At 43.9% G+C, this 144,179-nt stretch overlaps 1 protein-coding gene across 5 annotated transcripts; it reads left to right on the top strand.

Annotated features, from left to right (window-relative positions):
* The first annotated feature begins 22,886 nt into the window (after window positions 1-22,886).
* Window positions 22,887-95,587, top strand: LOC309889550 (uncharacterized protein). 5 transcript variants are annotated; one of them, XR_014319254.1, is made up of 12 exons: window positions 22,887-23,048; window positions 27,197-27,330; window positions 35,495-35,610; window positions 37,905-38,069; window positions 43,590-43,768; window positions 44,379-44,509; window positions 45,999-46,131; window positions 48,618-48,737; window positions 50,758-51,189; window positions 66,342-66,408; window positions 93,383-93,478; window positions 94,003-94,133. XR_014319254.1 is itself a non-coding variant. In XM_082782398.1 (12 exons), exons 1-12 carry the CDS (start codon window positions 22,888-22,890, stop codon window positions 95,392-95,394), a joined length of 1,950 nt encoding a protein of 649 aa, XP_082638524.1. In that variant the 5' UTR covers window position 22,887; the 3' UTR covers window positions 95,395-95,587. The 5 variants fall into 5 exon arrangements, 4 of the variants coding, with proteins under 4 accessions (XP_082638524.1, XP_082638525.1, XP_082638527.1 ...); XM_082782398.1 differs by lacking the exon at window positions 66,342-66,408 and adding an exon at window positions 95,248-95,587 and having other exon boundaries at window positions 94,003-94,138; XM_082782399.1 differs by lacking the exon at window positions 66,342-66,408 and adding an exon at window positions 95,248-95,587 and having other exon boundaries at window positions 46,017-46,131; window positions 94,003-94,138.
* Window positions 95,588-144,179: the final 48,592 nt, after the last annotated feature.

Consider the following 144,179-nt stretch of genomic DNA (forward strand, 5'->3'; position numbering starts at 1 on the left):
CAGGTGCATACAATAATTGCCCAGTGATCATTCTATCCCTATGACCTAGCTGCCCTAGTGTATTGGGTTCACATGGCAAGGTTCTGGTAGTGGGGGGGCTGCAGTGGTAGCCCCTGTGAGAAGAATCCAGCAGCTGCCTTGTGGCAGATAAGAGCCAGTTTCAGCCAGCTCCAAAGGGTCCCACTGCTGCCTAGAGCCAAGCCATGAGCAATGCAATTTGTGCCTCTGTGAGAATACATCCAAGAAAAGGAAATGAAAACTGCTGCACAACAGCAGCTGGGAGAGTGAGGAGTGAGAAACCTCCCTGAAGACACCAAGGTCAGTGCAGAGGAGGAGGAGTGCAGTGCAGAGGTGCTCCAAGTGCTGGAGCTGAAGCCCACCCGCGGCCCACAGAGAGGCCCCTGGTGGCGAAGGCAGTCCTCCCTGCAGCCCAAGGGGGCCCAAGCCAGACCAACCCGCTCCTGATGAATAGGCCCCATGGCACAGACCCACACCTGGAGCAGCTCCCAAAGAGCCCATTTTTAGCTGCCAATGGAGAAACCCACACAGGACCAGCCCAAGAAGGTCGGCACCCCATGAGAGGGACTCCACACCAGAGCCACCAGATCAGGGGGGAGAGCGACCATGGAGAGCAGTGGAAACAAAGCACCATGGACTGATGGCAGCCTCCACTCCTGCCCCCCCCCCCTCCCCACGCCACTCAGGGCAGGGAAGAGGTAGAAGAGAGTGGACGGGGGAAGGTGCCCCCAGCTTGTTTCTCTGTTTCTCACCGCTCCAGCCCATCAGCAATAGGTAATAAATTTTATTAATCTTCCTATGCTAAGTCTGTTTTGCCCACAATGGTAATTGTAGAGTGATCCCCACTGAGGTACACTTGAGGAACCCTTGAGGTACACTTTTTCATTTATCAGGGAACTAGCTTTCTGAGAAGCCCTGACTCCCCTATTCTGAATTTATAACAGCAATCTCTCCTCCTATTTCCACTCCGGATATTCCTATTTGAAGTGGCCAGCCTGGCCACACTTAAAACATCTTCTCAAAGCCTGTCCCTGCTAGGATTTAGGCTGCAACACAGGTAGCTTTCCTTGCCTGCCATTCCTTCATCTCCCTTCCTCTCTTTACCATCCTGGGCCCGACTCCTCACCAAAGTCACTCTATCTCCAACCCTCTGCCTCACTACCCAGTACACTGTGAATACCATTTGTTTCGCTCTCTACTTTTGCTTCTCATCTCTCCTCCTGGCATACACCTTCATACTACCTACACTGTTCACTACATCCTCCCACCTTCTGGAGATTTTTCTGCATATCTGGCCAGGCTTTAATCACAAAATGAACTTTAAAGAGCCCTTGTGCTACTGGGTCCTCAGGATTCATCCCCAAGTACTTTCTCATTTTGACCCCGAGTCTCTCATAGGATTTCTATGTTGTGGGTTGTTATTATCACAGTTAGATAAGCAGATATTTCTGCTCTATCGGAATTACACTCGGTCTGGGGCGGGGGTGTTACTTCTTTCCCATTCTTGCATAGCTGCCTGCCGAATCATTCCCCTCCTAAACATTCTTCTCCAGTGAATAACATACTCAAGATTGATATTTCCCCCCCAGGGATACAAATTAGGTCTTAGAAACGGATAGACTGTTCTGCTAGGCCCTCAGTTAAAGACTTCATTTCCTTCTTAAAACTCCTAACCTCTCTGCTGGTAAGGGGGGAGTGGCGCTCGCCCTGCGTCGGCCCTGCACGGTCCTGCCGGGACCGCCCCCCCTGCCTCCACTCCCGCCGCTCTGCGCACCCCGGCGCGACTTCTCCAGGGACAGCGTCAATTGCAGTCCCTGTCTCCCCTCCTGGAGCAGCTGCAGCTGCCTTCGGTGCAATATTAGGATTATAGGGAGCATAACATGATTCCTCCTCCAAAAATGGAGTCTTATTGTTTACATATAAATTTCAAGCCTGAATTTTCATCAGACCCATATTTTGGCCAAAATACTGAAGTTCCTTTTATTGTCTTTTTAGGCCGGACAATTACACAATATCAAACCATTTTTAAAAAATCTTTTTCCCTACTTTTTGGGTTGTTTTTCCAAATCCTTATCATTCTCTCCAAAGGACTATCTTTAGGCACAATCCCGGGGTCTCCACCCCTACCCTGCTGACTCTTGGAACCCTTAATCCCCATCTCTTCCTGACATGCTGCTGTGGACTTCACCACCCACAGGGTACCACATGCCTTCACCTAGGATTAGGACAGAGGTGGGGTATACTGCCGAACACCTCACTTCACCATGCTTGGGGTACCGTACACCTAAGGGCCCAGACCCCCAAGACTCTCTTTTGCTCATCTATCTTTTGCTTCGTCCCTCTCTAGCTGAGGGGACTTTGTTCATTCCCTCGTGGGTCTACAGAACTTCACGGATCTGGACTCCACACTTGCTTCGCACTAAAAGTGTGTCTAATTCACACTCCACACAAGAGTCGCCCCAAACCCAACCTGAGGCAGTATACAGTAAAGTTTCCCTTACCTCGGTCCATGCATGGCTTCCCAGTCTGGGTTATCAGCAGTAATCCCTGTGCCTGTACCCGGTCTGGGCTGTGTCTGGGCTATGTCTGTGTTTCCCTTCAGTGCTGGCCTCCCTTCTCCCCAGAGCTTTGCGGAGCCTGTCTTCAGATTAACCGTCTTGGTCCTTTGTCAGCCATACTGAGACAACCCACCACCCCTGACGGGACCACTGAAATCAGTGGGGTGCACCTTCCTGTCTGTGGTGGCAAGAACTCTTCGGTAGGCGACAAGATCCCAGACAACCCCCTTTTGGGTCCTTGAAATATCCTCTTCTGAGGAATTAAAATTAAAACATCAATTGTGTTTATTAAACACAATTATGTTTAATGCAATTATTAAACAATTAAACACAATTAAACACAATTGTGTTTATTAAACACAATTAAAACATCAGTGTGTTATCAACACTCTTTTCATCCTTATCCAAAACATAGCACCCTACCAGCTAGTAGGAGGAAAATTAACTCTGTCCTAGCTGAAACCAGGACAAACAGGCACACTCCAGTCGTGGGAATCATCCCACCAGGTTTCTGTGGTGGCAACTATGACTTGCAGAAAACAAACTCCACAATCAGTAAGATTGTAAAGTAGGTATGTATATTCAGCGCTGGACAGTACAGGGGGTAGTCCCGCCAAAGTTGTGCGCACCAGACGTGGCAACTTGCCTTGGTTATATGTGGTAAAGAGTTACATATGCATGAAGTTTCCCAATACGCTTATACATATTCATAACCTGTCCCCACTTCGTATTAAAATTAGTTCCAAGGAGTCATTTCCAAAAACTCCTACCATTTGCGCTTGCGCTGTGTCTTCTGGTGGTGGTCGTCGGGGGTCTTGGGGATGAAGATTGATGACTCTTCCTTGTCTCCGCTAGTTGACCTCTTGTCTTTGCGCAGACTCAGTTGCTGCTTGGCTCTTGTCCATCTGCAGGACCAGTTTCTACCGGTTTCTTAAGATAGGCTCACACTCTTATTAGGAGACTGACCTTGGTAAGGGACCCAAGGCTTCTTGCTTTAGTTAATTTGCACAATGCACAACAGTTAGCAAAGACACTAAGTAGCATCCTAATTTAATGCCGTCAGCTCTATCTCTACTTGATAAGATTCTCCTAACTCCCTCTCTCAGTTCCCCCTTTTCGAAAAAGTTGGTAAATTCTTTTACTGTTTCTAGGTTCAATATAGTGTTTCTCTATCACTCTTTCAAAATATCTGTTAGACTCCAGTTTCCATCTGAGTTGGTTCTTTTTCCACTCCCTGTAAGAGTTTCCTGTACTCTTAAAACACCATAAGGTACATCGGATCACTACACAAAGAACCATGGACAAAACCATGACCATGAGTATTGTGATAAACAACTGTTTCAGCCAGGTTAGGTTTGGCAACCAGGCAGTTAATTTTTCTACCAAGTCTGTAAATCCCCAGGATGTATCATCCTGAGCTACTGCATGCAAAATTTTATTATTTTCCCAAGTCTTCTCCAGGTCAGTCTCAATCTGGTTTTGTTTGTTAACATATACACAGCAAGTTTGGTTTATGAGTGTACACAATCCTCCTTGGCTAAAAGCATATCTAATCCCATCCTATTCTGAAGCACAACTTTGTGTAGGGAGGAAATTTCTTCCTGTAATGCTGAAAGAGCATCAGCTGTGGCATTTTCAATAACTTCTAATGTGGCTGAGATATTTACGACAGCTTTTTCTAATTCACTTATTCCCAGGGATGGAATCAACCACCTTATAAAACTATGGAATCCCATGGGTCTCATCACGAGGGGGTTATTCGAAATGTGTTTGTCTCCATAAAGGTCCGGACTATTCCCGGAGGTGGTTCAGTGAATATACCCCCTCAAGGGCTAAGATAGCCTCCAATACAATAACCCTTCCAATTTAAGGGTAAGCTTTTTTTAGCACGCCCATCTCCACATAGCCAATAGAATCCTTTTTGTAGCTTGCAAATTTGCGTGAGAGAATTGAGGCCGTGAGATCCTGAGTTTGTATCCTTTTTATCAGCACATATTGTGACACCTACACCATAATCTCTAATTTTAGTAAAAGTTCCTATATATTCTGCCATGCTACAGTTGTCAAGTTCCAGGGCTAAATAACTAAGTGGACCTGTACCTACGCATGGGGTTTTATCGTTTAAGCATCTGGTATATATGTTAACATTTTCACGTGGGAGTAGTTCAGATCTCTCCCCTAGATGTTCACGATCATCCTTGCCAAATTAACATGTTCCATTTCTTGGGTGCACAAAGGTCAATGTCCAATTCATACTGGGTATGCCCCATATGGGGAATTCTAGGTTACTTCTAGGCAGCACTGTGCACACCCAACAGTCAGAAAGGTTGAAACTATCACTCACTTCCTGGGTGAGTTTCACATAGGTATTGTGCACCCACTGTTCAGTTTCCTTGACCAATGATACCATTAAGACCGTGAGAAATGTAACCTTCCAGGTTGCATCTGAGTAACCTGGGCAAAGGAGTCCAGGAAGACTGGACACTCTTCAAGAAAGAAATCTTAAAGACATATCAGCAGGCTGTCTCCACATGCCGAAAGATGAACCAGCCTGGTTGAAAAGAGAGCTGTGAAAAGAGAGCTCAGGAAGAAAAAGAGGGTTTATGACCTTTGGAAGAAGGGGCAGGCCACTCAGGAGGACTACAAAGATGTTTTGAGGCTGTGCAGGGACAAAATTAGATGGGCCAAAGCCCAACTGGAGCTCAATTAGAAAAAAATGGAGCAATTAGAATCATAGAAAAATATTTTTTTATAAATACATAAGCAAGAAAAAGAAGACTAAGGAGAATCTCTATCCTTCATTGGATGTGGGGGAAATATAGTGACAAGAGATGAGGAAAAGGCTGAGGTACTTAATGCCTTCTTTACCTCAATCTTTAGCAGCAAGACCAGTTGTTCTCCAGGTACTCTCCCCCTGAGTTGGTAGATAGGTATAGTGAGTTTACATGGCAAGATTTTGGTAGTGGGGGACTGCAGGGGTGGCCTCTGTGAGCAGAATCCAGAAGCTGCCCCATGTTAGATAAGGGCCTTGCCACTGGCCAGAATTGAGCCAATAAGCGATGTTGTTTGTGCCTTTGTTGAGAGCAGATTTAAGAAAGGGGAAAAAACTGATGCACAAAAGCAGCTGGGAGAGCGAGGAGTGAGAAACACTTCAGATACCAAGGTCAGTGAAGAAGGAGGGGGAAGGAGGTGCTTCAGGTGCTGGAGCTGAAGGTCCCCTACGGCCTGTGGAGAGGACCGTTGTAGAGCAGGCTGTCCCCCTGCAGCCCATACTGTACCATGGCAGAGCAGATTTCCACTCTGCAGCCTGTGGAGGAGCCCACAGTGGAGCAGATGGATCTGACTCAAAGGAGGCTGCGGCTTGCGTGGGGAACCCCTGCTGGAGCAGACTCTGTGCCAGACCTGTAGCCCATGGAGAGGAGTCCACACAGGAGCAGGTGATCTGGCAGGAGCTGCTGCCTGGGGGGGGACCCATGTTGGAGCGGTTTGCTCCTGACGGATGGACCCTATGGTACAGACCCATAATTGGAGCAGTTCTTGAAGAGCTGCTGCCTGGGGGAAGCCCATGTAGGATCAGTTTGGGAAGGACTGTATGCCATGGGAGGGACTCCACTTTGGAGCAGAGGAAGAGAGTGACCGTGAAGGAGCAGTGGAGACAGTTTTATATATTGACCACAACCCCCATTCCCTGTTCCCCTGCACTGCTCGGGGAGAGGAAGTGGAAGAGGGTGGTTGGGGGAAGGTGTACTTAGTTTGCTTTCTTTGTTTCTCACTTCTCTAGCTTGTTAGTAATAGGTAATAAATTTCTCTAATCTCCCTACACTGAGTCTGTGTTGCCTGTGACAATAATTGTTAAATGATCTCCCTGTCCTTATCTCAGTCCTTAAGCCCTTTTCATCTTATTTTCTTCCCCTTTCTCTTCAAGAAGGAGAAATGAGAGAGCAGTTGTGATGGAGCTTGGCTTCCCATCTGGGTAAAACCACCACAATAGGGACAAGGAGCAGAATGAAGACCTCATAATTCACAAGGAAATGGTTAGTGACCTGCTACTCCACTTAGATGTACAGAAGTCGATGGGGCCAGATGGGATCCACCCGAGGGTATTGAGGGAGCTGGCAGGAGTACTCACCAAGCCACTTTCCATCATTTATCAGCAGTCCTGGCTATCAGGGGAGGTCCCAATCGACTGGCGGCTAGCAAATGTGACGCCCATCTACAAGAAGGGCCAGAAGGAGGATCTGGGAAACTACAGGCCTGTCAGTCTGACCTCGGTGCCAAGGAATCTCATGGAACAGATTATCTTGAGTGCCATCACATGGCACTTACAGGACAACCAGATGATCAGGCCCAGTCAGAATGGGTTTATCAAAGGCAGGTACTGTTTCACAAATCTGATCTCCTTCTACGACAAGGTGACACACTCAGTGGATGGTGGAAAGGCTGTGGATATGGTCTACCTAGACTTTAGTAAGGCTTTTGACACCTTTTCCCATAGCATTCTCCTGAAGAATCTGGGTGCTCATGGCCTGGAGGGGTGTACACTTCGTTGGGGTTAAAAACTGGCTGGGTGGCCGGGCCCAAAGAGTCGTAGTGAATGCAGAAGTTAAATCCAGCTGCTGTTAAATCCACAACAACCCCATGCAGCACTACAGGCTGCAGGAAGAGTGGCTGGAAAGCTGCCCGGCAGGAAGGGATCTGGGGGTATTGGTCAATAGTCAGTTGAATATGAGCCAGCAGCATGCTCAGGTGGCCAAGAAGGCCAACAGCATTCTGGTTTGTATCAGAAATAGCTTGGCCATCAGGACTAGGGAAGTGATTGTCCCTCTGTACTCAGCTCTGGTGAGGCCGTACCTCAAGTACTGTGTTCAGTTTTGGGCCCCTCACTACAAGAAGGACATCGAGGTGCTGGAGCATGTCCAGAGAAGGGCAACAAAGATGGTGAAGGATCTAGAGAACAAGTCTTACAAGGAGCAGCTGAGGGAACTGAGGTTGTTTAGCCTAGAGAAAAGGAGGCTTAGGGAGACCTTATCGCGCTGTACAATTACCTTAAAGGAGGTTATAGAGAGGTGGGGATTGGGTTCTTCTCCCAAGCACCAAGTGATAAGATGAGGGAAAATGGCCTCAAATTGCACCAGAGGTGCAATGTTTAGGTTGGATATTAGGATAAATTTCTTTACTGAAAGAGTTGTGCAGCATTGAAATAGACTGCCCAGGGAAGTTGTTGATTCACCATCCCTGGAGGTCTTCAAGAAATGTGTAGATTTAGAACTTTAGAGCATGGTTTAGTGGTGGACTTTAGTACTAGGTTAAAGTTTGGACTTGATCTTGGAGGTCTTTTCCAACCTGAATGATTCTATGATTCTATGTTTCTATTAAACTGTCTTTATCTCAACCCATGAGTTTTACCTTTTTTTTTTTTGATTCTCTCCCCTATCCAACGCTAGTGGTTAGGGGAGAGTGAGCAAACAGCTGTGTGGTGCTTTGCTGCCTGCCGGGTTAAACTACAACATAATCTTAGCTAAGTGATATAAAGGATTGACTGTGTATATAATCCCCTAGGCATAAATCATTAAGTCTGGGATTGGGATAGGATCCAGTCACATCTATACTCCTTGGAGATTGGATGACAAAAGGAGCTCCATTCTGAACCTCGTGACTCAGTGTGAGGGTCTTCCTGACACTTTTAGTCTGACCCTATCCTCTACGCAGTAAATAATCAAGTGACCTTGCCATCATAAATATTGTTAATGTTAATATAGCATTTACCATTAGAACTTTGTTAAATTGCTGTCTCATCCACAATTAAGCCCTGCTAAATCACTATTTCCATCACTAAATATATTTCTGCTTCTCTCTTACGAGTGAAGTGCATAATTCCTGTTGCGACACCCACGATAGGATGTGAGGGAACACCATGAAGCTGAGTCAGAGAAAGGTCAATTTGCATAGTAGGAAAAGTTTCTTCACTGAGAAGGTGGTTGGGCACTGGAACAGGCTCCCCAGGGAAGTGTTCACAGCACTAAGCCTGCTGGAGTTCAAGAAACATTTGAACAACGCTCTCAGACACATGGTTTAATTTTAAGGTAGTCCTGTGTGGAGCTAGGAATTGTAATGATGATCTTTATGTCTCCCTTCCAACTTGGGATATTCTATGATTTTATTCTATGATTCTAAGTGTTCCAGCCTTTTCCATGTACTTTGTCAATAGGACTGCTGGCCCATTCAGCAGTGGGCCCATGTTTTCCTTTGTCTTCCTTCTGCTGCTGCTATGTTTGTAGAAGCCCTTCTGTATTGGCTTTATGTGGCAAGGTAACAGCCATGTTGCCATAAGACTTGCTTTTCAAGGTCTGGGATAGGTGGATGGGGCGGGAAGGTGTTTTTAGCTTGCTTTTAGTTTCTCACTGCTCTAGTTTGTTAGTATAATAAATTATATTAATATCCCTATGATGAGTCTGTTTTACCCATGTCAGTAATTGATGAGCCATTTCCTTTTCCTGATCTCAACCCTTGAGCCCCTTTTCATTGTATTTTCTCCTTTTCCTCCTCTGAGGAGGGGGAGTGAAAGAACAGTTGTGGTGGAGTTTAGCTGTCCATCGGTGTGAAACCACAACATCTTCTGAAATCCATTTTTTTTCCCAGATTTTTTTTCCAAGTTAATTTTATCCCGTGGCTGACAAATACCAAATCTAAACAGTGTTTTAATTCTGTTCTGTTTTTGGGAAGGAGACTAGTAGCTCAGAATTTCATATTTATTATTAAAGACTATACATTAAGGAGGGTATCCCAGTCAGTTCTGATATTACAGATTTTTTCTCATGATGAATTAGAGCTCATTTTTCTGGTAACCTCCACTGAGAGATGTAAGGAGAAAGGATATGAATCTTCAGAGCAGTAATAATTTCTACACCTCTGCTAACAGTCTTTCAACAAGATATACTGGTCAAAACAGTTTTTTTTTTTTTTTATGTAATACTTTATGCAATGATAGAATAATCATACCAGAGTTTATTTTTGCAAAAAATGTAATAAAAGATCTTGAATTCTCCAGATAAAGTTATCTAAGCTTTGGCTAATTAGAAAGTTATCAGGATGTCTGAAGAAAACAACAAACAACAACATTTAATTTGGATCTTGAATCTTGCATTTTTAGAATCCGGATTCCATTTACAAAAAGAATGACTGTACTGATTATGATTTTCAAATAAGTACTACCTGAAACATACACATTTAAAGTAATCTCGAGCAATTGTCCAAGATTTATTTTATTTAAAAGTCTGTAACTTATTCTTTGTAAAGTACTAGTTTACTGTCAACTGAAATATACAGGCATCAATATATGGAGCATTACCCAGGCTTATCCATGGAGATTCCATAACAACTAACTTACTTGCTCATGGAAGTATCACAAATGTACTTTTTTTTTTTTTTTCAGCCCAGACAGCTTCAAGAATACTTAAGAACTTAAGTTCATTTTCAGTTCACGTTTGGGGTATGGAAATATTTAAAAATTAAGATATTGTCTGAAACCATAGTCTTTCAGTGTCAAGATGCAGTTCTTTGCCACCTAAGAAAGACTGCAGTTAAAACAACTGATCACTCATATGCATGACGCTCAGTTTCATTTTCTAGAGTTAATTTATTTTTTTAAAGAGAACTTGAACTGTAACTTCAGGTAAAAATCAATTTAATTGGGATAGACTCCCAGTCAAGTTATAACAAAACCATTAACAGCTTATTCCATTACAATCGTTCCTGTTAGCAGTTAGTGAATTTCATGCCAAATCAATTATAGAGACAAAGCTGACCTATTAAAGGTGAGGTTTTGTACCTAGACTCTTTGGTATTTTGGGTTTAAAATATCTTATTCAAGAAGCCTGCTAAAGTAAAAGAAAACCAGTTAGCATTGTTACCACATACTGTCCTGGTTTCAGTTAGGACAGAGATAATTTTCTTCCTAGTAGCTGGTAGAATGCTATGTTTTAGATTTATGATGAGAAGAGTGCTGATAACATGCTGATGTTTTAATTGTTTCAGAGCAGTGCTTACACCAAGCCAAGGACGTTTCTGCTTCTCACTCTGTCCTGCCAGCAGGCAGGCTGGGGATGCAGCAAGAGCTGGGAGGGGACAGACCCAGGACAGGTGACCCAAACTAGCCAAAGGGGTATTCCATACCATCTGACGTCATGCTAAACAATATATAGGGGTGGCTAGCCGGGGGGAGGGGGGCCGGACTGCTCGGGGTTAGGCTGGACATCGGTCAGCAGGTGGTGAGCAATTGCATTGTGCATCACTTGTTTGTACATATTATTATTACTTTCCGATTATCACCATTGTATTATTATTATTATTATTGTTATTATTACTTTTGTTATTATTATTTTCCTGTCTTATTAAACTGTCTTTATCTCAACTCACAGGCTTCACTTTCCATTTCTCTCCCCTGTCCCAGAGAGGGAGGGTGAGGGTGAGGGTGAGCAAACGGCTGCGTGGTGTTTAGCTGCCGGCCGGGTTAAACCACGACACTGGTCATGACTCTAACCTGGTATTTCTACTCAGCACTGTCGTCGACTCTATACTTTGGAAACCATATCTCGGAAACTATAAACAATTACACCTATTTCCTTTTTTCGTCAGGGAGCCAATCTGTGGAGGGGAAAGGGGGAGATATTTTTTCTTACTTGATCACTCTGCCTTTCTCCTTCACCACTCTTATTCTCCGAGCTTGTTACGATAGTTCTCCAAGATGTTGAATATCCTTGGGATACTCAGACCAGCATGTTCTTGTTGTTATGTCTCCTGAATGCGCTTCAGGTTTTGTTTAAGGTTAAACAACTATTTAAGAATCTCATCCAGAGATCTGTCCTGAGGCAGGATAGTTGTGAGTGGCAGGGAGTATGGGAGGATATGGGCAGGTTTCTAGAGCAGTGGGCACCTCCACTGTTTTGGAAATTCACCCCTGAACAACTGCAACATCCTAAAAAACTGGTAGAATGCTTGAAAAAAGGGTGTCATGACTCTGGCAATTCCAAAGAGACACAAATCACTATAGTGTGCTGGGGTCTGGCCCATGCCTATCGAGCTGCAATTGATACTATTGTAATAAATGACTGAGTCCCAAATAGGGTTACAATCAAAGTTTACAATTTATTAAAGGAGTAGAGGTAAGCAAACAGCGCTGGGTGCGCCGGGAGGCTCTGCTCCACCAAGACGCACACCAGTTACATCAGGCGGCTGGTTTTATATGCTCCTAGGCTAATACATATTCATCACCACTTTTGGAAAAGGCGGGGTTATTATAATTAGTTTCCCAGGAGCTGAACCATCCCACGGATGCATGCATATCAGTCTCTGGTGGTCCCTCTGGGGGTCACTCGTACTGAAGGCTCGTAGTCTTCCTCCCAGGCTTTGTCCTTCAGTTGTTCTTCAGCTTCCCCCCCTCTCCTTATTTAGTAGTCTCTGGGCCAGATGTCAGAAAGTTGTGTCTCATGCAATAATCAGCAGTTATCTCAAAAAACTCCCCCCTATTCTCTTGTCTCCCAGACCTGAGTCTCAAGGTTTACCCTTCAAACCCTCTATTGACACGAATTGCTAGACCATTCTTTTGCAAGATACAAGAACTATATACACTAACCACTCTGTTTCTCTTGGACTTGTGGTTATTTATACAAGGGAATGTAAGACAGAAGGTCACATTTCATTATGAGGCCCTAGCATTGTTCCACATTGACATGAATCAGATGAACATGTTTCACACTGTCAACCTAGTGACAGACCCAACGGCCACTCCAACCCCTATGATGGACCCTGCAGCCGCTCCATTTCCAGCTCCTGCAGCCGTTCCAGCTCCTGCAGCCGCTCCAGCTCCTGCAGCCGCTCCAGCTCCTGCTCCTGCAGCCGCTCCAGCTGCTTTAGCTGGGTCAGAGAAACGAGCTGTAGCAGTGCAAGTTGCCCCTGCAGAGAAGGTGAAAAAATGGCATAGCGATTAAGGTCATTTAGAACGCAGAGAGTCTTCTGCTAAGTCTAGGTATAGAGACGACAATGCTGGGCCATCACGGATTCAGGAGGAGGAAGATGACGATCACAGAATCACAGAATCACAAAATTGTCTAGGTTGGAAGAGACATCAAGATCATCGAGTCCAACCTCTGACCTAACACTAACAAGTCCTCCACTAAACCATATCACTAAGTGTAGGATAACCCGACCGAAAGCCCCGGGACAAACGGAGACAACGACCAGCGTTCTGTGCCGTAAGCCAATTTATTGCTGCGTGACAGTTTCTTATATAGTGTCAAAGCGTCCCACCCAGGAACCCAGGACCCCACCCACTGTGCTCACAGGCACCCCAGACCCCTCCTTTCGTGCACGCAGGCACAACCCAGAATAATCCCACATCTCCCCCCTCTTTATGCAGTAACGTACCCCCTTTAACCCGTTACGCTAAGCGTGATTTAATCATAATTACTTAGGGACGAGTATCTGCCCCAGGAGCAAGCGGTGACAATGGGAACCCTTCATGATTTTTGGTGAGAATGGTCATCATGCTGCGATTCATTATACTGCTTCTAGCTATTTTTGCTTTAATACATGCATATACTAGCCCTATCACAATGAATACTATTACCAGTAGCAATATTGTTTGTAAGAGCGATTTAAGCCATCCTTCTAGCTGAAAGCCTAACCCCTCGAGAGATGCCCCCAGCCAATTCTGTTCTGCGTCACACTGCTCTTCTTTTATTTTGTCTTCTACCTGGGCTATTTGGGATATGTCACGTTCTACATCGGCAGTTACATTCGGAATGTGTATACAACAATGGTCAGTCTTTTCTTTCAGGTATCCACAGACATCGTGTTCTTTTAACAGAAGCATATCCAGGGCCAATCTATTCTGCAGGGTCATTCTTGTTGTGGCTTGTAATTGCATATTCAAGTCCTTAAACCCCTTTTTGGTAATGCCGGCCAATCTATGTCTAAAGCAGTGTCACAATTGAATATTTTTGTACAATTCCACCACGGGACTGCCTTTACCCTCTCCCGACTACTAGTTTCCCTCTGAGCTGTCTCATATAGTAAACTCTGGTCATTATTCATCCTTCCTACCCATTGCAAACACCAAGGAGTATTCCCCCCATATTGGTATTTCTGCAGTATACTTAATGCCCATGCTGACTCCCAACCCTCTAATCCTGCTATCTCGTTACCTTCTTTGCACTTCCATATAACCTTTTCCTTTTGTCGTGTGCGTGGTGCATCATACTCACACATCCCTAGTCGTCCATCATCGTTGTCTAGGTCCGTAAATATGTAATTTCTTTCCTTTTGACATCCAGAACGATAGCGAAGCTAACACTCTCTATAAAACCCTCCCAGCATTACTGTCTCTATGACCTTTTCTGTTTCACATTGGATTGTTTTGTTTTTCTCAATCTGGGGTATCGGTGATGTGATTATGCCCCAGGGTATAGGATCACCTGCGGATTTAGGTATAGGTAAACAAGCGGTCACCCGACTCACATTCTGCATTTTTGCGAAATCTGTAATTAATCCTATCATTAAATTTTTCTCTTGATTGCTCCTTGCTTGCTGTGTGTACTGAGCTGACCTTTTAACTCTCATTTTTAACTACACCGGAATTTTACAGACTCCTCGGGTTGCTCGTGGGCTGCGAGCAGTGCTATGTGGCCACAATAGCAGACCCATAGAGCACAAACCAAGTGTCGTGTTAGCTGGAATCACCTTCCAAGCACGTTCCTGAGAATAGAGCAACCAATAGGGGTTAGGTAAACGCCAATGAGCAGAGTTCAAAACATGCGCGACGCGGACCAATTGATAAAGGGCCATCGCACGGCTATTTACAGTCCAAGCATCCCCAGGGAAAAAGTCCACCAGTGCAGGAGCTTGGCCCAGTGGCCCCACCCACAACCAGGCCACCGACTGATTGCACACCATGGTCTTAACTCTCCATGGCGGAACGGTCACATCCGCTATTGTCCCAAACGTCAATGGAGCCGCACAATTGCGCCACCGGCAGAACGGCTTCTTTTCTGTCCTCCGTCGCATGCGTGGTGCCGTCCAATGACAAGTGTATTTCATGTGTCAGATTGATACCTGCTTGCACAGTGGCATTGATACGGATGATAGTCAGCTTCCTTCCCCGGCAAGTAACAGGTGGGAACAGCCCACGAAGTGTCCCGTTGAGTACTGGCTCAGCAGACCGTAGGTTGTAAGCGTATGGTGTTGGAAACAGCGGAGCGGTCCGGTAGCCCACAGCATACTCCTGCCAGTAGCCCCCGTACACTGCAGGACACAAGGCGAGGACAAGCAGGAGTCGCTTGAGGGAGGACAACCCATTCATACTGGGCTGCTGGCTGCATATTGTTCAATGATGGAATGGTTAGAGCAAAACGCTTGGTGTCATCAGGATGCAAAGGTATGCAATTGTTTTCCGGCCCGAGACTGGATGGCGGACTTGTCCACCCCTGCTCGATGGGGGTTGGGACCCACGCTTGCGGCCGAGACGGAGGGTCCCTTTTCATCCCGGCGTTGGCGTTTCCCGACAGCCCCCCCCTCTTTTCCTCTTTTACCTCCCCTTTTTGTTGTGAACACTCGCGAGCGCGGTGGCCAGACCGCCCACACACCCAACAATGGACATGGCTGTTTTCGATCACAGGTTCCCTTTTCTTGGAACAATCACGAGCTACGTGACCACACTGTCCGCAATGAAAACAACCTCCAGGATGAATCTGGAGAGCAAACGCCTGGAGGGCGGATGTGACCCCAACCATCTGCTCACTGAGAGCAGCAGCAAGAGGTTGTATCTCCTGAGCCTTGACAAATGCACAGCCACGAGCAATCAGCTTGCCCGCGCTTGCAGAAGCTGGAAGCACTGCAAGAGCGGCCTTGAACTCAGGCAGAGCTCCCGTTCTTAAGCATTCTCTCAAAACAACATCTTGCGCTTCCGGTGGTAAATTACTGCTCGCCACAGCTGTCTGCACTCTATCTGCAAAGCGCCCAAAGTGTTCCTCAGGTTTTTGCCGAATATGGAGATAACTGGGAGTCGGGCTGACTACAGCATTCATCCGCTCTAATGCTCTACGGCCCAAATCGGCAGCGGCAATCAGCACGGGTTGCGGCAGCAACAGCTGTTCCTGCAGAGTATTCCACCGCCCCCGTCCCAACAACGCTTCCCCAGGCATACCATGTAAAGGATCCTGGGGATTCGCCCATGCACGCACCATTAACACTTCACCTTCCTCTTCTAGCAAAGACTCAAACATGGGTACCTGCGCTGCCGTCGGGCAAGCCCGGGCAACCTGCCGCCAATCAAACATCAGGGGCCCTTGCAAGGCCACCGCATCCAACAAAACTTGTGTCTGTGGGCTAGAGAATCCACTCTCCTGTACAGCCTTTTTTAACTGTAGCAGCATCTTATAATCTACCGGCTGCCACTGATGTCCCTGAGACCCCGCGAAGACAGGATAGCACCCTATCCGCACAGGACTAGGCATTATTTCACAACCCAAGAGAAGACATTCTCGCGCGCTAATAGTCCATTTTTCTCTTGCCTTTTGCACCTCCTCGTGGATGTGCATCGGCTGCCGCGGGGTAGCCTGTCTAGGATCCCAAGACTCCTCATCTGTTGAACTCTCACTATCCACTCGTTCTCTCTCTCGGGATGCAGCACCCGACGGAACGGGAACGCGACGCACGGACGATGGTAGGGGCTTCTCCGAAAAAAGCTCTACCCACGCTTCCCCCCCCTCCCGCTCTCCAGGGTCAAACGCGGGGGGGGCTGCATACAGCGGCGGCCGGAGGGAGCCCGAAAACGCCGGTGCCTGCCCGGATGCCACCCCTGCCCCTTCAGGACCCCCAACAGGGAATAGAATAAGGGAGCCCTTCTTATTTACCCCCCAAAAGGACCCGTCCGATGAAGTATGTACGGTGCTCCCTTCCGCCGGAGGAGCACTAGGTGTTGCTATTCTTTCACGATCCAACCAAACTCGCAGGGGGGCCACAAAAGTTTTCCCACCCTCTTCTTTCTCCTGCTCCACATTATTTTCATCCCCCGATCGAGCCTCCTCCTTCGCCTGCCCTGACCCCTCCTCTAGATTGTTTTTTATCAGCAGCTCCATAGGAGCCTGCTTATCCTCACTGTCCCCATCGGACAAAAGCATGCAGTGCACAGTAGCCCACAGGCATGCCTCGTTGGCTACCTTTTCCAAAACCGCTCGTACCGACCCATATGTCGGTAATAAAGTCTGCGCCTCTTTGTTCCCGATGCAAGCGCTATCACATAAATCCCGTCCCACTGCTTCTAAAGTAGCCTGTCTCAGGCAATGGACAGGAGACCCCGCCAGATTCTGGAGTGTCGCCCAGAACAAGAGGGACTGTATGTCCTTCTTTCGTGAAGTTATTCCTACTTCCTTGACCAAGGATTTTAAAGTACTCACCACCTCATCGACTCTAGGCCCCCTGGCCACCCGCGTACCTAGCACGTATGCGCCGCGCCTAACTCGCGCCAACCGGTTTCACGTCAGGGTTTGTATCATGTCGGGGTCACCATATGTAGGATAACCCGACCGAAAGCCCCGGGACAAACGGAGACAACGACCAGCGTTCTGTGCCGTAAGCCAATTTATTACTGCGTGACATTATCTTATATAGTGTCAAAGCATCCCACCCAGGAACCCAGGACCCCTCCCACTGTGCTCGCAGGCACCCCAGACCCCTCCTTTCGTGCACGCAGGCACAACCCAGAATAATCCCACACTAAGTTCAACATCTAAACGTCTTTTAAAGACCTCCAGGGGTGGTGACTCCACCACTTCCCTGGGCAGCCCATTCCAATGCTTAACAACCCTCTCAGTAAAGAAGTTCTTTCTAATATCCAAACTAAAACACCTCTGGCGCAACTTTAGCCCATTCCCCCTCGTCCTGTCACCAGGCACGTGGGAGAATAGACCAACCCCCACCTCGCTACAGCCTCCTTTAATGTACTTATAAAGAGCGATAAGGTTGCCCCTGAGCCTCCTTGGGTAGGCTACTCCTTGAGTAGCTTGGCCGGCTACTCCGCCAGTTCTCTCAGTACCCTCGGGTGGATCCCATCTGGCCCCATCGACTTGCATACATCCAAGTGCCGTATCAGGTCGCCAACCATTTCCTCATGGATAGTGAGGGCCACATCCTGCTCCCCATCCCCTTCCACCAGCTCAGGGTACTGGGTATCCAGAGAGCAACTGGTTTTGCTGCTAAAGACTGAGGCAAAGAAGGCATTAAGCACCTCAGCCTTTTCCTCATCTTTTGTCAGTAAGTTTCCCCCCACATCCAGTAAAGGATGATGATTCTCCTTAGTCCTCCGTTTTACGCTGATGTATTTTAAAAACTTTTTTTATTGTCTTTAACGGCAGTAGCCAGAATGAGCTCCAGATGAACTTTGGCCTTTCTAATTTTGTCCCTGCACAGACTCACAACATCCTTATAGTCCTCCTGAGTGGCCCGCCCCTTTTTCCAAAGATTATAAGCCCTCTTTTTTTTCCTAAGCTCTAGCCACTGCTCTCTGTTCAGCCAGGCCAGCTTTCTTCCGCGTCGGATTGTCTTTGGGCACGTGGGGACAGACCGCTCCTGAGCCTTTCAGATTTCCTCCTTGAAGAGTGCCCAGCCTTCCTGGACTCCTCTGCCCTTCAGAACTGCCTCCAAGGGACTCTGCCAAACAGTGTCCTGAACAGCTCATAGTCTGCCCTCCGCAAGTCTAAGACAGCAGTTTTACTGACCCCCCTCCTGACTTCTCCAAGAATGGAGAACTCTACCATTTTGTGGTCACTTTGCCCAAGACAGCTCAAGACCCTAGATGAAAATGGTGACTAATTAGAATGTATGGAAAAGAGTGTAACCTGAGCATGACATCAATGGTACGGAATAAGGGGTGGATAGATGTCCTGGTTTCAGTTAGAACAGAGTTATTTTTCTTCCTAGTAGCTGGTAGAATGCTATGTTTTGGCTTAGGATGAGAAGAGTGCCGATAACACCCCGATGTTTTAGTTGTTGCAGAGCAGTGCTTATACCAAGCCAAGGACATCTCAGCTTCTTGCTCTGTGCTGCCAACGGGTAGGCTGGAGGTGCAGCAAAAGCTGGAAGGGGACAGACCCAGGACAGATGACCCAAACTAGCCAAAGGGGTATTCCATCCCATCTGACGTCATGCTAAACAATATATAGGGGTGGCTAGCCAGGGGAGGGGGGCCGGATTGCTCGGGGTTAGGCTGGGCATCGGTCAGCGGGTGGTGAGCAATTGCATTGTGCATCACTTGTTTTGTACACATTATTATTAGTAGTACTATTATCATCATTGTATCATTATTGTTATTATTATTATTGTTGTTATTGTTATTGTTATTTTCCTGTCTTATTAAACTGTCTTTATCTCAACTCACGGGCTTCACTTTCCATTTCTCTCCCCCGTCCCAGAGAGGGAGGGGGGAGGGTGAGCGAACGGCTGTGTGGTGTTTAGCTGCCAGCCGGGTTAAACCACGACACACGGGTATGTGAGTTGCAAAAGAAAACAATCAGGAAAAAGGGGTTCTCTGAAAAGCTTGCTGCTTCAGCTTCCAGCAGGCAGTTCTTCAGACACAGAAACAAAGAAGATTCTGACCAGGATTAGAGGGGCCCTGCCTCCAGCCAGGGGGAGGAAGGGACAATCGAGTTTATTGGACTGTGTGGATTTGATGGCCTGGCATGTCAGACGACACAGAAGTATAAGGCTTTAGTAGACACCGGTGCACAATGTACTCTAGTGCCATCAAGCTATTAAGGGCCAGAACCCATCTGTATTTAAGGGGTGATGGGGGGATCCCAGCACTTGACTGTATTGGAGGCTGAAGTGAGTCTGACTGGGAATCAGTGGGAAAAGCACCATATTGTGACTGGCCCGGATGCTCTGTGCATCCTTGGCATAGACTATCTTAGAAGAGGATATTTCAAGGACCCAAAAGGGTTCTGGAGGGCTTTTGGTATAGCTGCCTTAGAGACAGAGGGCATTAAACAGTTGTCTACCTTGCCTGGTCTCTCAGAGGACCCCTCTGTTGTGGGGTTGCTGAGGGTCGAAGAACAGTAAGTGCCAATCGCTACCACAACTGTGCACCGGTGGCAATATCGCACCAACCGAGACTCCCTGATTCCCATCCATAAGCTAATTTGTCAATTGGAGAGCCAAGGAGTGATCAGCAAGACTCATTCACCTTTCAATAGTCCCATATGGCCAGTGCGAAAGTTTAATGGTGAGTCGAGGCTAACAATAGACTATCGTGGCCTGAACGAAGTGACGCCACCACTGAGTGCTGCAGTTTCGGACATGCTGGAACTTCAATACAAACTGGAATCGAAGGCAGCCAAGTGGTACACCACAATTGATAATATTGATAATGCATTTTTCTCCATCCGTTTAAAAGCAGAGTGCAGGCCACAGTGTGCTTTCACTTGGAGGGGAGTCCAATATACTTGGAATCGGCTGCCCCAGGGGTGGAAACACAGCCCTACCATTTGCCATGGACTGATCCAGTCTGCGTTGGAGCAGGGGGAAGGTCCTGAACACCTGCAGTACATCGATGACATCATTATGTGGGGTGACACAGCAGAGGAAGTTTTCGAGAAAGGGAAGAAAATAGTCCAGATCCTTCTGAAGGCCGGTTTTGCCATAAAACAAAATAAAGTCAAAGGACCTGCACGAGAGATCCAGATTTTAGGAATAAAATGGCAAGATGGACGTCGTCAAATACCAATGGATGTGATCAACAAAATAACAGCTATGTCTCCACCAACTAACAAAAAAGAAACACAAACTTTCCTAGGTGTCGTGGGGTTTTGGAGAATGCACATTCCAAATTACAGTCTGGTTGTAAACCCGCTCTACTAAGTAAGCCATAAGAAGAATGATTTCAAATGGGGCCCAGAGCCATGATAAGCCTTTGAATAAATTAAACAGGAGATAGTTCCTGCAGTAGCACTTGGGCCAGTCCAAACAGGACCAGATGTGAAGAATGGGCTCTACACCGCAGCCAGGGAGAAGGGCCCCACCTGGAGCCTCTGGCAGAAAGAACCTGGGGAAACTCGAGGTCGACCCCTGGGGTTTTGTAGTCGGGAATACAGAGGATCTGGGGCCCGCTACACTCCAACCGAAAAGGAGATATTGGCAGCATATGAAGGAGTTCGATCTGCTTCGGAGGTGGTCTGTACTGAAGCGCAGCTCCTCCTAGCACCCCAACTGCCGGTACTAGGCTGGATGTTCAAAGGAAGGGTCCCCTCTACACATCATGCAACTGATGCTACATGGAGCAAGTGGGTTGCACTGATTACTCAGCAGGCTCGAATAGGAAACCCCAGTCGCCCAGGATTACTGGAAGTGATTATGGAATGGCCAGAAGGCAAATACTTTGGGATGTCATCAGAGGAGGAGGTGGGTCGTGCTGAAGAAGCCCCACTGTACAACCAGTTACCAGAGAATGAGAAGAAATATGCCCTGTTCACTGATGGGTCCTGTCGTATTGTGGGGAAGCATCAGAGATGGAAGGCTGCTGTATGGAGTCCTACGCGACGAGTTTTAGAAGCTGCTGAAGGAGAAGGTGAATCGAGTCAGTTTGCAGAAGTGAAGGCCATTCAGCTGGCTTTAGACATTGCTGAACGAGAAAAATGGCCTGTTCTTTATCTCTACACTGATTCATGGATGGTAGCAAATGCCCTGTGGGGATTGTTACAGCAATGGAAGCAAAACAACTGGCAGCACAGGGGCAAACCCATCTGGGCTGCTGCATTGTGGCAAGATATTGCTGCTCGGGTGGAGAACCTGGCTGTAAAGGTACGCCACGTAGATGCTCATGTGCCCAAGAATCGGGCTACTGAAGAACATCAAAACAACCAGCAGGTGGATCAGGCTGCTAAGACTGAAGTGGCTAAGGTGGACCTGGATTGGCAGCATAAAGGTGAATTATTTATAGCCCGATGGGCCCATGACACCTCAGGCCATCAAGGTAGAGATGCAACATACAGATGGGCTCGTGATCATGGGGTGGGCCCGACCATGGACACTATAGCACAGGTTATTCATGACTGTGAAAGATGTGCTGCAATCAAGCAAGCCAAACGGTCAAAGCCTCTTTGGTATGGAGGACAATGACTGAAATATAAATATGGAGGGGCCTGGCAGATTGATTACATCACACTCCCTCAAACCTGCAACGGCAAGCGCCATGTACTTACCATGGTGGAAGCAACCACCGGATGGCTGGAAACATATTCTGTGCCTCATGCCACCACCCGGAACACTATCCTGGGACTTGAAAAGCAAGTCCTATGGCGACATGGCACCCCAGAAAGAAGTAGTCACTACCATGACTACTATAGGTGACTAATTAGAATGTATGGAAAAGAGTGTAACCTGAGCATGACATAAATGGTATGGAATAAGGGGTGGATAGATGTCCTGGTTTCAGTTAGGACAGAATTAATTTTCTTCCTAGTAGCTGGTAGAATGCTATGTTTTGGCTTAGGATGAGAAGAGTGCTGATAACACCCCAATGTTTTAATTGTTGCAGAGCAGTGCTTACACCAAGCCAAGGACATCTCAGCTTCTCACTCTGTCCTGCCAGCAGGCAGGCTGGGGGTGCAGCAAGAGCTGTGAGGGGACAGACCCAGGACAGATGACCCAAACTAGCCAAAGGGGTATTCCATCCCATCTGACGTCATGCTAAACAATATATAGGGGTGGCTAGCCGGGGGGAGGAGGGCCGGACTGCTCGGGGTTAGGCTGGGCATCGGTCAGCGGGTGGTGAGCAATTGCATTGTGCATCACTTGTTTTGTACACGTTATTATTAGCAGTACTATCATCATCATTATTGTTATTATTTTTGTTATTTTTATTTCCTCTGTCTTAATAAACTGTCTTTATCTCAACGCACAGGCTTCATTTTCCCGTTTCTCTCCGCCATCCCAGAGAGGGAGGGGGGAGGGTGGGCGAACGGCTGTGTGGTGTTTAGCTGCCGGCTGGGTTAAACCACAACAGCCGGGGGGTGTTTACGGCTGAGCTAGGAGTTTCAGCGCTATTGGCAGGTCTGAGGGCGGCCGTTCCCCGGAGCGGCTCATCTGGCCGGCAATAAGCAGCTGCCCGCCAAGTAACGCCTCCGGCGAGCAATCGAGTTCGCCGCTAGAGCGTGTGAACACTGGGACGCTCTGGCGAGCGCCGCACATTCTTGTCTGTCGTCAGGTCCGTCTCTCTGGCTGCGTGTGACACTGTCGCGAGCGGAGCGGTCGTGCGGACTCCGCCATGATGAACAGCGGAGGAATCGGAATGCCGCTGGGTTTTCCTTTGGGCCCCACATCTATCATCCAGGTCACGAACCTGTCCTCGGCGGTAACCAGTGAGCAGATGCGGACTCTCTTCGGCTTCCTGGGAGATATTGAGGAGCTGCGTCTCTATCCCCCAGAGTAAGTGGGGCCTGCACCGGTCTCCGGAGCGATGGGAGAATGAAACGGTCTAGAGGAGTTGGGAGGGTTGTGAGAAGGCCCTACTTGATTTCCCCACATCTTGATTGTGGGCACCGCAACCTCCCACACAGAGAGCGGGGTCACGTGGTCCTACCCCTTTGTATAACAGGAACGGTAGGGGAAAGGAGCTCCATCCGAGCTTAAGATGGCGGTCCTGTCCTGAAGTACCTGCGGCATCTCCGGAGTGGCCTGTAGGAGCACGGCGGGTTCTGTGGCTTAGTGGTAGCGGCAAGAGCTCGGCCGTTCGCTGGATGATGCCGGCACTGAGTCACAGTTTAAGGCCTAGGGAGACGCGTGCTCAGAGATTGTCCCCAAAGCGCTTCCGCGGCGCACGTCTCTCTTTTTCCTCCTTTTACTGAAATACCTATTCTGTAGTCCACTTCTTTTCGCTCAGGCACTTTCCTGAGTTATGTGTGTGTAGGTTGGGGGGGGGGCGGGGGGATGGGGATCAGACGGGAGGATGGTGGCATGGTAGTGTTCAGTCATTCCAGAATTCCAGTTCTTGTTTAAAGAATAATATAAGGTGTAATATTAAGAGTATTAGACTAACTTTTTAATAGATAAAAGCGTCAAAGAAAATTACATGTTGCACTGTGTACAATTGTAACCTGTTTTTTTTTGTTTGTTTTTTTTTGTTTTTCTAATTTGGTATTGCAGATATTTAGTGTACTCACTATTTTTATGTAATCAAGCATGATTTTTCAGAACGGTGAAGTTGTACTCTCCTGTATGTTTTTTTTTTTTTGTTTGTTTGTTTTAAAGGGGCATTCAAGTTAAGAGGTTTGCTGTAACGTTTGTAATCCCATTCCCTTTGCTGGGCATGCTTATTTCTAATGGATGTGAACTTCCAGTTCTGTTGATGATGCACAAGAGTTAACAGAACGTATATATGTGCATACACTTCATAAAGAATATAAGCTTTCTTTTCTTTTTTCCTAATCAAGTATTAAGGTATTTCCAAATAAAAGTATAAATTATTCCTTATCTCTTCCAAGTCAGTCATGTTTGTCAGCCTTCTACTTCTTCCCCTTAATTTTAGTATTTCATAGAATAGTTTTTATGGATTTAATTTAAAAAGATTTTTCATTAAAAAAGCTAGTTTTTTGGTTGAAAGGAAATAAGTTTTATTCTGGTATTTATGAATTAACTTGGTTAAAGACATATACATTTTGGAACATTGCTCTTGACAACTTTTTTTTTTTTTTTTTTTTTTTTTTTAATATCTTCCTATTTCTGGAAGATGCAGCATTATGTGTTATCAGAGGATTGGAAGGGAAAATTCTGAAGTTATTTTCCTCTGTCAGAGCAATCCAAAGCATTTGTAGCAATGGTGAATTTAATCAGGTGATAATTTCCACCTTATAGGAGATTCCTTTGATAGCACCATTCCCCTATAACTCATTATTAGCCACTTTACTGCTGACTTGAATGAAAAAAGAAGGCTATGACTTAATAGGAAGCAAGGATGATGTATCTGGTATCTATGGTGTTTCAGTGATTTTAGAACAAAATATAGGGCTATGCCATGGTTGTCTGAACTAGTATTATTAGAGAGAAGAATTCCTTTTTACTGATTTTTTTTTTCTACTTTTTTCTAGTCTCCTATCACTAACATCCCTTGGTTTTATAGGATGTAGCAGAAAAATTATTAAAGGAAAAAACAAACAAACAAAAAAAAACACACAAAAAACAACTAAAAGGAAGTCTCCAATGCTGAGTGTAATTAGGCGATTTAAAGTTCTTGTAAGCATGCAAAATGTGGAGGGGGAGAGAGAAACCACCTCAGTTTTCTAATGCATTAAATCAAATGTGAGTTCTTTAAGATGACTCTTTAGTGTTCTCAGTGAACTTCCTGAACCCAGTGACTTCTCCCAGCAATTAGTATCTGAAAGCTGGTTTTAAAGTAGTAGTTTCTGTTACAGTCCTTTATTTTGTATCCCAGAACGGATTGAGCAGACTTCTTAATGTTAAGTTAAATCGTGCAGTTTTGGTAGTTTGTCAATTCGTGTTTTATTTTCATTAATCAAAACCCTTTGGTTTCAGTACTTCTTGTGTGGTAAGCGATGCCAACATTTGAATATACAGTAACATGAGATAGAATGCTGTGTCCCCTGTTTTGTAGGCTATTCCATGAAATTTTTGTCTCTGCTGTGTGGTGTGTTTTTTGTTGTTGTTGTTCATTTTAACAGCCTAAAATTATTTATATTGAATCTTACAAAATGTGGTGATCAATTAAGTATTAATTTGGTATCTTTCTTTTGATTACTTAGAGTTTTGTGAGAACAGGACATATGGCTACTCTTCCATTATTCTAAACAAGACAAAACAGTTTTTATAAATCACTATGTTTGCAGTACAGTTGAAATCTGAAGCTGGTTTGCAGGGTGTGACAGGTCTTTTGCCTTGAATGTGTACTCCAGTATGCTAAATACTCATATAGCTTAGAAATGTTTTTCAACGTACTAGGAGACCAGTTATGTCTGTAATCAGATTATTAGTCCCAGTCATGCTTTGTACAGTTGAAATCTGTTTCAGAGAAGCCTTCAAAATTCAATTTGTAGTGATAAGCCTTCAAATGTGACTGTAAGATGATTTTCAAGTGGTTAAACGTTGAAAATCTTTGAGAAAAAAATTGGATTTTTGCAGACCAAGTTGTTGGAAAGCAGAGAGAGATGAGATGTCTGTATTAGGTGTTGAAAACCCTGCTATAATACTGTTTGCTTCTGGATGATCTGGAGTGGTCTTGGAAGATAGTACAATCTTCAAATGGAACTTGCTGATGTTCCAGCAATATTCTTTTTTTCTTTGAAGTATTCTTTCTTTGAAGACTTTATGTGTATTTTCTTCATATGAAGAAATATAAAAGAAAAAAGCTTGTATAAAGGATATAAACCTCAACTAAGGAATACATTTTTTTAAAAACAAATATTTTTGACTTTGATTAAGATTACAATGTTTACATATTTTGCTTTCTGACATCTTTCCTGGTGTACTTTTTAATGAAAAAGCAAATTACCCAACATATATATTTGTAATTGTCTTCCTAATGCATAATACAATGAGTGAATTCCTATTACTTCTTCCAATGTTATTGCTTATTATACTATGTCAAACTAGGGTAGATGATATAAAGGATTTCTGTTACATTAGTGAACTAAGACCAAACACTTGAAAGAATTCTCAAGAATCACTTTAATATGAATAAGAATTAACAAAACACTTTTGGTGAAGACCTAAGACACTTTTTCAGTTAGTATGGGCTAATATTTGAAGGACTTGCTGAAAATGGCCAGACTTATTGTTTGAATTCCCTGAACAAGGCTTATACAGTGTAGGGGGAAAAAAAAAGATTAACTATAAAATATTTACTTGACAAATGGGATGTAGTTTGTTTTGTGTTACTTAGAATAGTAATTGGAAATGTTGTATAGCGAGATCTGTAAAGAGAATAAGTCTTGTTAACTTGGGTTTTTGGCTTCTATAAGTTTCCAATAAAAAGGAGGAGGTGTTAATATCACTTTTTAGTGATATTAAGTAGACAAGTTAGTAAATTTCTATAGTCTTTTGGGTATTTTTTCCAGGAAGTCTAAAAAATATTATTTTTTAAAAATAAAAAATATATAATAATCATTGAGTTGAAAAGGACCTTGAAGATCATCTCGTTTCAACTCCCCTGCTCTGGGCAGGGTTGCCAAGCACTAGAGTAGGCTGCCCAGAGCTGCACCCAGCCTGGCCTTGAATGCCTCCAGGGATGGGGCATCCACAGCCTCCCTGGGCAACCTAACCTGTTCCAGTGCCTCACCACTCTGAGTGAAAAACTTTCTCCTAATTTCTAACCTAAATCTCCCCTGTCTTAGTTCAAAACCATTCCCCCTTGTCCTATCACTATCAACACATGTAAACAGGCATTCCCCCTCCTGTTTATACACCTTCCTTCAAGTACTGGAAGGCCACAATGAGTACACTTAAACACATATATACAAAAAACAAACAAACAAACAAAAAAACAAAACAAAACAAAAAAAAACACACAAATGTATTCAATGTAACTAATTGTTTTTTTTTTTTCTTCCCCTTTTATCTTGCAGCAACGCACCTCTTGCTTTTTCTTCCAAAGTATGTTATATTAAGTTTCGTGAGGCATCAAGTGTTGGTGTGGCCCAGCATCTAACTAACACAGTTTTTATTGACAGAGCTTTGATAGTTGTGCCATGTGCTGAAGGTTGGTATTTTAGACATTCTTCTGTAATTTTGGTCTTTGTCCTGTCTGCTAGTTGTTTTAAGCTTTCCATGTAAGGAGGTAGTGCTCTGTTATTTTGTTTTATTGCTTTTTGAAAAAAATATTATTGAAATAAAATTGAATGGAGTAACCTAATTGTATAGATTTAATTCAATTCAGCATTAGGGGGGGAAAAAAAAGTCGCTTTTAATTAGGATAATTCTGTTTTCCATAGTTATATATTTTGGGGGAGAAAAAGGTAAAATAAATTGTTTTCCCCTTCAATATGATTAGTATTGGCAAGCTTATTCCCATATAAAGTTCTTACTGAAGTCAGTGGAGCACTGAAAAGATTAGGCAATTTCCTGTCACAGGTAACATTACAGTTTGGATCTTAATGTATCACCTTTGGTATGAGTGATGGTGGTGTTTTTAAGACTGAATTCCAGTATGTCTTATAGACATGTTATATATGCATTTGGCCACTTTAGTTTTATCTAACTTAAAATATTTGTTATTTATGGTGATAATTACTTTTCACATATAAATGTTTACCTGCTAGTTTAATAAAAAGACTTAAGTTTTCCCTTCTTACTGTGGAAAATATTACTTTATTTGCAATAAAAAAGCTTTCTTATGCATTCTGGTACTCCTTTTTGATTTTTAGATATCTCTTGTGCAATCATCTGCACAGAATGCTTTCAGTGTAAAATACTTCTATAACTCTTAATAAAATAAAAATGTTTGATTACTAAATTTACAGGTGTTCCTTTAATTAGCTCTGAGGCCATACTTTTAAAAATACATGGAATATAAGGAAATTCTTATTGTTAATGTAATATCCCAGATCTGAGTACAATTCTATGAAGAATGTCCCTACTATTGCTGAAGTGTATATATAGGCAGATAACTGCAGTTAGGTGAAGCCCCATTGACTTTGTTGGGATCTTAGTGGAATTGAGCATCTGCCCATTTGAATCTAGATATTTTTTTTAACCTATTTGGAGTGGAAACATGCCAGCTGGTGGAATAAAGCTAAATTCACTTCGAACATGGTAGCTGTTTTGCCACGAACAACAATATTTAGAATGATTGAACCATAAACTATAGCAAGTACAGAAATATCTGCTATTAACATGACTTTTCTAACAGCAGGAGCCAGGTTTTGGCTCAAAAAATGCTGTTGACTTCTTGGAGTTCATTAACAGTGGTCCCAGAGTACTATTTTTTTTTTTTTTTTTTTAATTCTTTTGGCATGTTTGCAAAATCATGGCATGGATAGTATGAGATTAGTGCTGCTGTAATAATGGTCTGGGATGTTCATAGCAAACTCTGACGTGTCTCCAAAACTTCATAGATTCTAAAACTAGTTTAACTAAGGGTTATACTGACCTACAATATACTGTCAATTCTCATAGTCTTGTTAATATAGGCACATATTTTTTGTCTTTGTGAAACATAAATTTTTTTAGTTGATTTTATCCTTTGCTTCGGGAGCTTTTTGATTTTAATTTTTGAACTTATTCTTAAACCCTGAAGAAGTTATTGCTATAACTTGAAGCTTTTGTATAAGCAAAATGTATTAGACCAGAGTCCTTAATACTGTAAAATTGCCCCTAAATAATTGACTCTAAATTATTCAGGATCTTAGTTTTATGTTTCATCCAAAAGACCTTAACACTGGTTCAGTACTACCAGAGAGGGAAGATTGCCACCTAATGAACGAACGACACTTCCTGGTGTTTTTCTTGTGATGAGATCACTGCCTGACATGATAGGAGAACAGGCAGGTAAAGCTACATTTTTCCTGTCTCTTAGTGGTAGACAATGAATGGAAGGAAAATAAAGTCAGAGTTCTGAGAACTCTTCTTCCAATGCCATTTGTAGCTGACTTATTAGGTATTTCTGATGAAAATGTATTATGGAGAAAGTATTACTGTTCCAAATCATTCTAGACCCCAGAGATTTGTATGTAATTAGGTAAACAAGTGATTGGGTTGTGAGGTCAATTTTTTTCTTTAATGTCAGAATGCTGTTTGCTGTTTCCATGCAAGTTTTTAACAGAGTCACTGATCTTAAATTGTAAAGATGTGAAATCATATAGGTTTAACTTTCTGAGGAATTTATTGTGTAGAAGTATGGTTCTGGAGACCACAGTGCAACATTTTTTGATTTACTATGTATCATATAATACGTTGTTAATGGAATCAGTGGAGTGTATCACAGACTTTAAAAGTAGCAATGGCTATATTCTACTGGGAGGTTAAATTATATTGGTGGCCAACAGTGCCACTAATGAAATGGTTCATGCACTGAATTGAACACAGAGGAGAGGTAAAACAGAACTCTGAACTTTTTAAAGAATAAAATCTGAAATTTAGAGTGCATTTAAACAGTGGTAAATCAAGGGAGCATAAGGAGGGAATCACTACACAATTAAATCTGTGGGAAAGGAATTAGCAGGTGGCTCCGTGCTGTTTCACACGTTCCTGAATTGGAGATAATGAGGAAACAAGCGGTAGAAACAAAAGCTTGAGCAAGGCTGAGATAAAGTAAATTGGTTACAGTGTTAAAGATGAGCTTTGGCCAGTGGCCAATTACTGGCTGGCTTGAGACGCGTGTCTGAGGGTCTCTAACCAATTGTATGACAGATCCAGGCGCGTGGACAGCGTGTGGGGCTATGGGGAAAGCATATGTAGTAGTGAAAAATGGCAATAAATGTTTCCTGTTCAAGAGCCATCAGGAGTCCATGTCTTGCATCCCTTCATAAATCAATGTTAGTTTTGTGACGTTTATTAAACAATTTAACAAAATGTAATTGTAAATGATGTGGCATCAAACTGTCAAAATATTTCTTTTGTATCAGTAGTTTTTTCTTTAAATGTTATACTTCGAGAGCTCAAAGGTTAAAAGAAAAAGATGCCATCCTAACCATTCTAAATCTTATGACCATGCTATCTGGTAGATGAATTTTGACTATTAATTTGGTTGTGTATGTTTTCTGTGGGATATTTGTGCATTATTAGATGACTAGACTGGCCAAGATAGACCTGTTACACTTGCCTGACTTAGGTGTTGTTTGCCATGCCACTAAACCTGCCATCAAGTGATGGGGGAAATGAGTTTGAAGCCTGGCCTGCTGAAGATGGACGCCTTGTCTCAGTTTTTATTTTATTTTGCTTTATTTCCTTGGTTTTATTTTGTTTTGTCCCTTTTTTGTTTTGTTGTGTTCAGTCTCTTTCCCTTGTGTACTGGTACTTTGGTTCTTTAAAAATGGTATTTTGTAAAGAGTTCATGATGTTTTATTTTGAAGTTGACCTAAAGCTGTTTATCAATGGTGGATGGTACGTACTGAATATGGTTAACTAAGTTTCATGCTGTGAATGACAGACAAATTTGGTTTGGAATACATTTAAGCATCTAAAATCAACAGATGAGCACATCGTGTTAGAAGATTAGAATAGTGAAAAATATACCAATTTGCATGGTCTGTTTAAAAGAAGTCTTTCTATTTATGTCTAATATAAAGAGTTTAATTATTTCTGAAATTGAACTTTCATGGATATTGAATGTAATGAAATAATTGTGAATATAGTCTTGTTCCAGTGAGATCAGTGGCAGTAAGACTTCATCCTTCTCTAGTTGTAATTTTTAGAGAAAAGTGGGAAGATTGAATCAGTTTTGTATGTGTGTATTGCACTTCTACGTGCTCCAGTGGTGGTTATTTCTAAAAGAGGTTTTAACACTTTTTTTTTTTTTTTTTGTCTTGGTCATCTCATAATCTTACAAGCCTTGGCAGTTCATGCTGGAGTGACTGAGAAGGTTATCGTCTCTAGGTGATGGTCTTACTTCTTTCTTGTGAAATGGAACCACTGAAGTAGAAGTGATGGGGTGGGTGGTGTATCTCATCTCAGACACTGTTCTTCCCAGCTAAGTGCATTTAAATCAATGGGTTTCACTTTGGTAATGCACCAAGCTGTGAACTGCAGCTGGAGAGAGCTTCATGATCTCTGTTGGATTTAGTTGTGGCAGTTGAGGTAATTGCCAGTAGTTGTAATCTCTTTAATCACTACTGCTAAATCCAATAAGAATCATAAATGGAATCACACAAATTATTTTATTTATAAGTGTGTGTTTGCCATTGATTTTTTAAAAAAAAAAAAAAAAAAGGCAGAAAAAATCTTTATGTTTAGAGTAGATGTGAACAGAATGTATTTTTAAAACAAACTTAATGTCAAAGCAGTTTTGGGGGGAGGATTAAGCATTTATTTTCAGTAAGAAGAATACGAAATTATTTTTTTCTGAGTACTTGGAGAAGAATAAAATACTGTGATTAGCACTTGCTTAACATAGATACTTTTATTCAGCGTTTAGCAAAATGAATGCTGGTATGGATTAGGTTAACTATAGGGCTCTTAAGCACTTTGGAAAAAGTAACAATCATAACTTATATTTAGGATAACTGTATGCTTCCTAAGAAGCATAAAATATTTCTAGACAATGCAGAGCTAATCTGTTTGCTTACAGATTGCTTTACAAAGCAAGGAGTAAATAAATAAAGATGTGAGGATCAAACTCATAGAATGCTCTGAGTTGGAAGGGACCTTAAAGATCATCTGGTTCCAACTCTGAGTATGTGAAGGCCAGTTCAGGAGTTTCATCTCAGTTGGGTGTGCAAACATCAGTTCTGTTCATTGGAAGATGTTGATCTGAAAGTAGCCAGATATAGCCTAAGACCAGACTCTTATCTCAAATACGTAGTATTAACAGAACAGGCTTCAACTGGCAAGAGACATAGGAGGACACCTGCTTGATGTGCCAGCCCTTTAATGAAAAAGATCTCAGAGTACTATTTCTATTTATAGAATCACAGAATGGTTTGGGTTAGAAGGGACCTTAAAGATCATCTAGTTCCAACCCCCCTGCCATGGGCAGGGACACTTTCCGCTAGACCTGGTTGCTCAAAACCCCATCCAACCTGGCCTTAAACACTTCCAGGGATGGGGCATCCACAGCTTCTCGGTCAACCTGTTCCAGTGCCTCACCATCCTCAGAGTAAAGAATTTATTCCAAATATCTAATCTACACATCCCCGCTTTTAGTTTAAAACCATTGCTCCTTGCCCTGTCACTACACTCCCAAAGAGTCCCTTCCCAGCTTTTTTGTAGGCCCCCTTTAAGGTACAGGAAGGCCTCTATAAGGTCTCCCCAGAGCCTTCTCTTCTCCAGGCTGAACAACCCCAACTCTCTCAGCCTCTCTTCATAGGAGAGTTACTCCAACCCTCTGATCAAGGTAAAGCTCAAAAACTTCTAGGAAATATTTCTAAGTATGTGGTATATATGCGGCATATTTATTTTTGACAATAGCCCCTTATTAGAACATAAATATCTTTACTTCGTTTCCATTTGTCTTAAGATTAAAAGCATTAATTTAAACACCAAAGCAGTTATTTTAAATAATTCTTAATGTCCAAAATAGTTGTATTAACTGATATGTTCTGCTGTATATATTTGTGAGCTTTGTATTCCTTTTCTAAATATTAAGGAGATAAAATTCCAAAACCTAATGGCTGTTAGGTTAGTTAGCTTCACTTATTGATTTATTTTTCAAAAATGTCTAAAGAACAGGAAAGGAAATTTATAAGATATTTTAGCCCCCCCTCTCCCCAATTCATTTTCTATAGAATTGTTAAAGTTTGATTAGTTTGATCTGATTTTAAAAACTGGAGGGTGAACTTGTGAAGACAGTTTATCTGAAAATACAGACAAATTTTCAGGGTTCTGTCTGTAGAGAGGGACCCTTCTCCATTACTGAATAAAATAAATGAGGACATCTTTGTCTGTGGCATGGAACTCACCATTGGGATTTTGTACTTAAAACAAAGCATTACGTTGTTGAGAGACCAAAATATCTTTGAAAAAATGCTGCTAACATATAATTTAGATATGTATGTTTTTCATTCTTTAAACTGCTATAATAGTTGACTATTGAATATGAAAGTGCTTAGCGTATTCCTTAAGCAACATTTGAGCAAATTAATAATCCAGTTATTTGGTAAGATGGGCTGTATTCTTAAAGTTTAGGCTTTTCATTTAAGTACATTTTTGAACTGAACTCATTGTTTAGTTATGTGCTTAACTCAATTCCTATTTATGTAAAAAGGCTAAATACCTTAATCTGTTAAGTGTGTATTAATTGGCTGTGTTTAAGTGCATACTTAAATTAGGCATGTTTATGTACATGACTGACCAAGGATCTAAATTAGAATGCAGTTGCACAGTTTTAGGAACCATTTCTGTCACTGGATTTACTTGAGCTGTCTGTTGGTCCTGTGGAAACCTGCATGAGTATACAGTTAATTGCAAGATGCTGGCTGTTCAGAATAAGGTCCAGTAAGTTAATGGTCTAGTTCATCAATTGTTTGAAAACAATTATTTTGATTTTTTTTCAGAAGAGCTGGTATATAATTGAATGCCTAATTTGCGTGCAGTTACTGCAAGCATGTATTTGGAAGGTTATTTAGTTAGATGCAGAGTACCTCATTCTCATGAACAGTTGGGCAAATCAGGTACACCTCTCGTTGCATGCCTGCCTTCAAAATGCCTGACTTTCTCTTCTATTCCACCCATGCTGCATATTTCTTAAATATTTTTAATTGTTTAATAATTTTAATTTAGATTTTTTTGTGCTTTGGTTGCATCCTATTGTAACTCAATCCTTGCTGCAGACCTGCGGAGTACTGGCTTGCAACAGTACTTTTAAGTACTTTTTTTTTTTTTTTAGGTAGTATGATTCCTGTGGAGTTTATTGGAACTTGTGTAGCTAAAATTGAACAGTTTTGAAAATTCTCCAGTATTTTGTTTTTGATAAGAATATTAATATATTCTTTTTAAATCCCTAAAGTTAGGGGGTTTGTATTAAAAATACACAGTTCTAACCAAAGCAGTAAAAGACACTGGCACATTCTTTGTAGATATCTTGCTTTTATTTAAATGTTCTAAAAGTCATTTACTTCAATAAAGTCTATGGGGTAATACCAGAGGGTTCAGTTAGGTGTCATTTATAGTTACACCAACAATTTTGAAAAGATGATCAATACCTAGTATAATTAGAACTTTTCAAGTGTTTGTACTAGTTCAAATCCTTTTGCATTTCAAATTTAATATGTCCATTTAATAAATTGCTTAACTATTGTATCTTTTACTTTTTGAAGATTTTGGGGGGTTAATTTAGCAGTCTAATTGTAACTGACTTTGAATTAAACCTGCATTTAGTTTAGATAAGATATTACTTAAACTGTTATCATGACAGGGATAATATAATCTGTTTGAAATTGTAGTAAATACATATTTTAGGAAAATATAGCTTGCTTAGCTGATTGGTTATGATTTTCTTCAATCTCAGTAAATTTGCAGCTTACATCGAAGCTTCAGATAACCTGAGGTGACCTAGAATGTAAGACAGTAAAAATCTAAATTTTTCTGCCCTCCTCAACTCCCAACTTCACTTGTAGTATTTATTGTGTAGAATCACAGTAGTTTATTTTTATTTATTTTTATATCAGAGATAGGTAACACCAGATTTGGGGGGGGGGGGGGTTGGCACAAATTTCAGATAGCAAATACTTTTTTTTTCTTCTTCTCCCCCTCTTCTTTTACTGATTGGGTTATTTGCCATTTATGGGGATTAAACTTTAAAAACTGATATTCTTTTCTGTATCTGATGTTCTGTGTGCTATTAGTGATGCAGCTAACATGAACAGTTTTCATGTGTAAAACAACTTTCGATCACCGTGAAAACATCGTCCTGGGAAATCGTCCATGCTTGATATCGTTTGGTTCATGAACATTTAATTTCCAGTACAGGTGATCCACAGTTCAAAGTGTTAAATGATTGTGTGCATTGTTCAGTTTTTAAAATAATCCATTAATGAAATTGCTAGTCTTTGAAGTATTGCTCACTTGTGTTTTTTAAAGTAGAGCAGGTTAAAAGGGAAAACTTATTCCTTGCATTTGTTCTTACTACTTTCTTTGTAAGGATCTCATAGACAGGTAATAAATAAGAATGAACCTTTTTAAATGTAAGGATAATTCTAAAATCATAGAAAATGTGTAGAAAATCTGTGTGGTGTTCCAACGCCGTATAACGCTTTCAATTGCTTCTTCAGGTAAAATCCCAGATGAAGCCAAAGCCCTTTCTCTATTGGCACCTGCTCCTACTATGACAAGCCTGATGCCTGGTGCAGGGTTGCTTCCTATACCTACACCAACCCCTTTGACTACAGTAAGTAAAATTCAGTTGCTATTTGATTTCTGGTTTCTTCTATACTCGATAGCCTTTTCTGTGTTCAGAGAACAACAGCTATCTGATCCATGGATGTTGTCCTCTTATATGCTAAATAAATGAAGATTTAGCTGTGGTGCCTCTTCTGAGGGTAGACTGCAAGATGTGCATGTGCAGAGTCCCAAATCTGTCCTTAAATTATTCTTTTGTCTCCATTACTAGAAACAATATTTCCACTTCTATATTCTTAACATTCTTGATCAGCATCCTAAAATAAATTAATGTTTAGTATCTTCCTTCTTTCCTTCCTTTCGTAAAAAAAAAAGAAGTTGCAGAATAAAACTTGGTTAAAACAACATTTAATAAATCTGCACATACAGGTCAGCATCCTTTTTGAAGATTGTCCTCCAACACCTGTTTTAGAGCATACAAATAATTAAACAGTGGGATCAAAATCACCAATTAGATGTTTTGATGTTAATTCCATGTATGGTTCATAATGGTCATTGTATAAGAGAAATTGCATGGATTTGAAAATCACTTTTAGTTGACAAGAATGATGGCTTTTATTTTCCTCTCTTGAAATAGGCGATATTGCACTCATTGACTTGGGAAGTGATAGTTCAGGCACTTCACAGACAAAAACGTGCTTACTTGTGCTTCCACTTTATAATTGTTTCTAATCAAGTATAATTGTGTTATTTAGAGACGTTTGTTTCTAAATTAACCTTCCAAGGTAAATTTGCTTGTTTTTTATATAAAATATCTAATAAATTATTTGTGAATTTTACACTATAAAAGAGGAAGTCAAGCTATCTGACACTTCCTGTTGAATAATGAAAGGATGATTTCAAGACAAAGCTAAGTAGTATCTTTTTGTTACATTAAAAAAAAAAAAAGTTACTGGTGTCTTGCTGAAGATTTCTAACACCTTAGAATTGGGCCACTGAAGGACATCAAAACAACTAGCAGGTGTATTGGGCTGCTGAGATTGAAGTGGCTCAGGTGGACCTGGACTGGCAACATAAAGGTGAATTATTTATAACTCAATGGGCCCATGACACCTCAGGCCATTGAGGTAGAGATGCAACATACAGGTGGGGTCATGATCAAGGGGTGGACCTGACTATGGACACTATAGCACAGGTTATTCATGATTGTGAAACATGTGCTGCAGTCAAGCAAGCCAAATGGTCAAAACCTCCTTGGTATGGAGGATGATGGCTGAAATATAAATATGGGGAGGCCCAGAAGACTGATTACATCACACTCCCTCAATCCTGCATTGGCAAGCGCCACATACTTCCAATGGTGGAAGCAACCACCGGATGGCTGGAAACATATCCTGTGCCCCATGCCACTGCTCGGGACACTATCCTGGGCCTTGAAAGAAGGACATCGAGGTGCTCGAGCGAATCCAGAGAAGGGCGACGAAGCTGGTGAGGGATCTGGAGAACAAGTCTTACAAGGAGCGGCTCAGGGAGCTGGGTTTGTTCAGCCTGGAGAAGAGGACGCTCAGGGGCAACCTTATCGCTCTTTATAAGTACATTAAAGGAGGCTGTAGCGAGGTGGGGGTTGGTCTGTTCTCCCATGTGCCTGGTGACAGGATGAGGGGGAACGGGCTAAAGTTGTGCTGGGGTGTTTTAGGTTGGATATTAGAAAGAACCTCTTTACTGAGAGGGTTGTGAGGCATCGGAATGGGCTGCCCAGGGAAGCGGTGGAGTCACCACCCCTGGAGGTCTTTAAAAGACGTTTAGATGTAGAGCTTAGTGATATGGTTTAGTGGAGGACTTGTTAGTGTTAGGTCAGAGGTTGGACTTTATGATCTTGAGGTCTCTTCCAACCTAGAGAGTTCTGTGAAAAGCAAGTCCTGTGGTGACATGGTACCCCAGAAAGAATTGAGTCATACAATGGGACTCATTTCCGAAAGAACCTTATAGACACTTGGGCCAAAGAGCATGGTATTGAGTGGGTGTATCACATCCCCTATCATGTACCAGCCTCCGGGAAAATCGAGGGTGGATAGGGTGAGCAAACATCCATGTGGTTCTTAGCTGCTAACTGGGTTAAACCACTACAAAAGCACACAGAAAATCTTAACTATATATGGTTATTTGTGGGTAGATTTTTATTCTTAAAAAAATAATTACTCAATTGGGATCATGCAGTTTAAAATAGTGTCTACATTCATTGAGTTGACTTTTACAGAAAGGCACAAGGAAGATAAGTATTAACAAGTGAAGTATATTCTGCCTGTGTATATTCTTTTTTTTTTTTTTTTTTCTCTCCTCCAGCTCAGTGTTTCACTTGGCAGTTTGGGGGCAATATCAGCAGCATCATTGGACCCTAACATTACAGCACTGGGAGAAATACCACAGCCACCAGTTATGGGGAATGTGGATCCATCCAAAATTGATGAAATCAGGAGAACTGTCTATGTTGGAAACTTGAATTCACAGGTAGATTTTTTTTTTTTTTGTTGGAAATAGTAATGGAGGATGTAGAGTTGTAACTCATAAATTACAATCTTAAGTGTTAAGAACTTTTGTTAATCAATTTCAATAGGAATTTAAACAACCAAAAGAAAAAAAGAAAGGTTCTTATTGTTTACTAGTGATATTTTGAATGTTCCTGTGACAATAAGTTCAGTCTAGGCTGTGGAATTCATTCTAGCAAGATACCAGAGAAATCATACTCTACTTGAATTCAAGAAACATGCATATAATTGTGTGCATTGATGAAATATCCATCTGGGTTGTGTTAGCTGAGCAGTGTCTCAGAAGTTGTAAGATCATGGTAGCTGTCTCATATAACAGCATGCAGTTCCCTAAGTACAGTAAGAAGGAATTTACTTTTTGACATACAAGGGATTAGCTATGGCAAAAGGTTAATGATTTTTCCTAGTGGAAATTTGCAAAATTAGCATAAATATCTTTGAGTTTCATAAATATCTTGTGACCACACACAAATAACTCAAAACTCAAAGGCTATGATTTCATTGTAATCACAGAGACATGGTAAGATGGCTCACACGAGTGTAATGCTGTCGTGGAGGACTACATGCTTTTAGAGAAGATCGACCAGGAGAAGAAGGTAGTGGAGTTGCTCTTTATGTGAGAGAGCAACTGGAATGTGTGGAGCTGTGCCTAGGGGTAGATGAAGAGCGAGTTGAGAGCTTATGGGTAAGGATTAAAGGGCAGGCTTCCATGGCTTTCACTGCCTCCCTGGGGCCTGGGTCAGGGACATTACCAGGAAACTTCCTGACATTTTTTGCCCCTCTGATTATTACCCCTTACTGATAATTCAGGCTGGCAGTGAAGAAATTGCTGAGAGAAGCTGAAAGGCTATCAAAAGTGACTTCAGGGGACTGGGGTGGTTAGTGGGTGGACTGGGAGCACAGGTGGTGTTTCCCCTCTATCCCTTCAGTGGAAGGGAAGGACACTGAGTGGACCTGGAAGGCCCAGATGATTAATACATGGCTGAGAGGCTGATGCTGTCACAGGAGATATATATATATATATGTATATATAACTTTTTTTTTTATCATGAGGAGGTTTACTTGGCACCTGGCCTGATGGCTGGAAATGGGTCCCACCTGTCTCAAAGGGGGGAATGGATTCTAGCCCAGGAGCTGGCAGGGCTTGTTGAGAGGGCTTTAAACTAGGTATGAAGGGAGATGGGGAGGGTATGAGGCTTGATAGAGATGAACCTGGGGGAGAAGTCCCAGGGTTAGGGGCAAGGGCAATGGTGGAACTGAAGTGCATCTATACTAATGCATGCAGCATGGGCAACAAACAGGAGCAGCTGGAAGCCACTGTGGGGCAGGCAAACTATGTCCTACTTGCCATCACTGAAACGCAGTGGGGCCGCTCCCATGACTGGAGTGCTGCAGTGGATGTCTGCAAGCTCTTCAGAAGGGACAGGCAACAAAGGAGGGGAGGTGGTGTGGCTCTCTATATTAGAGAGTGTTTCTATGCTGTTGAGCTCGAGGTTAGCAATGATAAGGTAGAGTCCCTGTGGATAAGGATCAGGGGGAAGGCCAAGAAGGTGGACATCCTGGTGGGGTCTGTTATAGACCACCAAACCAGGATGAAGAGGCGGATGAGGTGTTCTGTAAGCATCTGGTGGAATTTGCTCAATCACCAGTGCTTGTTCTCGTGGGGGACTTCAACTTCTCAGACATATGCTGGAAATAAAATGTAGCCCTGAGGAAGCAGTCTAGAAGGTTCCTGGAGTGCATGGAAGACAGCTTCCTGCCTCAGCTGGTTAATGAGCCTCCGGGGGGGGGGGGGGGGTGACCTACTAGACCTGCTGTTCATGAACACAGAACTGGTGGGAGATGTGGTGGTCGGGAGCTGTCTTGGGCAGTGACCACAAAATGGTAGAGTTCCGTATTCTTGGTGAAGTCAGGAGGGGGGTCAGTAAAACTGCTGCCTTGGACTTCTGGAGGGCAGACTTTGAACTGTTCAGGACACTGGTAGGGAGGGTCCCTTGGGAGTCAGTCCTGAAGAGGAGAGGGGTCTTCCAGGAAGGGTGGATGCTCCTCAAGAAGGAAGTCTTAAAGGTGCAGGAGCAGGCTGTCCCCTTGTGCTGTAAGATGAGTCAGTGGGGAAGAAAAATGAGTGTTGCTGAACAGACAACTTTTTCTGAGTCTCCAGCAGAAAAAGAGAGTTTGTGTGGTGGAAGAAGGGGCAGACAACTCAGAGAGAGTACAAGGAAGTTGCTAGCATATGCAGAGAAAAAATCAGGAAGGCCAAAGCCCAGCATGAGCTTAACCTGGCCACTATGGTTAAGGATGATTTAAAAAAAAAAAAAAAAAAAATTTTTTTACAAATATATTAACGGCAAGAGGAGGGCCAAAGAGAATCTCCTTCCTTTACTGGACGCAGGGGGATACATGACTACTGAGGATAAGGAATCTTTCTTTTCCTTATGCCTTCTTTATGTCTGTCTTCACTTATCCTCAGGGTACTCAGCCTCCCCACCTGGAATTTGTCTGGGACAGGGTGCAGAAGAAACCCCCCACAGTTCAGGTGGAAACAGCTAGAGACCTGGTGCTCCACCTATACTGTCACAAGTCCATGGGGCCAGATGGGATCCAACTGAGGGTGCTGAGGGAGCTGGTGGATGTGACTGCTGAGCTGATTTCCATCACCTATCAGCAGTCATGGTCATCTGGAGAGGTCCTGTATGACTGGAAACTTGCTAACGTGTCACCCATCTATAAGGAAGGTCGTAAGGAGGACCTGGGGAACTACAGGCCTGTCAGCCTGACCTTGGTGCCAGGAAAGGTGATGGAACAGGTCATCCTGAATGCAATCACGCAGCATATGCGGGACAACCAGGGGTCGGACCCAGTCAGCATGGGTTCATGAAAGGCAAGTCCTGCCTGACCAACCTCATCTCCTTTTATGACCGGGTGACCCGCCTGGTGGATGAGGGAAAGGCTGTTGATGTAGTCTACCTAGACTTCAGCAAAGCCTTTGACGCGGTCTCCCATAGTATTCTCCTTGAAAAGCTGGCAGTCCATGGCTTGGACAGGTACACTCTTTGCTGGGTAAAAAACTGGCTGGATGTCTGGGCCCAGAGAGTGGTGTTGAACAGAGTGAAATCCAGCTGGTGACCAGTTACCAGTGGTGTTTCCCCAGGGTCAGTGTTGGGGCTCATCCTCTTGAATATCTTTACTGATGATTTGGATAAGGGAACTGAGTGCACCCTCAGGAAATTTGCAGACGGCCCCAAGTTGGGGGGAAGTATCAGTCTGCTGGAGGGTAGGAAGGCCCTGCAGAGGGACCTGGACAGGTTGGATCGATGGGTAGAGGCCAGTGGGGTGAGGATCAACATGGCTACGTTTGGTCACAACCCCATGCAGCGCTACAGGTGTGGGGCAGAGTGGCTCGAAAGCTGTGCAGAGAAAAATGATCTGGGGGTGCTTATTGATGCTCACCTGAACATGAGTCGGCAGTGTTCCCAGGTGCCCAAGAATGCCAGCGGCATTCTGGCTTGTCAGGAATAGGTTGGCCATCAGGATCAGGGAGGTGATCAACCCCCTGTACTCTGCTCTGTTGAGACCACACCTCCAGTACTGTGTTCAGTTTTGGGCCCCTCACTACAAGAAGGACCTCTAGGCCCTGGAACTTGTTCAGAGAAGGGCTACGAAGCTGATGATGGGCCTGGAACACAAGTCCTATGAGGAACTGCTGAGGGAACTGGGATTATTTAGTCTGGAGGAAGCTCAGGGGAGAGCTTATTGCTCTCTACAACTACCTGAAAGGAAGTTGTGTGGAGCTGGGGATCGGCCTCTTCTCACAGAAAACTAGCGATAGGACTAGAGGGAATGGCCTCAAGTTGGGCCAGGGGAGCTTTAATTTTTGAAATTAGGGGACTGTTCTTCTCAGAAAGAGTAGTCAGGCATTGGAACGGGTTGCCCAGGGAGGTGGTAGAGTCACCTTAAATAGCCACACAGGGATGTTTAAGGGGAGGTTGTACATAGTACTTATGGACATGGTTTAATGGGTGACATTGGTAGTAGGGTGATGGTTGGAGCGGATGATCTTGAAGGTCTTCTCCAACCTTAATGATTCTATGATATGATTCTATATTATGAGCAAGGCCAAGTGCAAGGTACTGCACCTGGGTCACGGCAATCCCAGGCATGGGTACAGACTGGGAGAAGAACTCATTGAGAGCAGCGCTGCGGAGAGAGACTCGGGGGTTCTGGTGGACAAAAAGCTCAACATGAGCCAGCGGTGTGTGCTTGCAGCCCAGAAGGCCAACTGCATCCTGGGCTGCATCAAGAGAGGTGTGACCAGCAGGTCAAAGGAGGTGATTGTGCCCCTCTACTTTGCTGTCATGAGGCCCCACCTGGAATACTGCGTCCAGGTCTTGGGCCCCCAGCACAAGAAGGATGTGGACATGTTAGAGCAAGTCCAGAGAAGGACTACAAAGATGATCAGAGGACTGGAGCACCCCTCCTATGAAGAAAGGCTGAGAGAGCTGGGGCTGTTCAGCCTGGAGAAGAGAAGGCTCCAGGGAGACCTCATTGCAGCCTTTCAATACTTAAAGGGTTCTTGTAAAAAGGATTGAGAAGGACTCTTTTCTCAGGTAGATAATGAATAGGACAAGGGGTAATGGTCTTGAACTAAAAGAGGATAGATTTAGACTCTGGTTACCCAGAGAGGTTGTGGAGTCTCCTTCTTTGGAGATATTCAGAACCCTCCTGGATACCATCCTGCGCAATGTGCTGTAGTTGATCCTGCTTGGCAGGGGGGTTGGACTAAATGATCTTCAGAGGTCCCTTCCAATCTCAGTCATTCTGTGAGTTTCTGACAGGAAAACTAGGACTGTCAGAGATTTTCTTTTTTCCAGCAATTTTTTTATTTAAAAAAATTATTTTTATTTAAAAAATAATTGGTTTTGACTGATGACAATTTAAGTATTTGATTTTGGTGTTTATTTGACTGCTGAAGTATGTACTAGAGTATTATCAATCACAAAAAAATAAAAGTAGTTGAAGTTATTGGAGAAACAGATTAAAAGCTGACTTAGTTGTTCTGGTTTTGTTTTTATTTGTTTGTTGTTGTTTCTATTGATCAAAAATCACAACCAGTACCAAAAATAGCTTGGATGTAGGTGTATAAAGAATTCCCTCATCAATTATTTCAATTTAGTTGCCTGAAAAGTGCAATATCCTGTGCAAGTGTATTTATAACCTAAACATAGCTCTTCAGGGTTTTACTTGAGGGCTTGTGGTTGTACTGTCTTAAATTATAGTATATTCTTTATGTTAATGGAAGAAAAAAAATAGTATCTGTATTTCCTGAAGTGTAACATCACCAAATTCACGCTGCCTATGTAATAACGGTGTGATGTCTTTCCAAAACCTATATAGTCTTTAGATTATCTGTTATAATGAAAACCACTTATCCAACATATGTTTTAAATCAGCTGAGCTCTGCATCTTCTTCATCTCTTTCTAGACTACAACAGCAGATCAACTGCTTGAATTCTTTAAACAAGTTGGAGAAGTCAAATTTGTGCGAATGGCAGGTGATGAGACACAACCAACACGGTTTGCTTTTGTGGAATTTGCAGACCAAAATTCTGTACCACGAGCTCTTGCCTTTAATGGAGTTATGTTTGGAGACAGGCCACTGAAGTAAGAAATTAATTACCAATATGAATATTGAATGAGAGGTTTCTTAGTATCCTTATGTTTATGATTTTGATCTAAAAGAAACTGCTGTGATTAATATTTATTCAATATAAGGACCTGTTAGCAAACTGGAACACTTTCATAAACTCCAATTTCAAGGTTGGGCATAACTTTCTCTAAGAAGAATCTGGATGGCATAGAGTAAAATATAATTACATCTAATCTTAAGGTAGTGAAAGCTATAACAACAAGAGAATCTGCAAAGTCCTTGGTACTAATTAAACTTTATATATGTTGTCTATGCAATCAGTAGGCCTTAGAGATTTTATCTAAAATAGAGAAACAGATTTCTAGACTTTAATCTGTATTTGTATAGAATAATATAAAAGTGTTGTGCCTCACTTATTTAAAAGCTGTAAGATTTGAAAGCAGTAAAAGCCAGATATTTTAGATATTTAGACATGGCATAAAATGAGTGTTAGGAAAAAATCTGTAGTTTTGCTTGAACTTCAGAGTTCTCAGTTATATGTGGGAGTTAAGGTGTTTTCCTTTCTTATTTTTCATTTTTCCTTCTAAAGTGTTTGTGGGTTAAAGGCTTTTTTCCCTAATTTAGAATAAACCACTCCAACAATGCAATAGTGAAGCCTCCTGAAATGACGCCACAAGCTGCTGCCAAAGAACTGGAAGAAGTGATGAAGAGAGTAAGGGAAGCCCAGTCTTTCATATCTGCTGCTATTGAGCCAGGTAGGTATATTAGGTTTGCTACCTAACAGATATGTTTGTACCTTGGTACATGCCAATGAAAATAATACATGGTCATTATTTTTATTATTTTCATTTTTATTATTATTTGCTTCAATAATATAATTATGAAATAATATAATCAAAACTGTTCTCATGGAAGAAAGCAGTAGAATGAAGTTGACTTTTTATTTCCTCATATCTTATTTTCAGATACATGCTCGCTGAATGTTTTCAAAAACATGTAGTCAGTGCTAAACTAAATAATACTTGATGTTGGCATCATTTCAGTTTAAAGCACTTACAGACTTTTAAAAGAAATTGCTTTGTTTTGTTCTCTAGCACACATTAATGCCGTAGTTTCATGATCAGAGGGAAGCTAGCGTGCTGATGAAAGCATCAATATTATGCTTTCTTTACTTTCAGTGGGTTAAGTTTGTCCCTGTGCTATGCTCTTATACTAGCTCAAGACTATGTGCAGCCTCATAGCAAATGGGATCAGAGAATGAATCTGGGATAAAACTTAATGGACTTTTTTTTTTCCATCCAAGATGGTTTCTTGATCCCTGTTAATGCTGAAACACAAGGTCAAAGAAAGGAAGGTGTCGATGGGTTGAGAGATTAGATGGACATTTCAGTGCTAATTTCTGCTGACTTAAACTGCTTGGAAAACCATAGCATAAAAATTCTCAACTCGTTAAGCTTTCAACTGAAATCTTCCTTTTTCTTTTGATCAGTGGGATTTTGTTATTCTTATTAACAAACCCAGGCTTTGACTTATGTAGGTTAGGTAGTAGAGTAGGTGTTGGTGGGCTTGATTTTATTTTTATTTTTTTCCCTATTGTGTTTTTTTTTTTTTTTTTTTTTAGGGTTGGAAGAAAATAGCTCTAACATTTCCTTAATGTTAAGCAGCAGAATAACAATCCTTTAGAGTCTGAACCAAAGTCTTCTGAGGTCACTAGTAAGCTTTCCATTGACTTCCTGGCCTTTGGATCAAACTTTTCACCCCCCTTCTCTCCTTCCTTCCTCCTCCAAATAATGTTTAAGCAATAAAACTTCAATATTTTTACAATGGTTAAAATATCAAAAAAGTATAGAAAGTCCTAATTTTGAAAAATGAGCATAAAATGTAAACAGTAATTATGCCCTCTAAATTTATTCTTCTCAGGTTATTTAAAAAATAAAATACATTAGCTGTATTAAATAATACACTAGGAGGAGAATATGTTGCTGTAATCTTATGCATTGTGGCAGCACCATAAATCCCCTTCCTAATAGAGCTAGCTTTTTATAATTATCTGGTTTATGTGTACTGCTGCAGGATGGCTGCACTCAATGAATATATGCAATGACTTTCTTGGATGTTTCTGAAGGATATTTGCAAAGAAGGAAGATGTGCAAAGAGTAGGCCCCTTGCACTATATTTGGTACATTCCACTTATGCCAGACTGTTAACTAGGATCTTTAAATGTTCTGAGCTTACACTGCAAAGTGTTTTTTTCCCTCTCAGAGTCTGGAAAGAGCAGTGAAAGAAAAGGGGGTCGATCTCGTTCCCATTCTCGTTCAGAATCCAGGTCTAGCTCAAAATCCCAATCTAGAAGGAAAAGATCACATTCAAAACACAGGTAGGTATCTTTTATTTTGGACTAAGATCATACTATTTTTCTTGAGCGATGGTGGTTACTAAGATTTCTTATTGAGTTATGAAACAAGTATCACTGTAGGGAAGATAAGTAACTTTTACTAACCAGATCAGAGTAACTGTGATCTTTATCTCAGAACAGATACTCTTTCCCTCTAAATGCTAAATGTTTTCAGGATTGCTTTCAGTTAAAACACACTAGAAGGTACTTTTGTGTCATGAAAACCATATTTCTGACTTACATATTTTTAAAATAGTTATCTGTATTTTGTGTATGGAACATCTAGTTTACTGTTAACACCCTCAACTCTGATATGCTATCTGGTTTTGCTAGTAGAAAGTTCCTGCTGTCCTGAACTTCTAAACATCTAGTTAACAAATGCAGTGTTTCTGTTTACTGTACTTAAAATGTAAAGTTAAATTTTTAAAAGTCAGAAGGAAAAAAAGGTTTTAGGGGCAGTTTTTCATTCTTCAGTGTTTGCTTTGCTAAAATCGTTAACTTCTGAAACAGTCCTTGGAATATGGGAAGAAATTAAATTACTAGATAACCCTTAATGGTTATCCATTAATGTTTTTTCAAAGAATGAGACAGTCTAGCGTGTGTAATACTTTCTGAAATGGTTCATATTCTTCCAATGTCAAGAATGTCTTCTGAGCATTCAGTCTGTGTAAATCACTTTTCTTTAATTTTTATTTTTTTATTTTTTTCCTGTTAACTTTTCTGTAAGTTCTTTTTTCTCTCATTCTGGGGAGCGGGGAGAAACTCAATGCATTTGATAGCTTAAACTTTAAAAAGGTGTCAGTGTTGCACCAACAGCTCTATTGCATCCTTTCATGCATTGCCTTTTAACAGGGCAACTAGAATTCTTTTACATACAGAAAAGCTGGTCAGAGGGGTATACCACATAAGTTATACAACCAAAGAAATGTGATTTAAGTGCAGGCTTTTTTTTGTTTTTTAATAACATGTACTGCAGTATCTTGCTATCTAATAACATTAAACCATTGGGTACCTTTTTAATGCAAGAAGAATCATTTGCAGGCTTCCTTATTGTATGCTTCTCTATTGTTTCTGTAACTCAGGATACAACTGAACAATAATCTTTGTGTAACATTCCAGTAATCTGTGGTATTTTGTATCCACACAAACCAAATTGAGCTTTAGAAAATAAATTTGCATTTTTTCACTTGCAGAAAACCTGTGTTTTAAACATCTGTTGATAGTTATGTTTTGTTTTAATGATTTACCACTGTTACTGTCAGTTTTGAGTACATGCTGAAAAAGAGCCTCTGGGCTGTTGAAGCAGTTTCATCTGTAAGAATAAACTATGCTGACCACTTCCTTTTTTTAGTGTTTTATAAAACCCCTAAATCCATTTCATCACTATTATATAAATTTTATTAAAGGGCTTACTTGACTAAATTGTAAGTAATTTGCCCTCTAATTAGTTTTTCTAAACTGATATGTGGAGCAAAGCTGTAGGTATAAAGTGGTTAACTCTCCTACCCTCTTGGTATATTTTTACTCTGTCTTGAGCTGCAGAAGAAAGGTGGAGCTGGTATTTTTTGTACCTTTCTGTTCTTCAGGATTAATTGAGTAATATACATGACATTTCTGTCTTTGGTAAGTTTAACTTCAAGGTACCTTAACCTCTCAGGCAAAGTATCCAATGATGTGTTTTGTGAAACTTGAAATAAAAAGCTGAATTTGAAGATTCATTTTCCTAGGGACTACAATCTTATAAAAATGGGGAATATTTTTTTTTGTGGGGGAAAGAGTATAGTAATTTTTAAGTTGTTTTCTTCATCAAATCTGAGACTATACTATATATGTGTATCAGGAGACTTTAAATGTATTTCTATCATAGTATTTGCACATTATTTGCATTCCTTATTTATCATGTAGCAAATGCTTACAAATACTTTCAACTGAGAAAGTAACTTGACTAAATGCTGAACCACAAGTAGTGTTTTTTTTTGTTTTTTTTTTGTTCACTCAAATTGTAAGGCTGGAGAACCAAGCAAAAAGAGGCCAGTTAATGCTATCTATCTTCAGTGACCAAGACTACAATAAGTGACTGGGCCTGGAGAAGAAGAAAAATGCAACTAACTATTTTTATGTGCTGCTTGAAATTGTTTATAGTAGATTTTATGCACTGTAATCTACTAAGGAAAGCTATCCTAGTATGATGATAATTGATATTTTCCAGAATATTTATGGAGGTCATAATAAAATACGAGCATTACTTAAATGGTGTATTGTTTCAAAAGAGAACATGTGCAACTGGTGAAACTTAAAGTATGCATATTTGCAAAAATGTTGGTAGGCAGTATGTTACTGAGATGTAATTATATACTTTTCTGTAGTGAGGTGAGATTTGCATGCTGTTCTCCCCCTATATCTTGGCTGACCTAATTATTCTGAAGTTTCAGTATTAAAGTATTTTTCTTCTGGTGTTGTTCATATAGGAGTAGATCTGGTAACAGGTCAATCTCAAGACAAAAGGACAGATGCAAATCCAGAAGTCCTCTGAAAAAACGGTCTAGATCTAGGGAAAGGCAGAAATCAAGTAGTCGCTCTCGTTCTCGGTGAGTTTCCATTCCTGAGAAGTGATATTGTTCATCTTAGCACACAGTACAAAGTTTTGTTGTTTTCTTTGGGGGGGGGGGGGGGGGGAAATCTAACCAGCATTGTAGGTGATGGGTAAAGGATGGAATCTCTAAATGGTTTATTCTGTTCCTAGGCTTGTCCCATCCCCTACAATAAGAGAAAAGAATAGGTACCTCAGTATAAAAAGTTACTTTCTAAACTTTGATACCAAAGTCTATTCTACGTTAATACCAATGTTTAAGCTCACCAAAAAAAGGTAACTTTAACTGCCAGACTTTAACCAACAGGTGATAATATAATTTTCCGAGGATGAAATAGTGAATATTCACAAAACTGAAGTGCCTATAAAAGTAGCTTCATGATTAGAAGACTTGGTACTTTTTTTTCTGGTTCATCTCTGTAATGCCCCTAACTCATTTAAAGAGACCTTCATACTTAGGTTGTGCAGGTTTTTGTTTGTTTGTTTTTGTTTTTTTTCTTCTGGGAAAGAAAACTGCAGATCTGCTGACATCAGTGGGAACACTTAGTAGGCTACATAGCTGGGCTTTGATGGATGATGGAATCCTTTTGATTCTTATTTACTCATCTGATGGAGCTTCCTGAGAGATCTAATCACTGGAAAGGGAAGTCCAATGAAATCTCTGCGATAAATAACTGGAAGGGTTTTCTTGGGGTGCTGTGAGACCTGTTGCTATTGCAGGGATTGTGTGCTGTTTCATTTTTATGATCTTGCATACCTTCTGTGAGATACCTAAAGAGATATTTGCTAAAACCTGATAGGAACCAAAGTCATAATGTAATAGAACATAAAATGGCCTACTATTCAAGTTGAAAAAAAGATACAGTCAAACACTTGTTCCAATGAATGAAAGTGTGGGTTGTGCTTAGGGCCTTTAGTGTCTGAAGGAGTCTCCTTGAGAATCCTAGAATAGGTACCAATACCAATAGACATAACTCTTTTTCAGGCTAGTTCTGGATTTGAATCTGCCTGTTAATTAAGTCCTCCTATTGTACTTTCTCCTGTTTTCTCTCTGAACAATTGTTCATTTTCATACGTCCTTGAGGCAACTCATGTCTGCTAAGAAAGGAAAGACGGTTTGGAGTCTAATGCTTTCAAATGATCTTATATAAAAATGTACTCTTCCAGCCAAAGCTGTAATCTAATCATTTTTTATTCATCTCAACAACTAGAACATTCCTTTTTTTCTTGCTGTTTTTCTTTTTATGAATAGGTATCATTCTACCTGTCCTAGAGAAGGTGACTTGTTATCCTTCCTTCTTTTACCATCCTACTGGATTTTCTTATACTTCAATTGTTTTTGAATTCCTAATTACATTACAGATGATTGAATTGTCTTGACTGAGTTTAGACCTTACATTTGTCTTTTGAGAGTATTTGTTTGGTGAAACTTTATCCTTGTATTTTTCTTTCTGTATATTCACTGATGTTGGACTATCAAGCAGTTCCAGGATGTGTGTGTGAGAGAACATTAGAATAAGGACTTCTGTCTGGTCAGCTATCATTATTCATGTGGGGGTGGTTAATCTGCAGTCTATTTTACACTTTCACATATTTGACATATTTCACAATTTTAGTAAAGAATGGATTTACAAGTTGTATGCTTTGTTGCACTCCTGAGAAAATGCTGAAAATCTACGTACATATAGTAATGTAACTGTGAGGTGAAGAAACTTATTCTCTTAAAGTATAGTAACATCAATCTGAAGATCACAGTTTGATTTGATTTTTGCCTCCTTCCCCCCCCCCCCCCCCCCAAAAAAAAAAAAAAAAAAAAAGTTGGGTTTCAAAACTTTTCCTAGCTGTTATAGCCACTCTCTCATGGTAAACAGGTAGCAAATGAAAATTAGGAATTATTATAAAATTTTAAACAGACATATTTTCTCTTGAGCAATTAATATATGCTGAAGAGTTGCTTGTATTTTTTTTATTAGAAAGTTCAAAGATGAATTAATGGATTTGTGTTTGGCTTTTCACAGGGAAAATAAGAGAGACAAAGAAAAGGTCAAGGAAAAAGAAAAGACCAAAGAAAAGGAGAAAGAGAGAGATGGAGAGCGAAACAAAGATCGAGAGAGTGTTGGAGACAAGGATAAGGACCAAGATAGGGACAGAGACAAGGAAAAGGAGAAAGATAAGGAGAAGGAAAAAGACAGGGAAGAAGTACACCAGAACAAGGAAAAAGAAGATATTAAGGAAGGGGGGGTAAAAGACAGAGAGAAGGTGAAGGACAAAGAGGGAGATAAGGATAAAGGAGGGGACAAAGAGAAAGACAGAGACAAAGAAAAGGAAAAAGATGGGGATAAGTTGAAGGAGCAACAAAAAGGAACAGATGATAAAAGAAAGAAAGAGAAGCGATCCAGAACACCCCCAAGAAGCTATAGTTCTTCAAGAAGATCTTGCAGCTCCAGCAGGTTTGTTTATTTTTTTCGTGCTTTTTTGGACTTGTCGGTACAGTGAGGCACTGTGAAATACATGCATTCTAATGTTTATGTATCAATATCATCTCACTAATTCAGTTTGTATTCTTGCTGTTTGTAGATTTTAGTATAAAGTAAAATCTATTACAAAGAGCTCTGTATATTACCTGACAGAACATAGTTGGTCTGCTGGTGCTTGCCTTACACTTAACTGTGTAGTATAGTCCTTGAATATAGTAAATAGATAATTCTTGTGCTGTTTCATTGTGTTGGAGCCATCCAGAAGTTTTGACAGAGGGTCATTGCATATTATCTTTGTCCTGATTAATCATTGTTACATTGTTCTTTGCTTGCTTACATACTGTGCGGTGTTACATACTGCAGACCTTTCCAAAACCTTATCATGTAAACCCAATAGAGCTAGTTAGATGGACAGGTAAAAGTAAAAAAAAAAAAAAAAAAAAAAAAAAAAAATGTTCCTTAACCATACTGATAGTAAACAAGAAAGCATTCAAGGTTAATCTAGCTGTTGTTTTTGCCTCTGAAGGAGGATAAACTGGATGAAAATATGAAAATGTTCAGCATAGTAAAAGGAAGCTGTGAGATTGATTATGAATTCTGTAAGTGGGTTAACTCAGGCATATTCTAAAGTGTTGCATCTAACTTAGCATCTAACTTAAGTTCAGAAGCTTAGGTGGAGAAAATCTTTTCCGAATACCTCAACAATTCCATAGTTCAGTAGTGTCATGTGTCAAATTTAGATACAGAATTTCATCTGTTACCTTGAGAGAATGTAATGCTGGATGAATTGTGGAAAAATTCTACATATTATAATCACCAGACAAAAGTAAAGTTCCCATGGCCACCAGAGTTCAGGAGTTTGTGATGCATATAACACAGAAAAGGCTGTAATGGTTTCTGTTTGACTTGGATGAAGTGTCCATGCTGTTTTGGGAGGTTTATGAGCAAAAAAATTGTGGTTTCTTTGAGCAAATGCAGATTCCTATTTTAATTTCTAACATTATTTCATGGGTTGAAGATTTGTTAACTGCATGAAGTTTAACAAGGCCAAGTGCCGGGTCCTGCACCTGGGGCGCAATAACCCCAAGCAGAGCTACAGGCTGGGAGAGGAATGGTTGGAGAGCTGCCAGGCAGAGAAGGACCTGGGAGTGATGGTGGATAGTCGGCTGAATATGAGCCAGCAGTGTGCTCAGGTGGCCAAGAAGGCCAACGGCATCCTGGCTTGTATCAGGAACAGTGTGACCAGCAGGGCTAGGGAGGTGATCATCCCCCTGTACTCAGCTCTGGTGAGGCCGCACCTCGAGTACTGTGTTCAGTTTTGGGCCCCTCGCTACAAGAAGGACATCGAGGTGCTTGAGCGGGTGCAGAGAAGGGCGACGAAGCTGGTGAGGGGCCTGGAGAACAAGTCCTACGAGGAGCGGCTGAGGGAGCTGGGCTTGTTCAGCCTGGAGAAGAGGAGGCTCAGGGGTGACCTTATCGCTCTTTTTAGGTACCTCAAGGCAGGCTGTAGTGAGGTGGGGGTTGGCCTGTTCTCCCACGTGCCTGATGACAGGACGAGGGGGAATGGGCTTAAGTTGAGCCAGGGGAGTTTTAGGTTAGATGTTAGGAAGAACTTCTTCACTGAAAGGGTTGTGAGGCACTGGAACAGGCTGCCCAGGGAAGTGGTGGAGTCACCATCCCTGGAAGTCTTCAAAAGACGCTTAGATGTAGAGCTTAGGGATATGGTTTAGTGGAGGGCTGTTAGCGTTAGGTTGGAGGTTGGACTCGATGACCTTGAGGTCTCTTCCAACCTAGAAAATTCTGTGATTCTGTGATTTGTAAAGAGTTCTGCCAGCTTTGAAAATGTAAGATTTTCTGCCTGTATACCTCAGGAGTATTGAATTAAAATACAGAAAAAAGATTTCAGGATCTTGAAAATGTATAGCTTATATAAGAGCACTGGTGGAAAACCCACCAAGTATATTTTAAAAATTAATATTTTAGTGTTAATTATGTTCCCCTTTAAGAATCTTGCTATTTAAGAAAAGAATATGGAAGGATCAAATGCTATATATTGAGGTAGAGAATTCTAGTGAAATTTAGTGCATATCTTCTAATGTACTCGCTACAAAGCTCTATTTTGATAAGAGTTAAATTTATATGAAAATTTTAACTTTTTAACTTTGTAAAAATTGAATTCTGTAATACACGGCTACGTCCCAAATAAGGTTACAATCAAAGATTTACAATTTATTAAAGGAATAGAGGTAAGCAAACAGCGCTGGGTGCGCCAGGAGTCTCTGCTCCACCAAGACGCACACCAGTTACATCAAGCAGCTGATTTTTATGCTCCTAGGCTAATACATATTCATTACTACCTCTAAAAAAAAAAAAAAAAAAAAAAAAAACACAACAGGGTTATTATAATTAGTTCCCGGAATCCAAACCCTCCCCCTGGAGCATGCGTATCAGTCTCTGGTGGTTCCTCTGGGGGTCTCTCGTGCTTAAGGCTCAGAGTCTTCCTCCCTCTTGTCCTTCTCCTTTGTCCAACTTGGCTGTATGTCAGAGACTTGTGCAGAGTCCCCTGCAAGCTTTGTCTTCTAGTCGTCCTTCAGCTTTCCCCTTCTCCTTAATCTCCTGGCCAGATATCAGAGACTTGCATAGTGTCCCATGCAATAGTCATAATAGTTAGCAGTTATTCTGAAACCCCCCAGATATCAGAGACTCCAAGGAAAAGTCTACAAATACATTTCCCTTCAAGCTCTCTATTGACACGAATTGCTAAAACATTCCTTTGCAAGATACAAGAACTATATACATTAACCACTCTGTTTTTCTTAGACTTGTGGTTATACAAGGGTATGTAAGACAGCAGGTCACATTCATCATACCATGCGGCCCTAGCATTGTTCCATATTGACACGAATCAGAGGAACACATTTCACAATCCCCTATCTCCTTTTTCATGGTATTGATTTGTGTTTTCCTTTCCAATCGAGTCAATAGAATTGATACCAATTTTGGATCTTTGTTTTTATTATCATCAGGGAATGGGTTTTCACTTTCCCTGGTTCTGGGTCAACAGGTACCGCAGATATTTGCATTCCTTGTATATTCGAGTGTATTAGTTTGGTAATACAAGGTATTAAACATGGAATTATTAACAATCCTCCACAGATCCCCAATACAACAGTCCTTATTTTAGCAAACCAATCACCACCCATAAAGCCCCCTCCCGTAATCCTCTTAGATCGATTCCATTCCAAATTTGAACTGGGACACGTGCAATTTTCTTCATTTCTTTTACAAGTTCATTTACAGCTTTTCTTTCTGTTGTGGTTTAACTCAGCGGGCAGCTAAACACCACATGGTGGTTTGCTCGCCTCCCCCCCCTCCCTCTCTGGGATGGGAGAGAAATGGGAAAGTGAAGCCTGTGAGTTGAGATAAAGACAGGAAAATAATAATAATAACAATAAAAATAATGACAATAATGATGATGATAGTACTACTAGTAATAATGTGTACAAAACAAGTGATGCTCAATGAAATTGCTCATCACCTGCTGACCGATGCCCAGCCTAACCGAGCAGTCTGTCTCTCCTCCCAGCTCTTGCTGCACCCCCAGCCTCCCCATTGGCAGGACAGAGTGAGAAGCTGAAACATCCTTGGCTTGGTGTAAGCACTGCTCTGCAACAATTAAAACATCAGCATGTTATCAGTACTCTTCTCATCCTAAGCCAAAACATAGCATTCTACCAGCTACTAGGAAGAAACACCCTCATCATCAGTCTCTAAACAGCAATTACTAAGGTCAAATTTTCCACAGACTCCTCCTTCTTGTGCTAGTAAATAATCCAAGGCTAAGCGATTTTGATACAAAGCAGTTCTCATCTTGGTATTTTGCTTTGCAATTAATCCAAGTGCATCTCCAGTTTTATTTACAACTATTTCTATTACAGCTTGTAACCTAATTATTCTATTAAGCATATATATTGGGGTCCTATAGCCCCGGGATCTGTCTTCTGCCCACATAGCTGGATCATAATAGGCAAATGCCTTCAATCAAGGGGTTGGGCCTGCTTTCAGGGTCGATTCAGGCTTGTGTTACCGTTCAGCCTGTCAGGGTGATCCAGCTCCTGGAAAATGAATCACAATTTTATATGGGTTTAAAAAAAGGTTCTTATGTTATTTTCTCAGGACAACCTGACCTTAGTGTGGGAGAAGCCCGGTCGAGGCCCTCTCACTCGGCAGTCAATACCCATAGGGGTTGCCTCCCTCGGTAGACCATACACACCGCAGTGGAGGGTCCTGCCCCGGTCTTGCCTTCTCCCTTTCCTCCCTTCAGGCTTGTCCCCTTTATTTGGCATCCTTAATTCATGCAGAGCCTCATTGCCAGAATATTAGTTCTTCTTTAACCTTAGTTTCAGTTCCCCAGGAGCAGACTCAACCTTCCAAGTTTTGGTAGTTACTGGTCCTTTTTATTCTGGATGCGTGGGTCCAACCCCTTTCTGTGGTTCTCACAGCTGTTTCAGTTGTAAGTAAAACAAGGTACAGTCCCTCCAAATAAGGATTCAATGATTCTTCCCTCCAGTTTTTTTTTTTTATTAAGACCTTGTCTCGTGGTTGTATCTTATAAATAGCAAATCCTAAAGGTGGTGTTTGAGCCATCATTCCAATTTCTCTTAGCTCTTTTAATCTCCTTCCAATAGTAATTATATATTTTTGGATGCTACAATCCTAAAGGCGTCCCTTGAGAATAAGGCATACCATATAACATTTCATATGGCGATAATCCAGTCTCACTGTGTGTTTCACTTTTTATGTTTAAAAGTGCCAATGGTAAGCATTTTGTCCAAGGCATTTGTGTCTCGATCATTAATTTAGCTAATTGTTGTTTTATTGAATCAAACAATCTTTCTACTTTCCCTGAGCTTTGTGGGTACCACAGAGTATGGTATTCCCACTGAATACCCAATGTTGACATAATAATTTTATTATTTTAGAAGTAAGGTGTGTGTCCTGATCAGAATCAGTATGTACTAGATTATCCCATATCTAGGTATCGGGTGTTCTAATAGAATTTTTACCACCATTTTTGCTGTAGCTCATGCTATGGGATAAGCTTCTACCTATTGTGTTAAATGATCTACTATTACCAATAAATATTTTATCCTCCCTACCTTGGGCAATTCATTGAAATCAACTTGTACTTTCTCAAAAGGCCTATAAGCCTGATGTGGCAACTTGCTTCGGTTATATGCAGTAAAGAGTTGCATATGCATGGAGTTTCCCAATACACCTATACATATGCATAACCTGTCCCCGCTTAGTATTAAAATTAGCTACAAGAAATCATTTCCATAAATTCCTCTTGTCTGCGCTTGCTCAGTGCCTTATGGTGGTAGTCTCTGAGGGTCATGGGGATGAAGTAAGATGTCTTCAGCAGGGTTGAGCTTTTCACCTTATCTCTTTGTGCATGCTCTCTGAGGCCTTGGTCCCAATCTAGGCCATAAGGTTGTTTTGATCTGGTTCTCGGGGTCTAAGGGGCTCCTGTTATCTGGAGGTCTAAGTGCAGCACAGACACAGTACATCGCAAATGTAGCGCACATTCATTCTTAATCAGTTGCTCTCTAATTTCTAATTCCATGTTTCAGTCCCCTCTTTTCTAGAAAACCTAGTAAATTATTTTACTTAATACAAAATTCTTCCCAATCTCTATGATATGTATCTCTCAATACCTTGCCATGTACTTTTATCAAGGAAGCTAATATAGCAATTCATTGTAACAATTTCCAATTCCAAACAAGTATTACAAAGGACAATATTAAACTTATACCAACTAATATCAATAAAACAAACATTGGGTGACATAATGTGTTCAAAATCCCAGTTGCAGTTGGCGACCGCCCAAAGAATGCATCCCACCAGTTGTGATTTGTGTCTTGTTTTACTCTTTGCAAAACTCTGCTTATTTAAAATTTTGATCAGGTCTTGGTGTTAAACTAGTTGCTTCACTAATGTGAGGTTCATCCCAATAAGTGTAAGTAATAACTTGTGATACGTTGTGTTGTTAGACTTGATCAACTGCTGGGATACCACTGATGCCAAATAGAGAAAATCACGGCCGACGATTCTAACAAAGTTACAAATACAAAAGTTAGGATGATTTTTGCTAGGGAGGATTATGTTCTCCTTATCTACTTCTACAAAAGCACAAGCAGTTCTTAAACACACACAGCCTTGCCCAATATATGCAAGCACAGTCTTTTGACTAGTATTTGGATGAATTTCAAAGTGGCAAACACCTTGCTCCGTGTCAAGACATACATCCTGAGCATCAATTGTGTTGCTTTCACAAATAAATCCTTGTTGTTCTCAGGTAACATATGATTGTAGATTTACAGACTGCCATTTCCCATTCTCCATCCGTGCCCATGTTCTATGCTCCAAAGGATAGAGCACTGTCTTCTCATGGTGTAATCCTATGGGTGGATAGCATAAACTGTGGCATTACTTATAGTAGGCACAAAGGCAGTAGCCATGTTAACAATGGGATCATAGGTAAAATTTACCAGAGTCCACCAACATTAGAACTTCTCAAAATCATTTGCATTGTCCTGAACAGTCTTTCGGACTTCAGCCGGAAAAATGCCTTCACTTCCTTCCCTAATGATAAAGGCAGTTGTTGCCTGCATCCATAACTGTGTTTGTATGCAACAAAGAGCTAAAGATACCTTATCTTGAACCATACTAAGTGTATCTATTATTAGTTTGTGGTCTTGGTCTTCAGCCTTTTCCCATCTCGGTAACACCTTTGAAACTTGCCATTGGCTAGTTCCCAATGCCAATAAAGGCTGATTGTAGGGGCTGTTTTAGTTTTGTCCCACTGTTGTAGGAAGTACAGCCAAAAACAGCTAATTACTATAGTCTGTGTTAACATAAAATTATACCAGCAATCTGATTTACCTGGGCAGATACAACGTTCTTGTTGGCCAATTTTGGAAATCGGTTTTACTAAAATCCCCGTTACTTTCTCGTGGGTCGTTCCATTAATCATTTGGCACCCTTTTTTAATTTCGTCCCCTACGGTTCTTTGGTGTGTCCGTTCTTCCCCTAATTTTTGCCAATCTTATAATGTATATAAACGGTCACCATTTGTTCGCCAAATAACCACAACTGCTAACTTTCCATTAATGCTCTTATCCTCTGCTGTTATGGCTTCGGACCAAGGCCACTCACCGTTCTCTATTATCATAGAGGCATCTTCTTGAATCACAATTACAATTTATAAGCCATAGAAATAAAACAATTCTAAATTCCTGCTAACAATATTACTAAATACTCCTGACCGTAATGTCCTCATTTTACTCGACTGAGCTTTAGTTTCAGTTCACCGTCACCTGGCATTACTTTCCAGGGGGTTCTGGAGCTTTCTTCACTTGAGAATGGTGAATCCAGGCACTCTGTTCCTTGATCTTAATTGCGGTGAAGGTTGTAAGGAGCACCTGGTATAGTCCTTCCCACTGTGGTTTCAAAGTTTTCTCTACAAGAGACTTAGTTACCTCTCAGGCTTTGGCAGTCCTAGTGGGGAAAGCCTCTGGCCAACCTGAAAAGGTATCTGTTAACACCAGTAAATGTTGACACCCCCCTTTTCTTGGAAATTCAGAAAGGTCAATTTGCCACTGTTGCCCGGGCCCATGGCCTTTTCCAATTTGACACAGTTTTGGTTTGGGGGCATTTTTGGGGTTAGTCTGGAGACAAAGATCACATTGTTATTTGAGTGATGGTAGCGTATAAGTTCCTGGCAATGCTTTTTTCAATTAGATAATTATACAAAGCGTCTGTTCCCTAATGTGTTTTCTGGTGTTCCTTCTTTACCAGTGACCACAATAAGTTGGAGGGGATGACTAGCTTCCCCTTCCCTTCTTTGGTAATAGCCCAACCCTCTTGGTTGTATTTTCCCTTCTGACTTTCGATTAATTTTCTATCCTTTTTGTTATATACAAGCTTACCTTCAAGGGGAATTTGCCTGTCTGGAATCAGGGCTCCCTCAGTTGCTACCTCACCTTCTGCTGCTTCTTTTGCCCCTCTGTCCGCCAGATCATTTCCTTCCTCCAATTCTGAGCTCACCTTCTGGTGTGCCTCAGTGTGCATGATTGCTATCTTTTCAGGCAGCTGAACTGCTTCCAATAATCTCATTATTTAGTCTCTTTAGATGTAATAGAATCTGGAAAATAAACATCTTTGCAAATGGTAACTGCATACCCAGCATGTCGTTTTCTGCTGACAATGTAACTGCTCCCATATTTCCACATCATCGAAAGGAGTGTCCTTCAGATCTGGATGGCTGGAGTAGGTAGCTTCAATGGTCTGTCTCCAGGCAGTCATGGTGTACTGGCTCCCCTTGGTTTCTGCTGATTTCAGGAACCTTTGTGGGGAAAGCCGGTGACCGCCTTTCACTTCCAGCACTGTGGACACTGTGTGAGACACTAGCATAGTTATTTTCTGTCCCAAGGTGAACTTGCGTGCTTCCTGGATATTTAGCACCACTGCTGCAATGGCTCTGAGGCATCCCAGCCATTCCTTGACGGTAGCATCCAGCTGCTTAGAAAAATAAGCAACTGCCCTTCGATATGGGCCCAGGTCCTGTGCTAGTATTCCCAGGGCAATCCCCTGTTTCTCATGGGAGAAAAAGAATAGTTTGTTTACATCTGGAAGTCCCAGAGCTGGGGCTGACACGAGAGCCTTCTTTAGTTGGTCAAAGGCTCCTGTGGCCTCCTTTGTCCATTGGAGGTCCTTGTTCCCATTTGCAATGAGCACATACAGTGGTTTTATAAGCGATCTGTAATTATAGATCCACAATCTGCACCACCCTGTCATTCCCAAAAAGGTTCGCAGTTCTTTTATTGTCTCAGGTTTTGGGGTTTAATGTACCACTTCTTTCCGATCTTGCCTCAAGGTCTGTTGTCCGGCACTAACCTCATAACCCTGGTAGGTCACCTTCTGCTTAACCACCTGAGCTGCCTTCTTCGACACCTTGTACCCCTGTAGTCCCAGAAAGTTTAGGAGGCTTACCGTCCAGGCCACACATGCTTCTTCCATTTGGGTGGCTATTAGGAGGTCATCTACGTACTTCAACAGCCTTCCTTCTGACGAGGCTTCCCAGGTCTCCAAGTCCTTTGCAAGTTGTTCTCCGAACAAGGTGGGTGAGTTCTTAAAGCCCTGAGGCAACCTTGTCCATGTGAGCTGTGTTTTGCGCCCACTCTTAGGGCTTTTCCAATCAAATGTAAAGATTTTCTGACTGGCTTCACAGAGAGGGAGGCAAAAGAAGGCATCCTTCAGGTCTAAAACGGTAAACTAAGTTAGCTCTGGTGTTAAGCATGTTAATTATCAGGCTAATTCCTTCTCTATCTTCCTTTTTCAAGGGGTACTGTTTAAGTGCATTTTTTGCTTTCCCTGGTACATTAGAAGATCATACTCTGGAAAACACTTGACTTAGGATTTCCTCACTAATTTCCTCTTTGGTCTCAATAGCTGTCAATATCAAACTCAACACTTCCACATATCTTTGATCATTTACCTCCAGAATAATCTCCCCATTTTTAAATGAAACGGTTGCTTGTAATCTTTCCAATAAATCTCTCCCTAGGAGCGACTCCGGGGAGTTGGGCATGTATAGGAACTTGTGAATGCCCCACTGTTTCCCATATTTATATTTCAATGGTTTGCAGAAATATGCTATTTCAGATTGGCCAGTTGCCCCCTTTACTACAATGTAATCATTCCCCACTGATACCAACACTTTATTTAAAACTGAATATGTTGCCCCCGCATCTACCATAAGTTCCACCTCTTTTCCCTCCTTCCCCAGCTTCATTTATATAACCAGTGGATCTGCTGGGGTAGATTCCCATGGTCCTCTTCAGTCATCTTTTGCATGCACTGTTGAGGGATTTTTGAAACAGCAAAGATCCCACAGCTTGCTGCAGCTGAGCAAACCAAGCTACCAGGGCAACTATGAGAAGTTCCCATGACAGTGTTCCCACATCGCCCAATTGAGGAATTTAGAAAAATATTGTTACCAGCAGCTGGCTTCAAGGACAAGGTCTACGTGACTGCTAATCACAAGGGGGTTGTTTTCTTGCAGGTGGGATTGTTTTCTTGTAGTTGTTTGTCTGAGTGCTTTTGACCAATAATCTTGTGCGAGGCACTATCCGCCCTTGTTAAGTTCACTATAAAAGCTAGGCTATTCGGGTAATAAAAGGGGAGCATGATCTGATGTCCTGGTTTCAGTTAGCACAGAATTAATTTTCTTCCTAGTAGCTGGTGGAATGCTGTGTTTTGGCTTAGAATGAGAAGAGTGCTGATAACACCCCGATGCTTTAATTGTTGCAGAGCAGTGCTTATACTAAGCCAAGGACATCTCAGCCTTTGCTCTGTCCTGCCAACGGGCAGGCTGGGGGGTGCAGTAAGAGCTGGGAGGGGACAGACCCAGGACAGGTGACCCAAACTAGCCAAAGGGGTATTCCATACCATCTGACGTCATGCTAAACAATATATAGGGGTGGCTAGCCGGGGGGAGGGGGCCGGACTGCTCGGGGTTAGGCTGGGCATCGGTCAGCGGGTGGTGAGCAATTGCATTGTGCATCACTTGTTTGTACATACTATTATTACTTTCGTATTATCACCATTGTATCATCATTATTATTATTATTATTATTATTTTCCTGTCTTATTAAACTGTCTTTATCTCAACTCACGGGCTTCACTTTCCATTTCTCTCCCCCGTCCCAGAGAGGGAGGGGGGAGGGTGAGCGAACGGCTGCGTGGTGTTTAGCTGCCAGCCGGGTTAAACCACGACATCTGACCATACTGGTGTCTGTCGTGCTTTCGGCTGTTCTTCCTGCAACAATGCACGACCACCACCTCCCTTCCACGGTTCACTTTTCTGTTTCTTTTCTGTTCTGGGCATTTGTTTTTCCAGGTGGAGCTGGAAGCCATCGTGCAGCAGGCAGGCTACGACTTGGTTGCCATCACAGAGATGTGGTGGGACCAGTCTCATGACTGGAGTGCTGCAATGCCTGGCTATAAGCTCTTCAGAAGGGACAGGCAGCACAGAAGGGGTGGTGGTGTGGCTCTCTATATTAGAGAGTCTTTCGAGGTTGTAGAACTCGAGGCTGGGAATGACAAGGTCGAGTCCCTTTGGGTTAGGATCGACAGGGACAACAAGGCTAGTGTCCTGGTTGGGGTCTGCTATAGACCGCCGAACCAGGATGAGGAGACGGATGAGGAACTCTACAGGCAGCTGACAGAAGTTGCGAAATCTTCAGCACTTGTACTCGTGGGGGACTTCAACTTCCCTGACATATCCTGGAAGCACAACACAGCCCTGAGAAAGCAGTCTAGGAGGTTTCTGGAGAGCGTGCAAGTTAGCTTCCTGACACAGCTGGTTAGTGAACCTACCAGGGGTGGTGCCCCGCTAGACCTTCTCTTCACAAACAGAGAAGGACTGGTGGAGGATGTGATTGTCGGGAGCTGTCTTGGGCAGAGTGACCACGAAATGGTGGAGTTCTCCATTCTTGGCGAGGCCAGGAAGGGGACCAGTAAAACCGCTGTATTGGACTTTCGGAGGGCTGACTTTGAGCTGCTCAGGACACTAGTTGGTGGAGTCCCTTGGGAGGCGGTTCTGAAGGGCAGAGGGGTCCAGGAAGGCTGGGCGCTCTTCAAGAGGGAAATCTTAATGGCGCAGGAACGGTCTGTCCCCACGTGCCCAAAGATGAGCTGGCGGGGAAGAAGACCAGCCTGGCTCAACAGAGAGTTGTGGCTTGATCTTAGGAGAAAAAAGAGGGTTTATAATCTTTGGAAAAAAGGGCGGTCCACTCGGGAGGACTATAACGATGTTGCGAGGCTGTGCAGGGACAAAATTAGGAAGGCCAAAGCTCATCTGGAGCTCAATCTGGCTACTGCCGTTAAAGATAACAAAAAACATTTCTATAAATACATCAACACAAAAAGGAGGACTAAGGAGAATCTCCATCCTTTACTGGATGCGGGGGGAAACAGTTGCAAGAGATGAGGAAAAGGCGGAGGTGCTCAATGCCTTCTTTGCCTCGGTCTTTAGCGGCAATACCGGTTGTTCTCTGGATACCCAGTACCCTGAGCTGGTGGAAAGGAATGGGGAGCAGGATGTGGCCCTCACCATCCACGAAGAACTGGTTGGTGACCTGCTATGGCACTTGGATGTGCACAAGTTGATGGGGCCAGATGGGATCCACCCAAGGGTACTGAGAGAACTGGCAAAGGAGCTGGCCAAGCCACTTTCCATCATTTATCAGCAGTCCTGGCTATTGGGGGAGGTCCCAGTTGACTGGCGGCTAGCAAACGTGACGCCCATCTACAAGAAGGGCCGGAGGGCAGACCCAGGAAACTGTCAGTTTGACCTCAGTGCCAGGGAAGCTCATGGAGCAGATCCTCTTGAGAGTCATCACGCGGCACTTGCAGGGCAAGCAGGTGATCAGGCCCAGTCAGCATGGGTTTATGAAAGGCAGGTCCTGCTTGACGAACCTGATCTCCTTCTATGACAAACTGACACGCTGGGTACATGAGGGAAAGGCTGTGGATGTGGTCTACCTTGACTTCAGGAAGGCTTTTGACACTGTTTCCCACAGCATTCTCCTGAAGAAACTGGCTGCTCTTGGCTTGGACTGGCGCATGCTTCGTTGGGTTAGAAACTGGCTGAATAGCCGGGCCCAAAGAGTCGTGGTAAATGGAGCCAAGTCCAGTTGGAGGCCGGTCACTAGTGGCGTCCCCCAGGGCTCGGTGCTGGGGCCGGTCCTCTTTAATATCTTCATCGATGATCTAGATGAGGGCATTGATTGCACCCTCAGTAAGTTTGCAGATAACACCAAGATAGGTGCGTGTGTCGATCTGCTTGAGGGTAGGAAAGCTCTTCAGGAGGATCTGGATAGGCTCCACTGATGGGCTGAGGTCAAGTGCATGAAGTTCAACAAGGCCAAGTGCCAGGTCCTGCACCTGGGGTGCAATAACCCCAAGCAGAGCTACAGGCTGGGAGATGAGTGGTTGGAGAGCTGCCAGGCAGAGAAGGACCTGGGAGTGATGGTGGATAGTCGGCTGAATATGAGCCAGCAGTGTGCTCAGGTGGCCAAGAAGGCCAACGGCATCCTGGCTTGTATCAGGAACAGTGTGACCAGCAGGGCTAGGGAGGTGATTGTTCCCCTGTACTCGGTTCTGGTGAGGCCGCACCTCCAGTACTGTGTTCAGTTTTGGGCCCCTCGCTACAAGAAGGACATCGAGGTGCTTGAGCGGGTCCAGAGAAGGGCGACGAAGCTGGTGAGGGGCCTGGAGAACAAGTCCTACAAGGAGCGGCTGAGGGAGCTGGGCTTGTTCATCCTGGAGAAAAGGAGGCTCAGGGGCAACCTTATTGCTCTCTACACATACCTTAAAGGAGGCTGTAGTGAGGTGGGGGTTGGTCTGTTCTCCCACGTGCCTGGTGACAGGATGAGGGGGAATGGGCTAAAGTTGCGCCAGGGGAGTTTTAGGTTAGATGTTAGGAAGAACTTCTTTACCGAAAGGGTTGTTAGACATTGGAACAGGCTGCCCAGGGAAGTGGTGGAGTCACCATCCCTGGAAGTCTTTAAAAGACGTTTAGATGTAGAGCTTAGGGATATGGTTTAGTGGGGACTGTTAGCGTTAGGTCAGAGGTTGGACTCGATGATCTTGAGGTCTCTTCCAACCTAGAAATTCTGTGTTTCTGTGATTTCCAATGCACAAATTTCTTACATAGGGCACATTGCTCGTTGCCTAGTCGGGGCTGTTCCTGTCTGTGCCTCCTTTTTCCTTCTTCCCTAATAACTGCGATCAGCCTCTTCTGCATGTTTAATTGAGGAAGATAAAAGTCCTCTCTCCTTCCAAATTGCCCTGTGTGCATGCACCACACCAAAGGCATTTTTCAATTCTGTCCAAATGTTTGCCAGCTCAAAAGCTCTTATCAAGGCGATGATTTCCACCTTTTGGGCTGATTTTACCACATATCCTGTGAGGCGAAATCCTTGGCACAGACGAAGCTGCTGCCATCTATATACCAAATTTCTGTGTCTTCTAGTTGTCTTTAAGTCTGGTCAGCTGGAGTCCATGGTCTTGATGCAATCATGAATGGGTGATCTGGAAACTCTGTTACTGGGGAAAGAGGGTGGGTTCACAGTATTAGTGCCAAAAAAATGTAGTGAACTAACAGTCCATTATACACATTCCTTTTCTTCTTCAGTAGCTATCATTTGCATATTGCAACAGTGTCCCCTTTTCCCGAAGAGGTCTTTCAAATTTCAAGATCACAGTTCCCGAATATGGTGGGGCTATTCTTGAACCCCTGTGGTAACACTGTCCAAGTAAGCTGAGTTTTCCGTCCTCTACTATTATTTTCCCATTCAAAGGCAAAGAGTTTCTGGTTTTCAGTTGCCACGGGCAGGCAGAAAAAGGCATCCTTTAAATCTAGTACCATGAACCAAACATGACTGTTTTTCTCATTTTGTAATTCCAATCACTTTCCCCAATTTAAATTTGAAGTATTGAAAAAAAATGCCTTTTCCTGTTGGCCAGTTGCTCCTTTTACATTTACAGACTAACGCAGAGAAAGAAGCTCCCGTAACCAACAAAAAATTCAAGCTTCACTTCTTCTTTACCTAGCTTTATTTCAACCAGTAGACCTGCTAGGCTAGATGCACCAGGTCCCCATCATTCCTGACTGTTGTAAGTTTATCCTGCAACCTAAGACAATTTCTTTCTGATATCAGGGGCTGATTGCCCTAGAAAGAGGCTAACCAATTGCCTCTGTTTGTTTTCTGAAGCCAGGTCCAAATTATTTATTTATTTATTATTATTTTTTTCTTTGAAAGTTCCCTGAGCGGTCCCATTAGCAATCTGAGCTCACACATGAACTCAGGTCCCTCTTCCCCAGAGGGCTCACACCCGTGATTTTGAGATCTCAGCCTCGGGTTGAGGTGAAACTATTAACATTCCTACATCCTCTTTCCCTGCTCATTCAACTTCAAAGAGCTTTGTCAAATACTACATGCCACACCTTTAACACCTTCAACGACCCTTTTAACACTTCCTTTATCTTTCTCCAGCACCAAAGGCTCAGCCAGGGGCCAACTTAATTCCATACCTTTTCCCTCCAAGATACTGAAACAACATGTGAGTATACTACATTTCATCCCATTTTCCTTCTCTCCTCAGAAACATTAATTGCAAGATAGCGTTATAGACGATTGATCCGTAAAGTGGCCATTTTGCTTATATAGTGGCCACCATTGATTGCAATACTTAGTGAAAGTCCTCTTACTTTCTGTGCCTCCAGTTCTAACAATATCCTTCGAATGTGACAATATGCACCCAAGGAGGCTTTCTTTAAAACGTCTTTGTTTTAGATATTACTTATTTCTTTGATTTCCCATTCCCTTTTATTTATTTATTTATTACTATTCCTTACTAGTTACTGTCCCTTGTTTCAATTTCTACACAGACCTTTTTATTGCAGGTTTTTACTATCTTTTCCTAATCTTCTTCCCCAATGTCCCAATTCTCTGGGATTAAACTCTTCTTCCCACATACAAACTTTACTATTTCAGATTCTTAATGAGCCCCATTCCAAACACAAATCCTCGGGATTTCGGAAAACACCTGAAGCACTCAGACTTCTGTCTTCTAGACAATCATTACCACCTTTTCCACAAAATTTACATTTCAACGGGACCGAATTTCAAGCCCAATGCCAATTTTTCTCATGCACTTTGTTAGTAAGCCCATACAAAACAAGGAATCACTCCTGTGCATCCATCAATAAAGAGGTTTAAAAAGATATTGAGACTTAAATAAATTCCCTCTCCCCCTTCTTACCAAATTCCCAGGGCTCAAGCCCAAAACACCAAAGAAATGATTCTCTCCGTTCTACCGCTTTGATAATCAGTCATGTGAGAAACACTCTGTAGCCAATAACTTAGGCTCCAGCAAGGATCTCAGTGAAGTAGTAATTTATTCGCGATTGCAATGGCGGGCGCCCCACAAGCAGGAAAGCTCACCTACTAGTTCCAAAACACAGTTTATATACTTTTTGATGACAGGACCCTCCCCTGTTTCCCCACTGAGTGGGTAATCCAGGTTCACAATCTATCTGATGCTTCACAAACAATGCATGGCCTTCAGTCGCCGGCCTGTTAAATTTCAAATTTCTTTTGACATTTTTACTGCTTGAAGTGGTAATGTTTCTTCACTTATCTGACTTGACTTAACACCATGATTTTCATCTAATTGTCCTAAGGAGTCTGATTGTCTGCATTTTACAAGGTCGCCTTCTAAGCTTTCTTATCACTGTAAGCATATCTCAGTACCACATTCCTTCCCTCTAAACAATGTAACTCTGCAAAAACAACATTTCTATTCCCACAATTCCCCCGTTTTCCTTTTTTTATAAACTGTTGATTTTTGCAAAAACTCTTTTTAAACTCTTTTTTTCTTTTTTTTTTTTTTTAAGTGTAATTTGGTAAATATCTTCCTCTTCTTCACTTTCTTTGCTCTGCATTTCCTCTAATATCATCCTCTTATCTGAGTAGGGTGGTGGATCCATGGTCATTTGTTTCAATAATGCGGTTTCAATTAACCGCTGGACAAGTCCCCTTACACAGGGGGTAATGCAACAGCCAATGGCTGTCAAAACTCCTGCTACTACAATCAAGGATGTAAATATGGACATTACCATCCCTTTCCATTTACCAAACCAAGATTTTAACCATCCTGTGATGGAAGTGTCTGCTCCCGAATTTTCTGCCAATTCATTGGCAAGGGTGGTAAGCCCTTGTGGTGGTTTTACCGTGCTGGGCAGCTAAACCCCACAACCGCTCTCTCACTCCCCCTCCTTTAGATAAGGAGGGGGAGAAGTAAAGCAAAGAACAACTCACGGGTTGAGATAAGGATAATTTAATTAAAGGGAAATAATTATAATAATTAAATAAAGACTACCATGAACTAAACAATTTAACTAAGGGGAAATAAAAGGGAAAGGGGAAAAAGGGAGGAAAACAAACAAAATAAATGAAAGCTATATGGAAGTGCAGAGGAAAGAAAATACTCTCTACTTCCCACAAATGAGCGATGATTGACCACGTCCTTGAAGCAAGGCCTCAACGCACGCAGCCGGTGTTCGAGAGGAGGACCGACGTCTTCTCAACAAGAGCCCACCCCTCCCCTCTTCTTCCTGTTTCCACCTTTTATTGCTGAGTGTGACACCACATGGTATGGAATATCCCTTTGATTGGTTTAGGTCAGCTGCCCTAGTGATGTTTCTCTCCTCACTTTTTTGCCCACCCCCTAGGAGGGTTAGAGAAAGGCCCAATGCTGTGCCACTGCTGCTCAGCAGTAGACACAACACTGGTGTGATAACACTGCTGTTCCAGCTACAAGTACAGAGTACGGCACTGAATGGGCTGCTGCCGGGAAAGTTAACATTCCAGCCAGACCCAGTACAGCCCTTGCAATGCTCTTGTTACTGTGCCATCCGGGGCAGTATTATTAGGGATGAAAGTACAACAACGGTTGCCCAGCATCACGCATACACCACCCTTCTCTTTAATATCTTTATCGATGATCTGGATGAGGGGATCGAGTGCACCCTCAGTAAGTTTGCAGATGACACCAAGTTAGGTGCGTGTGTCGATCTGCTTGAGGGTAGGAAGGCTCTGCAGGATGATCTGGATAGGCTGGTGTGGTGGTTTTACCATGCTAGGCAGCTAAACACCACAACCGCTCTCTCACTCCCCCTCCTTAGATGAGGAGGGGAAGAAGTAAAGCAAAGAACAACTCACAGGTTGAGATAAGGATAATTTAATTAAAGGGAAATAATAATAATAATTAAGGAAAGATTATTATGAACTAAACAATTTAACTAAAGGGGAAAAAAAAAGGGAAAGGGGAAAAGGGAGGGGGAAAGCAATAAAAGGGAGGAAAACAGACAATCAAAACAGATAAAGGCTATGTGGAAGTGCAGAGGAAAGAAATTACTCTCTACTTCCCACAAATGAGCGATGATTGACCACGTCCTTGAAGCAGGGCCTCAATGCCCATAGCCGGTGTTCGGGAGGAGGACTGACGTTTTCACAACAAGAGCCCACCCCTCCCCTCTTCTTCCTGTTTCCACCTTTTATTGCTGAGTGTGACGTCATATGGTATGGAATATCCCTTTGGCTGGTTTAGGTCAGCTGCCCTGGTGATGTTTATTTTCTCACTTTTTTGCCCACCCCCTAGGAGGGTTAGAGAGAGTCCCGATGCTGTGCCAGCACTGCTCAGCAGTAGACACAACACTGGTGTGATACCAGTGCTGTTCCAGCTACAAGTGCAGAGCACAGCACTGTATGGGCTGCTGCAGGGAAAGTTAACATTCCAGCCAGACCCAGTACAACCTCCACCCCTTATTCCATAACATTTGTGTCACACTCAGATCCCCCATACTTTAGCATACAAGTATTCTCATCATTATTCCTTGTCCTTTAACAGGGCAAGGATTTAACAGGACAGGATTAATAGGCAGGTATATCTTTTCATTCCATAGGTCTTTCTTGGAAAATGTTCATAAGAACTGTTGATGATTAGGTCTTCATCTGCCAAAGTGGCCACTCAGGGCAGGTGGAGTTGGATGTCTGGACACCAGCACCAGTTTAGCTCAAGTCCTTGTTGCACTGCCTGGTTCCTTGCAAAGTTGACCTGTCACTGATCCTGCAGCGTCTTCCTACAACATATAACTTAGATTACAGATTAGTTTTCGCTCAAGGTCAAATCTCCTTGAGGCACACACTTGATATCCCCATTCTTTTGCATGACCCACCAGGTATACCCTGGTCCTTGGGTGAAGACAATCCCATGAGTGGGTTTGCCTTTTCCCGAGGCAGGAGCAACCCACACTGCCTTCCCCATCCACCTTCCTACATGCACTACGGGAACTTTAGCTCCTTTCACAGTGTGTAGGGGTTTTGTTTCAGCAGGACCAGCACGACTGTCAGACCCCCTATTGTTAACTAGCCAAGTGGCTTCTGGTAGATTTATGTTCCATTGTTTCCATGTCCCAGAACCCAGTGCTCGTAACATAGTCTTTAACAGTCCATTGTACCTCTCAATCTTCCCAGAGGCTTGTGGGTGATAAGGGATGTGGTACACCCACTCAATACCATGCCTCTTTGCCCAGGAGGTAACAAGATTGTTTTGGAAATGACTCCCATTGTCAGACTCAATTCTCTCTGGTGTACCATGACGCCACAGCACTTGTCTTTCCAGGCCCAAGATAGTGTTTCGGGCCATGGCATTGTGTATAGGATATGTTTCCAGCCACCCAGTAGTTACTTCTACCATGGTGAGTATGTACCGTTTGCCTGGGAGAGTTTGTGGGAGTGGTCCAATGTAGTCAATCTGCTAGGCCTCACCATATTGAAACCCTAGCCACCTCCCCCTATTCCAAGGACGTTTTACCTTCATGGCTTTCTTGATTGCAGCACAGGTCTCACATTCATGGGTAACCTGAGTGATGGCCTCAATGGTCAAGTCCACCCCTCAATCACGAGCCCATCTATATGTGGCATCCCTCCCCAGATGTCCTGATGTTTCATGGGCCCATCGAGCTAGAAACAGCTCACCCTTACGTTCCCCGTCTAGGTCCACCTGAGCCACTTCAATTTTCAAAGCTCAATCCACTTCTTCGTTGTTCTGATGTTCTTCAGTAGCACGACTCTTAGGCATGTGGGCATCTACATGATGTACCTTTACATCCAGGTTTTCTACCCGGGCAGCAATAACTTGCCACAGGGTAGCAGCCCATATAGGTTTACCTCTGTGCTGCCAGTTGCTCTGTTTCCATTGCTGCAGCCACCCCCACAGAGCATTTGCCACCATCCATGACACAGTGTAGAGATACAGTGCTGGCCATTTTTCTCTTTTGGCAATCTCTAGGGCTAGTTGTATGGCTTTTACTTCTGCATACTGACTCGACTCGCTTTCCCCTTCCATGGCCTCCACAACTCGTCATGTGGCACTCCACACAACAGCTTTCCATTTCTGATGGCTCCCTACCACATGGCAGGATCCGTCAGTAAATAACAGATACTGCTTTCTGTCTTCTGGCAACTCATTGTATGGTGGTGCCTCTTCAGCATGGGCTACCTCTTCTTTCGGCACTCCAAAATCTCTGTCTTCCAGTGTCCTGGTTTCGGTTAGAACAGAGTTAATTTTCTTCCTAGTAGCTGGTAGAATGCTATGTTTTGGCTTAGGATGAGAAGAGTGCTGATAACACCCCGATGTTTTAATTGTTGCAGAGCAGTGCTTATACTAAGCCAAGGACATCTCAACTTCTTGCTCTGTCCTGCCAACGGACAGGCTGGGGATGCAGCAAGAGCTGTGAGGGGACAGACCCAGGACAGGTGACCCAAACTAGCCAAAGGGGTATTCCATACCATCTGACGTCATGCTAAACAATATATAGGGGTGGCTAGCCGGGGGGAGGGGGGCCGGACTGCTCAGGGTTAGGCTGGGCATCGGTCAGCGGGTGGTGAGCAATTGCATTGTGCATCACTTATTTGTACACATTATTATTAGTAGTGCTATTATCATCATTGTATTATTATTATTATTGTTATTGTTATTATTATTTTCCTGTCATATTAAACTGTCTTTATCTCAACTCACGGGCTTCACTTTCCATTTCTCTCCCCCGTCCCAGAGAGGGAGGGGGGAGGGTGAGCGAACAGCTGTGTGGTGTTTAGCTGCCGGCCGGATTAAACCACGACAGTCTTTTTGGTGCCCAACGTGGGGCTCGAAAGGTTGAGATAACGGCAGATCTGACCAGAGTGTGTTAAACTAAAATTGTTATAAGTATTAGACCTGCTTAATAGTCACTTGTCATAATGCTGATTGCTTTAATCTCAACTGTGCTGCGCCTGTTTTCCAAATTGAGTATTATAACACATTATTTTCTGTATGTGCTCTCTGTCATGTTGTTTATCCTCTCCGGGCCCTGGTTTCAGATCATTATGGTACTGTGTGTTGTAACAGTGGCTTATGAGACGATGAGATATCTGGTCATGACTCTAACTTGGTATTTGTACTCAGTAACATCGTGGACTCTATACTTTGGAAACCGTATCTTGGAAACTATTAGCAATTATACCTGTTGCCTTTTTTCATTAGGGAGTCAGTCTGTGGAGGGGAAAGGGGAAGATAATTTTTCTTACTTGATCACTCTCCCTTTCTCCTTCACCACCCTCTTATCCTCCGAGCTTGATACAATAGCTCTCCAATATATTGAATATCCTTGGGATACTCAGACCAGCATGTTCTTGTTGTTATGCCTCCTGAATGCACTTCAGGTTTTGTTTAAACAACTACTTAGGAATCTCATCCAGAGATCTGCCCCGAGGCAGGATAGTTGTGAGTGGCAGGGAGTATGGGAGGATATGGGCAGGCATCTAGACCAGTTGGCACCCCCAGTGTTTTGGAAATTCACCCCTGAACAACTGCAAAATCCTCAAAAACTGGCAGAATGCTTGAAAAAAAGGTGTCATGATTCTGGCAGTTCCAAAGTAACACAAATCATTGTAACGTGCTGAGGCGTGGCTCATGCCTATCGAGCTGCAATGGATACTGCTATCAACTTAGTGACAGACCCTGCGGCCACTCCAAGTCCTGTGACAGATCCAAAATCTTTTCTGGTTTCAGAAAAGATTTTGGTTGTTGTATAGGTGAGCAGCTTGTCACCTGGCTGCTCCGGTGCTGGGACACTGGAGCCAATTGTGTGGAATTAGAGGGCAGGGAAGCCAGGCGGCTGGGATCCCTTGCTAGAAATGCAGGCATTGACAAAGCAATTGGAGATGGAGCACAATCTCACAGCCTCTGGAGGCGTCTCCTCTCAGCTGTGAGGGAAAGATATCCCTTCAAGGAAGAACTTGTATGTCTACCAGGCAAGTGGACCACTATGGAGAAGGGAATCCAGTACCTGAGGGAATTAGCCATACGGGAAGAGATTTATGAGGATCCAGACCTCAGACAAACATCCACAGATCCAGATGAAGTCAGGTGTACGCGACCCATGTGGCGGAAGTTTGTACGGAGTGCACCATCATCATATGCCAGCTCATTGGCAATAATGGCCTGGAAAGAGGATGAGGAACCCACAGTGGATGAAGTGGCTAAACAACTCCGGCAGTACGAAGAAAGTCTCTCCTCTTCCTTACAGGCCTGCGTCTCAGCTGTGGAGAAACTTTCTGAAGAGGTCCACCAACTTAAAGAGAATCTATCTTCTTCCCCAGCTGAACCAACCAGTGTCCACCGACCGAAAGAGAACATTTGGGAGAAACTTTCTGAAAAGTTTCACCAACTTGAAGAGAGATTATTCTCCTCCGCACCTGTACAAAGCAGTGTCTCAGCTATCAGGGGTAGGCGTTCATCCACACAAGGAAGACGATATGGTGGGTACTCACCCCGTGCCACCCTGTGGTTTTACTTACGAGACCATGGAGAGGAAATGAGAAAATGGGATGGAAAATCTACCGCGACCCTAGAGGTACGGGTACGTGAGTTGCGAAATAAAACAATTGGGAAAAAGGGATTCTCTGAAAAGTTTGCTGCTCCAACTTCAAGCAGACAGTCCTTCAAACACAGAAACGAAGAAGATTCTGACCAGGATTAGGGGGGCCCTGCCTCCAGCCAGGGGGAGGAAAGGGACAATCGAGTTTACTGGACTGTGTGGATTCGATGGCCTGGCATGTCAGACGCACAGAAGTATAAGGCTTTAGTAGACACCGGTGCACAATGTACTGTAATGCCATCGAGCTATAAAGGGCCAGAGCCCATCTGTATTTGTGGAGTGACGGGGATCTCAGCAGTTGACTGTATTGGAGGCTGAAGTGAGTCTGACTGGGAATGAGTGGCAAAAGCACCGCATTGTGACTGGCCCGGATACTCCATGTATCCTTGGCATAGACTATCTTAGAAGAGGATATTTCAAGGACCCAAAAGGGTTCCGGTGGGCTTTTGGTATAGCTGCCTTAGAGACAGAGGGCATTAAACAGTTGTCTACCTTGCCTGGTCTCTCAGAGGACCCCTCTGTTGTGGGGTTGCTGAGGGTCAAAGAACAGCAAGTGCCAATCGCTACCACAACTGTGCACCGGCGGCAATATCGCACCAACCGAGACTCCCTGATTCCCATCCATAAGCTAATTCGTCAATTGGAGAGCCAAGGAGTGATCAGCAAGACTCATTCACCTTTCAATAGTCCCATATGGCCAGTGCGAAAGTCTAATGGTGAGTGGAGACTAACAGTGGACTATCGTGGCCTGAACAAAGTGACGCCACCACTGAGTCCTGCAGTTTTGGACATGCTAGAACTCCAGTACGAACTGGAATAGAAGGCAGCCAAGTGGTACGCCACAGTTGATATCGCTAATGCATTTTTCTCCATCCCTCTAGCAGCAGAGTGCAGGCCACAATTTGCTTTCACTTGGAGGGGAGTCCAATATACTTGGAATCGGCTGCCCCAGGGGTGGAAACACAGCCCTACCATTTGCCATGGACTGATCCAATCTGCGCTGGAGCAGGGGGAAGCTCCTGAACACCTGCAGTACATCGATGACATTATTGTGTGGCATGGTGACACAGCAGAGGAAGTTTTTGAGAAAGGGAAGAAAATAGTCCAGATCCTTCTGAAAGCCGGTTTTGCCATAAAACAAAATAAAGTCAAAGGACCTGCACGAGAGATCCAGATTTTAGGAATAAAATGGCAAGATGGACGTCGTCAAATCCCAATGGATATGATCAACAAAATAACAGCTATGTCTCCACCAACTAACAAAAAAGAAACACAGACTTTCCTAGGTGTTGTGGGGTTTTGGAGAATGCACATCCCAAATTACAGTCTGATTGTAAACCCGCTCTACCAAGTAACCCGTAAGAAGAATGAGTTAGAATGGGGCCCTGAACAACGACAAGCCTTTGAACAAATCAAGCAGGAAATAGTCCATGCAGTAGCCCTTGGGCCAGTTCGCACAGGACCAGATGTAAAGAATGTGCTCTACACTGCAGCTGGGGAGAACGGCCCCACCTGGAGCCTCTGGCAGAAAGAACCTGGGGAAACTCGAGGTCGGCCCCTGGGGTTTTGGAGTCGGGGATACAGAGGATCTGAGGCCCGCTATACTCCAACTGAAAAGGAGATATTGGCAGCATATGAAGGAGTTCGATCTGCTTCGGAGGTGGTCGGTACTGAAGCGCAGTTTTTCCTAGCACCCCGATTGCTTGTACTAGGCTGGATGTTCAAAGGAAAGGTCTCCTCTACACATCATGCAACTGATGCTACATGGAGCAAGTGGGTTGCACTGATTACTCAGCGGGCTCGAATAGGAAACCCCAGTCGCCCAGGAATATTGGAAGTGATTATGGACTGGCCAGAAGGCAAATACTTTGGGATATCATCAGAGGAGGAGGTGGCCTGTGCTGAAGAAGCCCCACTGTACAAACAGTTACCAGAGAATGAGAAGAAATATGCCCTGTTCACTGATGGGTCCTGTCGTATTGTGGGGAAGCATCGGAGATGGAAGGCTGCTGTATGGAGTCCTACACGACGAGTTGCAGAAGTTGCTGAGGGAGAAGGTGAGTCGAGTCAGTTTGCAGAAGTGAAAGCCATTCAGCTGGCTTTAGACATTGCTGAACGAGAAAAATGGCCAGTTCTCTATCTCTACACTGATTCATGGATGGTAGCAAATGCCCTGTGGGGATGGTTACAGCAATGGAAGCAAAACAACTGGCAGCACAGGGGCAAACCCATCTGGGCTGCTGCATTGTGGCAAGATATTGCTGCTCGGGTAGAGAACTTGGCTGTAAAGGTACGCCACGTAGATGCTCATGTGCCCAAGAATCGGGCTACTGAAGAACATCAAAACAACCAGCAGGTGGATCAGGCTGCTAAGATTGAAGTAGCTCAGGTGGACCTGGATTGGCAGCATAAAGGTGAATTATTTATAGCCCGATGGGCCCATGACACCTCAGGCCATCAAGGTAGAGATGCAACATACAGATGGGCTCGTGATCGAGGGGTGAACCTGACCATGGACACTATAGCACAGGTTATTCATGACTGTGAAAGATGTGCTGCAATCAAGCAAGCCAAACAGTCAAAGCCTCTTTGGTATGGAGGACGATGGCTGAAATATAAATATGGAGAGGCCTGGCAGGTTGATTACATCACACTCCCTCAAACTCGCAATGGCAAGCGCCATGTACTTACAATGGTGGAAGCAACTACCAGATGGCTGGAAACATATCCTGTGCCCCATGCCACCGCCCGGAACACTATCCTGGGGCTTGAAAAGCAAGTCCTATGGCGACATGGCACCCCAGAAAGAATAGAGTCAGACAATGGGACTCACTTCCGAAACAACCTTATAGACACTTGGGTCAAAGAGCATGTTATTGAGTGGTTGTATCACATCCCCTATCATGCACCAGCCTCCGGGAAAGTTGAACGATACAATGGACTGTTAAAGACTACATTGAAAGCAATGGGCGCTGGAACATTCAAAAATTGGGATACGCATTTGGCAAAGGCCACCTGGTTAGTCAATACTAGGGGATCTTTCAACCGAGCTGGACCTGCCCAATCAAACCTGTTACGTACTGTAGATGGGGATAAAGTTCCTGTAGTGCATGTAAGAAATATGCTGGGTAAAACAGTCTGGGCTACTCCTGCCTCAGGAAAAGGCAAACCCATTCGTGGAATTGTTTTCGCTCAGGGACCTGGATACAGTTGGTAGGTGATGCAAAAGAACGGAGAGGTCCGGTGTGTACCTCAAGGGGATTCAATACTGGGTGAGAATAGCCCATGAACTGAATTGTACCATGTTAATTACTATATAATACTGTATGTTATCACTACCATGACTACTATACAACCTAGATGAAAATGGTGACTAATTAGAATGTATGGATGTCGTGGTTTAACCCGGCTGGCAGCTAAATACCACGCAGCCGTTCGCTCACCCTCCCCCCTCCCTCTCTGGGACGGGGGAGAGAAATGGAAAGTGAAGCCCGTGAGTTGAGATAAAGACAGTTTAATAAGACAGGAAAATAATAATAACCAAATAACAATAATAACAATAATGTTACAATGGTGATAATAGGAAAGTAATAATAATATGTACAAACAAGTGATGCACAATGCAATTGCTCACCACCCGCTGACCGATGCCCAGCTTAACCCCGAGCAGTCCGGCCCCCTCCCACCGGCTAACCACCCCTATATATTGTTTAGCATGACGTCAGATGGTATGGAATATCCCTTTGGCTAGTTTGGGTCACCTGTCCTGGGTCTGTCCCCTCCCAGCTCTTACTGCACCCCCAGCCTGCCTGTTGGCAGGACAGAGCGAAAGGCTGAGATGTCCTTGGCTTGGTATAAGCACTGCTCTGCAACAATTAAAACATTGGGGTGTTATCAGCACTCTTCTCATCCTAAGCCAAAACACAGCATTCCACCAGCTACTAGGAAGAAAATTAATTCTGTTCTAACTGAAACCAGGACATCTATCCACCCCTTATTCCATGCCATTTATGTCATGCTCAGGTTACACTCTTTTCCATACATTCTAATTAGTCACCTACAGTAGTCATAGTAGTAATAACATACAGTATTATATAGTAATTAACATGGTACAATTCAGTTCATGGGCTATTCTCACCCAGTATTAAATCTCCTTGAGGTACACACCGGATCTCTCCGTTCTTTTGCATCACCCACCAAGTGTATCCAGGTCCCTGAGCGAAAACAATTCCACGAATAGGTTTGCCTTTTCCTGAGGCAGGAGTAGCCCAGACTGTTTTACCCAGCATATTTCTTACATGCACTACAGGAACTTTATCCCCATCTACAGTACGTAACAGGTTTGATTGGGCAGGTCCAGCTCGGTTGAAAGATCCCCTAGTATTGACTAACCAGGTGGCCTTTGCCAAATGCGTATCCCAATTTTTGAATGTTCCAGCGCCCATTGCTTTCAATGTAGTCTTTAACAGTCCGTTGTATCGTTCAACTTTCCCGGAGGCTGGTGCATGATAGGGGATGTGATACACCCACTCAATACCATGTTCTTTGGCCCAAGTGTCTGTAAGGTTTTTTTCGGAAATGAGTTCCATTGTCTGACTCTATTCTTTCTGGGGTACCATGTCGCCATAGGACTTGCTTTTCAAGGCCCAGGATAGTGTTCCGGGCGGTGGCATGAGGCACAGGATATGTTTCCAGCCATCCGGTGGTTGCTTCCACCATTGTAAGTACGTGGCGCTTGCCATTGCGAGTTTGAGGGAGTGTGATGTAATCAATCTGCCAGGCCTCTCCATATTTATATTTCAGCCATCGTCCTCCATACCAAAGAGGCTTTGACCGTTTGGCTTGCTTGATTGCAGCACATGTTTCACAGTCATGAATAACCTGTGCTATAGTGTCCATGGTCAGGTCCAACCCTCGATCACGAGCCCATCTGTATGTTGCATCTCTACCTTGATGGCCTGAGGTGTCATGGGCCCATCGGGCTATAAATAATTCACCTTTATGCTGCCAATCCAGGTCCACCTGAGCTACTTCAATCTTAGCAGCCTGATCCACCTGCTGGTTGTTTTGATGTTCTTCAGTAGCCCGATTCTTGGGCACATGAGCATCTACGTGACGTACTTTCACAGCCAGGTTCTCTACCCAAGCAGCAATGTCTTGCCACAAAGCAGCAGCCGAGATGGGTTTTCCCCTATGCTGCCAGTTGTTTTGCTTCCATTGCTGTAACCATCCCCACAGGGCATTTGCTACCATCCATGAATCGGTGTAGAGATAGAGAACAGGCCATTTTTCTCGTTCAGCAATGTCTAAAGCCAGCTGAATGGCTTTCACTTCTGCAAACTGACTCGATTCACCTTCTCCCTCAGCAGCTTCTGCAACTCGTCGTGTAGGGCTCCATACAGCAGCCTTCCATCTCCGATGCTTCCCCACAATACGACAGGACCCATCAGTGAACAGGGCATATTTCTTTTCATTCTCTGGTAACTGGTTGTACAGTGGGGCTTCTTCAGCACGACCCACCTCCTCCTCTGATGATATCCCAAAGTATTTGCCTTCTGGCCAGTCCATAATCACTTCCAATATTCCTGGGCGACTGGGGTTTCCTATTCGAGCCCACTGAGTAATCAGTGCAACCCACTTGCTCCACGTAGCATCAGTTGCATGATGCGTAGAAGAGACCCTTCCCTTGAACATCTAGCCTAGTACTGGCAATCGGGGTGCTAGGAGGAGCTGCGCTTCAGTACCGACCACCTCCGAAGCAGATCGAACTCCTTCATATGCTGCCAATATCTCCTTTTCAGTTGGAGTATAGCGGGCCTCAGATCCTCTGTATCCCCGACTCCAAAACCCCAGGGGCCGACCTCGAGTTTCCCCAGGTTCTTTCTGCCAGAGGCTCTAGGTGGGGCCGTTCTCCCCGGCTGCAGTGTAGAGCACATTCTTTACATCTGGTCCTGTTCGAACTGGCCCAAGGGCTACTGCATGGACTATTTCCTGCTTGATTTATTCAAAGGCTTGTCGTTGTTCAGGGCCCCATTCTAACTCATTCTTCTTACGGGTTACTTGGTAGAGCGGGTTTACAATCAGACTGTAATTTGGGATGTGCATTCTCCAAAACCCCACAACACCTAGGAAAGTCTGTGTTTCTTTTTTGTTAGTTGGTGGAGACATAGCTGTTATTTTGTTGATCACATCCATTGGGATTTGACGACGTCCATCTTGCCATTTTATTCCTAAAAATTGGATCTCTCGTGCAGGTCCTTTGACTTTATTTTGTTTTATGGCAAAACCGGCTTTCAGAAGGATTTGGACTATTTTCTTCCCTTTCTCAAAAACTTCCTCTGCTGTGTCACCATGCCACACAATAATGTCATCGATGTACTGCAGGTGTTCAGGAGCTTCCCCCTGCTCTAGTGCAGACTGGATCAGCCCATGGCAAATGGTAGGGCTGTGTTTCCACCCCTGGGGCAGCCGATTCCAAGTATATTGGACTCCCCTCCAAGTGAAGGCAAATTGTGGCCTGCACTCTGCTGCTAGAGGGATGGAGAAAAATGCATTAGCGATATCAATTGTGGCGTACCACTTGGCTGCCTTCGATTCAAGTTCGTACTGAATCCAGGACATCTATCCACCCCTTATTCCATACCATTTATGTCATACTCAGGTTAAACTCTTTTCTATTGTCCTGGTTTCAGTTAGAACAGAATTAATTTTCTTCCTAGTAGCTGGTGGAATGCTGTGTTTTGGCTTAGGATGAGAAGAGTGCTGATAACACCTCGATGTTTTAATTGCTGTAGAGCAGTGCTTATACCAAGCCAAGGACATCTCAGCCTTTTGCTCTGTCCTGCCAACAGGCAGGCTGGGGGTGCAGTAAGAGCTGGGAGGGGACAGACCCAGGACAGGTGACCCAAACTAGCCAAAGGGGTATTCCATACCATCTGACATCATGCTAAACAATATATAGGGGTGGCTAGCCGGGGGGAGGGGGCCGGACTGCTCGGGGTTAGGCTGGGCATCGGTCAGCGGGTGGTGAGCAATTGCATTGTGCATCACTTGTTTGTACACATTATTATTAGTAGTACTATTATCATCATTGTTATTATTATTATTATTATTGTTGTTATTGTTATTATTATTTTCCTGTCTTATTAAACTGTCTTTATCTCAACTCACGGGCTTCACTTTCCATTTCTCTCCCCCGTCCCAGAGAGGGAGGGGGGAGGGTGAGCAAACGGCTGCGTGGTGTTTAGCTGCCGGCCGGGTTAAACCACGACATCCATCTAGTCCGTAATCTCTTCCAGGAGTCATGGGCGGTTATGTTTTCCCATTCGAGCCCGTTGTGTAATTGGCGCTATCCACTTACTCCATGTAGCATCAGTTGCATGTTGTGTAATGGGAATTTTCCCTTTGAACATCCAATGTAACAGAGGTAGCCGCGGTGCCAAGAGGAGCTGTGCTTCTGTACCAACAACATCTGAAGCAGCTCAAACACCCTCATATGCCGTGAGTATCTCTTTTTCAATTGGGGTGTAATTGGCTTCTGATCCTCGATAGCCCCTGCTCCAGAAACCCAGAGGTCAACCCCGAGTTTATTCTGGGGTTTTCTGCCAGAGACTCCAGGTGAGGCCATGCTCCCCAGCTGCAGTGTAAAGTATGTTTTGCACAGCTGGTCCGGTACGGACAGGCCTAAGGGCTACTGCACAAGCTATTTCTTGTTTGAGTTGTTCAAAGGCCTGTTGTTGCTCAGGGCCCCACTCAAAATAGTTTCTCTTTCAAGTCACTCGATATAGAGGACTCACAAGCTGACTATAGCCTGGAACATGAATTCTCCAGAATCCCACAAGGCGTAGGAAAGCTTTCATTTATTTTTTGATAGTTGGCGGAGATGTAGTGTTTTATACCGTCCGGCAGCTAAACACCACATAGCTGTTCGCTCACCCTCCCCCCTCCCTCTCTGGGATGGGGGAGAGAAATGGGAAAGTAAAGTCCGTGAGTTGAGATAAAGACTGTTTATTAAGACAGCAAAATAATAATAACAATAATAATAATAACAACAATGATGATAATAGTACTACTACTAATAATGTGTACAAACAAGTGATGCACAATGCAATTGCTCACCACCCGCTGACCGATGCCCAGCCTAACCCCGAGCAGTCTGGCCCCCCCACCCCCAGCTAGCCACCCCTATATATTGTTTAGCATGACGTCAGATGGTATGGAATACCCCTTTGGCTAGTTTGGGTCACCTGTCCTGTGTCTGTCCCCTCCCAGCTCTTGCTGCACCCCCAGCCTGCCCGTTGGCAGGACAGAGCAAGATGATGAGACGTCCTTGGCTTGGTATAAGCACTGCTCTGCAGCAATTAAAATATCGAGGTGTTATCAGCACTCTTCTCATCCTAAGCCAAAACACAGCATTCCACCAGCTACTAGGAAGAAAATTAACTCTGTCCTAACTGAAACCATTGTTGTTATTTTATTGATCACATCCTTCGGAATATGGCGACGTCCATCCTGCCATTTTACCCCCAAGAACTGGATTTCCTGTGCAGGCCCCTTGACCTTTCTCTGTTTAATGGTAAAACCAGCTTTCAGGAGAATTTGGATTACTTTCTTATCTTTCTCAAAAACTTCTTCTGCTCTGTTGCACCACACGAGGATGTCATCAATGTACTGCAGGTGTTCAGGAGCTCCACCTTGTTCCAGTGCAGACTGGATCAGTCCATGGCAAATGGTAGGGCTGTGTTTCCACCCCTGGGGCAGTCGATTCCAGGTGTATTGGATGCCCCTCCAAGTGAAGGCAAACTGCGGCCTGCATGCTGCTGCCAAAGGGATGGAGAAAAATGCATTAGCAATATCAATTGTGGCGTACCACTTGGCTGCCTTTGACTCTAGTTCGTACTGGAGTTCTAGCATGTCTGGCACTGCAGCATTCAACGGTGGTGTGACTTCGTTAAGGCCTCGATAGTCCACCGTTAGCCTCCACTCACCATTAGATTTTCGCACTGGCCATATACAACTAGTAAAGGGTGAGCGAGTCTTGCTGATCACTCCCTGACTCTCCAGTCGGTGAACCAACTCATGGATTGGGATCAGGGAGTCTTGGTTGGTGCAATATTGCCGTCGGTGCACCATTGTGGTAGCGATTGGTACCTGCTGTTCTTCAACCTTCAGCAATCCTACAACAGAAGGGTCTTCTGAAAGGCCAGGCAGGGTAGACAGCTGCCTAATCTTCTCTGTGCTCAAAGCAGCTATGCCAAAAGCCCACCAGTACCCTTTTGGATCCTTGAAGTACCCTCTCTTGAGGTAGTCTATGGCAAGGATACATGGAGCCTCTGGGCCAGTCACAATGGGATGCTTTTGCCTCTCATTCCCAGTTAGACTCACTTCAGCTTCCAGTAAAGTTAGTTGTTGGGATCCTCCTGTTACTCTAGAGATACAGGTGAGTTCTGTCCCTTGGTAGCCTGATGGCATTAAGGTACATTGTGAGCCAGTGTCCACTAGAGCTTTGTATTCTTGTGGTTCCGATGTGTCAGGTCATGGGATCCACACAGTCCAATAAATCCGGTTATCCCTCTCCTCTATCTGGCCAGAGGCAGGGCCCCTCTATTCCTGGTTGGAGTGTCTACCACTTAATTCTTGCAAATGAGAAGCAGAGGTCCCTTCATCAGGGTCAAGAATAACATCAGCTCTTATACTGCCTCTGGAGAGGTGCACAACAGAAACCGGAGCAGTGTTTTTCTTAGGAGCCCCTCTTCTTGCTGCTGTATTTCCTTTCAGTTCACGTACCCGAGCAGCTAGGGTTGAAGTAGGTACACCATCCCATTTCCTCATATCTTCCCCGTGGTCATGCAGATAAGACCACAAGGTGCCACGTGGTGTGCATCTTGGGTATTCTCTCTTGAGCAGTCAAATTCTGATTCTTAGTGGCTGAAGTATCACTTTACTTCAGTGGCTGAAGTATCACTATTATTATGAACTAAACAATTTAACTAAAGGGATAAAAAAGGGAAGAGGGAAAAGGGAGGGGGAAAGGAAAAAAAGGGAGGAAAACAAACAAACAAAACAGATAAAGGCTATGTGGAAGTGCAGAGGAAAGAAATTGCTCTCTACTTCCCACAAATGAGTGATGCTTGACCACGTCCTTGAAGCAGGGCCTCAATGCCCGTAGCCGGTGTTCGGGAGGAGGACTGATGTTTTCACAACAAGAGCCCACCCCTCCCCTCTTCTTCCTGTTTCCACCTTTTATTGCTGAGTGTGACATCATATGGTATGGAATATCCCTTTGGTTGGTTTAGGTCAGCTGCCCTGGTGATGTTTATTTTCTCACTTTTTTGCCCACCCCCTAGGAGGGTTAGAGAGAGTCCCGATGCTGTGCCACTGCTGCTCAGCAGTAGACACAACACTGGTGTGATACCAGTGCTGTTCCAGCTACAAGTGCAGAGCACAGCACTGTATGGGCTGCTGCAGGGAAAGTTAACATTCCAGCCAGACCCAGTACAGCTGGACTGATGGGCTGAGGTCAGCCGTATGAAGTTCAACAAGGCCAAGTGCCGGGTCCTGCACCTGGGGCGCAAGAACTCCAAGCAGAGCTACCGGGTGGAGCAGGAAGGGCAGATTATTCCCCCCCCCCGCCCATACAAACTCCTCTAACGGTGGTCTACTGCTAGCTAGGCTGCAATGGTCTCCACCAGGTACAGTGCTCTCTCTAGAAAGTCTGTACACACCCAGACCGACTGCCCGCTCAAAAATGCAGCAGTTCAGGTCTCTGGATTCAGGGAGTGCCTGAGTCTTTTGCTACCATGTGTGGAGGGCAGAGGGACTGTGTGCGTGGGGTGCGAGCAGGTGGATGACCTGGTCCGCCTGGTGGCAGAAGTCAAGGAGGAGGTCGAGAGGTTGAGGGATATCAGGGAGCGTGAGTGGGAGATACACTTGTGGAGCAACTCCCTGCAGGGCCTGAAGGAGAGGTACCAGGGTGAGACACTCCAAATGGGGGTGGACCCCCTGCCCTGTTGATGTCGGGCAGAGGGTGGGGACCTAGGAGTTGAGGAGGAATGGAAACAGGTCCCTGCTCGACATCGCAGGCGAAGCCCCCCCCTGCTGGCCCCGCCTTCCCAGGTGCCCTTACACAACAGGTTTGAGGCCCTGGAGCTTGAGAGACCGCTAAGTGAGGACGAGGTAGAAAGTCCACCCAGGAGGATGCCTAGGGCGAGGAAGTCGACTCCACACCTCAGGACTGCCTCCACCAAGATAGAAAGAAGGGTGATTGTTGTGGGCGACTCCCTCCTCAGGGGAACAGAGGGCCCTATTTGTAGGCCTGACCCTACCCGTAGGGAAGTCTGCTGCCTCCCTGTGGCCAAGGTCAGGGACATTGCCAGAAAGCTTCCCAACCTGGTTCACCCCTCTGACTATTATCCTCTTTTAATAGTCCAGGCTGGCAGTGATGACATTGAGGAGAGAAGCCTGAAGACTATCAAACGGGACTTTAGGGGACTGGGACGGTTAGTGGATGGAGTGGGAGTATAGGTGGTGTTTTCGTCTATCCCTACGGTGGTGGGGGGGGTACAGAGAGGAAGAGGAAAGCCCACCTGATAAACACGTGGCTCAGAGGCTGGTGCCAACACAGAAATTTTGTGTTTTTTTGACCATGGGGAGCTTTACTCGGCACCCGGCCTGATGGCCACAGATGGGTCCCACCTATCTCTAAGGGGAAAACAGATGCTAACCCAGGAGCTGGCAGGGCTCATTGAGAGGGCTTTAAACTAGGTAAGAAGGGGGACAGGGATGAAATAAGGCTCGTTAGAGGTGTGCCAAGGGTAACAACAATGGCTAGGCCAGAGGAGAAGGCAATGGCCCGACTGAAGTGCATCTACACTAATGCATGTAGCATGGGCAACAAACAAGAGGAGCTGGAAGCCATTGTGCAGCAGGCAGGCTAAGACTTGGTTGCCATCATTGAAACGTGGTGGGATCACTCCCATGACTGGAATGCTGCAATGTCTGGCTATAGGCTCTTCATAAGGGACAGGCAGCACAGAAGGGGTGGTGGTGTGGCTCTCTGTAGTAGAGAGTGTTTTGATGTTGTAGAACTCGAGACTGGGAATGATAAGGCTGAGTCCCTATGGGTTAGGATCAGCGGGAAGGCCAACAAGGCAAGCATCCTGGTGGGGATCTGTTATAGACTGCCGAACCAGGATGAGGAGACAGATGAGGAGTTCTACAGGCAGCTGGCAGAAGTTGCGAAATTGTCAGCACTTGTTCTCGTGGGGGACTTAAACTTCCCAGACATATCCTGGAAATACAATACAGCTCAGAGGAAGCAGTCTAGAAGGTTTCTGTAGAGCGTGGAAGATAGTTTCCTGATTCAGCTGGTTAGTGAGCCTACCAGGGGAGGTGGCCCACTAGACCTTCTGCTCACAGAGGAGGACTGGTGGGAGATGTGGTGGTCGGGAGCTGTCTTGGGCAAAGTGACCACAAAATGGTAGAGTTCTCCATTCTTGGAGAAGTCAGGAGGGGGGTCAGTAAAACTGCTGTCTTAGACTTGCGGAGGGCAGACTATGAGCTGTTCAGGACACTGTTTGGCAGAGTCCCTTGGAGGCAGTTCTGAAGGGCAGAGGAGTCCAGGAAGGCTGGGCACTCTTCAAGGAGGAAATCTGAAAGGCTCAGGAGCGGTCTGTCCCCACGTGCCCAAAGACAATCCGACGCGGAAGAAAGCTGGCCTGGCTGAACAGAGAGCAGTGGCTAGAGCTTAGGAAAAAAAAGAGGGCTTATAATCTTTGGAAAAAGGGGCGGGCCACTCAGGAGGACTATAAGGATGTTGCGAGTCTGTGCAGGGACAAAATTAGAAAGGCCAAAGTTCATCTGGAGCTCATTCTGGCTACTGCCGTTAAAGACAATAAAAAAAGTTTTTAAAATACATCAGCGTAAAACGGAGGACTAAGGAGAATCATCATCCTTTACTGGATGTGGGGGGAAACTTACTGACAAAAGATGAGGAAAAGGCTGAGGTGCTTAATGCCTTCTTTGCCTCAGTCTTTAGCAGCAAAACCAGTTGCTCTCTGGATACCCAGTACCCTGAGCTGGTGGAAGGGGATGGGGAGCAGGATGTGGCCCTCACTATCCATGAGGAAATGGTTGGCGACCTGATACGGCACTTGGATGTATGCAAGTCGATGGGGCCAGATGGGATCCACCCGAGGGTACTGAGAGAACTGGCGGAGTAGCCGGCCAAGCTGCTTTCCATCATTTATCGGCAGTCCTGGCTATCGGGGGAGGTCCCAGTTGACTGGCGGCTAGCAAACGTGACGCCCATCTACAAGAAGGGCCGGAGGGCAGACCCGGGAAACTACAGGCCTGTCAGTTTGACCTCAGTGCCAGGGAAGCTCATGGAGCAGATCCTCTTGAGAGTCATCACGCGGCACTTGCAGGGCAAGCAGGCGATCAGGCCCAGTCAGCATGGGTTTATGAAAGGCAGGTCCTGCTTGACGAACCTGATCTCGTTCTATGACAAAGTGACGTGCTGGGTGGATGAGGGAAAGGCTGTGGATGTGGTCTACCTTGACTTCAGCAAGGCTTTTGACACTGTTTTCCACAGTATTCTCCTGAAGAAACTGGCTGCTCGTGGCTTGGACTGGCATATGCTTCGTTGGGTTAGAAACTGTCTGGATAGCAGGGCCCAAAGAGTCGTGGTAAATGGAGTCAAGTCCAGTTGGAGGCTGGTCTCTAGTGGCATTCCCCAGGGCTCGGTACTGGGACTAGTCCTCTTTAATATCTTCATCAATGATCTGGATGAGGGGATTGAGCGCACCCTCAGTAAGTTTGCAGATGACACCAAGTTAGGTGCGTGTGTCGATCTGCTTGAGGGTAGGAAGGCTCTGCAGGAGGATCTGGATAGGCTGGACCGATGGGCTGAGGTCAACTGTATGAAGTTCGACAAGGCCAAGTGCCAGGTCCTGCACCTGGGGCGCAACAACCCCAAGCAGAGCTACAGGCTAGGAGATGAGTGGTTGGAGAGCTGCCTGGCGGAGAAGGACCTGGGAGTATTGGTGGATAGTCGGCTGAATATGAGCCAGCAGTGTGCTCAGGTGGCCAAGAAGGCCAACAGCATCCTGGCTTGCATAAGAAGCAGTGTAGCCAGCAGGTCTAGGGAAGTGATTTTCCCCCTGTACTCGTCTCTGTTGAGACCACACCTCGAGTACTGTGTTCACTTTTGGGCCCGTCGCTACAAGAAGGACATCGAGGTGCTCGATCGAGTCCAGAGAAGGGCGATGAAGCTGATGAGGGGTCTGGAGAACAAGTCCTACGAGGAGCGGCTGAGGGAGCTGGGTTTGTTCAGCCTACAGGAAAGGAGGCTCAGGGGCAACCTTATTGCTCTTTATAAGTACATTAAAGGAGGCTGTAGCGAGGTGGGGGTTGGTCTATTCTCCCACGTGCCTGGTGACAGGACGAGGGGGAACGGGCTAAAGTTGCGCCAGGGGTGTTTTAGGTTGGATCTTAGGAAGAACTTCTTTACTGAGAGGGTTGTGAGGCATTGAAATGGGTTGCCCAGGGAAGTGGTCGGGTCACCATCCCTGGAGGTCTTTAAAAGACTTTTAGATGTTGAACTTCGTGATATGGTTTAGTGGAGGACTTGTTAGTGTTAGGTCAGAGGTTGGACTCGATGATCTTGACATCTCTTCCAACCTAGACAATTTTGTGATTCTGTGATCACTAGGGGAGCATTGATGGGGCCAGCATTGTTGAATGTAGCCCATCAAAAAGCACACAAACATCTTTATCTCACAGAAATCAACAAAATCTTAAATGTTACTTTGACTTGTGAAGAGTCTCATCCTCTTATTAGGCACAACTGAAAAGAGACTGGCTCCACCTCTTGACACCATCTTCTCAAGTATTTATACACAGTGATGAGATCTCCCGTTTTCTCTTTTCCAGGCTAAACAGGCCCAGTTCTCTCAGCCTGTCCTTGTATGACAGGTGCTCCAGTCCTCTAATCATTTTAGTAACACTCCTCTGGATATGCTCTAGTAGTTCCATGTCCCTCTTGTACTCGGAGCCCAGAACTGTACACAGTACTCCAGGTGTGGCCTCACCCGTGCTGAGTAGAGTGGGAGGATCACCTCCCTTGACCTGCTGGCAACACTTCCAAATGCACCCCAGGATACTGTTGGCCTTCTTGGCCACAAGGGCACATTACTTACACATGGTCAGCCTGGTGTCCACCAGGACTCCCAGGCCCCTCTCTGCAGAACTGCACTCCAGCAGGTTAGCCCCCAGCCTGTACTGGGGTTTGGGGTTATTCCTCCCTAGATGCAGGACCCTATGCTTGCCCTTGTTGAACTTCACGAGGTTCCTTTAGGCCCAACCCTCAAGCCTGTTGAAGTACCTCTGAATGACAGCACAGCCCTCTGGGGTATCAGCCACTCCTCCCAGCTTTGTGTCGTCAGCGAACTAGCTGAGGGTGCACTCTGTTCCATCGTCCAGGTGGTTGATGAATAAGCTGAACAACACTGGACCCAGTACTGACCCCTGGGGGACATCACTAGCTACAGGCCTCCAACTAGACTGCACCACTGAGCACAACCCTCTGAGCTCTGCCATCCAACCAATCCATCCATCCAATCGATCCATCCACCTCACTGACCACTCATCTAGAGGACAGTTTGCTCTTCTGAAGTCCAGGGTCACAATCCTACTTTTTGCCCTGCTTCCTCCTCAATGCAATTGTGTGATGCACAATGCAATGGCTCACTACTCACCGAACAATGCCCAGCCACTCCCCAAGGAGCAGTCCTATGTTTCCCTGACAACACTCCCAGTTTTTATTGTCCCACATGATGTCGCATGGTATGGAATATCCCTTTGGTCACCTGTCCTGGCTCTTTCCCCTCCCAGCTTCATATGCACCTGCAGCCTCCTCAGCTTCTCATACCATCCTGTCAGCAAGAAGTCCTTGGTTTAGTTTAAGCACTGGTGTGCATTATTTTTCTCATGGTGCTTACCAGCCCCCTATGCGGAAAATTAACTCAGTCCCATCCAAAACCACAACACCAGGAATGCAATCAGAAAACATATAAGCTTCAATTTCTAATGCTGACAGTCAATCAAATTGAGTAAGATGCCTTCAACCACTGCTAATATTCCTTTTTGCCACAAGCATTATAAGTGGATAAGGAATTACTGAGGTCTGATCTAATTTGGGTTATAAAGAATTTCATCTTTAAACTGCTAACAGCCACAAAGGAAGAAGCATCAAGACAAAACATTGCACTCAGATTGTCACAGCCATTGAATATAGCCCATCAAAAAGCACACAAACGTCTTTACCTCACAGAAATCAACAAAGTGTTACTTTGACTTGTGAAGAAGATATACTACTTTCTTTTGCTAGTATTGCTGCACCAAAAAAAAAGCCCTGTAGCTGATATTTAGCCTTCAAATGAAATTCTTTCAGTAGCATAAGTTCCAGCTATATTTCTTTCATCATGTACTTAAGAGCAAGGAAGAGATCGTCATGACTACAGAACACTGATGAAGTATGCTTATTTATTTATTTTTACAACACATTCATCTGATCAAGTGTGACAATAAAACATAGTACAGATCCTGCCTTACCAATAGAAGGTAAGAGAAATTGTGTCTGAACATACTCTGTTATTATGCATGTGCAACAAAAGAATCTCACGTTTGATTATTTTCTAGTTCATCTTGTGGCTTCTGCTTAGTTACTTACATTTTAACATTTTTTTTAAACAGTCATCAATATTGACAAATAAGGAATGAAAACTTTTTTTTTTTTTTAAACCATATAACAGGTATAAATTGCTAATCACAAAGTGATTTATTCTGTTCACAAGCATAGCGAGTTTACTGTTTCTGGTGAAGGGAAGTAAAACTAAAGGAAAAGGAAATAGTGGCATGATGGCATGGTTAATTAATATTGTATGGGAGAGAAAGGGAAATTTGACAGATAGTACCTCTGCTTTCCATTTTCTTGTTTCACTGGTTACCCAATGGAGTCCATCTGTCCAAGAAACCAATAGCTAGCACTTAATGATACAGCAGCAGAACAAGCTATTCTTATTCAGCCTAGAAGATATCACATTATAAGCAATGCTGAATTTTTGATTCATGGAATGAAGTATGTAGAAACAATTTAAACAAAACAATTAAAAATACATCTGAAACTTTCCTAGGGCTGGATTTGTTTTCCCTGCTATATGCGCAAAAGAAATTTTCCCTCCACTAATTTAAGACAGCAAGTTGGGAAGATAGTAAGAGGTGGTGTGTCTCTCCATTACGGTAAATCCAACAGGAGTTAAGTATTTTTATTTTCAAATATATCAGCTGATAAAGTCATGCCACAGATTTCATGCTGTTTTCCACTCTGAATTATCTCATTAATGAAGTTTCCTTTATCATGAGCTGTTTCCCAGAACCAATTATTTTCTAGTAGCATATAAATGGATACTTAAAGACCCAATAACCTGTTGCATTGCTGTCAACACAAAATCTTAAGTAAAGCACAGTCCCTTTTTAAATAACACTGGAATACTGGTCAGTAATACCTGCTCTCTTTAAACAAACATAAAATAAACAACAAAAAAAAAACAACTCTTCAAAACTGCATGAAGTCTGGCTGAAAAAAAAACAATTAATAGTGGCATACCCCAGAGATCAGTACTGGGGCCAGTATTATTGAACATCTTCATCAATAGCCTAGACAGTGGAACAGAGCACACCCTTGGCAGGTTTGCAGATACAGAATTGGGAGAAGTGTCTGGTATACCAGAGGGGTGTGCTGCCATTCAGAGAAATTCATGGCATTGAACACAAGGGAAATGCAAAGTCCTTCACCTGGGCATGAATAACTCCATGCACCAGTACACTGTCCAGCTGACCAGCTGGCAGAAAAGGACTGGGGGAATTCTGATGGACACCAAAGGGAACATGAGGCAGCAATGCACCCTTGCCACCAAGAAGGCCAGCAGTATCCTGAGCTACATTAGGAAGAGTGTTGTGAGCAGGTCAAAGGTGGCGATTCTTTCCTTCTCCTCAGCACTGGTGAGGCCAGATCTGGAATCCCAGGTCCAGGTCCAGGCTCCCCAGTACAAGAGAGACAGACATACTGGAGCAAGTCTAGTAAAGGGCCACAAAGCTGATGAAGGGCATGGAGCATACAAGGAAAGGCTGAGAAAGCCATGTTTGTTTAGCCTGGAGAAGAGAAAGCTGAGGGGACATCTTATCAACGCATATAAATACCTGATGGGAGAATGTAAAGATGGAGCCTCTCTTCTTGGTGGTAGCCAGTGAAGTGGCAAGAAGAAGTGGGCACATACCGAAATACAGAAATTAGAGTTTTTTTCCCCTAATGTTTAAATTGTGTGGTTTTGTGTGTGTGTGTTTTTTGTTGACCTTGCTTTACTGACAAACAGCATGCAAGTACTAGAAATAAGATGGCTATTTATCATTCCTAGCTGAAAGAAGACAGACAGACCAGAGGAAGTTAAGGATCAGGATCCTTTTCCAACAGTCCATCAATAGGCTAGCAGAGATAGGAAATAATTTTGTCCAAAGAGATTTCTCGATGGCTGAAGTGGTATCTTCATTCATAACCCAGTAATTGCCCAATCTGAAGGCTATGTAATATCAATTTCAGTCAGTCTTAGACATGGAATATTGTCTGTCAGATATTTTTTTCTTAAATTTTTGTTTCTTTTTGCATGAAGAAGGCAGTGGGATTCCATACGTTCCACTGGCAATTTCTGCTGGTATTAGCAAGGCTCATTCCATTAAATGTTGTGTTCTGTTCGAGATCAGATTCCAGAATAGCAACTTCAACAAATTCCATACCTGCATAAAACAGCTGGTTTCCAAAGTATTACGAGCTATTTGGTGCATTATAGAATGATAAATAATAAATATAAACTTAATCCATTTTGATTTTGACAACAACTTGAGCTTCACTTTACACTGACCGTTTGCTTCTAAACCAATAGGAATGCTAGCTCATATATTCAGGAATTAAACTTGAGCCAGGTTGAACTGAAATTCCAGTGATCTTGAACTTGTAATGTTTTGAAGTTCACATTACTGAAGTTATGTATCTTGTTGTCTTGTGGCTCCTCATTCAATTGCATTCTTTTCTTGACTGGAGAAACTCTTATTTAATACAGTATTAGTGAATTCATTGTGCTTCCATTGTTATCAGGTGTGAGAAACCCTCTACTGCAAAAACACAACTTTGTTTCTCACACAGGTGTGAATACAAGCATGTGAAGATTAGCATAAAACTGAAATCTGAAAGGGCACAACTTTTTTTTTCTCCCTCCTTTCCACTTCCATTCTCCGCTTTTCCACCAAACTGAAACATGAAAAAGCTTTTTTTTTTTTTAAACTATGTACAATTCATATACTGTTGGTGATATATAATGTTAAACTTGGGGATATTTACTTAGTTGTTGTGGCAAATCATTTTAAGAGCTTTCTTTTTTATGCAGTTTCTGAGTTTATTCTTGGTTGTCTTTGCTGATCTTGAATTTCTTGGTCCTGCAGAGAAAGACATAAAAGGAAGAGTAGAAGTCCTTCCAAGTCTCCTAAAACATCCAAAGCAACAAAAAGAAAGTCTTCACAAACTCCTTCTCCAATAAGGTCAGTTTGATGTAAACATAAAAGTTAATAAGCAGTAATGGAGGAAAAAGTTGTAATATTTTTGTTAAATTTAAATGGGACATAGAGATCACCATTATGAAAGGAACTGAACTCAATTTGTGGTTCTTCTGATTTTATTTATATTTTTGTTATACAAGGAGCTCTTTAATATTTGTCATTCATTTTTCTAAGTAAAGGGTCAGTGTTTTTCAATGAACAGAGCAATCAAATATGGATACAGATACAATTTTGGAAGTGTTCTCACTGATTTACTGTCTTTGCACTAGTCATCTCAGATGACTATGGCCAGTATGATTCAGTTTCAATTAAATAACAACAACAACAAATGTTCATAGGATTTGAGCTTCAGTATTCTTTAGAGTTTCTAATCTGTCAGCAATGCAAATACACTTGTACAATACTTGTACTTGCAAATACATATGTACAATACACTTGATGTAACTGTTGTTAGTACATTTGCATTTGGATCAAATTCTGATTTGAGTAAAAGTTTTCTTAAACAGAAACAAGAAAGAAAAAAAAAGAGAAAGGGATACAAATAATGAAAGAAGAGAGAGAGAATGTTCCACCTCCAAGAAAAAAAGTGATAAAGAAAAAGGTAGAAAGGAGCAATCTGACCAAAGCACCACTACTTTGAAGGTAAGCTGTGTGACCAAATGGTAAGTAGTGGAGTGCTGCAAGTGGAGTGATTATTGGAATTCCTTCCCTCTTTTTCTTATTTCCCTCCTTCTTTTTTTTCTCCTTTTTCCTTACCAAAATATTGCCACTTGAGACACTTGGGTTTAGCTTTTGCCAGTAGGAGACATGAAAGTCATTCTGCAACAAGTAGTCTAGTTTGATAAGTCTCTGTGTTTGAACTTTACTGGACCCATAAGAGCTTGTATGTATAGGCTATGGAAACGCTTGGTTTTAGTTTTTCTCTTTTTTTCTGTTTGGGGCCATATGTTAGGAGTTGTCTGGCTGCCTATCTGTATGAGGAGGCAGGAAGCAGATTGTTTAGTCAAAAAGTAGGGTTCAGGAACATCTTGGCTGTCAAGCTCAAAAGATTTTATTTTTAATAAATTTCCACTCTGCAGTTCAGCCTCTCCCTGCTTGCTTTGATCGTGGGTTGCATATTTCACTCTGCAGGAAGTAAAGTTGAAGATTTGGGGAAGAATAGTATGGGATTTTCTTTTGCAAAATAGAGGGTGGTGTGATTAAAAGAAACATCTTCAAATTGTTTGATCTTAGAATTTGAAAAGCAGTGTGCCTTTAAAAAGTAGATTGTACTCAGAATTATTCAACTGTTATAAAACAACTGATTTAGGTGATTGTCCACAGTATGTTTAAGTAATTCTCTTACACAAGAAGTCTCTTAAAATGCATTAGTTATCTGACAAAAAATATGAATGAAAATTCGTAATCCTGTTTTATTTAGAAAATATGAATAAGTCTTAATTTCTGGAGCTGTTTCTCATAGATTCCATGATACTATTTGTTCTGTTTTATGTCAATATTGATGATCAAGACAGATTACAGCAATGATTTCTTGGATGACAGGTTGTTACAAGTGCCTAACTTCAGTCACTTGAAAAGAAAGCCTTTTAAAAAAATGTGTTGACATATCTATTCTAAAAATTGCCAACACAAGATAGGCATGTGAAAATTGAGACAACCAAAATACCAAGAGTTGGTTGGAAGTCATATACTGTCATATCCTCTAATGCTATGAGCATTTTTTTTTTTGTAAATAACTTTGTCTCTGGTAGGACAAAGATCACAAGGATCAAAATTCAGAAACTGTCAAGGAAGTAAACAACAGAGATACACAAAGGACAGATAAAATCAAATTACAACAGAATGGGAACTCTCAACCAAATGAAGAAAGCCTCTCAATTAAAATGGAAGAGGTTTAGAGCAAAGAATGGACGTTTGACTCAACTAAGGAATGAAATCCAAATATTTTTATTTCCCAGAATGAGGAAGAAAATGTCAAAACAATCAACTTGAATATGTTGATAGTACTAGTAGCTCTTCCAATTCTTTTGATAACTTTTTTGTCGTCATACTCTAAAGCAAGAGAGCACGGACCAGTAGTTATACCATAAAAAGGCAGATGTTATCAGAACTATTAGTCTAAAAATACATGCATTTCTGTGATGGCTGTACTTATTTGTAAAATGATTTATGTTAAGTCTTGTTGTAAGCTATTCCAAATAAATAGAAACTCAAAGATGTAAACCTGTCCTATCAAAAAAGTTGATATGCATTGAAAGTTGTTTAAAATATTGCTTGTTGATGAATTCTGTATTGTCTTACCTTATAGGTTAAAAAATCCACAAAAACAATATGTACTGTTTATTCTTGGAAGTGGTGTGTAAGTATATATGTTTTCTTTTGTTGCAAATGGCAACTATAGAAAAAGGGTTTTTAAACATAAACAAAGTTTTATGGTTATGTTTAATGCCCACTGACTGCTATGTTTTTCATTTGCTCATTGCTTGAGTTTCTTGGGGTTTATTATTTAAAACAATTTCTTACTAATATTCCTAAAACAAATATTTCTTTTAAAGTATTTGAGAAGTGCATGCTACTTTCCTGTTCTTAAAAGGAATATTGTGATATTATAGATAATAGGTTAGCTTATTGGATTATTTTGGGGTTTGGTTTTGTTGTTTTCTTTTCTCCTTCCAGAAGTGAGCACACCTGTATGATATTATCAGACGTTATATCTTTGTTTTGAGACATACTGCAGTGTCTGTTCAGTTGCAAATAGTACAGGTGCCACTATGAAAATATTTTTTTATTAAAAAAAAACAACAAACGAGAGCACAAGCAAAAGCTTTAGTGCCTTCTTAAAATGTGGTATTTTCTAGAAACATATATGTGATAATACTCCTTTTCAGCTAAATCTTACATGTTCTCTTTTGCTATTTTGCCATCACGTTACTGTAGACAAGACTAAGTCATTTGTCAGAATGGTTGCTTAATTCACTTGTTAAAATATTCAAGTTCCATTTTTATTTTTTTATTTTTAGAAGAGATTTATAGGTGAAAACAAAGATTAATTTTGGGGACCACCAGTGTACTAAAGTAGCATCTGAATACAAAGTATTTTTTGATCACCTACATCAGACAGCCCTTTAGACATTTGATCTACATTTGGATGGCTTTAATCATTACCTCTCCATCATTTTCTCTAATACCTGTTGAGTGATATCAAAGGAATTGTACTGATGGGGGGACAAAAAATTTGGGGAAAAATGTTCTAATTTACAAAGGATTTGTATGGTAGGTTGTTGGTTTTTTTTTCATTCTTTGGGGAGAAAGCATGTAAGAAAGAGAATGAAAAGCAAATATTTTTGTCAAGTCAAAATATGACTTGTGCTATTTGAACTAATCAGTTTCATCATTGTGAGATGTCTTAAAGTCATATCTTTAGAACTTGTACCTAATCAAGTAGATTATTTTTAATACAACTTAATACAATCAAATGACTATATTGCCTTAATTCATGGGAAGAATTTCTTTCAGTTAAAAGCAAGAAACAAAACAAACAACAACAACAAAAAACAGTTTCTTTTCATTTGCATAGTTAATTCTTATGGAAGGAAAATCAAAACACAGTAAAGGGAATGAGAAATAAGCCCAATTTATAAGGTAATGAAACCCAATTTGACAGTGAAGCTGATTAATTGTTCTTATTTTTTGTAGGATTTAATGTTCTTGCCACTGTGTCCATTTAAGACTAGAAAGTGCTTTACCGTATAAAGTATAGACAGTAATTTTTGTAATATTTAAGCCATATGCTGTTGGCTGGTAAACAGCTTATTCTGATTAAAAAAATAATAAATCTGTATGCTTATGGAAAGACTGTGAAGTATCATGTCTTGCAACAACAGCTGTCTTATAATGTGTAAGTAGCATAAAGCAAAGAGATTGTATACTTGTTATCTTTGGCACCGTTTCACTAATAAAATTAGGTATTTTAGAGGGAAGTTTCTGTTGGCATGTACATATTAAAGGAATAATTTTAGTTGATCATCTGGTCTTATTCAGGTAGCTTATTTTGATTTGAAATGTGGATACAAGTGAAAATATACATATATTATTTATAATATCTTAAAAAAGCTAAGTTTCTCCTCTGAGAGAAATTAGAATTCTTGTAGCATATTGTGTTTCAGTTACTTAGTTTGATTTCCTGCATTTTGTTATTCTAAAATTGCATAGCTTTACTATATAGCAGTTACATAGTTTAATATGTAAAGGATTGTGCACAGTTAGATAAGAAAAAATACGTTAAAAAAAATGATAAATAAGGATGGCAGCCTTACTAGCTAGTTTATCACATGTAAGTCCATATGCAACATATTATGTCATATTGTATGTGAATTAAAGGTTAGTTTAGAAAAAAGTGTTAAAGACCAAAAGGAGGGGGGGAGGAAATACACCAAATACACACACTTCCTTCACACCCCAAGCCATACCTTTATATTTTCTAGTTTTGCTTTGCACATACTTTACAGATTTGTGAGGGTTGTAAAGTTTTATTTATTTGTATTAGGGGGTTTACAGTTCTCCTCTTCCTAAAATGCTGCCACTAGAGAACTAATGTTCTGCAAAACACCTGTCTCCATAGAGGATAGATCATTTTTAAATCAGTAGTGTAGCACAGTAATGAAGTTCATGCTTGCTTCACCAGGATTGTGTAAATTAATCGTGTTTGTGCTTGCTCCACACATTAAATGTGTCTAACTTTCACTGGAAGCCCATTATCTTCATTATAATAAGTTTGCATGCTGAGCTCCAATGACAGGTTGTTTGGGTTTGCACTTTATAAAATAGATTTTCTTACTCGTTCACTCTCCCTTTCTCCTTCACCACCCCCTTATCCTCCTTGATCGCTCTCCCTTCCTCCTTCACCACCCTCTTATCCTCCGAGCTTGTTACAATAGCTCTCCAAGATATTGAATATCCTTGGGATACTCAGACCAGCGTGGTCTTGTTGTTATGCCTCCTGAATGTGCTTCAGGTTTTGCTTAAAGTTAAACAACTACTTAGGAAGCTCATCCAGAGATCTGCCCGGAGGCAGGATAGTTGTGAGTGGCAGGGAGTATGGGAGGATATGGGCAGGCATCTAGACCAGTTGGCACCCCCAGTGTTTTGGAAATTCACCCCTGAACAACTGCAAAATCCTAAAAAAAACTGGAAGAATGCTTGAAAAAACGTGTAATGACTCCGACAGTTCCAAAGTGACACAAATCATTGTAACGTGCTGGGGCCTGACTCATGCCTATCGAGTTGCAATTGATACTACTATCAACTTAGTGACAGACCCTGCGGCCACTCCAAGTCCTGTGACAGATCGAATGGCCACTCCGACCCCTACGATGGGCTCTGCAGCCGCTCCAGCTCCTGCAGCCGCTCCAGTTCCTGCAGCCGCTCCAGCTCCTGCTCCTGCAGCCACTCCAGCTCCTGTGGCTGGGTCAGAGAAATAAGCTGTAGCAGTGCAAGTTGACCCTGCAGAGAAGGTGAAAAAATGGTATAGAGATTCAGGTCGTTTAGAACACAGAGAGTCTTCTGCCAAATCTAGGTATAGAGACGACGATTCTTGGCCATCAGGGATTCAGGAGGAGGAAGATGAGGATGCCGAAAAATCAACAGTAACTACCCGAAACCTATACGAGAGTGAGCTACAAGATGTGCGAAAAGATTTTGGTCATTGTATAGGTGAGCAGCTTGTCACCTGGCTGCTCCGGTGCTCGGACACTGGAGCCAATTGTGTGGAATTAGAGGGCAGGGAAGCCAGGCGGCTGGGATCCCTTGCTAGAGATGCAGGCATTGACAAAGCAATTGCAGATGGAGCACAATCTCACAGCCTCTGGAGGCGTCTCCTCTCAGCTGTGAGGGAAAGATATCCCTTCAAGGAAGAACTTGTATGTCTACCAGGCAAGTGGACCACTATGGAGAAGGGAATCCAGTACCTGAGGGAATTAGCCATACGGGAAGAGATTTATGAGGATCCAGACCTCAGACAAACATCCACAGATCCAGATGAAGTCAGGTGTACACGACCCATGTGGCGGAAGTTTGTACGGAGTGCACCATCATCATATGCCAGCTCATTGGCAATAATGGCCTGGAAAGAGGATGAGGAACCCACAGTGGATGAAGTGGCTAAGCAACTCCGGCAGTACGAAGAAAGTCTCTCCTCTTCCTTACAGGCCTGCATCTCAGCTGTGGAGAAACTTTCTGAAGAGTTCCACCAACTTAAAGAGAATCTATCTTCTTCCCCAGCTGAACCAACCAGTGTCCACCGACCAAAAGAGAACACTTGGGAGAAACTTTCTGAAAAGTTTCACCAACTTGAAGAGAGATTATTTTCCTCCCCACCTGTACAAAGCAGTGTCTCAGCTATCAGGCGTTCACCCACACAAGGAAGATGATATGGTGGGTACTCACCCCGTGCTACCCTGTGGTTTTACTTACGAGACCATGGAGAGGACATGAGAAAATGGGATGGAAAATCTACCGCGACCCTAGAGGCACGGGTACGTGAGTTGCAAAATAAAACAATTGGGAAAAAGGGATTCTCTGAAAAGCTTGCTGCTCCAACTTCAAGCAGACAGTCCTTCAAACACAGAAACGAAGAAGATTCTGACCAGGGTTAGGGGGGCCCTGCCTCCAGCCAGGGGAAGGAAAGGGACAATCAAGTTTATTGGACTGTGTGGATTCGATGGCCTGGCATGTCAGACGCACAGAAGTATAAGGCTTTAGTAGACACCGGTGCACAATGTACTGTAATGCCATCGAGCTATAAAGGGACAGAGCCCATCTGTATTTGTGGAGTGACAGGGGGATCTCAGCAGTTGACTGTATTGGAGGCTGAAGTGAGTCTGACTGGGAATGAGTGGCAAAAGCATCATATTGTGACTGGCCCGGATGCTCCATGTATCCATGGCATAGACTACAGAAGAGGATATTTCAAGGACCAGTATTTAAGAAAACAGATTCTGACATTTGAGAAGGAGAGGAACAGTTGCTGTTTTTTTGATTGCTATTGTGGGTAACTTCATTTGATAACGAATCAGCATCTTTTGAATAATCTGAAACAAAAATTTAGTTAGACATACATCTGTTTAATAACCATTTGAAGTGTTTATGTTATGGTGTTTAGAAACTGTATCTTGTTCTTCAGTGATATTTATTACTGGAAAATAGCATATAAGCTAACACCTTTGCAAACTATAAACTCACAAAAGACTGTTGGCGATAGTTCCTATTTTATGAAATATTGGGCTTGACATAAATAGCCCTCAACTGTTAAAGAAATTGAACTTGTTGCTTTATTCCAAGTTTCCTTGGTATAAGCTAGTGTTACATACTGTTGCATAATGCAATATTTCCCAAAAATATCCATCAAATGATTTTCTGTTTTTGCAATAACTCCAAAGTTTTCAATTGCATGAATCTATTAGCCCCTATGAAAACCAAGTACACTGCTTCACATGCAGAACTTTGAAAGCATACACAGTTCCTTCTTAAACATATCAAGTGTGTTCAAGCTAACAGTCCCCCAAAAGAGAAGACACACTTTCCCCCTCTGCTTTTAAACTGATGACAAGAATCAAGAAAATTAGGATGTCAATACAACTTTCTTTACCCCATACTCAAGTAAGTGTAAGATACTAAAGAATTCTTTTCTACTTTCATTGCTTAACATGAGAATTGATCGTCTTTCTTTTAAAACACACAAATTAAATAATATTTTACATAATTTAATTAGAAAAAATAGCCATTTTGAGTCAAGAAATCATCTGAATCACATAACACCTGTTGCTTTTTATGTTATCTAACCTTTATTATTGCTGAGAGCTACCATTTTTGGTTGGTTTATCAAGGTTTCTATCAGCAGTGGTTGCATTTCTGCCATTTTCATCTCTTCATCAGAGGAGAGTTCTGAATCCTGTTAAAGGAAAAAAAAACTGAATGCTGTGCATTTTAAATAAGTACTTAAAGGTTAAGTAAGTGCCATCTAAACTGTCATCCACTAAATAATAAAAGAGAAAAAGAGTAATGAGCAACATAACATAACAGCTGTGTAGTGCGTTTGTAGTGCAAGTCAACTGAACTTAGTAACTTTTGCCACAGAATTATCTTTAGGAAGCAGCATATACTGGCTTGATTGTCAGTGATGAACGCCATGGGAATGATAGTCAAACTGGTGGTAACTTCGGCTGCAAGAACCTACTCAGAGCAAGGAGATGCAACTTCTGTTTCACCGCTGGAGAGAACCTCCAGTTCAGCTTATATCAGAAGAAAACAACACCTATCATTTTACATCATCATTTAATGACATAGTAATAGATATTAACATGATGTGACAAATAGTAACAGATAAGGAAGTATTTATGCTATTGCATTACAACTTTTTTTGTCCCACTATCAGTGGAAAAGGGGTTGCAATTTATTCCTTTTCTCTCTGCAGTTACTTTCCACGTGTTGTAAAGCTGTTCTTGTGCATCTCCTCCCCTGCCTCTTGCCCCAAGGACTTCACATATTTAGACTAAAGGACACCAATACTTTCAGTTTTCCTTACAAGTTCTCTAGACCTTTGATAACTAATACTTGTTATTGCTCTCTTTGGACTCTTTATGTAATTGCTCTCCACCTTCATTGAATTTCAGTGCTCAAAACTGCACACCCTGCTCTATCTGAGGTCTTAAATGTACTAAGGAATTACCAGTTTACTCCTGTTAAAACACATCAATCATGTTTGCTTCTCTCCTCCCAGTGTTGACTCCCATTACATTATCACTGAACCAGCAAACACCCCAAACTGATGAGCTGGGTATTGATTCTGCAGAAAAGAGCTCAAACTGAAACAATAACAGCTACAGAGTAGCATTATCAAGATTATTTTAGGAATGGCGATATGCTGCGAGAAAAGATTGAATGAGCTTGGCTTGTCTAGTGTAGCAAAAAAAAAAGAAAAATAAAGTGTTTGGGTTTATATCTTGAAATTTATATTGGAGGGTGAATTTCAAAAGGAAGAGAAATTATTTAACTTCAAGAACAACCGTGACAGAGGAGTAAAGTGATGTTGAATAGATTTAAGATAGAAATCACTAGTTCCTGAACATAAGATGGAACTCAGTGCACTTATGAAAGAGATTAACTGACGAAACTGCCTGCAAAAGCAGCCATGCAATAGATTTGGTATCCTACTGCCAGACTTATACTCCTATCATCTTTAAAAAAGCAGTTGTTTTCAGTAATATTTTGAAGAAAAAAAAAAAGAAAAAAGAAAAAAAAACTTCCTTACCCAAAGTGAAATTTTCTTTCTAACAAGCATACTTCTTACAAATGCTACAAAATCCATGTCACAGATTGCAGAATAAGTCTGTCAATGTTCACTTTTTCTTACAAGTTTCATAAAATTTAATGTGTAGAACCTACTGGAGCACCACCTAACTACCTGGCCAGTTCTTTAGACTGGAGTAGAGGAGGACAAACCTGACTGAGAAGTAGCAAACATGGTACGATAGTCTCCATAAAAAAAAAAAAAAAAAAAAAAAAAAAAAAGATTAAAAACAAAACAAACAAAAAAAACCAACAATCTATTTCTCCACAACCAGAACAGATACCTGGGTTCACCTGTAACAGAGTTGCCAGCAGGTTATTATGTGGAAGTAAGGAATTCAGTATTCCTGACTGACTATGTACTACTGCCTCACTAACTAGCATACAGCCAAATTCAAAGAATTGCTGCCACTGTAGTTAGACAACTAATATGATTTTCTGAAATTACGTTTTTAAACCAAAGAAAAATGTTAAAAACCAGTATTTTCTGAAAGCATGTAGAAGCAGGAACGTGCTAGTGGGGAAAGAGTCAGCAACAGCCACAACCACTTGTTACAAAGCTTCTTCAACACATAATATACACGTGCGCCACTGCTTACACAACACAGGCAAAATAATCTGTGTGTGAAATTGTCCTGGTTTCAGCTAGGATAAAGTTAATTTTCCTCCTAGTAGCTCGTAGGGTGCTATGTTTTGGATTTAGGATGAGAAGACTGTTTATAACACACTGATGTTTTAATTGTTGCAGAGCAGTGCTTACATTAAGCCAAGGACTTTTCAGCAAGAAACCCGTAAGAAGAATGATTTCAAATGGGGCCCCGAGCAACGACAAGCCTTTGAACAAATTAAGCAGGAAACAGTTCATGCAGTAGCCCTTGGGCCAGTCCAAACAGGACCAGGGGTAAAGAATGGGCTCTACACCGCAGCTGGGGACAATGGTCCCACCTGCAGTCTCTGGCAGAAAGAGCCTGGAAAACTCGAGTTCAACCCCTCGGGTTTTGGAATAGGGGATACAGAACATCTGAGGCCCACTACAGTCCAACCAAAAAAGAGATATTGGCAGCATATGAAGGAGTTTGATCTGCTTCAGAAGTGGTTGGTACTGAAGCGCAGCTCCTCCTAGCACCCCGACTGCCGGTACTAGGTTGGATGTTCAAAGGAAGGGTTGTTGGATGTTCTACACATCATGCAACTGATTCTACATGGAGCAAGTGGGTTGCAGTGATTACTCAGCGGGCTCGAATACAAAACCCCAGTCGCCCAGGAATCTTGGAAGTGATTATGGAATGGCCAGAATCACAGAATCACAGAATTTCTAGGTTGGGAGACCTCAAGATCATCGAGTCCAACCTCTGACCTAACACTAACAGTCCTCCACTAAACCATATCCCTAAGCTCTACATCTAAACGTCTTTTAAAGACTTCCAGGGATGGTGACTCCACCACTTCCCTGGGCAGCCTGTTCCAATGTCTAACAACCCTTTCGGTAAAGAAGTTCTTCCTAACATCCAACCTAAAACTCCCCTGGCGCAACTTGAGCCCATTCCCCCTCGTCCTGTCACCAGGCACGTGGTAGAACAGACCAACCCCCACCTCGCTACAGCCTCCTTTGAGATATCTGTAGAGAGCAATAAGGTTGCCCCTGAGCCTCCTTTTCTCCAGGATGAACAAGCCCAGCTCCCTCAGCCGCTCCTTGTAGGACTTGTTCTCCAGGCCCCTCACCAGCTTCGTCGCCCTTCTCTGGACCCGCTCAAGCACCTCGATGTCCTTCTTGTAGCGAGGGGCCCAAAACTGAACACAGTACTCGAGGTGCGGCCTCACCAGAGCCGAGTACAGGGGAACGATCACCTCCCTAGCCCTGCTGGCCACACTGTTTCTTATGCAAGCCAGGATGCCGTTGGCCTTCTTGGCCACCTGAGCACACACTGCTGGCTCATATTCAGCCGACTATCAACCAATATTCCCAGGTCCTTCTCCGCCAGGCAGCTCTCCAACCACTCATCTCCTAGCCTGTAGCTCTGCTTGAGGTTATTGCACCCCAGATGGAGGACCCGGCACTTGGCCTTGTCGAACTTCATGCAGTTGACCTCAGCCCATAAGTGGAGCCTATCCAGATCCTTCTGCAGAGCCTTCCTACCCTCAAGCAGATTGACACACGCACCTAACTTGGTGTCATCTGCAAACTTACTGAGGGTACACTCAATGCCCTCATCCAGATCATCGATGAAGATATTAAAGAGGACTGGCCCCAGCACCGAGCCCTGGGGAACGCCACTAGAGACCAGCCTCCAACTGGACTTGACTCCATTTACCACGACTCTTTGGGCCCGGCTATCCAGCCAGTTTCTAACCCAACGAAGCGTGTGCCAGTCCAAGCCAAGAGCAGCCAGTTTCTTCAGGAGAATGCTGTGGGAAACAGTGTCAAAAGCCTTGCTGAAGTCAAGGTAGACCACATCCACAGCCTTTCCCTCATCCACCCAGCACGTCACTTTGTCATAGAAGGAGATCAGGTTCGTCAAGCAGGACCTGCCTTTCATAAACCCATGCTGACTGGGCCTGATCGCCTGCTTGCCCTGCAAGTGCCGCGTGATGACTCTCAAGAGGATCTGCTCCATGAGCTTCCCTGGCACTGAGGTCAAACTGACAGGCCTATAGTTTCCCGGGTCTGCCCTCCGGCCCTTCTTGTAGATGGGCGTCACGTTTGCTAGCCGCCAGTCGATTGGGACCTCCCCCGATAGCCAGGACTGTTGATAAATGATGGTAAGCGGCTTGGCCAGCTCCTCTGCCAGTTCTCTCAGTTCCATTGTGTGGATCCCATCCGGCCCCATCGACTTGTGGACATCCAAGTGCCGTACCAGGTTACCAACCATTTCTTCATGGATAGAAGGCAAATGCTTTGGGATATCATCAAAGGAGGGGGTTTGCCTGTGCTGAAGAAGCCCCACTGTACAACAAGCTACCAGAAAATAAGAAGAAATATGCCCTGTTCACTGATGGGTCCTGTCGTATTGTGGGGAAGCATCGGAGATGGAAGGCTGCTGTATGGAGTCCTACACGATGGGTTGCAGAAGCTGCTGAGGGAGAAGGTGAATCGAATCAGTTTGCAGAAGTGGCCAGTTCTCTATCTCTACACTGATTCATGGATGGTAGCAAATGCCCTGTGGGGATGGTTACAGCAATGGAAGCAAAACAACTGGCAGCGCAGGGGCAAACCCATCTGGGCTGCTGCACTGTGGCAAGATATTGCTGCTCAGGTGGAGAACCTGGCTGTAAAGGTACGCCACGTAGATGCTCATGTGCCCAAGAATCGGGCTACTGAAGAACATCAAAACAACCAGCAGGTGGATCAGGCTGCTAAGATTGAAGTAGCTCAGGTGGACCTGGATTGGCAGCATAAGGGTGAATTATTTATAGCCCGATGGGCCCATGACACCTCAGGCCATCAAGGTAGATTGCATTGTCCATCACTTGCTTTGTACAGATTATTACTATTATCATCATTATTATTATTTTCTCTTTTTTTTCTGTCTTATTAAACTAAGAGAACCTGCAGAGGAGCTGGCCAAGCCGCTTTCCATCATTTATCAGCAGTCCTGGCTGTCGGGGGAGGTCCCAGTGGACTGGCGGCTAGCAAACATGACGCCCATCTACAAGAAGGGCTGGAGGGCAGACCCGGGAAACTATAGGCCTGTCAGTTTGACCTCAGTGCCAGGGAAGCTCATGGAGCAGATCCTCTTGAGAGTCATCACGCGGCACTTGCAGGGCAAGCAGGCGATCAGGCCCAGTCAGCATGGGTTTATGAAAGGCAGGTCCTGCTTGACGAACCTGATCTCTTTCTATGACAAAGTGACGTGCTGGGTGGATGAGGGAAAGGCTGTGGATGTGGTCTACCTTGACTTCAGCAAGGCTTTTGACACCGTTTCCTACAGCATTCTCCTGAAGAAACTGTCTACTCTTGGCTTGGACTGGCACACACTTCGTTGGGTTAGAAACTGGCTGGATAGCCGGGCCCAAAGAGTCGTGGTAAATGGAGTCAAGTCCAGTTGGAGGCTGGTCTCTAGTGGCATTCCCCAGGGCTCGGTGCTGGGGCCAGTCCTCTTTAATATCTTCATCAATGATCTGGATGAGGGCATCGAGTGTACCCTCAGTAAGTTTGCAGATGACACCAAGTTAGGTGCGTGTGTCGATCTGCTTGAGGGTAGGAAGGCTCTGCAGGAGGATCTGGATAGGCTCCACTTATGGGCTGAGGTCAACTGCATGAAGTTCAACAAGGCCAAGTATCGGGTCTGGCACCTGGGGTGCAAGCAGACCTACAGGCTGGGAGATGAGTGGTTGGAGAGCTGCCTGGCGGAGAAGGACCTGGGAATATTGGTTGATAGTCGGCTGAATATGAGCCAGCAGTGTGCTCAGGTGGCCAAGAAGGCCAACAGCATCCTGGCTTGCATAAGAAGCAGTGTGGCCAGCAGGGCTAGGGAGGTGATCGTTCCCCTGTACTCGGCTCTGGTGAGGCTGCACCTCGAATACTGTGTTCAGTTTTGGGCCCCTCGCTAAAGAAGGACATCGAGGTGCTTGAGCGGGTCCAGAGAAGGGCGACGAAGCTGGTGAGGGGCCTGGAGAACAAGTCCTACGAGGAGCGGCTGAGGGAGCTGGGCTTGTTCAGCCTGGAGAAAAGGAGGCTCAGGGGCAACCTTATTGCTCTCTACAGATACCTCAAAGGAGGCTGTAGCGAGGTGGGGGTTGGTCTGTTCTCCCACGTGCCTGGTGACAGGACGAGGGGGAACGGGCTTAAGTTGCGCCAGGGGAGTTTTAGGTTGGATGTTAGGAAGAACTTCTTTACCGAAAGGGTTGTTAGACATTGGAACAGGCTGCCCAGGGAAGTGGTGGAGTCACCATCCCTGGAAGTCTTTAAAAGACGTTTAGATGTAGAGCTTAGGGATATGGTTTAGTGGAGGACTGTTAGTGTTAGGTCAGAGGTTGGACTTGATGATCTTGAGGTCTCTTCCAACCTAGAAATTCTGTGATTCTGTGAAACTGTCTTTATCTCAACTCACAAACTTTTAGTGTTGTTTTTTTCTGATTCTCAACCCCATCCCACTGGGTAGGTGTAGGGTGAACTAACAGCTGTGTGGTGCTTATCTGTTTGCTGGGTTACACCACTACTCACTGTATAAAAGGGATTTTTTTTAATTTATTTTTTAATGCTAGTATTTATTTATATTTCAATTTCAAGAATACTTCATTTTTGGGTAAGCTCCATTGCAGAATCTGAGCATGTTAGTATGGGATTTTCTGCTGCACTTTCTTTAGTATTAAACAGCTTAAGAAACTTTGTCTGACACTATGTGGAGGCAGCTACTTTACCACTCGTTTGAGGACACTTCTTGAACACTTTAATTCTGTACTAAGTAAATAATACTGTTGAGAAGCTAACTATGAATTCTGTTTTTTATGATGTTTTCTGAAGCAGTGAACTCTTCTTATGCAAGAGGGCAAGAAAAATGCTGTGGCAGTTTCATGATTATTGAGCTTAATAGAGGAAGACACTGACAGCAAAATTGAATTTGGACTGTTTATATATTTTGTTCTGGAAAATTTCAGTTTACACTTAATTTTAATTCATTATCTATATTAAAATAATCGAGTGCCAAATTTGATACAAGGCAAGGTTTTTGTTGTGCAACGTACCATATTGTGTTAATGATTTTTTTATTCTGATATTGAAAAGGTTGCATGCCTCTTTTTTGACCTGAAAGACTGTTACTAGCAGTAGTAGAGTCTCATTACAACTTCCCTTCCCTGGGGTCAGCTGTCCAGCTGTGTCCTTTCCCAGCTTCTTGTGCATTCCCAGCTTCTTCACTGGCTGGTGACTATGAGATGCAGAAAAGTCCTTAAGTTTGTGTAAACACTGCTCAGCAACAACTAAAAAGCAACACTGTGTTATCAGCATTATTCTCATCGTAAATTCAAATCACAGCACCATACCAACTACTAAGAAGAAAATTAACTCTATCCCCATCAAAACCAGGACACAAGTATTTTTTCCAGTGATGCAGGAGCCATGATAAATTTGTTTTACGAAACATCAACTAGCTTCCTTAGACATGGAAAAAGCTGAGGTACTCAATAAGTGCTTTGTCTCGGTCTTCACTGGTGGTCAAGTTTCCTATGTCTGTCAGGACCCTGAACCTCGAGGAGAGGGTGAGAGGAGCAGATTCCGTCCCACTGTGACAGTGGAACAAGTCCGGGAGTGCCTAATGAAACTGAATGTGTATAAGTCCATGAGACCAGATGGTATACATCCCAGGGTGCTGAGAGAGATGGCTGATGTGGTTGCCGAGCCGCTCTCCATCATATTTGAAAAATCATGGCTGTCGGGTGAAGTCCCGGGTGACTGGATAAAGGGAAACATTACTCCCATTTTTAAGAAAGGGAGAAAGGAAGACCCAGGGAACTACAGGCCGGTGAGCCTCACCTCTGTGCCTGGGAAGATCATGGAGCAGATCCTCCTGGAAGACATGTTAAGGCATGCACAAGATAAAGAGGTGATCCGAGACAGCCAGAAGGGCTTCACCAAAGACAGGTCTTGCCTAACCAATCTGGTGGCCTTCTATGATGGAGTGGTGGCATCGATGGACAAAGGAAAGACGATGGATATCATCTACCTGGACTTGAGCAAAGCCTTTGATATGGTCCCTCACCATATTCTTCTCTCAAAATTGGAGAGGTATGGATTTGAAGGATGGACTGTTAGGTGGATAAAGAATTGGTTGGCCATTCGCAGCCAAAGGGTTGTGGTCAGCGGTTCTATGTCTGGGTGGAGGCTGGTCACAAGTGGTGTCCCTCAGGGGTCCATCTTGGGACGGACATCTTCAATATCTTTATCAACGACATAGATGATGGAATCGAGTGCACCCTCAGCAAGTCTGTAGATGACACCAAGCTGAGTGGTGCAGTCGATACAATAGAGGAAAAGGATGCCATCCAGAGGACCTGGACAGGCTGGAAAAGTGGGCCCATGAGAACCTAATGAGGTTCTCATGCTGTCTCAAGGTGTTGCACTTGGGCTGGGGCAATCCCAGGTATTTGTATAGACTGGGTGAAGAATAACTTGAGAGCAGCCTTGCGGAGAAGGACTTGGGAATCCTACTGGACAAGAAGCTGGACATGAGCCAGCAGTGCACGCTTGCAGCCCGGAAAGCCAGCTATGTCCTGGGCTGCATTAAAAAAGGGGTGGCCAGCAGGGAGAGGGAGGTGATTGTTCCCCTCTACTCTGCTCTTGTGAGACCCCACCTGGAATACTGCATGCAGGCCTGGGGCCCCCAGCACAAGAAGGATGTGGAGCTCTTGGAATGGTCCAGAGGAGGGCCATTAAGATGATCAGAGGGCTGGAGCACCTCTCCTATGCAGAAAGGTTGAGGGAACTGGGCTTGTTTAGCTTGGAGAAGAGAAGGCTCTGGGGAGACCTCATTGTGGCCTTCCAATACTTGAAGGGAGCGTATAAACAGGAGGGGGAACGCCTGTTTACATGTGTTGATAGTGATAGGACAAGGGGGAATGGTTTTAAACTAAGACAGGAGATTTAGGTTAGAAATTAGGAGAAAATTTTTCACTCTGAGGGTGGTGAGGCACTGGAACAGGTTGCCCAGGGAGGCTGTGGATGCCCCATCCCTGGAGGCATTCAAGGCCAGGCTGGGTGCAGCTCTGGGCAGCCTACTCTAGTGCTTGGCAACCCTGCCCAGAGCAGGGCGGTTGAAACTAGATATCTTTAAGGTCCTTTTCAACCCAGGCCATTCTATGATTCTATGATTCTATGATTCTATGATTCTATGATTCTATGATTCTATGATCTATATCAAATTGGGCTCACATATAGCTGGGGATTCTAACCACTACAGCAACAAAAATCGTATTTTCCCCTCCTCTAAATCTGATGTTTTATAGAATCTTAAAATGATTTGGGTTGGAAGGGACTGTAAAGATCATCTAGTTCCAACCCCCCTGCCATGGGCAGGGACAACTCCCACTAGACCAGGTTGCTCAAAGTCCCATCCAACCTGGCCTTAAACACTTCCAGGGATGGGGCATCCACAGCTTCTCGGTCAACCAGTTCCAGTGCCTCACCACCCTCATAATAACAAATTTCTTCCTTTTATCTAACCTAAATCAACCCTGAATCAAAAAGATTTAATTAAATTCCATTTAAACCATTACTCATTGTTTCAATACACTCCCTGGCTGAGCTGTTGACCACAACTCTCTGAGTGAGACCATCCAGCCAATTCCTTACCCACCAAATGGTCCCTCCGTCAGATCCATGTATCTCCAACTTAGAGACAAGGATATCATGAGGGACAACGGCAAATGTTTTGCACAAGTCCAGGTAGATGATGTCAGTTGCTCTTCCCCTATCTACCAATGCTGTAACCTCATTGTAGAAGGCCACCAAGTTAGTCAGGCATGATTTGCCCTTAGTGAAGACATGGTGGCTATCACCAATCACCTCCTTGTTTTCCATGTGCCTTAGCGTAGTTTCCAGGAGGATCTGCTCCGCAATCTTGCCAGGCACAGAGGTGAGACTGACTGGCCTGTAGTTCCTTGAATCTTCCTTTTTTCCCTTTTTAAAAATGGGGGTTATGTTTCCCCTCTTCCAGTCAGTGGGAACTTCACTGGACTGCCACGACTTCTCAAATATGATGGATAGTGGCTTAGGAACTACATTTGCCAGTTCCCTCAGGACTTATGGATGCAACTCATCAGGTCCCATGGACTTGTGTACCTTTAGGTTCCTTAGCTGTTCTCAAACCTGATCTTCTCCTACAGTGGGTGGTTCATCATTCCCCTACTCCCTGCCTTTGCCTTCTGGGACTTGGGTGGTGTGACTAGAGCTCTTGTTGGTGAAGACAGAGACAAAAATGTCATTGAGTATCTCAGCCGTCTCCATATCCCAGGTGACCAGGTCTCCTGTTTTCTTCTGGAGAGGGCCCCAAATTTCCCTAGTCTTCATTTTATCATTGATGTACCTTTCTTGTTGCCCTTCACATCCCTAGACAAATTTAGTTCTGATAAGGCTTTAGCTTTCCTAACCTGATCCCTGGCTGCTCAGACAATGTCTCTGTATTCCTCCTAGACTATCTGTCCTTGTTTCCACCCTTTGTAGGCCTCCTTTTTGTGTCTGAGTTTTTCCAGGAGCAACTTCTTCATCCAAGGAGGCCTCCTGGCATTTTTGCCTGACTTCCTCTTTGTTGGGATGCATCACTCTTGAGTTTGATGGAGGTGATCCTTGAGTATTAGTCAGCTTTGTTGGGCCCCTCTTCCCTCCAGGGTCTTATCTCACAGGACTCTACCAAGCAGATTCCTGAAGAGGCCAAAGTCTGCTCTCCCAAAGTCCAGGGTAGAGAGCTTGCTGTGCTCTCTCTTCGCTGCCCTAAGGATCTGGAACTCCACCACATCACAGTCACTGCAGTCAAGGCTGTCCTTGAGCTTCATATTTCCCACAAGCTCCTCCTTGGTGGTGAGAATGAGGTCCAGCATAGCACTTCTCCTTGTTAGCTCCTCTACCACCTGGAGAAGGAAGTTATCATCAGTGTATTCCAGGAACCTCTTGGATTGCCTTTTCCCTGCTGTGTTGTCCCTCCAACAGATATTGGGGTGGTTGAAGTCCCCCATGAGGACCAGGACTTTTGAACATGAGTCTGCTTCTATCTGTCTATAGAGCCTCATCTGCTTGTTCTTCCTGGTTGGATGGCCTGTAGCAGAACCCCACTACAATGTTACCTGTCCCTGCCCTCCCTTTAATCCTGACCCATAAGCTTTCTGTCATCTCCTCATCCATCCCCAGGTAGAGCTCCATGCACTCCAGCTGGTTACTGACATAGAGGATGTCGTGGTTTAACCCGGCTGGCAGCTAAACACCACACAGCCGTTCGCTCACCCTCCCCCCTCCCTCTCTGGGACGGGGGAGAGAAATGGAAAGTGAAGCCCGTGAGTTGAGATAAAGACAGTTTAATAAGACAGGAAAATAATAATAATAATAATAATAATAATAATAATAATACAATGATGATAATAGTACTACTACTAATAATATGTACAAACAAGTGATGCACAATGCAATTGCTCACCACCCGCTGACCGATGCCCAGCCTAACCCCGAGCAGTCCGGCCCCCTCCCCCCGGCTAGCCACCCCTATATATTGTTTAGCATGACATCAGATGGTATGGAATACCCCTTTGGCTAGTTCGGGTCACCTGTCCTGGGTCTGTCCCCTCCCAGCTCTTCCTGCACCCCCAGCCTGCCTGTTGGCAGGACAGAGCGAAAGGCTGAGATGTCCTTGGCTTGGTATAAGCACTGCTCTGCAACAATTAAAACATCGGGGTGTTATCAGCACTCTTCTCATCCTAAGCCAAAACACAGCATTCCACCAGCTACTAGGAAGAAAATTAATTCTGTTCTAACTGAAACCAGGACATCTATCCACCCCTTATTCCATACCATTTATGTCATGCTCAGGTTACACTCTTTTCCATACATTCTAATTAGTCACCTATAGTAGTCATGGTAGTGGTAACATACAGTATTATATAGTAATTAACATGGTACAATTCAGTTCATGGGCTATTCTCACCCAGTATTAAATCTCCTTGAGGTACACACCGGACCTCTCCGTTCTTTTGCATCACCCACCAAGTGTATCCAGGTCCCTGAGCGAAAACAATTCCACGAATGGGTTTGCGTTTTCCTGAGGCAGGAGTAGCCCAGACTGTTTTACCCAGCATATTTTTTACATGCACTACAGGAACTTTATCCCCATCTACAGTACGTAACAGGTTTGATTGGGCAGGTCCAGCTCGGTTGAAAGATCCCCTAGTATTGACTAGCCAGGTGGCCTTTGCCAAATGCGTATCCCAGTTTTTGAATGTCCCAGCGCCCATTGCTTTCAATGTAGTCTTTAACAGTCCGTTGTATCGTTCAACTTTCCCGGAGGCTGGTGCATGATAGGGGATGTGATACACCCACTCAATACCATGTTCTTTGGCCCAAGTGTCTATAAGGTTGTTTCGGAAATGAGTTCCATTGTCTGACTCTATTCTTTCTGGGGTACCATGTCGCCATAGGACTTGCTTTTCAAGGCCCAGGATAGTGTTCCGGGCGGTGGCATGAGGCACAGGATATGTTTCCAGCCATCCAGTGGTTGCTTCCACCATTGTAAGTACGTGGCGCTTGCCATTGCGAGTTTGAGGGAGTGTGATGTAATCAATCTGCCAGGCCTCTCCATATTTATATTTCAGCCATCGTCCTCCATACCAAAGAGGCTTTGACCGTTTGGCTTGCTTGATTGCAGCACATGTTTCACAGTCATGAATAACCTGTGCTATAGCGTCCATGGTCAGGTCCACCCCTCGATCACGAGCCCATCTGTATGTTGCATCTCTACCTTGATGGCCTGAGGTGTCATGGGCCCATCGGGCTATAAATAATTCACCTTTATGCTGCCAATCCAGATCCACCTGAGCTACTTCAATCTTAGCAGCCTGATCCACCTGCTGGTTGTTTTGATGTTCTTCAGTAGCCCGATTCTTGGGCACATGAGCATCTACGTGACGTACTTTCACAGCCAGGTTCTCTACCCGAGCAGCAATATCTTGCCACAATGCAGCAGCCCAGATGGGTTTGCCCCTGTGCTGCCAGTTGTTTTGCTTCCATTGCTGTAACCATCCCCACAGGGCATTTGCTACCATCCATGAATCGGTGTAGAGATAGAGAACTGGCCATTTTTCTCGTTCAGCAATGTCTAAAGCCAGCTGAATGGCCTTCACTTCTGCAAACTGACTCGATTCACCTTCTCCCTCAGCAGCTTCTGCAACTCGTCGTGTAGGACTCCATACAGCAGCCTTCCATCTCCGATGCTTCCCCACAATACGACAGGACCCATCAGTGAACAGGGCATATTTCTTTTCATTCTCTGGTAACTGGTTGTACAGTGGGGCTTCTTCAGCACGACCCACCTCCTCCTCTGATGATATCCCAAAGCATTTTCCTTCTGGCCAGTCCATATTCACTTCCAATATTCCTGGGCGACTGGGGTTTCCTATTCGAGCCCGCTGAGTAATCAGTGCAACCCACTTGCTCCATGTAGCATCAGTTGCATGATGCGTAGAGGAGACCCTTCCCTTGAACATCCAGCCTAGTACCGGCAATCGGGGTGCTAGGAGGAGCTGCGCTTCAGTACCGACCACCTCTGAAGCAGATCGAACTCCTTCATATGCTGCAATATCTCCTTTTCAGTTGGAGTATAGCGGGCCTCAGATCCTCTGTATCCCCGGCTCCAAAACCCCAGGGGCCGACCTCGAGTTTCCCCAGGTTCTTTCTGCCAGAGGCTCCAGGTGGGGCCGTTCTCCCCGGCTGCAGTGTAGAGCACATTCTTTACATCTGGTCCTGTTCGAACTGGCCCAAGGGCTACTGCATGGACTATTTCCTGCTTGATTTGTTCAAAGGCTTGTCGTTGTTCAGGGCCCCATTCAAACTCATTCTTCTTACGGGTTACTTGGTAGAGTGGGTTTACAATCAGACTGTAATTTGGGATGTGCATTCTCCAAAACCCCACAACACCTAGGAAAGTCTGTGTTTCTTTTTTGTTAGTTGGTGGAGACATAGCTGTTATTTTGTTGATCACATCCATTGGGATTTGACGACGTCCATCTTGCCATTTTATTCCTAAAAACTGGATCTCTCGTGCAGGTCCTTTGACTTTATTTTGTTTTATGGCAAAACCGGCTTTCAGAAGGATTTGGACTATTTTCTTCCCTTTCTCAAAAACTTCCTCTGCTGTGTCACCCCACACAATAATGTCATCGATGTACTGCAGGTGTTCAGGAGCTTCCCCCTGCTCCAGCGTAGACTGGATCAGTCCATGGCAAATGGTAGGGCTGTGTTTCCACCCCTGGGGCAGCCGATTCCAAGTATATTGGACTCCCCTCCAAGTGAAAGCAAATTGTGGCCTGCACTCTGCTGCTAGAGGGATGGAGAAAAATGCATTAGCGATATCAATTGTGGCGTACCACTTGGCTGCCTTCGATTCAAGTTCGTACTGAAGTTCCAGCATGTCCGGCACTGCAGCACTCAGTGGTGGAGTGACTTCGTTCAGGCCACGATAGTCCACTGTTAGTCTCCACTCACCATTAGACTTTCGCACTGGCCATATGGGACTATTGAAAGGTGAATGAGTCTTGCTGATCACTCCTTGGCTCTCCAATTGACGAATTAGCTTATGGATGGGAATCAGGGAGTCCCGGTTAGTGCGATATTGCCGCTGGTGCACAGTTGTGGTAGCGATTGGCACTTGCTGTTCTTCGACCCTCAGCAACCCCACAACAGAGGGGTCCTCTGAGAGACCAGGCAAGGTAGATAATTGTTTAATGCCCTCTGTCTCTAAGGCAGCTATACCAAAAGCCCACCGGAACCCTTTTGGGTCCTTGCAATATCGTCTTCTAAGATAGTCTATGCCAAGGATACATGGAGCATCCGGGCCAGTCACAATACGGTGCTTTTCCCACTCATTCCCAGTCAGACTCACTTCAGCCTCCAATACAGTCAACTGCTGATGTCCCCCTGTCACTCCACAAATACAGATGGGCTCTGGTCCTTTATAGCTCGATGGCATTATAGTGCATTGTGCACCGGTGTCTACTAAAGCCTTATACTTCTGTGCGTCTGACATGCCAGGCCATCGAATCCACACAGTCCAATAAACTCGATTATCCCTTTCCTCCCCCTGGCTGGAGGCAGGGCCTCCCTAATCCTGGTCGGAATCTTCTTCGTTTCTGTGTTTGAAGGACTGTCTGCTGGAAGTTGGAGCAGCAAACTTTTCAGAGAACCCCTTTTTCCTGATTGTTTTCTTTTGCAACTCACGTACCCGTGCCTCTAGGGTCGCGGTAGATTTTCCATCCCATTTTCTCATGTCCTCTCCATGGTCTCGTAAGTAAAACCACAGGGTGGCACGGGGTGAGTACCCACCATATCGTCTTCCTTGTGTGGATGAACGACTACCCCTGATAGCTGAGACACTGCTCTGTACAGGTACGGAGGAGAATAATCTCTCTTCAAGTTGGTGAACCTTTTCAGAAAGTTTCTCCACAGTGTTCTCTTTTGGTCGGTGGACACTGGTTGGTTCAGGTGGGGATGAAGATAGATTCTCTTTAAGTTGGTGGAACTCTTCAGAAAGTTTCTCCACAGCTGAGACGCAGGCCTGTAAGGAAGAGGAGAGACTTTCTTCGTACTGCCGGAGTTGTTTAGCCACTTCATCCACTGTGGGTTCCTCATCCTCTTTCCAGGCCATTATTGCCAATGAGCTGGCATATGATGATGGTGCACTCCGTACAAACTTCCGCCACATGGGTCGCGTACACCTGACTTCATCTGGATCTTTGGATGTTTGTCTGAGGTCTGGATCCTCATAAATCACTTCCCGTATGGCTAATTCCCTCAGGTACTGGATTCCCTTCTCCATAGTGGTCCACTTGCCTGGTAGACATAAAAGTTCTTCCTTGAATGGATACCTTTCCCTCACAGCTGAGAGGAGACGCCTCCAGAGGCTGTGAGATTGTGCTCCATCTGCAATTGCTTTGTCAATGCCTGCATCTCTAGCAAGGGATCCCAGTCGCTTGGCTTCCCTGCCATCTAATTCCACACAATTGGCTCCAGAGTCCCAGCATCGGAGCAGCCAGGTGACAAGCTGCTCACCTATACAGCGACCAAAATCTTTTCGCACATCTCGTAACTCACGCTCGTTTAGGCTTCGGGTAGTTACTGTTGATTTTTCGGCATCCTCATCTTCCTCCTCCTGAACCCTTGATGGCCCAGCGTCGTCGTCGTCTCCGTCGTCTCTATACCTAGATTTGGCAGAAGATTCTCTGCGTTCTAAACGACCTGAATCTCTATACCCTTTTTTCACCTTCTCTACAGGGGCAGCTTGCACTGCTACTGCTCGTTTCTCTGACCTTGTTACAGGGTCTGCCACAGAGGTTGGAATACTCTCCGCAGGGTCAACTTGCACTGCTACTGCTCATTTCTCTGACCTTGTTACAGGGTCTGCCACAGAGGTTGGAATACCCTCTGCAGGGTCAACTTGCACTGCTACAGCTCGTTTCTCTGACCCAGCTACAGGAGCTGGAGCGGCTGCAGGAGCTGGAGCAGCTGCAGGAACCGGAGCTGGAGCAGCTGCAGGAGCTGGAACTGGTGCGGCTGCAGGAGCTTGAACTGGAGCAGCTGCAGGAACCGGAGCTGGAGCAGCTGCAGGAGCTGGAACTGGTGCGGCTGCAGGAGCTTGAACTGGAGCAGCTGCAGGAACCGGAGCTGGAGCGGCTGCAGGAACCGGAGCTGGAGCGGCTGCAGGAGCTGGGACTGGAGCAGCTTCAGGAGCTGGGACTGGAGTGGCTGCAGGAACTGGGACTGGAGCGGCTTCAGGAGTTGGGACTGGAGCGGCTGCAGGAGCTGGGACTGGAGCAGCTTCAGGAACTGGGACTGGAGCGGCTGCAGGAACTGGGACTGGAGCGGCTGCAGGAGCTGGGATTGGAGCATCTGCAGAAGCTGGGACTGGAGCGGCTGCAGAGTCCACCGTAGGGGTCACAGTGGCCGTTGGATCTGTCACGGGACTTGGAGTGGCCGCAGGGTCTGTCACTAAGTTGATAGCAGTATCCATGGCAGCTCGATAGGCATGAGCCAGGCCCCAGCATGTTACAATGATTTGTGTCACTTTGGAACTTCCCGAATCGCGACACCTTTTTTTCAAGCATTCTGCCAGTTATTGAGGATTTTGCACTTGTTCAGGGGTGAATTTCCAAAACACTGGGGGTGCCAACTGGTCTAGATGCCTGCCCATATCCTCCCATACTCCCTGCCACCCACAACTATACTGCCTCCGGGCAGATCTCCGGATGAGCTTCCTAAGTAGTTGTTTAACTTTAAGCAGAACCTGAAGCGCATTCAGGAGGCAGAACAACAGGACTATGCTGGTCCGAGTATCCCAAGGATATTCAATATCTTGGAGAGCTATTGTAATAAACTCGGAGGATAAGAGGGTGGTGAAGGAGGAAGGGAGAGTGATCAAGGAGGATACAGGGGTGGTGAAGGAGAAAGGGAGAGTGATCAAGTAAGAAAAATTATCTTCCCCTTTCCCCTCCACAGATTGACTCCCTAATGAAAAAAGGCAACAGATACAATTGCTAATAGTTTCCAAAATACAGTTTCCAAAGTATAGAATCGAAGATGTTACTGAGTACAAATACCAGGTTAGAGTCATGGCCAGATATCTCATCGTCTCATAAGCCACTGATACAACACACAGTACCATAATGGTCTGAAACCAGGGCCCGGAGAGGATAAACAACATGACAGAGAGCACATACGGAAAATAACGTGCTATAATACTCAATTTGGAAAACAGGCGCAGCACAGTTGAGATTAAAGCAATCAGCATTATGACAAGTGACTATTAAGCAGGTCTAATACTTATACCAATTTTAGTTTAACACACTCTGGTCAGATCTGCCGTTATCTCAACCTTTCGAGCCCCACGTTGGGCGCCAAAAAGACTGTCGTGGTTTAACCTGGCTGGCAGCTAAACACCACGCAGCCGTTCGCTCACCCTCCCCCCTCCCTCTCTGGGACGGGGGAGAGAAATGGAAAGTGAAGCCCATGAGTTGAGATAAAGACAGTTTAATAAGACAGGAAAATAATAATAATAATAATAATAATAATAATAATAATAATAATAATAATAATAATAATAATACAATGATGATAATAGTACTACTACTAATAATATGTACAAACAAGTGATGCACAATGCAATTGCTCACCACCCGCTGACCGATGCCCAGCTTAACCCCGAGCAGTCTGGCCCCCTCCCCCGGCTAGCCACCCCTATATATTGTTTAGCATGACGTCAGATGGTATGGAATACCCCTTTGGTTAGTTCGGGTCACCTGTCCTGGGTCTGTCCCCTCCCAGCTCTTACTGCACCCCCAGCCTGCCTGTTGGCAGGACAGAGCGAAAGGCTGAGATGTCCTTGGCTTGGTATAAGCACTGCTCTGCAACAATTAAAACATCGGGGTGTTATCAGCACTCTTCTCATCCTAAGCCAAAACACAGCATTCCACCAGCTACTAGGAAGAAAATTAATTCTGTTCTAACTGAAACCAGGACAGAGGGCAACACCCCCTCCTTGTTTCTCATGCCTGTCTTTCCTAAAGAGCCTATATTCTTCCATTCCAACACTCCAATCATGTGAGCCATCCCACCATGTGTCTGTGTTGCCAATAAGATTTTAGCCCTGCAGGCATGCACACATCTCTAACTCCTCTTGTTTATTCCCCATGCTATGTTCGTTAGCATAGAGGCATTTAAGTTGGGCCCCTGATGAGGCTGACTTACTGGCTGGAGTGGCTGGACTTCCTTTGAGCTGCTCTCCTGCTGACCCATGACCCTTCTCCAGGCTCTGGACAGCTGTCACTGACACTGGAGTCAAACTGGGAGGAGTGGGATGGACTGAGGTTCCCCTTCCCCAGGAACTTTAGTTTAGCTCTCTTCACCTTCAGAGAAGGTTCACCTTCACCTTCTCTGACAGGTGGACTCCATCAGCCCCCAGCAGACCAGTAGCTGAAACCCTGTCTGTGGCACCAGTCCTGTAATCATCTGTTGATTTGCCAGATTCAGCTGGCCCTTTCAATCCCCTCCCTTTGACCAGCAGGGCTGATAAAAAAACAAAAACAAAACAACAAAAACAAACAAACAAACAAACAAAAAAAAAAAAAAACACAACAACAACAAAAAAAACTACCTGCACTCCTGAGTCCTTTGCTGCTGCAAATACTGTTCCCCCCCGCCACAGGGGAACTTCTGCTCCGGCACCTGGAGCGCCTCTTCCCCCTCCTTCTTCACTCTTCACTGACCTTGGTGTCTTCAGGATTGTTTCTCACTCCTCACTCTCCCAACTGCTGTTGCACAGCAGTTTTTTCCCTTTCTTAAATATGCTTTCACAGAGGCTCAAACAACATTGCTTATTGGCTTGGCTCTAGTCAGTGGCAGGTCCCTTTTGGAGCTGGCTGGAACTGGCCCTTATCTAACATGGGGCAACTTCTGGATTCTTCTCACAGAGGCCATGCCTGCAGCCCCTCGCAGTGGACTATCGTGGCCTGAATGAAGTCATGCCACCGCTGAGTGCTGTGGTGTTGGACATGCTAGAACTTCAATATGAACTAGACTCAAAGGTAGCCAAGTGGTATGGTACAATTGATATCCCCTGGGGCAGTTGTTTCCAGGTGTACTGGACACCCCTCCAAGTAAAAGCAAACTGTGGCCTGCACACTGCTGCTGCCACCAAATGGATAGAGAAAAATACATTAGTGATATTGATTGTGGTGTACCACTTAGCTGCCTTTGACATACTGTTCATACTGAAGTTCTAGCATGTCCAGCACTGCAGCACTCAGTGGTGGCGTGACTTCGTTCAGGCCTCGATAGTCCACCGTTAGCCTCCACTCGCCATTAGACTTTCGCACTGGCCATATGGGACTACTGAAGGGTGAGTGAGTCTTGCTGATCACTCCTTGGCTCTCCAGTTGACGAATCAGCTTATGGATGGGAATCAGGGAGTCTCAGTTGGTGTGGTATTGCTGCTGGTGTACCATTGTGTTAGCAATTGGCACCTGCTGTTCTTCAACCTTCAGCAATCCTACAACAGAGGGGTCTTCTGAGAAGCCAGGCAGGGTAGACAGCTTGCTTTATCTTTTCTGTACTGAAGATGGCTATGTGAAAAGCATACCAGTACCCTTTTGGGTCCTTGAGGTACCTTCTCCTGAAGTAGTCTATGCCAAGGATGCACAGAGCCTTCGGGCAGTCACAATTGGTCTGCTTTTGCCCCTTATTCCTAGTTAGGCTCAGTTCAGCTTCCAATAAAGTTAGCTGTTAGGATCCCCCTGTCACTCCAGAGGTACAGATGGGTTCTGCCCCTTGGTAGCCTGATGTCATTAGGGTACACTGCACGCTGGTGTCCACTAGAGCGTTGTACTCCTGCGGGTCCAATGTGCCAGGCCTTCGGATCCACCCAGTCCAGTAAATCCTGTTGTCCCTTTCCTCTGCCTGGACAGAGGCAGGCCTCCTTTAGTCTTGGTTGGAGTATCTTGTCACTTAATTCTTGCAAATGCCAATCAGAAGTCCTTCCATCAGGGTCAAGAATATCATCAGCCCTTTTACTCTCTCTGGGGGACTGTCCAACAGAAACTGGAACAGTAATTTTCCTGGGGGACACCCTTTTGGCTGCTGTATTTCCTTGCAGTTCACGTACTTGAGCTACTAGGGTCGAGGTAGGTTCACCATCCCACTTCCTCATGTTCTCCCTGTGGTCGTGCAGATAAACCCCAGGGTACTACATACTGTGTGTCTATGGTACTCTCTCCCTCAAGCAGGAAAATGCTGACTCTTAGGAGCTGAGATACTGGTCCATCTGGGTGAGGAGGAAGATATATGTTCTTCAAGGTGATGGACCTGTTGGGACAATATCTCCACAGTCAAGATGCAGGCCCATACAGAGAGATTTCCTTCGTATTGCCTAAGTTGACTAGATACACTAGATACACTGTTGGTCCCATCCCATCTCTCCAATTCATCGCTGCCACCGTGCTGGCATGTGATAATGCTGTGCTCTGTACAAACTTCCGCCACATGGATAGCATGCACTGGACTTCATCAGAATCTTGGACTGTCTGGTCATTGTCCCAGTCGCTATAAACAATGTCCAGCACAACTAATTACCTCAGGTGCTGGAGATCTTTCTCCATGGTGATCCACTTGCCTAGTTGATATACAGTATCTTCCTTGAAGGGATACCTTTCCTTCACACCTGACAGGAGTCGCCTCGGGAGACTGAGAACCTGTGCCTCTCTCCCAGTTTCTCTGTCAGTGACCCTTTCTTTAAAGAGGGATCCCAGCTGCTTAGCTTCCTTGCCTTCTAATTCCTGGCTACCGGCCCCAGTGTCCCAGCATCCAAGCAGCCAGCTGAGAATTTGATCACCTTGGTAATGGTTGAAATCCTTTTATATATCTTGCAATTCACTCAGGGACAGGGATCAGATGTTTTCTGACTCCTTTATGATTTCTGTCTCCTTTTCCTCCTGTTTTTGTGATTGCACCTCCTAGGAGGAGCTTCTTCCCTTACTAAATGAGGCCAACCCCCAGCTCCTCACAACTTCCTTCCAGGTCATTGTAGAGAGCAATAAGGTCTCCCCTGAGCCTCCTCTTCTCCAGACTAAACAACCCCAGTTCCCTCAGCGGCTCCTCATAGGACTTGTGTTCCAGGCCCTTCACCAGCTTTGTAGCCCTTCTCTGGACATGCTCCAGGGCCTCAATGTCTTTCTTGCCAAGGCGATTGGCTCCGGGGCAGACGCGTTCTGCAGCAGAGCAGGTGATCGAGACAGGCAGGGCTTTTTTTTTGGCATCGAGGCCACTTGAAGCAGCCGAGGTTGCTGCCAGGACCCGGCAGCCATCACAAGGGAGGCTGACAAGGCATAGGCGGAGCCAGCAGCGTCAGTGGCGGGCCATTTAAATAGGGCACCTCCACCATTTTGCAGCCACTTGCCGAGGCGATCAGCTCCGGAGCAGACGCGTTCTGCAGCGTAGCAGGGGATTGAGACCCAGGACCCAGCAGCCCTCGCGAGGGAGGCTGATGAGGCGTAGGCAGAGCCAGCAGCGCCCCATCCCTGGCCATTCAAAAGCAGCCCCTAGGGAGCACGAGCGACCAGGAGTGCGGCGAACAGAGTGGGCAAACAGGGCCTGGTGCGTCAGAAGGGAGTGGAGCGGCAGTTAGTGCAGGCAGGGTGAGCAGGGAGGGCCCCTTGCCGCTCTCTTGCAGCGGTCTCTCCCTTCGGTACTGATAGCCTGTTTGCAAGAAACCTGGCCATGGTATCAACCAGGCAGAAAAACATGGCATCCGCATCTCTTGCGGCATCTCCAGCCGCTGTCACTGATGTGGCTACTCAGACAGAGGGCTCAGGGAAACACATTGCCATCCAGGCCTTGGGCTGCAGGGTGTGCCCGAGTCTTCTGTCCGTATCCGATAGCAGCAGCGAGGGGTATGCTTGTGGAAGGTGTGCCCAGGTTGAAGAGCTGCTCAAACAGCGGAACTTCGGGAGGAGGTGAGCAGGCTCAGGAGCATCAGGGAGTCAGAGAGGGAAATTGACTGGTGGAGGTGTACTCTGTCCTCTCTGAGACAGACTCAGGAGCCTGCCACAGCACAGGTGCCTCCTGCTGCACAGAAGACAAAAGTCCCCTCATCCCACCAGGCAGTAAGAGGGGGCATAGGCCACGGGGGGAAATGGAGGCAGGTTCCTGTTCGGGGTGGTAGGCGAGCCCTGTCCCTGCCCACCTCACCTTCCCATCTACCCTTATATAACAGGTATGAGGCTCTAGAACACCATAGTCAGAACAATCACAGAATCACAGAATCACAGAATTTTCTAGGTTGGAAGAGACCTCAAGATCATCGAGTCCAACCTCTGACCTAACGCTAACAGTCCCCACTAAACCATTTCCCTAAGCTCTACATCTAAACGTCTTTTGAAGACTTCCAGGGATAAATGAAGTAGTCAAAGGCCCATCCCATTTGGAGAGGGTGCCTAAGGCAAGGCAACCTACCCCCCTGCATTGCTACATCATCTGTCAAGAAAGACAGAGGGGTTATTGTCATGGGGGACTCCCTTTTGAAAGGGACAGAGGACCCGATATGCCAACCGGACCCAACTGACAGGGAAGTCTGTTGTCTCCCCGGGGCTCAGGTGAGAGACACTTAGCTAAGAAAGTCAAGCGCCTGGTACGGCCCACCGACTACTACCTGCTACTGGTCTTTCAGGCTGGTAATGACGAGGTAGCAACGAGAAGTCCGAGATCAATCAAAAGGGACTTTAGGGCTTTGGGCAGACTACTTAAAGAATCAGGGGCACAGGTTGTGTTTGCCTCTGTCCCTTCAGTAGGGGGGATCAATGCTGACAAGCGGGCTCACCACATTAACACGTGGCTTCGGGACTGGTGCAACCAACAAAACATCGGGTTTTTTGATCATGGGAAGGTCTACGTGACACCAGGCCTGCTGGCACGAGATGGGATGCGCCTCTCTCAGAGAGGGGTAAGGATTTTGTCTCAGGAGTTGGCAGGGCTGATAGATAGGGCTTTAAACTAGAGTCAAAGGGGGAAGGGGATAAAACCAGGCACGCCGGTGATGAGCTAAGGGATGGTGCGCTAGAATCAGAGGGACTGTGTGCCAGTGAGGTCCTTCGGTCGGCTCCGCAAGGTGTCTTTCGCTTTATTGTCTGTGATAGACAATAAAAAAGTTTTTTTTTTAGATATGTTAACAGAAAAAGGAGAACCAAAGAAAACATAGGTCTGATACTTGACAGGGAAGGTCTCCTCACAGACAATGACATCAGCAAAGCAGAGACATTTAATGCCTTCTTCACCTCTGTCTTCAACACTGATGATGGGCTTCGGCACCCTGGGTGCCCTGAGCTGGAGGACCATGACGGTGGGAATGACAAACTCCCAACCGACCCTGAACGTGTGCGGGATTTGCTGCTCCGCCTGGATCCATACAAGTCCAGGGGGCTGGATGGGATCCATCCCAGGGTGCTCAAAGAGCTGGCTGATGTCATCGCGGGACCTCTCTCAATTATTTTTCAACGATCTTGGAAATCTGGAGAGGTCCCAGTAGACTGGAAGCTGGCAAATGTTGTGCCAATTTTCAAGAAGGGTAAGAAAGAAGACCCTAGCAATTACAGGCTTGTCAGTCTCACGTCAGTGCCTGATAAAATTATGGAGAAGATGATTCTTGAAGTTATTGAGGTGCACCTGGGGGACAATGCAGTCATTGGTCCCAGCCAACATGGGTTCATGAGGGGTAGGTCCTGCCAAACAAATTTGATTTCCTTTTATGATAAGATCACCCGTCTAGTCGATCAAGGGAAACCAGATGATGTGATCTTTTTGGACTTGAGCAAGGCTTTTGACATGGTTTCCCATAGGATCCTACTGGACAAAATGTCCAGCATACAACTCTACAAAAGCATCATACGATGGGTGAGCAATTGCCTGACAGGCAGGGCTCAAAGGGTTGTGGTAAATGGGGCCACATCTGGCTGGCAGACAGTCACTAGTGGGGTCCCTCAAGGCTCTATTTTATGGCCAGTCCTCTTCAATGTCTTTAAAAATGATTTGGATGTAGGACTAGAAGGTGTTCTGAGCAAATTTGCCAACGACACCAAACTTGGAGGAGTTGTGGACTCTGTTGAGGGTAGAAAGGCCTTGAAGAGAGAACTAGACAGATTGGAGAGCTGGGTGATCACCAATCACATGAAATTTAACAGAGGCAAGTGCCAGGTCCTGCACCTGGGATGGTGAAACCCTGGCTATACATACAAACTGGGTGATGAGACGTTGGAGAGCAGCCCCTCAGAGAGGGATCTGGGGGTTGTGGTCAACTGCAAGTTGAATATGAGCCAGCACTGTGCCCTGGCAGCCAGGAAGGCCAACCATATCCTGGGATGCATCAAGCACAGCATCGCTAGTCGATCGAGGGAGGTGATTGTCCCGCTGTACTCTGCGCTGGTCCGGCCTCACCTCAAGTACTGTGTCCAGTTCTTGGCACCACAGTACAAGAAGGACGTTAAACTGTTGGAGAGCGTCCAGAGGAGGGCAACGAAAATGGTGAAGGGCCTAGAGGGGAAGACGTATGAGGAGCGGCTGAGGTCACTGGGCCTGTTCAGCCTGGAGAAGAGGAGGCTGAGGGGGGACCTCATTGCAGTCTACAACTTCCTCGCGAGGGGGAGTGGAGAGGCAGCTGACCTATTCTCTGTAAACACCAGTGATAGGACCCGTGGGAATGGTGTTAAGCTGAGGCAGGGGAAGTTTAGGCTGGACATCAGGAAGATGTTCTTCACCGAGAGTGTGGTTGCACACTGGAACAGGCTCCCCAGGGACGTAGTCACTGCACCAAGCCAGTCTTAATTTAAGAAGCGATTGGACTGTGCACTTAGTCACATGGCCTAAACTTTTGGGCAGACCTGTGCGGTGCCAGGAGTTGGACCTGATGATCCTTATGGGTCCCTTTCAACTTGGGATACTCTATGATTCTATGAAGACTCGAGGACTTTTACCTTCTGAACTCTTTGTACACCTCTTTGACAAACACCATATATTGTTTTTTTATTATTATTATTTTAGAATGGGTTTCAGACTCTGAATTCAACCTCTGATTTTTTTTTTCATAGCTTCTGTTGGGTTTAAACAAGCTGGCAGCTAAGCACCACACAGCCGTTCGCTCACCCTCCCCCCTCCCTTTCTGGGATGGGGGAGGGAATCAGGAAAATGAAGCCTGAGGGTTGAGATAGAGACAATTTATTTGGAAAGGAAAAAAAAAAATAATAGTGATAATAGTACTACTAATGATAATGAGTACAAAACAAGTGATGCACATTACGTAACAGGTTTGATTGGGCAGTTCCAGCTCGGTTGGCAGATCCCCTAGTGTTGACCAAACAGGTGGCCTCTGCCAAATGTGTATCCCAATGTTTGAATGTCCCAGAACCCACTGCCTTCAGTGTAGTCTTTAGCAGTCCATTGTATCGTTCAACTTTCCCGGAGGCTGGTGCATGATAGGGGATGTGATACACCCACTTGGGTGTATCACATCCATGTTCTTTGGCCCAAGTGTCTATAAGGTTGTTTCGGAAATGAGTCCCATTGTCTGACTCAATTCTTTCTGGGGTGCCATGTTGCCATAGGACTTGCTTTTCAAGGCCCAGGATAGTGTTCCGGGCGGTGGCATGGGGCACAGGATATGTTTCCAGCCATCCGGTGGTTGTTTCCACCATTGTAAGTACGTGGCGCTTGCCATTGCAGGTTTGAGGGACTGTGATGTAATCAATCTGCCAGGCCTCTCCATATTTATATTTCAGTCATTGTCCTCCATACCAAAGAGGCTTTGACTGTTTGGCTTGCTTGATTGCAGTACATGTTTCACAGTCATGAATAACCTGTGCTACAGCATCCATGGTCAGGTCCACCCCTCGATCACGAGCCCATCTGTATGTTGCATCTCTACCTTGATGGTCTGAGGTGTCATGGGCCCATCGGGCTATAAATAATTCACCTTTATGCTACCAATCCAGGTCCACATGAGCTACTTCAATCTTAGCAGCCTGATCCACCTGCTGGTTGTTTTGATGTTCTTCAGTAGCCCGATTCTTGGGCACATGAGCATCTACGTGGCGTACCTTTACAGCCAGGTTCTCCACCCGAGCAGCAATATCTTGCCACAATGCAGCAGCCCAGATGGGTTTGCTCCTGCGCTGCCAGTTGTTTTGCTTCCATTGCTGTAACCATCCCCACAGGGCATTTGCTACCATCCATGAATCAGTGTAGAGATAGAGAACTGGCCACTTCTCTCATTCAGAAATATCTAAAGCCATATGGATAGGTTTCACTTCTGCAAACTGACTCGATTCACCTTCTCCCTCAGCAGCTTCTGCAACCCATCGTGTAGGACTCCATACAGCAGCCTTCCATCTCCGATGCTTCCCCACAATACGACAGGACCCATCAGTGAACAGGGCATATTTCTTCTTATTTTCTGGTAGCTTGTTGTACAGTGGGGCTTCTTCAGCACAGGCCTCCTCCTCCTTTGATGATATACCAAAGCATTTGTCTTCTATCCATGAAGAAATGGTTGGTGACCTGGTACGGCACTTGGATGTGCACAAGTCAATGGGGCCAGATGGGATCCACCCAAGGGTACTGAGAGAACTGGCAGAGGAGCTGGCCAAGCCGCTTACCATGGAGCTCATGGAGCAGATCCTCTTGAGAGTCATCACGCGGCACTTGCAGGGCAAGCAGGCAATCAGGCCCAGTCAGCATGGGTTTATGAAAGGCAGGTCCTGCTTGACGAACCTGATCTCGTTCTATGACAAAGTGACGTGCTGGGTAGATTAAGGAATGGCTGTGGATGTGGTCTACCTTGACTTCAGCAAGGCTTTTGACACCGTTTCCCACAGCATTCTCCTGAAGAAACTGTCTACTCTTGGCTTGGACTGGCACACGCTTCGTTGGGTTAGAAACTGGCTGGATAGCCGGGCCCAAAGAGTCGTGGTAAATGGAGTCAAGTCCAGTTGGAGGCTGGTCTCTAGTGGCGTTCCCCAGGGCTCAGTGCTGGGGCCGGTCCTCTTTAATATCTTCATCGATGATCTGGATGAGGGCATTGAGTGCACCCTCAGTAAGTTTGCAGATGACACCAAGTTAGGTGCGTGTGTCAATCTGCTTGAGGGTAGGAAGGCTCTGCAGAAGGATCTGGATAGGCTCCACTTATGGGCTGAGGTCAACTGCATGAAGTTCGACAAGGCCAAGTGCCGGGTCCTCCATCTGGGGTGCAATAACCCCAAGCAGAGCTACAGGCTGGGAGATGAGTGGTTGGAGAGCTGCCTGGCGGAGAAGGACCTGGGAATATTGGTTGATAGACGGCTGAATATGAGCCAGCAGTGTGCTCAGGTGGCCAAGAAGGCCAACAGCATCCTGGCTTGCATAAGAAACAGTGTGGCCAGCAGGGCTAGGGAGGTGATCGTTCCCCTGTACTCAGCTCTGGTGAGGCCGCACCTCGAGTACTGTGTTCAGTTTTGGGCCCCTCGCTAAAGAAGGACATCGAGGTGCTTGAGCGGGTCCAGAGAAGGGCGACGAAGCTGGTGAGGGGCCTGGAGAACAAGTCCTACGAGGAGCGGCTGAGGGAGCTGGGCTTGTTCATCCTGGAGAAAAGGAGGCTCAGGGGCAACCTTATTGCTCTCTACACATACCTCAAAGGAGGCTGTAGCGAGGTGGGGGTTGGTCTGTTCTCCCACGTGCCTGGTGACAGGACGAGGGGGAACGGGCTTAAGTTGCGCCAGGGGAGTTTTAGGTTGGATGTTAGGAAGAACTTCTTTACCGAAAGGGTTGTTAGACATTGGAACAGGGTGCCCAGGGAAGCGGTGGAGTCACCATCCCTGGAAGTCTTTAAAAGACGTTTAGATGTAGAGCTTAGGGATATGGTTTAGTGGAGGACTGTTAGTGTTAGGTCAGAGGTTGGACTCGATGATCTTGAGGTCTCTTCCAACCTAGAAATTCTGTGATTCTGTGATTCTGGCCATTCCATAATCACTTCCAAGATTCCTGGGCGACTGGGGTTTTGTATTCGAGCCCGCTGAGTAATCACTGCAACCCACTTGCTCCATGTAGAATCAGTTGCATGATGTGTAGAACATCCAACAACCCTTCCTTTGAACATCCAACCTAGTACCGGCAGTCGGGGTGCTAGGAGGAGCTGCGCTTCAGTACCAACCACTTCTGAAGCAGATCAAACTCCTTCATATGCTGCCAATATCTCTTTTTTGGTTGGACTGTAGTGGGCCTCAGATGTTCTGTATCCCCTATTCCAGAACCCGAGGGGTTGAACTCGAGTTTTCCAGGCTCTTTCTGCCAGAGACTGCAGGTGGGACCATTGTCCCCAGCTGCGGTGTAGAGCCCATTCTTTACCCCTGGTCCTGTTTGGACTGGCCCAAGGGCTACTGCATGAACTGTTTCCTGCTTAATTTGTTCAAAGGCTTGTCGTTGCTCGGGGCCCCATTTGAAATCATTCTTCTTACGGGTTTCTTGCTGAAAAGTCCTTGGCTTAATGTAAGCACTGCTCTGCAACAATTAAAACATCAGTGTGTTATAAACAGTCTTCTCATCCTAAATCCAAAACATAGCACCCTACGAGCTACTAGGAGGAAAATTAACTTTATCCTAGCTGAAACCAGGACAATTTCACACACAGATTATTTTGCCTGTGTTGTGTAAGCAGTGGAGCACGTGTATATTATGTGTTGAAGAAGCTTTGTAACAAGTGGTTGTGGCTGTTGCTGACTCTTTCCCCACTAGCGTGTTCCTGCTTCTACATGCTTTCAGAAAATCACAGAATCACAGAATCACAGAATTTTCTAGGTTGGAAGAGACCTCAAGGTCATCGAGTCCAACCTCTGACCTAACGCTAACAGCCCTCCACTAAACCATATCCCTAAGCTCTACATCTAAACGTCTTTTGAAGACTTCCAGGGATGGTGACTCCACCACTTCCCTGGGCAGCCTGTTCCAGTGCCACACAACCCTTTCAGTGAAGAAGTTCTTCCTAACATCTAACCTAAAACTCCCCTGGCTAAATACTGGTTTTTAACATTTTTCTTTGGTTTAAAAACGTAATTTCAGAAAATCATATTAGTTGTCTAACTACAGTGGCAGCAATTCTTTGAATCTGGCTGTATGCTAGTTAGTGAGGCAGTAGTACATAGTCAGTCAGGAATACTGAATTCCTTACTTCCACATAATAACCTGCTGGCAACTCTGTTACAGGTGAACCCAGGTATCTGTTCTGGTTGTGGAGAAATAGATTGTTGGTTTTTTTTGTTTGTTTTGTTTTTAATCTTTTTTTTTTTTTTTATGGAGACTATCGTACCGTGTTTGCTACTTCTCAGTCAGGTTTGTCCTCCTCTACTCCAGTCTAAAGAACTGGCCAGGTAGTTAGGTGGTGCTCCAGTAGGTTCTACACATTAAATTTTATGAAACTTGTAAGAAAAAGTGAACATTGACAGACTTATTCTGCAATCTGTGACATGGATTTTGTAGCATTTGTAAGAAGTATGCTTGTTAGAAAGAAAATTTCACTTTGGGTAAGGAAGTTTTTTTTTCTTTTTTCTTTTTTTTTTTCTTCAAAATATTACTGAAAACAACTGCTTTTTTAAAGATGATAGGAGTATAAGTCTGGCAGTAGGATACCAAATCTATTGCATGGCTGCTTTTGCAGGCAGCTTCGTCAGTTAATCTCTTTCATAAGTGCACTGAGTTCCATCTTATGTTCAGGAACTAGTGATTTCTATCTTAAATCTATTCAACATCACTTTACTCCTCTGTCACGGTTGTTCTTGAAGTTAAATAATTTCTCTTCCTTTTGAAATTCACCCTCCAATATAAATTTCAAGATATAAACCCAAACACTTTATTTTTCTTTTTTTTTTGCTACACTAGACAAGCCAAGCTCATTCAATCTTTTCTCGCAGCATATCGCCATTCCTAAAATAATCTTGATAATGCTACTCTGTAGCTGTTATTGTTTCAGTTTGAGCTCTTTTCTGCAGAATCAATACCCAGCTCATCAGTTTGGGGTGTTTGCTGGTTCAGTGATAATGTAATGGGAGTCAACACTGGGAGGAGAGAAGCAAACATGATTGATGTGTTTTAACAGGAGTAAACTGGTAATTCCTTAGTACATTTAAGACCTCAGATAGAGCAGGGTGTGCAGTTTTGAGCACTGAAATTCAATGAAGGTGGAGAGCAATTACATAAAGAGTCCAAAGAGAGCAATAACAAGTATTAGTTATCAAAGGTCTAGAGAACTTGTAAGGAAAACTGAAAGTATTGGTGTCCTTTAGTCTAAATATGTGAAGTCCTTGGGGCAAGAGGCAGGGGAGGAGATGCACAAGAACAGCTTTACAACACGTGGAAAGTAACTGCAGAGAGAAAAGGAATAAATTGCAACCCCTTTTCCACTGATAGTGGGACAAAAAAAGTTGTAATGCAATAGCATAAATACTTCCTTATCTGTTACTATTTGTCACATCATGTTAATATCTATTACTATGTCATTAAATGATGATGTAAAATGATAGGTGTTGTTTTCTTCTGATATAAGCTGAACTGGAGGTTCTCTCCAGCGGTGAAACAGAAGTTGCATCTCCTTGCTCTGAGTAGGTTCTTGCAGCCGAAGTTACCACCAGTTTGACTATCATTCCCATGGCGTTCATCACTGACAATCAAGCCAGTATATGCTGCTTCCTAAAGATAATTCTGTGGCAAAAGTTACTAAGTTCAGTTGACTTGCACTACAAACGCACTACACAGCTGTTATGTTATGTTGCTCATTACTCTTTTTCTCTTTTATTATTTAGTGGATGACAGTTTAGATGGCACTTACTTAACCTTTAAGTACTTATTTAAAATGCACAGCATTCAGTTTTTTTTTCCTTTAACAGGATTCAGAACTCTCCTCTGATGAAGAGATGAAAATGGCAGAAATGCAACCACTGCTGATAGAAACCTTGATAAACCAACCAAAAATGGTAGCTCTCAGCAATAATAAAGGTTAGATAACATAAAAAGCAACAGGTGTTATGTGATTCAGATGATTTCTTGACTCAAAATGGCTATTTTTTCTAATTAAATTATGTAAAATATTATTTAATTTGTGTGTTTTAAAAGAAAGACGATCAATTCTCATGTTAAGCAATGAAAGTAGAAAAGAATTCTTTAGTATCTTACACTTACTTGAGTATGGGGTAAAGAAAGTTGTATTGACATCCTAATTTTCTTGATTCTTGTCATCAGTTTAAAAGCAGAGGGGGAAAGTGTGTCTTCTCTTTTGGGGGACTGTTAGCTTGAACACACTTGATATGTTTAAGAAGGAACTGTGTATGCTTTCAAAGTTCTGCATGTGAAGCAGTGTACTTGGTTTTCATAGGGGCTAATAGATTCATGCAATTGAAAACTTTGGAGTTATTGCAAAAACAGAAAATCATTTGATGGATATTTTTGGGAAATATTGCATTATGCAACAGTATGTAACACTAGCTTATACCAAGGAAACTTGGAATAAAGCAACAAGTTCAATTTCTTTAACAGTTGAGGGCTATTTATGTCAAGCCCAATATTTCATAAAATAGGAACTATCGCCAACAGTCTTTTGTGAGTTTATAGTTTGCAAAGGTGTTAGCTTATATGCTATTTTCCAGTAATAAATATCACTGAAGAACAAGATACAGTTTCTAAACACCATAACATAAACACTTCAAATGGTTATTAAACAGATGTATGTCTAACTAAATTTTTGTTTCAGATTATTCAAAAGATGCTGATTCGTTATCAAATGAAGTTACCCACAATAGCAATCAAAAAAACAGCAACTGTTCCTCTCCTTCTCAAATGTCAGAATCTGTTTTCTTAAATACTGATAGTAACCAAGATATTTCTCTCTGTTCTCCAGACAAAATAGCATGTGCTGCTGTTTTATCCAAGATAAGGTTTGTAAAATACAATATACCACTGAGCAAGTATAATAGAAAAATATTACTTAATCTTTTATATTACATGTCAATTTCTTAATTTACTAATCATTCATTTATCATTTATCAAATAATTTAAATGTTAATGTTTTAAAGTAATGTTAAGTAACAAAATAGTTCTTTCAAAACAAAACTTTAGAACAATTAAATTCAGAGATCAATTTTAGTATCCAAGACATCTCTTCTAATAATAGGGTATAATAATCTCATCCTTAATAATTTCTGTTATCCCAGTCTAAAGAACTGGCCAGGTAGTTAGGTGGTGCTCCAGTAGGTTCTACACATTAAATTTTATGACACTTGTGAGAAAAAGTGAACATTGACAGACTTATTCTGCAATCTGTGACATGGATTTTGTAGCATTGGTATTCCCATTTAATGCCTAGGGCTGTGGTTAAGTCCTGTAACACCTTAGATGTGAAATGTGTCCCCTGGTCAGAGTCAATACTCCCTACCAACGCAAAACGCGGTATTATTTTTTCCATCAGAATTTTAGCTACCATAGCGGCAGTTGCCCTCGCCACAGGGTAGGCCTCTTCCCAATGGGTTAGTTGATCCGCTATCACCAACAAATATTTATATCGTCCTGTTTTCGGTAGCTCGGTGAAATCAACCTGGCCTATATGCGATCCTCCGTCCCCCAGTAGGTGCTTGCCTCACACTTTTCTTATTTCTTTTCTGACATGTTAGACACCCTTGAGTAATTTGCCGAGCAATCTCATATATCCCAATGTACCGGTAAAATTTTAAAAACTGATCGCTCAGTGCTCGAGTTCTTGAGTGCTTGAGTTTGCAAATGCATCTGAAATAGCAGCTTCTTTGCTTGACTCTTAGGCAGTATCTCTCTGCAGTATCTCTCTGCCATCTGGCAGGATCCGCTTTTCTCCCTCCTGCTCAAAAGATTGTAATAATTTTTCCAAAGTTTGTTCAAACAGGTTAGGAGACTCAGTAAACCCCTGTGGTAATACTGTCCATCGTAACTACTGTCTCCTTCCTGTTGCTGGGTTCTCCCATTCAAAAGCAAAATAATCCCTAGATTTTCTTCTAATGGACATGCCCAAAAAGCATCCTTCAGGTCTATTACACTATACCAAATATGTTGTAGGGTCAAATGATTTAATAGTGTATAAGGATTTGCCACTACTGGGAATTTAGTCACTGTTCTTCGATTTACAGCTCTTAGATCTTAGACCAATCGGTATGTCCCATCAGCCTTCTTTATGGGTAATATAGGCATATTATGGGGAGACATACATGGTTTTAAAGACCCTTCTTGTAATAGCCGATCTATGACTGGTTTTAATCCCTTCCTTCCTTCTAATGGAATGGGATACTGTTTTACTCTTACAGTTTCCGGAGTTCTGTTATTTCTACCATTAGGGGTTCCATTTCCAACTTTCCCAATTCTCCTTCCTCATACCATACTCGGGGATCTATATCGCCCTCATCTTCTTTTGTTAATGTATATAACCGGATTTTCCCATTCTCCCCTACAAGCTTTAAGCCCATTTTGATAATCAAATCCCCCCCCAATAGGTTATATTCTGCTTCTGGAACAAGCAAGAGATCATTAAGACCCACATAGGTCTCAGATTCCACCTCAACATTTTCTAGTATTGACACAGGGAAGGACTCCCCTTTTGCCCCTACCACAGACATTTGCTTTTTCCCTTTTTTGGGTCACAGAATCACAGAATCACAGAATCACAGAATTTCTAGGTTGGAAGAGACCTCAAGATCACCGAGTCCAACCTCTGACCTAATGCTAGCAGTCCCCACTAAACCATATCCCTAAGCTCTACATCTAAACGTCTTTTAAAGACTTCCAGGGATGGTGACTCCACCACTTCCCTGGGCAGCCTGTTCCAATGCCTAACAACCCTTTCAGTAAAGAAGTTCTTCCTAACATCTAACCTAAAACTCCCCTGGCGCAACTTAAGCCCATTCCCCCTCGTCCTGTCACCAGGCACGTGGGAGAACAGACCAACCCCCACCTCGCTACAGCCTCCCTTGAGGTACCTATAGAGAGCGATAAGGTTGCCCCTTAGTTCCAGTGAGTCATTTCCATAAAGTCCTCCCATCTGCGCTTGCTGATGGTGGTAGTCGGAGGTTGTGGGGATGAAGGTTGATAAGTCTTCCCTGTCACCGCTAGTTGACCTTTTGTCTTTGCGCAGACTCAGTTGCTCCTTGGCTCTTGTCCATCCGCAGGACCAGTTTCTACCAGTTTCTTAAGATAGGCTCGCACTCTCATTAGGAGACTGACCTTGGTAAGGGGCCCAAGGCTTCTTGCTTTAGTTAATTTGCACAATGCACAACAGTTAGCAAAGACACTAAGTAGCATCCTAGCGCCTTCAGCGCTCTATCACTACTTGATAAGATTCTCCTTACTACCTCTCTCAGTTCCCCCTTTTCTAAAAAGTTAGCAAAATTCTTTTACTATTTATAGGTTCAATATAGTGTTTCCCTATCTAACACTCTTTCAAAATATCTGTTAGACTCCAGTTTCCATCTGAGTTGGTTCTTTTTCCACTCGCTGTAGGAGTTTCCTGTACTCCTGTACACCGTAAGGTACATCGGATCACTACACAAAGAACCATAGACAAAACCACGACCATGATTATTGTGATAAACAACTGTTTCAGCCAGGTTACGTTTGGCAACCAGGAAGTTAATTTTTCTACCAAGTCTGTAAATCCCCAGGATGTGTCATCCTGTGCTACTGCATGCAAAATTTTATTCTTTTCCCAAATCTTCTCCAGGTCAGTCTCAATCTGGTTTTGTTTGTTAACATATACACAGCAAGTTTGGTTTATGACTGTACACAATCCTCCCTCCTTGGCTAAAAGCATATCTAATCCCATCCTATTCTGAAGCACTACTTTGTGTAGGGAGGAAATTTCTTCCTATAATGCCGACAGAGCATTGGCTGTGGCATAGATATTTAGGATAGCTTTTTCTAATTCACTTATTCCCAAGGATGGAATCAACCACCTTACAAAACTATGGAATCCCATGGGTCTCATCACGAGGGGGTTATTCGAAACAGTATATGTTTGTCTCCATAAAGGTCCGGACTATTCCCGGAGGTGGTTCAGTGAATATACCCCCTCGAGGGCTAAGATAGTCCCTGATACAATGACCCTTCCAATTTAAGGGTAAGCTTTTTCTGGCATGTCCATCTCCACATAGCCAATATAATCCTGTTTGTAGCTTGCAGATTTGCGTGAGAGAACTGAAGCCGTGAGATCCTGAGTTTGTATCCTTTAATCAGCACATATTGTGACACCTACACCATAATCTCTAATTTTAGTAAGATTAAAATTTCCTACATATTCTGCCATGCTACAGTTGTCAGGTTCCAGGGCTAAATAACTAAGTGGACCTGTACCTATGCATGGGGTTTTATTGTTTAAGTATATATTAACGTTTTCATGTGGGAGTAGTTCAAATCTCTCCCCTAGATGTTCACGATCATCCCTGCCAAATCGACATGTTCCATTTCTTGGGTGCGCAAAGGTCAATGTCCAATTCATAAGTCTAGGTTGCCTCTAGGCAGCACTATGTACACCCAGCAGTCAGAAAGGTTGAAACTATCACTCACTGCCTGGGTGAGTTTCACATGGGTATTTTGCACCCACTGTTCAGTTTCCTTGACCAATGATACCATTAAGACCGTGAGAAATGTAACCTTCCAGGTTGCACCTGAGTAACCTTCCATGGGGTCTTGGGTGCCCTTTTCACTCTGGTGTGATAGATCCAGGCATTCTGCTCCTTGATTCTGATTGCTGTGAAAGAGGTAAGGAGTACCTGGAATGGTCCTTCCCAGTGTGGTTTCAAGGTCTTCTCTGCAAGAGACTTTACATACACATTATCTCCAGGTTGTCTATTGTGCACTGGTCCATCTAACCCTCTACCCAGAGTCCCACTCACATGCTTTCCAATTTCATTAAGCTGTTTACCTAAGGCCACCATATAGGAGGTCATAATTTCATCCCCAGCTTGCATGGATATTCCTCTTTGTATTCCATAGGGTCATCCGTATAAGATTTCAAAGGGGCTTAACCCTTCCTTTGCCCTTGGTCTATTTCGTATACGCAAAAGGGCTAAAGGAAGAGACTGAGGCCAGACCAAACTTGCTTCTTGGCCCAGTTTCACAATTTGCTGTTTGATTAAGTGGTTCATTTTTTCTATTTGGCCACTTGACTGAGGGCGATATGTAGTATGAAGTAATTTGTTGTACCACTTTTGCCCCTGTCAGAGGATATAGTTGCTGAAGCTCCAAAATGAGGTATTATTTCTTGTATCTTAATTACCTCCCGAGCCTTGGCTGTTCTAGTCGGGAATGCTTCTGGCCATCCTGAAAAGTTGTCAGTTAATACCAATAAATGCTGATACCCCCCTTTTCTTGGGAGTTCGGTGAAAAAAAATAATTTACCACTGTTTGGAGCTTGATTCTTGTCTGTGGTTTACTTTTCAGCTCCCCAGCATGCTTTATTGCGTTCTCCAATTACCGTTCAATTTAATATCACAATTCTGCCATCATTTATTTACATTAAACCTGTAGGTAACATTTTCCGTTTACATCTTAGAATATTCTACTTCATTTTCTAAAGCTTTTGTTAATGCCTGGTTTTTTTGTTGTTTTTTTTTGTTGTTTGTTTGTTTTGTTTGTTTGTTTTTGTTTTTGTTTTTTTTTCACATCTTTGTGTAGTGAGGACCCAGATTCTCCCAGTAAAAAAAGAGAATTTCATGCTTGTTTTTATGCTTCTGTGGCCTTGGTCTAGAATGTACCAAGATATATCTAAGTGTGTATGAATCAAGTTATGAATTTTTGCAAATGTCTAAATTCTGTTGTATGGATATAAATTTTTTGATTGCTTCAACTGCTCGCATATATCCTACCAGTGTTGTGTGTTCAGAAATTTGTGGTGATAAACTTTTTTTTTTTCTCTCCGAGATGGAGTGTGAGCATATGTGCTTGCTCTTTGTTTTGATGGTATAGATGGGAGTCTTTATAGGATTTGGGCTCAGCTTTTCTGTAGTGACTTCTTACAGAGTATGAGGAAAAATTTGTTGGTGATGTAGTTGTTATAAGGGCATCTCAATGTAGTATTGTCAGTGTTATAAATGGCTCAGGATTCAAATTAGGATTAAATAAAAAAATAGGATTTATTGAAAGAATATAAAGGAATAGAGGTAAGCAAACAGCGCTGGGTGCACCGGGAGTCTCCGCTCCACCAGGACGCACACCAGTTACATCAAGCAGCTGATTTTTATGCTCCTAGACTAATACATATTCATTACTACTTCTAAAAAAAATAGATTATTATAATTAGCTTCCGGGGTCCAGTCCCTCCTACTGGAGCATGCACATCAGTCTCCTCTGGGGGTCTCTAGGGGTCTTTCATGCTGAAGGCTCGTAGTCTTCCTCTCCCCTTTGTACTCACTTGGCACCATACCAAGTTTATAGAACATTTTCCGCAGGTCTTGTCTCCCAGCCGTCCTTCAGCTTCTTTTTCCTTCCTCTTAATCTCTTGGCCCCCTGGCCAGATACCAAAGATCCGCATAGTATCCCATAACAGTCACTAGTTGTTATCAGTTGTTCTGAAACTCCCAGACATCAAACAGCTTTCTTATTGACGCTTCACGAGTAATTAAAACATTCTTCCCCAGCCATTCACAGTCACATCTATAGCAGTGTTAAGTTAATCTCGAAGAAGATAGGAAAAAAAAGGCTGTAACTGTTAGAAATAGAAGTCCGGAATAACAAAAGCAAGCAGGTTCATAAATTTAAGGAGTATTTTCTGAAGACTTGATAAATTGACTAGAATGAGGGGGAGACTGGGACACACTGCATCTGTGGTTCAAGAATTAAATTGCCAGTGCAGGGCCCAGAGGCAGACAGGATTCAAACAGAATTGTTCTTTATGGACACGAATTGTTAAAACATTCCTCACAATCCCTTATCTTCTTGTTAATATCCCCAATTTCTGTCTCTTTTGTTATTAATAATTGGATTTCATCAGTTTGTTCTTGGAGGGTCCAATTCTTAAGCATCATAATTGACATATTCCCTTCCTTTTTTAATGAAGTTATTACCAATGTACTATTTATCACCCGGTGTATTAATAATGTAAGACAAGGTATCATACAAGGTACAATTAATAACGTAATTACACCACATAACAATAAAAATAACACTCTTTTAACCCATGGTCCACCAGGCAGCCATGAAAATAAATCCCATTCCATATCCTTCCAGGTTTGTGCTCACTTGCTCACCTCCCCCCTTCCTTCTCTGGGATGGGAGAGAGAAATGGGAAAGTGAAGCCCGTGAGTTGAGATAAAAACAAGAAAATAAAAACAATAATACTACCAATAATAATGATGATAATATTACTACTAGTAATAATGTGTACGAAACAAGTGATGCACAATGCAATTGCTCACCACCTGCTGTCCGATGCCCAACCTAACCCCGAGCAGTCTAGCCCTCCTCCCAGCCTGCCTGCTGGCAGGACAGTGAGAAGCTGAAACATCCTTAGCTTGGTGTAAGCACTGCTCTGTAACAATTAAAAACAATTAAAACATCAGCATATTATTAACATTCTTCTCATCCTAAACCAGAACATAACATTCTATCAGCTACTAGGAAGAAACACCCTTTTCATCAATCTTTAAACAGCAATTACTAAAGCTAAATTTTCCACAGACTTCTCCTTCTTGTGCTAGTAAATAATCCAAAGCTAGGCAATTTTGATACAAAGCAGTTCTCATCTTTATAACTCATTTAGATCAGTTCTCATCATTTATAACTAATTCTATTACAGCTAATAACCTAATTATTCTATTAAGCATATATATTGGGGTCCTATAGCCCCGGGATCTGTCTTCTGCCCATGTAGCTGGATCATAATAGGCAAACGCCTTCAGGGTCGATTCAGGCTTGTGTTACCGTTCGGCCTGTCAGGGTGATCCAGCTCCTGGAAAACGAATCACAATTTTATATAGGTTAAAAAAAGGTTCTTATGTTATTTTCTCAGGACAACCTGACCTTAGTGTGGGAGAAGTCCGGTCGAGGCCCTCTCACTCGGCAGTCAATACCCATAGGGGTTGCCTCCCTCGGTAGACCATACACACCGCAGTGGAGGGTCCTGCCCCGGTCTTGCCTTCTCCCTTTCCTCCCTTCAGGCTTGTCCCCTTTATTTGGCATCCTTAATTCATGCAGAGCCTCGTTGCCACAATATTAGTTCTTCCTTAGCTTGAGTTTCAGTTTCCCAGTAGCGGACTCAACCCTCCAAGTTTCAGTAGTTACTGGTCCTTTTATTCTGGATGCATGGGTCCCTTTCTGTGGTTCTCACAGCTGTTTCAGTAGTCAGTAAAACAAGGTACAGTCCCTCACATCGAGGGTTCAGTGATTCTTCCCTCTCGTGGCTGCTTGTTGAAACACTTTCTTTTTTATCTTCTGACAAGTTAAATAACAGTTACCTAATTTGCTTTGCCGTATGGCCCTTTCCAGGTTCCTGTAGCAGGATTCATCTGATAGCCTTTCAGGTTGATACAGATTTGACTACAGATACCAGGGTTTTGGCATTCATCACTATCTCCACAGTTTCCCAGCTGGACAGTCACATTCATTTATGTTGCATTCCTTCAGGGGCTCATCACCCCAGTCCTTGCAGTCTCTCTGCTGGTTACACACTTTATTGATATCTATGCATTCTCCACTTCTGCACTTGAATTTGCCAGGTCCAGAGCACTGAATAACATTGTTACAGTTTGCTTCATCAGTGCCATCCAGACAGTCTCTCACACCACTGCACTGCCTACTCCCATGGACACAGTTCCCATCTTCACATCTGAACTGGTCCAGGAAGGGCAGTTAATTTCATCACTTCCATCCTTGCAATAAGGATCTCTGTCACATCACCACTTCTTGTAGATACATTCACCTGAGCCGCACTGCACCTCACTCGTAGAACACTTCACCGGAGGTGCAGGCTGGCAGCCACACTGCTCCAAAGATTCATCCGAGTGGTCAGAGCAGTCACCTTGACCATTGCAGACAAAGCTTTTGGAAATACATTGTCCACTACTGCATGTGAACTCTGCTGCACTACAAGTCACATTGCCACAATTCTCTTCATCTTCTCCACTGTCACGGTCTTTTTCACCATCACATTTCCATGACACTGTTCTCATATGACACAGCTCAGCACTTTCGTCAGACCCATCTTCACAATCCGGATCCCCATCACACTGCCATCTGTTTGGCACACACTGACCACTGTTGCACACAAAGTCAGATTCAGCACACATCTTCTTCACATATCTTCTTCACAAAAGCACTCTCATCACTGCCATCTGAGCAGTCTTCACATTTTGCTCTAGCACCATCGGCAGCAGTGCACAGTCAGGTGAGGGCGAGCAGCAGGCAGAGCGCCACGCACCATCACCTGTGTCACTTATACTACTCCTATTACCCGTGCTGTTAGTGTCAGTGGCATCCTCCTTTTCTTTTTGCCACTGACCATTCACCACGAATGGATGAGACACATGATTACTAGTTAGGAAAGAGAGTGTAACGTCTGCTATACAGCTGCAGGCAGTGCCAGCTGCAACCTTAGGTTTGTGAAAGAGCCTGCCGGTGGTCATTTGGCAGTGTAATCTGCGTTTCTGCACTCCTGCCCCGCAATAGAGCTAAGTCGTCATTAGTAATAGTTATAACACCGATCTGGGGACGAATAGTCTTTTTTGCATTGCAAGATAAACCTCTTATAAAAAGAATGCTAGAGTGAAGCAGCACAGCCGCTGCTGCCGCTGCCTCCATGGTTACGTCAGACAGGCTGCAGGGTCCTGATCTCCGCCCCTCTGCTATGTGCCGACTCGCCACACGGTGAGGGTCAGCTGCCGGTGTCCACTGACGCCTCTGGTCTCCCGTAGCAACTCGATCTCGGATATCCCGCAATTACTTCAATTTCCCCGCGTTTTGCAGCTTCTGTCAGGTCTATTCTGTGTCTCTCAGAGCCGTCCGTGGCTCTGCAGCGTCTCTCAGGGCTCTCTCCGTCCAGCGGTAGTTCCCTCCGTAGTGTCTCAGGTCTCCCGGCGCTGCTCCAGGCTCTCGGCCTGTTCAGGTCTCAGCGAGTCTGGGTCTTAGTGAGTCCAGGTCTCAGCCTGTGCGGGTCTCAGCCTGTTCGGGCCTCATATGTTGCAGGAAGCACGGCCGAAAGCACCAGTAGAGTCAGATCATGCTCCTGATCATGCTCCTGCCTTTTTCTTGTCACAGTCAAAACATTTAAGAGCAAAAATAGGATACACAAGCCGTCCTTCAGCTTCTTTTTCCTTCCTCTTAATCTCTTGGCCCCCTGGCCAGATACCAAAGATCCGCATAGTATCCCATAACAGTCACTAGTTGTTATCAGTTGTTCTGAAACTCCCAGACATCAAACAGCTTTCTTATTGACGCTTCACGAGTAATTAAAACATTCTTCCCCAGCCATTCACAGTCACATCTATAGCAGTGTTAAGTTAATCTCGAAGAAGACAGGAAAAAAAAGGCTGTAACTGTTAGAAATAGAAGTCCGGAATAACAAAAGCAAGCAGGTTCATAAATTTAAGGAGTATTTTCTGAAGACTTGATAAATTGACTAGAATGAGGGGGAGACTGGGACACACTGCATCTGTGGTTCAAGAATTAAATTGCCAGTGCAGGGCCCAGAGGCAGACAGGATTCAAACAGAATTGTTCTTTATGGACACGAATTGTTAAAACATTCCTCACAGTCAGGTGCAAATTTCTTTCCAAACTTAGGATATATCTATCAATGGCTGTATGCCCAGGTGGAGGCTGGTGACAAGTGGTGTCCCTCAGGGGTCTGTCTTGGGACTGGTGCTTTTCAATATCTTCATCAATGACATAGATGATGGGACTGAGTGCCCCCTCAGCAAGTTTGCAGATGACACCAAGCTGAGTGGTGCAGTTGATACAAGAGAAGGAAGGGATGCCATCCAAAGGGATATGGATAAGCTTGAGAAGTGGGACCACGTGAACTGAATGAGGTTCAACAAGTCCAAGTGCAGGGTGCTGTATCTGGGACGGGCCAATCCCAGGCATGAGTGCAGAC

The sequence above is a fragment of the Aythya marila genome (genome assembly GCF_965140915.1).
Source record: "Aythya marila genome assembly, chromosome: W".
NCBI lineage: Eukaryota > Metazoa > Chordata > Aves > Anseriformes > Anatidae > Aythya > Aythya marila.

Excerpts from the sequence above, each read along its gene's own strand:
- LOC309889550 (XM_082782398.1), top strand. The coding sequence starts at position 22,888 with ATGATGAACAGCGGAGGAATCGGAATGCCGCTGGGTTTTCCTTTGGGC. Across the intron at positions 27,331-35,494 it reads AGTTGTGCCATGTGCTGAAG|GTAAAATCCCAGATGAAGCC; the intron begins GTTGGTATTTTA and ends TTGCTTCTTCAG. Across the intron at positions 35,611-37,904 it reads CACCAACCCCTTTGACTACA|CTCAGTGTTTCACTTGGCAG; the intron begins GTAAGTAAAATT and ends TCTCTCCTCCAG.